Source organism: Mytilus trossulus, chromosome 6, assembly GCF_036588685.1.
Source record: "Mytilus trossulus isolate FHL-02 chromosome 6, PNRI_Mtr1.1.1.hap1, whole genome shotgun sequence".
In the NCBI taxonomy this organism is placed as follows: Eukaryota; Metazoa; Mollusca; class Bivalvia; order Mytilida; family Mytilidae; genus Mytilus; species Mytilus trossulus.
In genome coordinates, this window is record NC_086378.1 from 75,716,462 (window position 1) to 75,840,441 (window position 123,980).

Sequence of the window (123,980 nt, forward strand, 5' to 3'; positions counted from 1 at the left end):
TATCGACACATAAGTTTACATGATCGAAATAGTTAGTTAATTCGTTATTGGACTCGATTCTTGATTTTTTTTTTACTAATTTTGGCGTTTTTTGCTTATTATCTCAAAATCGAAAAAGATAGATAAAAACTTTAAATGAACCCAAAAATGTCGAAATAGTTAGAATTAAACGGTTAACAGTGATTGTCCTTAAATGGCAATTGTATGCCCTCTTTTGTGTTTCGGGCAAAACAAGAAAAAATGGAGAGAATCTGTCCACAGTATTCGAAAAATTATCAGCAATATAACATTTTCAAAAAAAGATATTTCTGTCATCAATTTCAGTGTTCTAGTCTACAATGTTGGTAAGTGCCCATTGTGGAGGATGCACTTAACTATTGAGGTAAGGGACACAGGCTCTGTAAAGCCTCTAGTTTTAAATTCCTTCCACTCAACTTGAGCTATTTTATCCAATTGCTCCACGAAACCTTTTTCAAAATTATTAACATTTAATTTATCAGCAATCAAAGCCGGGCTTCAAAGTTATTGTGAAACTGCAAATTCAGAGGTGGCGGGAATCAGATGTGAATACTGATAAATTCCAAAGGTTTTTTAAAATACATACAATCTAAGACTCTCGTATCTTGCAATAGCCATGATTAACACATCTGACTTTTCTACACTTTACACAAGTATTCCTATTCCAAACTAAAAGACAAATTGAAAGAGTTTGTATTGCTCTGTTTCATAAAAAAAAGAATGGCGAACGTAGACACAATTATCCGAAGTTGTCTTGCGAAGGGATAAATCCTATTTTCAAAGAATCACTCTGATTCTAACAAAAATTCTCTGAAACTGACATCATGAAGATGTTTGATTTCTTTATTGACAACATATTTGTTACGTTTGGACGACGCGTTTTCAACAGATTGTCGGAATTCCAAAGAAACCAGCTGTGCCTCTCTTCTTACCGACTTGTTTCTTTATATTATGAGGCTCACTTCATCATACAGGATCTTCTAAGGAAGAAAGATAAGAAGTTAGCAGTATCCCTTAACTTTCCGTTACGCTATACAGATGATGTTCTTTCACTAAATAATACAAAATTTGGTGAACGAATCTATTTCCACGAACTAGAGATAACAGATCATACAACAGATGCAGTAAAGTCTGCCTCATATCTTGACCTACATCAAGAAATTGACTATGTAGTGGCGGATCCAGAACTTTTCCTAAGGGGGAGGAGGGGGTCAGCTGACTGACATAAAAGGGGGGGTTCTCAAGTCATGCTTCAGTGATTCCCTATATAATCAACCAAATTTTTCCCACGAAAGGGGGGATCCGCCTATGCTAAGAGTGTCGGTTGAAAACAAAACTGTACGACAAAAGAGATGATTTCAGCTGCCCAATTGTGAACTTACCATTTCTATGATGCAACATTCTAGCAGCGCCTGCATACGGAGTATATATCTACCAATTGATACGATATTCCAGGCCTTGAAGGAATAAAATAATTTTTTATCATTTTTTTTTTTGGTTTTTATTATCTCTATTATCTCGAAAAACTTTTATAGATAGAAACACATTAAATAGCAAAATTGACAACAAGACAATATCGACACATAAGTTTACATGATCGAAATAGTTAGTTAATTCGTTATTGGACTCGATTCTTGATTTTTTTTTTACTAATTTTGGCGTTTTTTGCTTATTATCTCAAAATCGAAAAAGATAGATAAAAACTTTAAATGAACCCAAAAATGTCGAAATAGTTAGAATTAAACGGTTAACAGTGATTGTCCTTAAATGGCAATTGTATGCCCTCTTTTGTGTTTCGGGCAAAACAAGAAAAAATGGAGAGAATCTGTCCACAGTATTCGAAAAATTATCAGCAATATAACATTTTCAAAAAAAGATATTTCTGTCATCAATTTCAGTGTTCTAGTCTACAATGTTGGTAAGTGCCCATTGTGGAGGATGCACTTAACTATTAAGGTAAGGGACACAGGCTCTGTAAAGCCTCTAGTTTTAAATTCCTTCCACTCAACTTGAGCTATTTTATCCAATTGCTCCACGAAACCTTTTTCAAAATTATTAACATTTAATTTATCAGCAATCAAAGCCGGGCTTCAAAGTTATTGTGAAACTGCAAATTCAGAGGTGGCGGGAATCAGATGTGAATACTGATAAATTCCAAAGGTTTTTTAAAATACATACAATCTAAGACTCTCGTATCTTGCAATAGCCATGATTAACACATCTGACTTTTCTACACTTTACACAAGTATTCCTATTCCAAACTAAAAGACAAATTGAAAGAGTTTGTATTGCTCTGTTTCATAAAAAAAAGAATGGCGAACGTAGACACAATTATCCGAAGTTGTCTTGCGAAGGGATAAATCCTATTTTCAAAGAATCACTCTGATTCTAACAAAAATTCTCTGAAACTGACATCATGAAGATGTTTGATTTCTTTATTGACAACATATTTGTTACGTTTGGACGACGCGTTTTCAACAGATTGTCGGAATTCCAAAGAAACCAGCTGTGCCTCTCTTCTTACCGACTTGTTTCTTTATATTATGAGGCTCACTTCATCATACAGGATCTTCTAAGGAAGAAAGATAAGAAGTTAGCAGTATCCCTTAACTTTCCGTTACGCTATACAGATGATGTTCTTTCACTAAATAATACAAAATTTGGTGAACGAATCTATTTCCACGAACTAGAGATAACAGATCATACAACAGATGCAGTAAAGTCTGCCTCATATCTTGACCTACATCAAGAAATTGACTATGTAGTGGCGGATCCAGAACTTTTCCTAAGGGGGAGGAGGGGGTCAGCTGACTGACATAAAAGGGGGGGTTCTCAAGTCATGCTTCAGTGATTCCCTATATAATCAACCAAATTTTTCCCACGAAAGGGGGGATCCGCCTATGCTAAGAGTGTCGGTTGAAAACAAAACTTTACGACAAAAGAGACGATTTCAGCTGCCCAATTGTGAACTTACCATTTCTATGATGCAACATTCTAGCAGCGCCTGCATACGGAGTATATATCTACCAATTGATACGATATTCCAGGCAGGTACCGACCGTGCAAGGGCTGTATAGCCAGTCAAGGTCGTTAAAAACTTCCATTTGTTGTATTCCAGGCCTTGAAGGAATAAAACTTTGCTCAGTGCTTTGAGCATAAAAATCATGCTCGAAACATGAAATCCAGCAATTTGATTGGTTGATTTTCGAGTCTGAGTACAAAAATCATGCTCGAAAGTTTTATGAACGTGAGGCCCGGTCTTTTATTTCCTATCATGGTTTCCTTGATAGAGTGGTGTTTCTCACAAGGAAGCTGTTAAACCAAGAGTTCCAATTGGTGACTTTGAGACCGTCCCTTCTTATTTTTTTCGAACGCCATCACGAGTTGGTTGACCGTTATAGAATAACAGTTTTACAGATGATATCGGATATGTTCCTTAATTATGTCGTAACTACAATAACCTTTCCTTTTCCCGAATATAACCTACCGAAATAGACTATTTACCGGATTCATAATAACATAAGCAACACGACGGGTGCCACATGTAGGACAGGATCTGTGCACCCTTCCGGATCACCTGAGATAACCCCTAGTTTTTGGGTGGGGTTCGTGTTGCTTAGTCTTTTGTTTTCTATGTTGTGTCTTGTGTACTATTATTTATCTATTTGTCTTTTTTATTTTTTTAGGTATGGCGTTGTCAGTTTATTTTCAATCTATGAGTTTGACTGTCCCTTTGGTATCTTTAGCCCCTCAGACTATGGCTAGTTAGGAAAACACTTGCTTCTTAGTGTATTACAAACAGTTGAGGAGCAAGCTTATTTCGTTTTCAAAGAAAAATATCATGTTAGGTAATTCACTCTTTCAAAATTTCAATACATTTCACTGTCACATACAATATTGCATAAACCAATTGACCACGTGCAAAATCATATTTCCCAAAAGGATCAACACGATTTCATTTTTCATTTATTGATCATGCAAAACGATTTCATTTTCAAGAGCAGCAAAATTTCCAGATTCCCTGGCAACTACAATCTGACCGATAGATAATTGCGATTAGTTCAAATAATATTCTTTTAAAAAAAATACTATTAACTTGAGACATATATAAACTAATTTGTTTTAATGTATATACAAGACTCAATTCGTAATGGGTTTAATGGATGTGAAAACATGGTCATACCACTAACAACTTTCTCATGACAAATTTACGAACCAATGTAGATAAATGCAAATATCTTTTTTGCTTTTTCTGGAGTCCGTTTGAACCCGAAATAATTAAGCCATATTCAAATAGATTCAACGTGCAATGTCAGGTTTATAAAAAACAGAAGGGGTTTTGCTGTTTAATTCTAATTTAATTTTAAATTGTAGGCATATGTATACTTGCATTCAATCTGTAAAAGAATTAAGTATTGAAACTTGAAGTACCAAGTAGTCGTTTTGAATGATAAATCCAACCCAACTTATTTTTAAAGAATTAAAGATAGAAAGATCATTTACATTTTAAAAATTATACATATAAAATATGTAATATTAAATATATTTTGGATGCCGAATTGACTTTGAATGGGTGCCGATCCAGTGACCAGATTCCAAATTGACCAGGTGCCGATTTGACCCGGTTCCAATCATGGCCAATTTTACTTGTACCCATTTTGTCGAACATTTTGACAAACTAGCTACTATATCTAGTAAATAGATAAAAAGTAAAATCACAAAAATACCGAACGCCGAGTAAAATATTAATCGGAATGAGATTACTACACCAAAGTTATAGTAATCACAGAAAAAAGATATAGACATATTCATGTGAGATATAGGTTGGGATGAGGATTGAGCGCACACAATCATACCTATGATCCTGTTAACTTTTTTTCCGAGCCTGTAAGTGTGCCTGTAAAATAAGGAACCTGTTATTCGCTACGAGTTGTCACGGTCATTATTTAAAGCTGCTGTTAACTGTAAATGTAAATTTACATGTCTTTGTCCTTTGATAAAATTTTGCATAAGCAATCATACCACATCTGCTTATTGTAATTGATTATAGGCACTTGATTATATTAGTCTTTTGAATAATAATAGTTCCAGTTTATACAATTAAAAAATATTTGAACGTCGTTGTATATAACTTTTTAAATGTAAGGTAGGTTTTTAGTCAGACCAGCTAAACTTATTGTCGTAAAACGGAAAGTTTTGCAAATGTTGAAGAGGTTATTTTCTAAAGGCAAAATTATATTTTTTGTTTTCATCTTTTGGAAAAAAAGTAATGAATGTCTAAAGGAAACTTTAAAAAATACATCAAAGATAAGAAAAATGTTTTTTACGACATGGAGCGTCATTTGGAAAACACTGTTCAGCGGCAAGTATAAACTTGCAAACTAAATGAAAACATACCATCAGCACCAACATATCTAACAGGTTAAGCACTAAATGTTTATGCTGTCACTACAGTTGTAGGTACCATACTTCATTGGGTCTACCAGCGATTATTTGTCAGTCTTAACAAAATATTTTGCCGTTTTCAGTTCGGCTGTATAAAAAAGAAGATGTGGTATGATTGCCAATGAGACAACTACCCACAAAAGACCAAAATGACACAAACATTAACAACTATATGTCACCGTATGGCCTTCAACAATGAGCAAAGCCCATACCGCATAGTCAGCTATAAAAGGCCCCGATAAGACAATGTAAAACAATTCAAATGAGAGAACAAACGACCTTATTTATGTAAAAAAATGAACGAAAAACAAACATGTAACACATAAACATACGACAACCATATGTCTTCGCCATCTAACAATTATTATATTATAACATGTCTTTTCCATATTGGCCCTGGTATCATCCCTGAGGTTGTGTCATGCATACTTTTGTTTATCTGTTTGTCTTTTTTCATTTTTAGCCATGGCGTTGTCAGTTTATTTTCTATTTATGAGTTTGATTGACCTAATGATATCTTTCGTCCCTCTTTTTTTAGGTATCTAGTTGATTTTTTTGTCAAGTCTTACTACAAATTTTTTCTGTTTTAATAAATTTGCCATTTGTGTATGTCAAAAATCAGTGTCATCAGTTTTCGTATAAAAATCAAATATTATACTGCAACCCAATAATTACAGGCTCCTAACATGAGACTGGCACTTAAAGATTGTGGAGGGGTTAAACATGTTCCTTTAGGCTTGTACCCTTCCATAACTTGGGATAATAGTGTAACAGCACAACATATGATCAATCTGTAAAAATCAGTTGAAAGAGTTTTGAAACAGGTTGAAACAGTTTAGAATAATGACACTTGATCTTGAATCTTACATATAAGAAGATGTGGTATGAGTGCCAATGAGACAACTCTTGAGCCATCATAATTTGTAAAAACAAACCTTTATAGCTCAAACATGTCAAAGTACGGTCTTCAACACAGAGCTTTGACTCACATCCAACAGCTAGCTTTAAAAGGCCCCAAAATATTACTAGTGTAAAGCCATTCAAACAGGAAAGGCACTGGCTACGGTTACATGGAAATGTAACAATAATAAAAATATTATTGTTACATTGGAGACTAATTGCCGGAATGCATTGTTGGGTAAGGAACCGATTAATTACGAATGTAACAATAATTATTGAGGCTACGGTTAACTGGCGTTATTGTTACATGAAAAACAGCAATGTACGATGGGGCTAGTAATATGTACTAATGATAATAAAAGTTAAAGACATCTATTTTATATACAATTATAACATACAATTTCTTGATTTTTTTTTATTTACAATGACAGTTTCTACATATCTAGTCATGGAAGTGGTTTTTGGAGCATGTTCAAGTCCGACAAAATTTTTGATGAAACAACTCCAAGCAATATTCGTATATATAGGTATATTGGTTAAAAAAGGAAAAAAAACAACCTTTGGTTAGGGTGAGCTCCATCTGATTTTGAAACGAAATTACACCCTCCATGGACGAGATTGAGGATGGATACATCATCGTAACATGTATACTTTATAATACAGAAGTTCATAGTATTTAAGTTTACAGTTAGCAAACTTTGCTTTTGTTGTATATAAAAAGTTGCAGGTTTGTGTCTTGATATTGTTTCAGTTTCGTTTCAAACTCATCCCAAGTTTTAATGTTTTCACCCAATACAAAATTGGTAATAGGAATCTCTTCGTCCATTGTTGAAAGTATAATGACGGTTATAAAAGTAGCAGTGCAGTTAAATATTTAGAAGGGCACACTTTTCTCAGCCCGAGTTCTCAACAACAAACCATCATGAACTATATTTTTCGCCTTTGGCACTTCTTATCTGAAGAAGTATATCTTTAAGAACATCAAAACCATGAATAGGTCAAACTATTTTAACACTATTTGTTGAATAAAGATATTTATTATTTATCATTATAACAAGTATTATTTAGTACATGAAATAATTAAGCAACAAAACTATAGAAGATTTAAGTTTTAAAAATCTAGCGTACATTGCTGTTTTTCATGTAACAATAACGCTATGTAACCGTAGCCTCAACAATTATTGTTACATTTGAAATTAATCGGTTCCTTACCGAACAATGCATTCCGGCAATTAGTCTCCAATGTAACAATAATAATTTTATTATTGTTACATTTCCATGTAACCGTAGCCAACCTTCTGATCTACATGTATACAAAAACTGTTGTAATGTAATCTTGTATTTTTCAGGCTGAAATTTGCTTGCTTTGTAATATGATTTACTGATAATGTATGATACAGATGGCCATGAACTGTGTTTGATTGACTCTGGTATAAAATCTCTCCTAAATGTTCCGATCCAACCTAACTTACAAGTCATCAATTTACATAGCAACTTCATACAGCGGATTGAAAACCTACAAAATGTGTACCAGTTAAAACATTTAGACCTCTCATCAAATCAGCTGACTTATATTGAAGGATTGGAAGGGTTGGCCTCATTGAGGACATTAAATTTATCCTGTAATTTCCTGAGCGATGTCAGAGGACTAGCTGGACTGAGGTTAGTTAATATTAAGAATGCAAAAAAGTCCTTTAAAAAATTATGTAAATGTACAAATGAACAAAGATGTTTTCAAGTGAGTATCTCATCATTTTTGAAATGCATTTGAATTTCTAAAAATAAAGAATTGTGACATACTTTAGTTTTTTTACATTAGCCTACATGTACATTAACTAGAAAAAAAACACATATTATTATTTAGTACATGTATGTAACTATATGTCACCACATTTTTAGTAAGTCAGCCATAGTCATGGACACTTATGTAAAAAATGTACATGTATAGTAACTAAAATTTTACTATAAATAAGTACAATTGTCTTAATCTTTTTCATTTTATACAGTTTTATTATAGTTTTTCTTTAAAGAGGATGTAAGGATAGGTACAAAATATTTTACATCTTAACAAGATGAATGCCTCTAAAAAAAATCACACAATTAAGATAATAAATATACAGAAATACAGTTTACACAGTCAAAGCCGTTTAGTATATAAAAGTCAAATGGTACAAGTGTATCAATCTGTTTTATTTATAGGTTTTTAGTCAAGTTGAACTTAGAAGAACAGTACATAGATATAGGAAGATGTGGTGTGAGTGCCAATGAGACAACTCTTCATCTAAATAACTATTTAAAAAGTAAACCATTATAGGTTAAAGTACGGCCTTCAACAAGGAGCCTTGGCTCACACCGAACAACAAGCTATAAAGGGCCCCAAAATTACTAGTGTAAAACCATTCAAACGGGAAAACTAACGGTCTAATCTATAAAAACGAAACAAGAAACGAGAAACACAACACGTATATATTACATAAACAAAAGACAACTGCTGTACATCAGATTCCATGCATATTTATTTCTAGGTCTTTAGTCAAGTTGAACTTAGAAGAACAGTACATGTGTATTTATTTCTAGGTCTTTAGTCAAGTTGAACTTAGAAGAACAGTACATGTGTATTTATTTTTAGGTCTTAGTCAAGTTGAACTTAGAAGAACAGTACATGTGTATGAATCTGTTTTATTTTCAGGTCTTTAGTCAAGTTGAACTAAAAGAAGAACAGTACATGTGTATGAATCTGTTTAATTTCTAGGTCTTTAGTCAAGTTGAACTTAGAAGAACAGTACATGTGTATGAATCTGTTTTATTTTCAGGTCTTGTGTCAAGTTGAACTTAGAAGAACAGTACATTATTTCTAGGTCTTTAGTCAAGTTGAACTTAGAAAAACAGTACATGTGTATGAACCTGTTTAATTTCTAGGTCTTTTAAGTCAAGTCGAACTTAGAAGAACAGTACATGTGTATGATTCTGTTTTATTTTCAGGTCTTTAGTCAAGTTGAATTTAAGTCACAACCAGATAGAAGATGTATCAGGTTTTAAGTCACTCCATGGATCTGACTATCGCCTCACACATCTAGAACTCCATGGTAACAAGTTGGTTTCCAGGAAACATGTGATACAGTGTCTGAGTGGGTGTGTCAATCTTCGTCAGCTGACATTAGATGTTGACAGCACACCTAATCCGCTTTGTAATCATTCAGGTTTGTTTGTAACCATGTTCTTGTGAGAAAAAATTACATTTCCGTATCTGTGGCCCATGGTATAACAATTAAAAACTTCTACCATAGAAAATCTTCCCTCAAGACCACTATGTCAAATGAAAAAAAGAATTTTAAAATAATACAGCTATGATGTTCAACATACATGTAGTAAAGGTATCCTAGATAAATACTGTAAAGGATTTCAGATCATATATATATCTTAACCCTTTTAAAACTGCAAATACTAGTAATCAAACAGTTAAAGCATTTTTGCTTAGTAGCTACACCTCATACTATGGAAAATGTACCACATGCATAACAGACTTAGTAGCTACTGAGAGAAACAGTTTTCATAAGAAAAAAAGGAAAGTGAATACAAGTTCAGCCAAAACCAAAAATTAAAATGAATAGATTAGATTGAATTGAACCAGTTTAGTCAGTCAATAAGTATTTCATTTTGATTATCAGAAGTGGCTTTTTTCATTATGCCAAATGTATGCTTGTAAGCTGTTGAAATTTTCATACATTTTTTGTACATGTATGTAACTTTAGAACAAATTAAGATCATCCTGAACAATTTTAATGACTGACAACTAAAAGTAAAAAAGTATTAACCCTTGAATTGAAAAGAATGGTATATTGCTATTCATGGCACACAGTCAGTATATAACTACACACATCTGACAAAATTCAAATTCACAGTATGGAAACTTTTATTGCTTTAATTCATTCTTACACTGGCACTGCATTTCAAACTGCCTCAAACACCAGTTTCAGGGTTGGAGGCCAATTATTTGTCCTTATTAAAAATAATAATTAGCCAACTTTTATTGCTGCTGTAAATGACTTGTCATATGAGTGCTTTAGTTGATTTAGGAGATAACTGTATTGTATTTTAAGCTCCGACGGCATCAATTGGGGATTTGATGGTCGCAAATTAAGTTTACTGGCGACGCGTTAGCGGAGACAGTAAACGGGTATTTGCGACCATCAAATCCCAAATTGATGCCGTCGGAGCTTAAAATACAATATTGTTATCTCCATTCTAATGAAACTGACAGAAAACAACGTTAAAACATGTATTTAAAATCTGTCATATGCCGTCTGCGCTTGCGCGTACGTCCCATAGCATCAATTGTCAATTGATGCCATGTAAGAAAGTGACGTTATCCAATCAAAATGAACGTTACAAACGTTGTTGCATTAGAATTGATATTAATTGGAAGCAAATTCTTTTTTTCAGAATACAGACAGGAGATACTATCAGGGTTGCCTCAAATACAGAGTTTGGACAATGTAGGCAGAGATGGAATAAGTTCAGAAAAGAAAGAAGTTCTGGCAGATATTCCAGGTAACTGTTGACTTTATGGTAAAGGTATGAATAGAATGAAACACAGAGTATACCAATGAGCCAGAAACCTAATAACAGAAAAAAAGCTATTAAAATCAACAAATTGTCTTCAAATGGAAAAGTATCTTGTATTTTATGTCAAGTGTTATATGTTCCCAGGCTAACTAAGTTGTTAATGGATACTATCAAAGATCTGCGTTCAACATACAATTCTTTAAAGAACAAATACATTTGAATATAAGTGAAGGCAACCTCTGATGAGAATCCTGACTTAAAACTAAAAAAAGTTGTCAACAAACTACAATACACATGATGAGGGGTTACACTAGTGTTTATTTGTTTAGATTTTAAAGTTAAAAAGATATTCTACAATTTATAATGTTTAAAATAGAACAAATCTAAGAGAGTCATGCAGATAATCCAAAAATATCTAGTTTTATTTGTAATTATTTTCTTCAAATTTTGTTATGATGAAGTTAAAAGGCCTGGTAAATTTGGAATTTTAGTTAGAGCATAATGTAGTAAAGGACAATGAGGAATCATTAAAATATGTGCGTTTCTTAATTCAACGAATATAACATCAATATTTTACAGGTTTAGAGGAGTACATTGATTATTTATTATCAAATGGAAATTCAATTGCATCAGTAAGTATGATATGTTTAGGAAGAAAAGTTTAGAAGATAATGTTTAACTTGACATTTTGTGAAGACAACATAAATATGATATTGTCATGTAGAGTTTATGTTTTGTAACATGAAAAAAAAAAGTTATTTCCCTTTAATCATGCAGATTTATCGCAAATGTTTAATACAGTAGGTCTTTATTTTTCTACAAACATAACCATCCCAACTCATACATGTGTAATTAAATTTATGCAACTAGTTAATTCAATAAGAATTTTACAGAGCAACCAATGCTATGAAATAAAGCAGCTCATGGGAATTGTTTGCTTTAGGTGAAAAAGAAATGTTTCCACCATGTTATGGAATCTTTTGATGAAGTCAAACTTTAGATATCTGGAATCATCACAACAATTCATTAAAAAAAATGATAACCTTAAAAGAAATTAAAAAAATAAAATTATTGATCTTTGTTTATTCCTAATTAATATGAATATTTTAAAAATTAGTGTTCAATTATAATTTGATATTCATATGTGTCTGCCTGAAGCATTATTGTTTAGCCAGTCTCAAGATATAATTAACGATTTTATTTATTTAAGGATTCTAGTCAGTCTGGAGGTTTAGATGTGATAACACCTAAGATAGATCAAGCACTACAGTACTTCAAACAAAGAGGCATAACTACAAGTTCTGATACCAGCTCTATATGCCAGTCAGAGCCAGAACTAGATAGGAGTCTACCTAAACACAAAAAGGTATTCAGACAGGGTTTTCACAAAAATATAGCCTGGGGGCATTATTTTTTTTGATCTGTGCATCCTTTCGCCTGTCCCTTGATAGTCTGTCCGTCTGTCCTTCAGGTTAAAGTTTTTGGTCATGGTAATTTTTGATGAGTTGAAGTCTAATTAACTTGAAACTTAGTAAACATGTTCCCTTTGACATGATCTTTCTAATTTAAAAGCCAAATCAGAGTTTTTACCCAAATTTCAGTCTACTGAATATAGAAAATGATATCGAAGTGTGGCAACTGTGTACTTTAGACACATTCTAGATTGCCTTGACCTGTAAGCATGTAAAATAGGCAATTAAATACCTAAGGCAATAAATTTTTGTAGGGATCCTTCATTGTCCTCTGAATCAAGTGTGCCAATGGGAAACAAATTATGGTCATAATCATCATTAGTGGGTTTCTAATTTTAAAAATGTGTGTGATGGTCCCTACTGCCAACCAACATAGCTAAAAATATAACATAGGTATCAAATGCAATTTTTGTTGAACATAAGCTTGAAAACAACTACAGATAGGGAAAATCTGATAGTGTCAGAAATGTTTAGGATATCAAAATCTGTTCATTTTGTAGAAATTTACAATTTTTTATCCCCCCACAATAAACATTTTGTGACATAGATACATCATTTTCATTCTCAAATTCATCTAAAAGAAACATTTAATCTTTTGACACTAAGAATTTATTTGGGTGATAATAGGGTTGTCTTACATGAAATTTGTCATACTGTCCAATGTTATATGTCTTGATACTGTATTCATTTTTATGCCCCATTTATGTCATTATGTTTTCTGGTCTATGCGTCCGTTCTTCCATCCTTCGGTCCATTCGTTCATCCGTTGTTGGTCCTTCTGTTCATCCATTCCTCTGTCCCACTTCAGGTTAAAGTTTTTGGTCAAGATAGTTTTTGATGAAGGTGAAGTCCAATCAACTTGAAACTTAGTACACATGTTCCCTATGATATGATCTACTAGGGACACATTCTTGTTACATTAGGTTATCAGGCTAATTTGTTGATGAAACTATTTTTGTAAACATAAAATTCACAAATTTTTATAAGTCCGGTGTCCGTCCGTCTGTCCGTCAGTCTGTCTGTCTGTCCGTCTGTCCGGCGTAAACATGTCGCACCGTAACTTGAGAACGACTTATCCAAATTTCATGAAACTTAATTAGTTGTTTCTCATGATGGTCAAATGATCTGTATACTTTTTGGTGAAAATAAGATTTAAACTTTTTGAGTTACAGCACTTTGTATCAAAAACAGGGGTGTGTTTTTTTTCACATGTCGCACCGTATCTCAAAAACGTTTCTTGATTATTGCTTTAAACTTTACACACTTCTTAGTTATATTAATCTTAATATCAGTATACTTTTTGGTGATGATTCAAAATTTCATTTTTGAGTTTTTGAGTATTTTGTAAAAAAGGGGGAGTTTTTTTTTACATGTCGCGCCATATCTCATAAACGATTTATGATTATTGCTTAAAACTTTACACACTTCTTTGTTATATTAATCTAAAGATCTGTATACTTTTTGGTGATGATTCAAAATTTTATTTTTGAGTTATTGAGTTTTTTGTAAAAAAGGGGGAGGTTTTTTTTTTTACATATCGCGCCGTATCTCAAAAACAATTTATGATTATTGCTTGAAACTGTACACACTTCTTTGTTATACTAATTTAAAGATCTGTATACTTTTTGGTTTGATTCAAAATTTTATTTTAGTGATATTTGTAAAAAAAAACAGGGTGGGGGGGTTTCACATGTCCCGCCGTGTCTCAAAAACAATAAATGGTTATTGCTTAAAACTTCCTCAGAAACTATTTATGATTATTGCATAAAACTTCCACACAAGACGTCGGGCGTATCATGCGCTCATGGCGCAGCTGTTTATTAGATATTATATCATATATGCAACACATGTACCTTTGAATTTCTTGCACAGTGTAGAAAATTTATCATACCCTAGAAATTATTTTGTGCTGATATTTTTCCAGTATCTTGAATCTATAAACATGTACAGTGTCATTAGTTGCTAGACAGTTATTTTATAGCCTTTGTTTCCTAAGAATTTTATAGTCACAGGCAAAACAATGTTTAGTAATAAAAAATGAAAAAAATAAAATTTGTCTACAGCAGAAAGATTTCATTCAGTCTCTAATTTATTTGTTAATTTTATGTAGATGAACTGGCACATAGAGTGGTATTATTTTACCTTAAGTCTTGGCTGTTAACTAAAAGAAGAAAATATAATTTTAAAAGAGATTTTAGTTGAGAAAAGGTGATTTTAATCCTGTCTGGTACAAATTGGCTTTTAGTCTGTTATGGCTTCGTCATTATTACCCTATTTGTAAGTTCTATCTTAACTGCCTGAAAATTAACTAGGTGTTTATTACGTTAAATCGGCCGTTAAAAGATTTCCTTTTATGTTGCAGACATCTATTCAAAATCTGTATCTCTTAGACAGTAACAGTCAGTTAAGATGCAGAAAAGTCTGTCCTTTATATAGATCAGGGTAAAGGTTCATGCATCTTTTTGAAGAGCTTTGATCTATATTGAGTTATTGGTTCAGAAAAACTGACCTTGACTTTTTTTTTACTATACAATTTTTATGGTTGAAATGCATGAAAGTGTTTTTGTATATAAAAAAAGTACCATAAATTATCTTTCATATTTATTTTATAGATACATTGACAACAATTGATATATTTGATCAGGTTTCCATGGAGTAATTCCAGGAATAAATTGTACACATTGTCTCAATATGTAACACCAGAGGCAGATTTGGATTGTAAATGCCCCTCGTCCTTTAAGGAGCTTTATATATGATAAATGCATAGAATTATCACTCCAAACCTTGGCTGGTGGGCCCCTATTTCAAAATCCTGAATCTGTACCTTAACACTATTCTAATTTTGAAGCTCAACTCAATGAATTTTTAGAAACTGAGCCAATTAGTTGTTGAAAAAATTGATAAGCTGCAGACTTGTGTTAAGAGTCCAATTTTACTATTTACTAAGAACATTTTATCTCCCCATCAGCTACAAAAATTTTAATGTTTTGAGTAGGTAATTAGGTGCAGTGTTTCATTCCTTTACTGGCAGGCATCACTAGTTTGTGAAATCAATATTCAGTTCTCAATTTGTTAAAATTTGGAGAAAAACATTTTTTAGTTTGACAAAAGCTTCGCTTCTTGCTGTTGTGTATGTATTTGAAAAGAATTTAAAAGGATGCCCTGTTATATATTTAATTTGAAGTCATTAAAGTCACAGACATTCCATACAGAAGAATGAATTGTTATACAAGTGTTGAATATATAAGCAATGCTTTTATAACGTATCTGAAACATCGTATTAATTCTCTGATAAGAAAATTAAAGCATTTATTATCAGTAATGCTAATGTTTCAGTGTTAGGCAAGTCTTATATATTTCCTATGTAATTGCTTTAGTCTCACGTTTTTTCCAATTATTGTTGAAATCCAATATTTTAGTGACCAAGGGCAATTTTTTACCACAGAAATATAAGAATAATGTGTTATTTTCTTGACAGATGCAATACTTTTTTATTGAGATATTTTTTGTATTATTATTTATACTGCTTAAACATGGACCTTTCATGTATACATAAAACCAATTTAATTTCAAACAGTAGCCAAAATGTTTTTAATTTGAAATCATTGATATTTTGTCCATCTGGAAAGAAATATTTATTTTGTGAATTTTGATTTCTCATATTTTGTTCTCATTAAAACACAAAACCAAATAAGTTTGTGGCATTTTGAAAATCTCCACAAGAGACTGAATGACACAAACATTAACAACTATAGGTCACTGTATGGCCTTCAACAATGATCAACGGGCATAGTCATCTTTAAAAGGCCCGGAAATGACAAATGTAAAAAAAAATTAAATGAGAAAACTATTGGCCTAAATTTGATAAAAAAATTAATAAAATAAAAAATTTGTAACACCTGGTTGGGTTAAACATGTTAGCAGGATCCCGATCCTCCCATTACCTGCGACAGTGGTGTAACAGTACAACATAAGAACAAACCAACATGTTCATGTATGTACATGAAATAATCTTTTTTGTGGCGACATATTCTTATTCATTTTAAGACAACTGTAAATAAGTAGCTGTATCCACTAGTTATACGACTGCAAAATTTGAAAAAAATTTGTCGTATATTGCTACCACGTTGGCGTCGTCATCGGCGTTGTTGTCGTCCGAATACTTTTAGTTTTCGCACTCTAACTTCAAAAAAAGTGAATAGAAATCTATGAAATTTTAACACAAGGTTAATGACCACCAAAGGAAGGTTTGGATTGATTTTGGGAGTTTTGATCCGAACATTTTAGGAATAAGGGACCAAAAAGGGCCTAAATAAGCATTTTCTTGTTTTTCGCACAGTAAACTTAGTTTAAGTAAAAAGAAATCTATGAAATTTTGACACAAGGTTTATGACCACAAAAGGAAGGTTGGGATTGATTTTTGAAGTTAGGGTTCTAACAGTTTAGAATAAGGGGCCAAAAAGGGGTCCAAATAATCATTTTTTCTTGGTTTTCGCACTATAACTTTAGTATAAGTAAATAGAAATCTATGAAATTTAAACACAAGGTTTATGACCACAGAAGGAAGGTTGGTATTGATTTTGGGAGTTTTGGTCTTAACAGTTTAGGAATTAATGGCCAAAAAGGGGTCTTAATAAGCATTTTTCTTGGTTGTCGCACCATAACTTTAGTATAAGTAAGTAGAAATCTATGAAATTTAAACACAAGGTTTATGACCATAAAAGGAAAGTTGGGATTGATTTTGGGAGATTTGGTCCTAATGGTTTAGAAATAAGGGGCCCGAAGGGTCCAAAATTAAACTTTGTTTGATTTCATCAAAAAATGAATAATTGGGGTTCTTTGATATACCAAATCTAACTGTGTTTGTAGATTCTTAATTTTTGGTCCCGTTTTCAAATTGGTGTACATTAAGGTCCAAAGGGTCCAAAATTAAACTTAGTTTGATTTTATCAAAAATTGAATCCTTTGGGTTCTTTGATATGCTGAATCTAAAAATGTACTAAGATTTTTGATTGTTGGCCCAGTTTTCAAGTTGGTCCAGATCAGGGTCCAAAATTAAACTTTGTTTGATTTCATAAAAATTTGAATAATTGGGATTCTTTGATATGCCAAATCTAACTGTTTTAGTAGATTCTTAATTTTTGATCCCGTTTTCAAATTGGTCTTCATTAAGGTCCAAAGGGTCCAAAATTAAACTAAGTTTGATTTAAACAAAAATTAAATTCTTGGGCTTCTTTGATATGCTGTATCTAAACATGTACTTAGATTTTTGATTATTGGCAAAGTATTCAAGTTGGTCCAAATCAGGATTCAAAATTATTATATTAAGTATTGTGCAATAGCAAGAAATTTTCAATTGCACAGTATTCAGCAACAGCAAGAAGTCTTCAATTGTACAGTAATGTGCATTAGCAAGAAATTTTCAATTGCACAGTATTGTTCAATAGCAGGAAAGGAAATCTTCAATTGACAGTATTGCACAATAGCAAGAAATATCTAATTGCACAATATTGTGCAACAGCAATCAATTTTCAATCAATTGGAGGTATCTTTCTTTGTCCAGAATAGATATTTGTGTAATAGCAAGATATTTTTAATATTCTTTGAAAATTTGAGTTATCTTTCTTTGTCCAGAATAGTAGTTGAATCAACTTAAATCATTGTTTTATACAATATACAATGTATTTTCACTTTTACTACCAACCAATCTTTACCATTCAGTGATAACAAGCACTTTTTTTTACATTTTAATATTTAATATTTTATGATGTATTTAAATGAGCAGTTATTGTTGCAAACTCCATTAGAAATTTGAATTGAGATCAGTTTTGGAATAAGGGAAAGGGGGATGTGAAAACAAAATTTGGGGGGGGGGTCAATTTTTCTCATTTCAGATTTCATAAATAAAAAGAAAATTTCTTCAAACATTTATTTGAGAGGATTAATATTCAACAGCTTTGTGAATTGCTCAAAGGCAAAACAAAAATTTTAAATTCATTAGACCACATTCATTCTGTGTCAGAAACCTATGCTGTGTCAACTATTTATTCACAATCCAAATTTAGAGCTGAATCCAGCTTGAATGTTGTGTCCATACTTTCCCCAACTGTTCAGGGTTCAACCTCTGTGGTCGTATAATGCTGCGCCCTGCGGAGCATCTGGTTTTTAACCTACTGCTCTATCACCACTTCAGGTGGTGGTTCTCTTATAGAATTACAGTTTAAATAGAATTTTTAAACCTTGAATCCAGTCTTAAAACTGTCAAAGAGATAGGAAAGAATCTTGTTAATGTACATTTTAATGATCCAAACAAAATAAGAAACATATCAGTTGCATGTATATTCTAAAGGTCAGATGAAAAAGCAGTCATATCATTTTTATATTCTAAATGTCAAAGCAAAATAAGAATCACATCATTTATAGATTCATTAGGTCAGTAGAAAACTAGAACTAGGTCAGATATACATGCTAAAGGTCAAGACGAAACCAGAATTATGTTAATTGTATATTCTTAACCCCTACTATGTGGAATTATTATAGAAAATATCAAAGACATGCAAATTACATGAGCTGTACCCTGCTGCTGATGCATATTCATTCCTGTGTCAGACATCGTTAAGGCCGTACAGTGACCTATAGTTGTTAATTTTTGTGTCATTTGGTCTTTTGGAGAGTTGTCTCATTGGCAATTATAAAACATTAATCTTCTTTTTTAATATCGAAGGGAAGCCCACCTCTCCCAAAAAATTCCAGTTTTATACAATTTCAATTTTTACAAAAAAGTTCATTGAGGTCAAAATGAACGTTAAATCTGAGAAAATAACAATATGGTTGAGAACTGAGATAACATGCATAAATTAATGTCATAAAGTTAACCTCAAAAACAGCCATTGGAGCCAAATAATGGTATTTTGGTAAATATATAGATTGTAAAGGTCAAAATGAATTGAGAATCATATTGTAATTTGAAGGTCAAAAGTCATATCAGAGTCATTTCAATTTTACATAAAATTGTATAGGCCAATAATAGAATCATAATAATTATAGATTCTAAAGGTTAAAATGAAAATGAGAATCATATTCTTGTTTTATCCTCAAGTTCAAATAAATTTGAGAAGCATATTCTATTTTGCCCTCCAAGTCAAATGGAAATGAGAAGTTTATTCTTGTTTTATTCTCAAGGTCATATGGAAATGAGAATCATATTCTTGTTTCATTCTCATGGTCAAATGGAAATGAGAATCATATTCTTGTTTTATTCTCAAGGTTAAATGGAAATGAGAATCATATTCTTGTTTTATTCTCAAGGTCAAATGGAAATGAGAATCATATTCTTCTTTTATTCTCAAGGTCAAATGGAAATGAGAATCATTCTTGTTTTATTCTCAAGGTCAAATGGAAATGAGAAGTAAATTCTTGTTTGATTCTAAAGGTCAAATGGAATTGAGAATTATATTCTTGTTTTATTCTCAAGGTCAAATGGAAATGAGAAGTTTATTCTTGTTTTATTCTCAAGGTCAAATGGAAATGAGAATCATATTCTTCTTTTATTCTCAAGGTCAAATGGAAATGAGAATCATTCTTGTTTTATTCTCAAGGTCAAATGGAAATGAGAAGTATATTCTTGTTTGATTCTAAAGGTCAATGGAATTGAGAATTATATTCTTGTTTTATTCTCAAGGTCAAATGGAAATGAGAAGCATATTCTTGTTTTATCCTCAATGTCAAATGGAAATGAGAAACATATTCTTGTTTTATTTTCAGGATCAAAAGGACAAAATCATCATATTTCTTTTTTATTCTAATACAAGTTTGATTACTTGTGTGTTGTTTACCAAAATTATGAACATTAATAAATTATCTCAGAAACCACTGACCCAGAAATCATCCTTGTATAACTTTACAAGACACAGTGCATGTATTTTAAATTCCTAATATGGGTTGATTTATCAACAGTATATACAAACTTTTTACACTGACCACATGGTTATAACCATAACGTCCATTATTTTCAATTATTCTGTCTGGCTAATAAATTGCCTAATTTATCTTCATTCATGAAGCACTCTTCATTCTGAGGTTTGATTGATAGAAAAAACAAAAGTAGTATGATTGACTCGGAATGAATTAGTTGATGCTTTCAGAGTTTCATGAACATGTTTTGAAAACACTATCAGGTTTTTACTTGTCTTAGGTGGATAATCACCAGTCAATGCCATTCATTTATAAATAAATACTAGAGTAACAAAATTGATGACCACTATATAGAAATAAGGAGATTTGGCAGTCATGTCAATGAGATATATATCTAATAAAAGACTAAAGGCCAAGGATGTAAATAACTAAGGTCATTGAAAAAGCTTCAATAATGAGCAAAACTCATATAGAAATAAGGAGATTTGGCAGTCATGCCAATGAGATATATATCTTATTATTGACCGTAGGCCAAGGATGTAAATAACTAAAGGTCACCGAACAGGCTTCAACAATGAGCAAAACTCGTACTAAAGGGTAAATTATATAAGGTCCCATAGTAACAAAATATTTAACTACAGGAACTATGAATACAATAAAGAAAACAAGCATGCACACTGATTTAAAAGAGGGACGAAAGATACCAAAGGGACAGTCAAACTCATAAATCCTAAAACAAACTGACAACGCCATGGCTAAAAATGAAAAAGACAAACAGACAAACAATAGTACATATGACACAACATAGAAAACTAAAGAATAAACAACATGAACCCCACCAAAAACTAGGGGTGTTCTCAGGTGCTCCGGAAGGGTAAGCATTTAAGCAGATAATTATAATTAAATAAATAGTTATTACCCTTATCTTCTTGATGACAGGCTTTGAACAGGAATAAAAGGGAAAAACCAGTTTTAAACATGCTAATGAATGCTGAAAATTCCCCTTTCCTTGGAATAGGGGTACAAGTTACAACAGTTATATATATATATAATACCCGGTAGACAAGTCAGAAAATCATAAAACTCACTGTTAGGAATATTTTGTGATGATTGACCAATTGATTTGTATTGGTTTTTTTTTTAATCAATCTTGATACAGAACTTGCAAGCTATTGTAAAAAAAAATCCAAATTGCAACTAATTTTATTAGTTAAAAAGTGCAGATTATTGGAAACAGATAAAATCATAAAGTACATGTGACCTATAAGTATCTTATATGTTGATAATTTAAAAATTTGGAAAGTTCAGATAGGCAAAACTTTATTGTATTGAACATAATAATTTTATTAAAAAATACTGATTAGACTGAATTGGACCATTAATCTATTGATTAATTTCTTGGAATTTTAAAAGGAAATAGAAAAGAATATAAAGCCTAATAAAAGAAGTTCACATAGAATAAGATAATCGACATAACAAAGAAGAAAAATGTTTTTTAAATAATAGTTGTTTTATTAGACATGTTAGGGTAGTAACAGGAAATGAATTGAGGCATAGAAGGAATAAAGGATAAATTGTTTCAGTGAACACCATTAGCAATAACTATATTTGGTTGCTTCCCACAATGCACTGCATTAAAGACAATAAAGAGATTATATGAGTGCATGCCCTTAATTAGTAGTGTGAGTGTACTTTACTGATTTAGATATTCTGCAGGCAAATTATTTTAAAAGTTGATTGAATCTTTTGATCTGCCATTCATCTTTGATTCTTTTCAAGTGCAGATTCTTGTTAAATATTCTTTAAATGAAATTCTCTTTACACAATTTTGCAAATGGTGCTCATTTTCTACTTTATATAAAGGTGAAGTTGATTTGCATGTGCAATTGATTTGAAATGTACAAAAGTTGTTAATAATGATAATTTCATTTCTGTCTAATGTAGGTGAATATATTTGAAAACCTTCACAGAAATGAGCTGAAAACTGTATATTAAGCATGTTACATTTTCTCTATGGGAAAAATACATTTAGTTATGGATTCAAAATTTTCAAGTATTTTTCTCATGTACATCAAGTTACAGAAAATGAAACAAAGCCAAGGAGTTGCAATGCTGGCAGCAATGAAAACATTATTATAAAACTGCAAATAAGCTTAATATCCACCCACTTTCACCTAGACTGACAAGAATTTGTTCATGATGAGACCTTATCAGTCAGTCAGTCAGTCATTGTCACCTGAACTTGACCTCATTTTATGCTTCAGCGGAGATAACAACCAAACAACACAACATAATCAATGTTTAGATAACCAATTCATAGTATGTCACATCCCAATGCATACAAAAAACAAAGACAATTTTTTAAAAAGTACAAATTTAACAAAGTTTAATTGGGGAAAATCAAAGGTGGTATTACACTTTACATAAATTAATTTAATGTATTTTCTTTAAATTTGTCTTTGTGAGAAGTAATATTGTAATATTTTATGCCCCATCCATACTATGATAGAAGAGATGCATTAGATTAATGATGTAGAAGTAAATTCATTTGGTCTGTCCCATATCACTGTTTAAAGTTTTGTTTTAAGGTAGTTTACCATGAAATTCTATTCATGTCAACTCTCAGGTAATGTAGACATGTAGGCAATTATTACATACTTAACTATATATATGTTCTGGACCATATGAGTATCTGGACCATACGTGTATGGTCATGACCATATGCGTATACTCATATGGTCCGACCATATGAGTATATACTTGTTTGGTTATAAACGGGCCGGACCATATGAGTATTTGGACCATACAGGTATTTTTTTCAATAATATGCATTAGAAAACTTTATAAAAAAACAATGATTACTACATGCAATTGTATTATTGACAATTCAGATAACATTAAATATTGATGCTAAAGTTAGTTTCCATGGCTAAGTTGTATTCTTGCATGTATGCATAGGGTGACATTAACTTCCACACGGTACATGTACCATAGCTTTTCTTGGGGCCTGGGTCATTCTGATGTGTCTACTGTGATTTTAAAAACCTCTAGATCTCCAATATCGTAACATGACTGAAGTACATCATATCACCAGACAACTTAAAAAAATAAACTAGTGTTCTTGCCGTTGACATCATTCATTTTATTTTAAACAAAACACGTATAAGTATAAAAATTCTGAATATTGCACTTCTAATGCTTATTATATTAAGTTTCAAAAGTGAGCAAATTATTAGACTCTTTATCCTGTCAACTTTTACGTCAGGATATAGTAAAACAGTTGACTTCTTGTGTAACAGTTCATTAAAAAAATTTTGGAAGTTATCTTCCCAGGTAGACATTTTGCCATTCACTCGTGATATTAAACATAATTTATTATCGGTAATGACGAAAAATGTGTTTACTATAGTTTTGACTAGTGATGAAATTTACTGTGTGAAACTGCTTATTTGATTTTGTTAATCTTGTTATTATTAATTTTTAATAGATCTATGATAAAATGACTTTTGGTAGTGTCTTTTTAATGACGTGACATCTAGAAGGGTTATATGAAGAGTTAAGCATATAAATGTAACTGTTAATTACTCCGACCATACTCGTACGGTCCGACCATACGCGTTTGGTCGGACCATATGAGTATATACCCATATGGTCATGACCATACGCGTATGGTCCAAATACTCATATGGTCCGGAACATATATCTTATACTATGCATTTAACATTCTTTTGGGGTTGGGAGGTGATTTCGGCTTCAAAACCCTTTTCCTAACTATAATTATAGGAAATATGATAAATTAATCCTTTTATGACATTTAACCTTTTAACCTCTGGATTTTTTTGTGTCTTACAGGATTCTGATTCTAGACTAGAGAAGTTAGAAGAACAGCTTCACCAACTTATACAGTTACAAACAGCTAAGGTCTGTACTAGTTTATAAGTATTAGATATATAGTATTCTTTCATGTCTAGTATTCTAGTATATGAAAGCTTCAAGTGTACAAATGCAATATGTGAGTTTTAAAAAAAGTTTAACTTATTACTCAAAAACAGATTTTGGTAGACATCATGGTTTGTTGATGTATCATGGACAATTAATACATATTATTGGTAAGACTTGATGTGAATTACAAAAAGTATATACCGGAACTTTTTCAGTGTAAGTTTTTCATTGAATATTTTCATGTATGAAGTCACTATGAACCACAGATTAGGGCAACTTCATGCTTAGTGAACAGCCTTACAGTTGTAAAGTGTGGGCACTTTTTGGATCTTTAATATAGCTGGCATTGCTTCCTGTTTGCCATTACATTTATTTTTTCAATGAAGTTAAAAAGCATTCATCACATATTTTACAAAACTGCTAAACAAAATGACTTGATATTTGGTAAGCAGCTAAAAAATAATGAGTTTTAATAATAAAGTGTGATAGCATTTCATATCTGTGTGTCACTAACTTTCTCTTAAATTTGATACTGAATAACAAGTGTCTGTATGTATAGCTCGACAACCCATAAAAAAATAAGAAGATGTGGTATGATTGCAAATGAAATCCTTATTCACCAAAGTCCAAATGAAGAGGATGTAAGCAATTGTAAGAAACCACAGGCTCTGTTGCAATCAGGTTCGTCCATGGGTTGCTACCGCTATGTTGAATAGTGGAGAACAAAACTGCATAAAATTTTGAAAAAAAAATAATTTTGTATGTTTATTTTCAGGTTCATAACAAGTCTGTAGTCAGCAGCTCTGATTACAATGATCTTTCAGACACAAGACAAACGAATGTATCTAGACAGTCCAATGTCTCTAGGCTTGAGGCTGAAAGAGGTAAGATGCCTTTCATGGTGGCTCATTTGTAGCTGAGAGAGAAAAGACTCCTGTTGTTACTCTAGTTCATTTATATTATTGCTAGATAACCATGTTTGTTAAGAATTTTGTAGAAACAGTTTATTTTAAGTTCACCACCTTTACCTTTATATAAGCTGTATAGTCAGATACCTTTTTAAAATTCTTTATCTTAAAAAAAAAAGGACGAATATAAAAAAAAAATATAAGATATGTATAGATTACAACATGCCCTTTTCCATATTGGCCCTGGTATTATCCCGGGACTCCCATATCGGCCTCGAGGGGTGATACCCGGGTCAATATGGAAAAGACATGTTATAATTTTTTTATCACATATTTCAGTTCAAATCTTAAACATTTTTATCACAAACGTGTTGTTAAGAACGCGATGACGTCACATCATTTGGAATCAGGGCACAATATCAATAAACTTTTTTGCCCCGGGCAATTTTGAGATTATTGCATATGCAAAACCTAAGGTATTCATGACAAATATGTGATAAAAAATATTCTGCAGAATAAATGTTGTTTTCAATATACTTTAAACCAGCTTATTTTCCTGATTAATTTTTCTCTCACTTTAATCCCTTTTAAGCAGACTTTAAGATTAGTTTCTTCAGTTTTAAATTTCTTAATGTATTTATAGAAGAGAATAGCCTAGTTAAAATATTTCCATGGATTTAGTTTTTGCATGTTTTTTCTACTCTTTTCTACTTGTGGGTGCATATAAAAGTAGAGGTGAAATAAATGTTAAAGCATTTAAAAGAAACAAGAATGGCATTTGGAATTGCATTAACTCCAATAACAGTTTATTTGTATTCTGATTTGAAAAGAAAAGAGTATATAAAAGAAGATTATTTTTCTCCTATGTCTTGCATTTTAAAAAACTAAGTGATGAAGCATGCCTTTTGATCATTATCATTGTAGACATACAAACAGATGACAGTGATACAGGGTCAAGGTCAAACAGCAAGGAAAGGAAAGGTCGTAAAAGTCGAAAGTCAAAGATACCTAGTTACAGAAAAAGTACTGCTGCATCAAGAGGACATAAAGATATATATAAGAAAGATTCAGGGTATGTAGTAAAATAATATACAGTGTATATCGTAAACAAAAGATTTTATATTAATTATGAAAATATAAAGCCTGTAAAAAATGTTCTTTGAAGAAGAAGACTGGTGAATCACACATACATGGTGGGAGTCAATACACTTGGCCCTTTATTAATGTTTAAAAGTGGGAAAGGCAGTGTTAGAAACTAATTAGGGGGAGATAATTCTAATGTTATTTCCAATTACTTAGTTATTGTTCTATCATAAAATTATATAATGAGAACAAATTTCCTCAAAAGGGAAGAATGCAAATATTAATGAATTACGGTGATATGGGAGTCTAAAATAAAAATGATAGACTTTGTTCATACTTTACCAAAACGTAGTATCTATTGATATATGTTCAAAAATATTATAAAAATGATAGGTCACCACGCATTTTCTCAAGCTACAGATAATACATAAAAAAAACATATTTGTGATGAGAAATTCAACCTTATGATAAAATGATAGAATTGTAAAATATCTTAGGAAAAGATAGCTTTCAGACAATGCTTTGAAAATATCAAAAGAAAAGAAAGGGTCACTTTGCGTTTTTTTCCGGCTAAAATACAAAATAAGACAATTTCATGTATATTCCTTCAGAAATGCACTGTTTTACAGTTACCTCCCCTTAAAATGCAAATTTGAAAATATTTAAAAACAACAAAAAGATAATCTACTTGTAAAAATATTAATATATATAAGTTGTATGCTTGTTGTATAAATTGATTCTTTTAAAAGAAAATTCACATTAAATGTCTGCATTCCTGAATCAAATTTTGCTAATTTAATAGAAAATCTGGACCTTAGGTTCTCTGTTTTTACAATCCAAGATGGCGAAAGACACCCATACCACCTTAAATGGTTGAAGTAATGACATTAATTGGTCAGATTTTACAGATGCATTATCACTGATGAATTAGAATTGACTGATGTACCATACAATGTCCTTTTTTGTTTTCTCCAGTCGCATAACTATGTTAAGATTGAGGAAGAAATTAGTATAACAAAAAAGTACATGAGTACTTTAAACACAAGTCCTTGGTCTAATTTGCTGGATGTTAAATATTTGAATAACTGTGATGGACAGAGATTCTTAATAACAGACAAAGATGATTTGATGTTCAGTATATAAAGTAGAACAGTCTTCCATTATATATCAATTGTCTCATATTTTGACATATTGAATTATATATTCTGATTTAGACAGCCTTCAACTTGTCACAAACTATAAGGCAGGAATCTTAATTTCTTAGCAATATACTCAGCAAAAAATGTGAAATAAATCATAAATCTTCTGCAGAATTACAATCTGCGCGGTTAGCCATTAGTCTGATGCCCCAGACTAGTAAAACTTTATTTGGACCAGCAATTATTTGCAAAACTTTGTTTAGGCACACAAGAAGAATGGCGGAATATTGGTCTTCGGACTAGTAGTTAGAAAAGGTTTTGGTTCAGACTGGAATCAACCCACTTGTCAGCTCAAAGTGATCTAGTAGTACATGTATATACAGTTTTTGCAAGTTTCTATATAAATGCTAGTTGATTCTATTGTCTCAGGTTGGTATAGTACACCATTGACATACATGTTAGTTACAAGCTACTGAACACAATTGTGATAGTCATTACCAACAGGAACTATTGACAAATGATTGAAATCTTTGTTACAATGAAGCATTGTATCTATTGGTTTGTATTTTGGGTCTCAAGAAAATTGCAGTGACTGTACGCCCCTGTATGTCATGGTCAAGTGACTTTCAATTAATTTCCAATTTTAAATGTTAATTTTCTGCCGAAGATAGATGAAAAAAAACTTACAATAGACAATAATATTTTCTATACAGTTACATTACTACCTGTTCATCTCTGTCTTCCATTTCAAGGTCCAGCCTACTAGTTCATGGTCCAAGGGCTTTGAATGAATAAGCAATGTTGCTATCCATTGGATTGTCATTGTCTTAATTCTACATCTACATAATCTACATAATACTTCGTAGCTTCAATATGTTCAAGATTACAAGAAGGCAGTTTTAATTTTATGCTGACAGGCAAGACATATATCTGTGTCAACAGTTTATGAATTTATAAATCCTTTAAAACTATAAAAACCTTGAACAGAATGTAACTTGAAAACAAGCAATGGGAAGTTTGCTTTTCAGTTAAGTTTTTGAAATTAACACTATTAAAATATAGAATAAAAATGTATCAGTTTTGTTAATTACTAAGATAATCATATTAGGTCTTGTTATTTTAATAGATAGAGTTTTTCAAACCGTTTTATTATATAAAAGCAAACCAGATGAAGCCTGAATGCTCTTAAGTTCTTCTAATTAGATTTTTTGTGAATTGATGATGATTTTTATCTCTGATTCCATGTCTTAAAGATTAAATATAATTAGTTGTTGAGTGTTGGTATGATTAAAGATTGATTGAGAATAATGGGACGTGTGAAATTCCTAATTAAAGCACGTTTTTACAAACATAGGCAATTTAAAAGTGGATTTGATTTGATTGAAGGTTAAAAAAATTATGGTTCAATAAATCTTTAAATGTCAGAGAGTCTGCTTCCTATAATTGTGTGATGAGTTCTAAGGAATACCTCAGTTTTGAACTTTGAAATCATCACACATATATCAATTAGTCTGTGGTACCAGACTCATTTTATACCTCTTGTAACTTGTTGTAGACTTAGGATATTTGGTAGGGTAAGGTATTACCATGAGAAATTTAATTTATTTAGGAAGGGATACAAAGATACATATGGGTTGACCTTGAACCCTCAACTCATACCTTCATATCCAGACTGAAACATGTTTATGCCCCCCACAGTCACTGGAGTTGGCAAGATGGAATTAAGGTGTGGTCACTTGTACCTTGTATGAATTTCTTATGTTCTCCATTCAGTTATTATACTTGCCCTAAGTTGGATTTAAAGGGAGATAAATGTCTCATTCACTTTCAATTTTTTTTGTTAAAAAACACATTTTTTTTCATTTAACCTCATATTACTATTATGATTATTACATTTATAATTCCATTTCATTCAACATTTTTTTATTTATTAATAAGATTTTTGGTAATTGAATTTATCCCGACTTGTTAATCATTAAGCCAAGGTAAACCGATGAGTTGAAAGCTGAAGAGTGAAGAAAATCATTCATTAAGTGATAACTACGCATTCCTAGCGCTAATACAACAAGTTCTTAAATCTTTAAGCGCAAATAGATAGTATGTCTTATTGCTATTTAAGGCAAATTTTCCAAGACTGACTACTATTTTACGTTTGTATCACTGCCATTAATGGTCATGCGAGATGATGATGAGAGATGACACGTTTCATGCTCTAATATCCCATGAGTTAATCATTCAATGAAAAGTCTTAGTACAGTTGTAAAATAAAAATAAAAATAAAAAGTCTTAGTACAATTGTAAAATAAAAACCAGCCATACCTTGTTATAAGATGTAAATGGCTAATCTTTTCACTGTTTATATAGATAAAAAAGACTTGCACAAAATTAGCTTTGCTGTATTGTATTGTAATTTGAATTTGAATATCCATTATGAACAAACCCTATTTCCAAGTTTATTCAATTACAAAAAATTGTGAGCTCAATTTTTCTTTCTTTTCGTACATTTGTGAACTAAAATATGAATAAAAAGAGATATTGGGCATGTAGTAATTTAAAAAGTTTAGAAAAGTTTTGACAATATTTAACAGAGATTGATCAATACACTTTTGTAACTTAGACTTGGCTGTGAAATTGACCTGTATCTCGCTGCATTGACGACCCATTGGTGGCATGCAGATGTTCTCTTCTTTGGTCAGGTTGTTGTCGCTTTGACATATTCCCCATTTCCATTCTTAATTTTAATTCAACATCTTTGTTTTTTCTACAATTTGAATTCAGGATTGCTTCATTGAAATTTTATTTTATAATTGCTTTATTGAAACCAATTTTAGCTTTTTATTGCTTAGATTTGTCTGAATACCCTGACCTGAATTATTTATATCCTTCAGATGAAATTCATCATTCTCAACATCTCAAGGATTAACACGACTATCTCAAGGTCAATGACCAGATTTTAATGGTGTCTTAAAATGTTTGTTTAAAGAAATAAATATCTGTTTTGCAAATCGTTTAAATTTCTTTACTCATCAAGTTGAATGACTTCATTTTAATCGTTTTTTAATATCTTCTTGAGAATACAAAATAGTCATTTTCAGAACAATAAACCTTCTAGACTTTATGTAATGATGTACCTGAAGTTTTTTGTCAAGAATCTTTTTAGCAATTAAATTTAAAAGATGTATTTTAGTGTTTGGTAATGGTTAATATGAGTAGAGGTAGACTGAAAAGTGGGTGGTCAAACTTCTGGAAGTTCAAAAATGAGGGATGTTTATTTACCAATTAGAATAATGTTAAAAACCTTGTGAAAATCAGATCTTATTAGCAGATATATAGTTTGCTACTTTGATTTATCTATATACAGCTATGAAACTTTTACAGTCCAATAGTTAGTAGGTTGTCTCTATAATTTTTTTCAAGTTTACAATATCTGTCATATAAAGCTTGACATAAGGATGGTGATCAGGCAGTGTGGGCTTCAGCATAAACTAACTACTTTTAAAAGCTTTATATTTATGGTTCAGTGATTACTTAAGGTGGTACCAAACACCTAGAATAATTCTGCATTATCTTTATTCTTGGCTGACAGTGTCATACCATTTTCACTGTTTTACAATAATTCATCATTGTTTGTATTCTTGTCTGACAGTGTCATACAATTTTTGACTGTTTTACACTGATTCATCATTATCTGTATTCTTGTATGACAGTGTCATATCATTTTGACTGTTTTACAATGATTCAGCATAATTGTATTCTTGTCAGACAGTGTCATACCATTTTGACTGTTTTACAATGATTCAGCATTGTTTGTATTCTTGTCTGACAGTGTCATACCATTTTGACTGTTTTACACTGATTCAGCATAATTGTATTCTTGTCAGACAGTGTCATACCATTTTTACTGTTTTACAATGATTTAGCATTATCTGTATTCTTGTCTGCATTTGTCATACCATTTTGACTGTTTTACAATAATTCATCATTATCTGTATTCTTGTCTGACAGTGTCATACCATTTTGACTGTTTTACAATAATTCATCATTGTTTGTATTCTTGTCTGACAGTGTCATACCATTTTGACTGTTTTACAATGATTCATCATTGTGTGTATTCATGTCTGACAGTGTCATACTATTTTGACTGTTTTACACTGATTCATCATTATCTGTATTCTTGTATGACAGTGTCATATCATTTTGACTGTTTTACAATGATTCAGCATAATTGTATTCTTGTCAGACAGTGTCATACCATTTTGACTGTTTTACAATGATTCAGCATTACCTGTATTCTTGTCAGACAGTGTCATACCATTTTGACTGTTTTACAATGATTCATCATTGTGTTTATTCTTGTCTGACAGTGTCATACCATTTTGACTGTTTTACACTGATTCATCATTATCTATATTCTTGTATGACAGTGTCATATCATTTTGACTGTTTTACAATGATTCAGCATAATTGTATTCTTGTCAGACAGTGTCATACCATTTTGACTGTTTTACAATGATTCAGCATTATCTGTATTCTTGTCAGACAGTGTCATACCATTTGACTGTTTTACAATGATTCAGCATAATTGTATTCTTGTCAGACAGTGTCATACCATTTTGACTGTTTTACAATGATTCAGCATAATTGTATTCTTGTCAGACAGTGTCATACCATTTTGACTGTTTTACAATGATTCAGCATTATCTGTATTCTTGTCAGACAGTGTCATACCATTTTGACTGTTTTGCAATGATTCAGCATAATTGTATTCTTGACAGACAGTGTCATACCATTTTGACTGTTTTACAATGATTCAGCATTACCTGTATTCTTGTCTGACAGTGTCATACCATTTTGACTGTTTTACAATGATTCAGCATTTTATCTGTATTCTTGTCAGACAGTGTCACACCATTTTGACTGTTTTATAATGATTCAGCATTATCTGTATTCTTGTCTGACAGTGTCATACCATTTTGACTGTTTTACAATGATTCAGCTTTGTTGACATTCTTGTCAAAAAGTTGCAGGCAGAGTTCTTTTATTGCTATTTGACTGTTTTACAATTATTCAGCTTTGTTGACATTCTTGTCAGACAGTGTCTGGCAGATTTTTATTATTGCTATTTGACTGATTAACATTGATTCAGCTTTGTTGACATTCTTGTATGACAGTGTCAGGCAGAGTTCTATTATTGCTATTTGACTGTTTTTCATTGATTCAGCTTTGTTGACATTCTTGTATGACAGTGTCTGGCAGATTTTTATTATTGCTATTTGACTGTTTTTCATTGATTCAGCTTTGTTGACCTTCTTGTATGACAGTGTTATACTATTTTTACTGTTTTGTACTGATTTAACAAACGCATATTCTTGTAGGACATTTTTAACTATTTGATTGTTTTACCCTAATTTGCAGTGTTGGTATTCCTGTCTGACAATCTCCTACTACTTTGACTGTTTTACATTGATTTAGCACTAAATATAAATAAATGTTTTATTTCTCTCTCTTTTTTAACTTTTAGAACATGAAAACTGTTCAGCTAATGTATAATTGAATAATGGCCTGATTAAATGCTTGTTGAGACGAAGAAAAACACCATCCTTTGATAATGAATAATATAATTACGTGTGAAATAGAATTGATATTTGTAGAATTAATTTGTCTAAGTCTTGTAAGACAGCTGTGATCATGGTATTAGAGTTGTGACAGGAATTTAATGGAGTGAGGGAAGACATATGTTCTATTGGCTTCTGATTCTAAAAAATTCTCTTACTGTATATGTAAAAATATTGTGGTTACTACTATAATGTGAAATATTGGAATGTCAACACATGAAAGAAATTTGTTAAGCAAATTAAATGTTTTTATTGAAATACAACTCTTTCAAAAGCTTAATATGTTTTTCTAGGGAATAACAAATCTTGAAATTCTTGAAATTTGTTATCAGGCTTTGAGTTAGCATGCTTTAACTTACCGAGTTCTTAAAGATGGGTCTAGCAACAGTATATAAGCAGTAGCCCACAGTTTTACTTTGCCTTGGTTCATAAAATGAAAGTGTTGTATTCCAACATAAAATTGGTTTCAGCTGTTTTAGTGCATTATAAACATTAACACAGTGTGACCTGTGTATAGAAGTCATCATCATGAGCACTAAAAACTGACCTCATAAGAGAAAGACCTTGACCTTGAGCATAATGCAAAGTTATTTCTGCAGTGGGACAAGAGTATGATCTGACAAGATTTTTCTCTAAATAGAGATGGTCTTTATAGCAGGTTTGACTATATGGCCAGAGTTTCAAGTAAAACCTTTCCAAAATCTATAGCTAAAATCTTTTATTCATACTGAAAAACATGTATATAGCAAGTAGTCTAACAACCAATTATGTTGGATTTTATTTTCTTAGGTCTTTAAATGATTTTGAATGTTTACAGTGTTGTTTTTTTGTCTTCCAAAACTTTTAGTCTTGAGCATACCCGAAATAAGGGTAATTCCAGAAAATATTTCATTTGTGTCAAGAACACTGAAGGCAGTATTATATATTCCTATTACAAAGTACACCAGGACTAACTCACAAGTAACAACACCAGGAAGTAAACAAGTCTCAGCTTTCTATCCATGAATGTGAAAAAAACGTCAATCAAGGTTCAAGAATAGACGAACGCTAGACTAGTGTTAAAATGGTAATTACTAAATGAATTTGAAATGGCATTATACAGGCATTTAGAGAAGATATTTTTTAATTGTGTGTAATCTGTGTTGTTTAAAATAAGATATGTTTAAACCAATAGATTGGAACATTTCTGTTGACTAATCACACACTGACAGAAGGTTAAGCTACGACTGTCCTGTCAAAGAAAGCTTAGTCTAGAATCAAGAATTTTGCTATGAAGAGGATTGGGGTTATAAATGGATTCTTAGGGTTGATCAAGTCTTTTAAAATGTGCTATCTTATATCTCAAGTTAAAAAAAAAATCAGTGGTTATTTCATAGTGTTTTTCATTTCTTAAAGAATTTAATTTTAATATTTATTATTGATGGTTTATCAGATTTAAATCCTATTTTTATACCCCCACTTTAAAAAGGGGGGGGTATACTGTTTTACCTCTGTCTGTCCTTCTGTTAGTCCGTCCGTCCCATGAACATTTTTCGTGGCATTTTTCTCAGGAACTACAATACAAGGATTTCTGAAATTTGGTTTCAGGATTTATATAAGTCAGCTATACTGTGTGATGCGTTTTCAGATTCATTACTCAACAACTTCCTGTTTTCCGAACACTTGCATATTTTTACACTATTTATATTATCCACTTGCGGCGGGGGTATCATCAGTGAGCAGTAGCTCACAATTTCACTTGTTGTTTTTGCTCAGTTTAGATTTGTTTATAACAGCGTGAAAAATCTAAAGACTTCATCCGAAGAGTCATGGTAAGATGACTTTTTATACAAATTTTGAATTAACCATTCATACTATAAGTGACATGCTAGCACTGAGATTGCAAAGGTTTCCCACATACAGAGATTTGAAAGAATTTAATGTCAAAATTTCAATATAGGAAAAATATTTATTGAATAACAATTAAAAATATGAAAATAACACTATAAATCTTTTCTGCATTGTGATTTAGCTTTTTGGTGTCCATAGTCTTAATACTGAAACTGCAGAAAGTAAAGATTTGATTAGATGATGAACATAAACTTGAGACTGACCTCAGATCTGTCATGCCCTAACTATAGTAAGAGACTGAATTGACAGTTGTGTTATTATAATGAGTGATTCTTGATAGAGGGAGCCATGATAAAAGAAATAAAATACCCTGTAGTATAATGACCATAGATATTCCTGTGGGATTATGAATGTGATATCTATCCTGTAATACTGGAACATCATTGGAAACCCATGATTAACCTGGACAAATTACTGACTAGACCACTCTTAACAGAACAAATTGTACAAAATGATTTCATATTCATCATCATTCTTAAGATTATTAAGATAGAAAAATAGAAAAATAGATGACATTGATCTACCTTATAGAGACTTCTAAATTGTGTTGTTTTGTTATCCATTTATTTTTAATTTATAAATTTTATGTTGTTTCAGTCCATATGACAAAAATACAATAAACATTTTGAACATATAACTTCGATAATTAACTCTGGTTTCAATTTTTTATTATAATTAAACAATAAATTGACGACATTGGTATCTATATAGCGTCATCTACTCTCAATTGCAAGCGTACAGATCCATGATGATGTTTTTTATTTGTTACAAGTCCATATAATAGTTAAGTGTTCAATTTTACCGTATTTCCTGTCCAGTCAATTATCTGTCATATTCATTTAACGGTAATTCACATCGTAAAGTTGTTTTTCTCCTTTCATACAAATGTACTATCCGTGTCATAAAACTTAGTAGGGTTCAGTACCCTCCGACTGCCAGTGTTTATAACCACACTATCATACATTATATATTTGAATTGTGGCTCAGTCTTCTTCCATTTGCAGAATATTTTAATGAACACTTTACGGAATCGTTTACCAAATAAACAGTAAAGAATGAAGTTTATAGCCGAATTAACCACGACCATAAGATTACTCATGGTTGTAAATCTTATGTAATGTATTGAACAGTGCAATTGTCCTTTTTCAAATATAGTCCAGAGGATATTGTCTGCTATTGATGGTAATTGACAGACTAAGAAAACTATGATGACCGCAATTAACATTACCGTTAAATTTGCTTCCTTAGAAGCAGAAGTACTCATCTTAATCCTTGCATTTCTAGCTACTTTGACTGCACGAATTAATTGGATGTTTAATACTGCAAGAAAAGTAAACGGAAGCAGAAACATTGTAAAAAGATTTAGATAAATGAAATACACTTGGCGGAAAATTTCATTGGTCCCAATTTGTGTAAGCTGTATGTTTGGGAGAGTGGTATTACTACTGGAGTCAATGTACTGTACAGTCTCGTATTCTAAGAATCTCGGTAAATTGTAAACCAATGATGAAACAAAAATCAGACAAATCACTCTTTTTGTTCGGGAAAGTGTACATGTATTTGCTGCTTCTAAAGGTCTGCAGACGGCAATATATCTTTCTATTGTAAACGCCATTGTGGTGTAAATTGTTCCAGTTTGAGCAAAAAGTGCCACAGGATAACAGAAGGGATGCATGTACATATAAGCATAATAGTAATCCTCAAGATCTCCCTTTGCTAAATAAATCGTAGGAATCGCTAAAAATAGGGACATCGACAACAGTACAATTGTGTCGTAAATAGCAAGCGAGATGAGATAATAAGATGTTGAGTTCTGCATGATCCTATGACGTAACACAATAACGGACAGGATGTTACCTATAATTCCATAAGCAGAGATAATATTGGCCACGATTCCCCATGCATAGAATTGAAATGTTTTTGATTCTGAAGTATCACATATGCCAACTGTGTCACTTGTCAGATTTGTAATATTCTGCTCCATATTGTCAATTCTGAAAATATATATGATTATTTATTAGCATAACTGGTAATTCAATAATTTATAATTTGTTGCTCTAGTACCTGTTAAAAATACAAATACATGTGTACCTTTTTATCAAAATATCAAAATGGATGCAAAATCATGTATTGTTAAAATAATGCAAGAAGAATCAGTATAGGAATAAATAACACAAAAAAAACACTTTAAACTAAAGATGTTGCCTCTATGTATTACTTTTTTTGGTTAATTTTTGTTTTTATGACACATATCCTATTATTATATGATATACGAGCTCAGTAGATAGAAATCAACCTTCATGCAAGTGCTTTTATACAGATTTTGATTGATTTTGGAACATTCAAATACAAAATCAAAGATAAATTTTGGTCTGTTTTTTGGGGGGTTCTTTTATCAACTCAATGTTCAAGCAGTTACAGACTTTGCATAGACTTTTAAAACCCAGAAATCGGTCAACAATTAATTTTATCTACAGAAGATTGATGTTTGTCAAACACAGATCATATATTAAAGTACATACATAAAATTGAGAATGGAAATGGGGAATGTGTCAAAGAGACAACAACCCGACCAAATAAAAAACAACAGCAGAAGGTCACCAACAGGTCTTCAATGTAGCGAGAAATTCCCGCACCCGGAGGCGTCCTTCAGCTGGCCCCTAAACAAATATATACTAGTTCAGTGATAATGGACGCCATACTTATTTCCAAATTGTACACAAGAAACTAAAATTAAAATAATACAAGACTAACAAAGGCCAGAGGCTCCTGACTTGGGACAGGCGCAAAAATGCGCCGGGGTTAAACATGTTTGTGAGATCTCAACCCTCCCCCTATACCTCTAATCAATGTAGAAAAGTAAACGCATAACAATACGCACATTAAAATTCAGTTCAAGAGAAGTCCGAGTCTACATAGTAGCTTCTGAGTTTCTGAAATGTTTTATTTATCCCAATCAGCATGTTGTTATGTAAGTATTCATTGATACTTTTTCCTGCTTTAGAATTAATCAAAGTTGGTATGTCCAGCTTATGATAGGTTTCAATAAACATTAAAAGTTGATGAAAGCTTACAAGAAATATATTGATTTATGTTGCTTAGGCTTTTTTTTTAATTAAAGTTTATTCAGTAATCAATCTGAAACAGCATCTGTTTCAAGTTATAAAGGATGGTTACTAATTTTTGCTTTGTTTCATTGAATGAGTAATAAGATTTATTTCAGAGATTTATTTTTTAAATTAGGTCACAATTTGTTTTTTCTCCTTTTCCACTATTCATGGTATGAAATTAGGTCAAAACTTATTTTTCTCCTTTTCCACTATTCATGGTATAAATTTAACTTCTTTTTTGATTACTCAAATAACAATGCCACTTGTTTTTCACTTGTCCTTGTACAAAATCTACTTATCCACTCTTCTTGTGATAGATTCTGCTACTAGGACAACTATAATCCCACTCCTTTTATGAGCAATCATCTCTTTATCATTCCTCATATTACAAATTCATCTCATCTAGCTTCCACTACAAATTCCACTTGTCATACATCTTTCATCTTATAAATTATTTTTCCCTTCTATTACATATTCCGCATGCCTCCCTTGCTCATATTACAAATTACATATATTTTACACTACAGATTCAACTTTACAAATTTCACTTCTATTTCACTACAAATTCCACTTTTATTTCACTACAAATTCAACTCCTCTTCCACTACAAATTCAACTTCTATTTCACTACAAATTCCACTTCTATTTCACTACAAATTCCACTTATCTCCAATTACAAATTCCACTCAATTTTACACTTTTAATTCCATTCCTCTTCCACTACAAATTCCACTCCTCTTCCACTACAAATTCCACTTCTATTTCACTATAAATTCCACTTCTATTTCACTTCAAATTCTGCTTCTATTTCACTACAAATTCCACTTCTATTTCACTTCAAATTCCTCTTCTATTTGACTACAAATTCCACTTCTATTTCACTACAAATTCTACTTCTATTTCACTACAAATTTCACTTCTATTTCACTACAAATTCCACTTATCTCCAATTACAAATTCCACTCATCTTTCACTGCAAATTTCTCTCATTTTTCACTACTAATTCCACTCATCTTCCACTACAAATTTCACTTATCTTCCACTAGAAATTCCCCTCATATTTCACTATTATTTCTGCTCATATTTCACTACAAATTCCACTTATCTTCAATTACAAATTCCACTCAATTTTACCCTTTTAATTCCACTCATCTTCCACTACAAATTCTTCTCATATTCCACTATAATTTCTGCTCATATTCCACTACAAATTTCACTTATCTTCCACTACAAATCCTAATCATCATCCAGTTTTCATCCTATGATTAATATCATTTTCTATTATGTAAGCCACATATTTCACACCTGATTGCTCTGATATTAATTTTCAATCTTTCTTTAGGAATTAATGGGCAGAATCTGTCTTCCATATTTAACAAGTTTAGCAAATGCAACTGCTATATGATGCTATTTTAGATTTTATGTCGCTTGAAAAAAGATTTTCATAAATGCAACATGTGACAGATGTATGACACATTTTGAAATTAAAGTGATGAGAGACCACATTCAGATTTTAATATTGAAATCAACATTATAACCTTATTAATAAAAGTACATTTTACTGTTGAAAGGCATATCCTGATATTTTTGTTAAACTTTCCTGTACTTTAAAAAGACATTTCAAAACCGTTTAGAAAAACAAAACCTCAAGTGTCTTGAAGAATGAAATGTTATTAAAGTACATAAAGTCCCTAGTCAATTTGATAAAACTCAATTAAATAGTAAGACTATCAGTTTGTATCCCATATGTATTGTAAGGAGGGGAAACAAACGTAAATGGGTAATTTCTGTATAATTGTATAACGTAGTTCCAAGTCATGTCACAGGATCAGTTAAATTATATTTTTCACATGATATAAAGTAATTAAAAGAATTTTTAGGTTGTTTAATTTAGTTAGACCCTAGATTCCTTGTAGGCATTCACAAATTATACTTCAATTTTCCTAATTATTACTGTAATTTACCACAGTACTTATTTTCCAGGGTAATTGTTAGATTTAGAACTATTTTAGATTTTATATTCAAATAATTTAATTTTGAAAGTAACACGTCTTCTGATTGGCTGTGATAAATTTTTTATCAGCTCATAGACATAATTTTGTCATTTGACTGTGACGTCATCAACGTTTTTTCATGATTTAATCCTCGAATATAAAATCTAGAATTAAATTATAAGAAATGACTGAAATATTTTTCTCTCTCTATTCAAAATAACATAAGAAATGTGGTGCACACTTAAAAATAACACGCTACATGTTATTCTGTGTGCACCACATTTTTTATGTTATTTCTACATAGACAGAAAAAAATATTACAATCATTCCTTAAATGTACTTAGTAAACATACATTTCTCATAAGCAAATAAGCAGCAATTACAAATTTTCTCAAGTCTTTGATTTGAACCAGTATATTTTAAAAGTTATACTGTAAATTCAGATATAATTGCGATGGTTTTATACATGCATAAATGTGACAATTGCAAGTGCCTAATAAACTTATATTCAGATTTTCAGTAGTGATTTTCCTTCACAAAATGTTTGCAAATTGGATGTTAAACATCTTTCTGTGGAAAACTACCTGTTGAACAGAATTGTATGATATACCTGTTACTTGTATATAGTTCTAGAAATCGTCAACTAAGATGGCATTGATTTTGGTTTATGTTTCATAGTGCTATTTAACCCATATCCAAATAGGTATAATATTCCTGTATAATTAATACATAATCTCCTTGATACATTTAGGAACTTGAAGCTATTTTAAAATCTAATGCATCATTGAAAATACATTTTGAAGCATAGATTTTCTGACCTTGATGTTTACTGAAAGCTTCAGTTTCATCTGGTTTCACAGTATATATGCTGTTACAGTAAATAAACTCTTTCATCACTAAACAGATCTGTTTGCCTGTATGATTGGCTGTTAGTCTTGTCAGATATTGGGAACAATGATCATTACTACACACATCCTAACATAATTTTATTTATACGTATAATAATTTTATAACAATTTTTTGGTACAATGAAAACTAACAATATTTATGTTTTTAAAAATTAGGGACAGAATGATATGAAGTTTGACAAGATCTAAATAGCTTTTTTTTTAGGAAAATATATTTATTGTATTGTGATAAGGAAATATTTTATGCATGAAAATTCAAGAACTTGATTTTGAAAGAAAAATGTGCATCTTAAATGAAAGGTATATAACATTTTTTTTCTTAAAATAACTTTTAAATGTGGGAGGCTCTTGTTTTTGAACCTGAGTGTGTCTGTCAGATATTATAGATCTCCAGCAGTTAACACATAGATAGAACAGAGTTTGTCAAAATTGCACCACATTTGTATAGTTAAGGACCTTGTATTTTTTTAATTTAATTTTCCATAACAAAACATAACCTTTGCTGTTAGTAGGTAAATTCAAATATGAAAATTTGAAAGATATGTTAACTTCATCATATACTTATACGATCATATTATACTTATAGGTTTATTAAAGAGAAAGAATCAGATATCTCATTTTAATATAATAATGAACTGGACTTTGGTCTGTTTGTTTTAACATTTGCTACTTAGATTGGATTAATATTGTTGATATATAACACTATCCAATTCTCACAAGTTGTTAAACCAATTTCTAATATTTGTGAACATCTCTGTTGCCATAGAGGAAATGTATGTCTTTTTAAACTTTGAAAGTCATCAATGACTTAACCAATAGCCAATGGAAATGTTGCATAACTGTTTCAAGATACTGGATAAGCCAATCAAGTTAACACATTTTTCATATCACTTTTGTTTACACTCTGTGCAGTGTGATACCAGAAACATTTCTGCATGCAAGAAATAGACCACAACCATTAGAAAAAAATGTTTAATTGAGATGAATCTTGTTGAATGTACTTGATATTTTATTATTCAAGTTGCTCTTGGTTTAATTGCTTTCCAGTGCTCTGAATGGCATGATGTATCTGAACCTAGTTGATTAATAAAAGATTAGAGATAGAACTACAAGATGGCCTTGGGTCTTTGCATTTATTGAATTAAGGATCATGCATTCTTCTTACAGCTTTCAAGATAAGTTCCCAGTTTTAATTAAGACAAGATTGAATGAAAATAAAAGTTAAGGAAGACATAACTTTTTATTAAGTAATCAGGTGAATTTATATGCTGTCTTTTGTTGTGATTTGGGGGTATTTAGGTAATTAAGTGTAAGGAAAATGTACTACCGTATTGAATATAGATTTTTAGTAGAGTTTAATATGTGAAATGCCTTTGCCAACAAAAGCATATGTTATTAAGGCTGGATTCTTATGCCTTACTTATAATATTATACCATGCAGCTAAGGGGAATTGTGTTTCAGTCTGTGTTTCAGTTTTTATGCCCCACCTACGATAGTAGAGGTGCATTATGTTTTCAGGTCTGTGCCTCTGTTCCTTCGTCTGTCCTTTCATTCGTCCGTGCGTCCGTTCACCCAACTTCAGGTTAAAGTTTTGGTCTAGGTAGTTTTTGATGAAGCTGAAGTCCAATCAACTTGAAACTTAGTACACTTTTTGCTTATGATATGATCTTTCTAATTCTAAAGCCAAATTAGACTTTTGACCCCAATTTCACGCACCACTGAGCATAGAAAATGAAAGTGGGAGTTTCAGGTTAAAGTGAACATGGAAAATGATAGTGCGAGTGGGGCATTTGTGTACTTAGGACACATTCATGTTTCATCGTTCGTCTATTCTTGTTCCTCCATCCATCTGTCTTTCCCGCTTCACTTTAAAGATTTTGATGAAGTTGAAGTGTAATCAACTTGAAACTTAGTACAAGATTGAGAATGGAAATGGGGATTGTGTCAAAGAGTTAACAACCTGACCAAAGAGCAGACATCAGCTGAAGTCAAACAATGTGTCTTCAATGGGCCAAGATAATCCTGCACTTTGAGGTGGTCCTCAGCTGACCCCTAAATAAAAATAATTACTTGTTCAGTAAAAATGGACATCACACTAAACTCCAAAAAATATAAATGAACTATTTTATGATCTTTCTGATTTTAATGCCAAATTAGAGTTTTGATCCAAATTTTACAATCCACTGAACATAGAAAATGATAGTAGGAGTGGGGCATCCGTGTACTATGGACACATTCTTGTTATTAAGGTTCTGTTATGAGAAGTTTATTTTATTGCTTTGAACTGTAATATTAATATACATTTGTTATTCATTAAAACCAAAAGTATTAGTATACAGTTTTTGTAGTAAAAATTAAAAAAAAACAAGTGTATAGTAAAACCCCAAAACATCACCAAATCATGGATAATAGATTTATGAAAGGGTACACTAGAACTTATAATTTAAGCAATATACATATTCACACAATAATGTAATATTATTTTCATCTTGGTGCCCAAATATTAAAAATATCCACAAACTCTACTAGTTTGACCTTTGTGTGAACTTGTTAGCTGCGAAACATATATTTATTTTTCATCAGAGCTTGTATGTAGCTAATTTCGACTATAAACGTTTATGGAAAGTCTTTTTCTATTAAAAAAATGGATATTGAGTATAAAGTCTTGTTATACATATAATTATATTGGCCTTAAACATTATAGAATGTGAACATTAATGAGAGCTAGATAGCTTTTTTGTTACTTTTCTAACAATTATTTGTAATGAAATAACTGAACAATGGACATTACAGAAATAATTAGATCTGATACTCAGAGCTTTTTATGATGCTCCACTTAGGGGCATTATGTATTTCGGTCCATGCTTCGTATCCCATTTCAAGTTAAAGTTTTTGGTCCAAGTACTTTTTGATGAAGTTGAGGTCCAATCAGCTTGAAAACAATTTTTTTCTGAAAAGTCTTTCAACTTTTTTTACTAGTGTAAATTGCTATACTTAATTATGAGTTTTTCCTGCATGTCACAAATAATAAGTCAACTTTATCTAACCAGTTTGTTTATAGGATTGTCTTAACTAAAAAAAAGCCTACTTAAAACAGAAAAGTTAAGTCTTGTAATTACTATGTCATGCAAACCATTTAATATTTCAAATAATATTTATCAGTTTACAATTCAATTGCTCTTTCAAAATATTATGAATATTTTCTGCAACATTTTACTCACGTTTTTGTTATCATTTTTATATTGATGCTTCATGTACTTTAATTTAATGATTTTTTCCATTTGTTTTGTAATTGAAGTTTCCAGTTATCCAAAATTTAATTTACATATTTTGTGATGCCATATTTGATATTTAAGGTTTGCCTACAATTGCATGTTATTTTTCCTGTGGAATTTTTCATGTAAAATTTACCAGATTTGTCTTATAAGAAAATTTATCAGAAATCTATCAACATAGTATTAGATTTGTAGAATGAATGAAATAATTTATAAACATGATGAAAGGTTACATATAGCTTCCTATTTATAGTACAAATCTTTAATATTAATGAATAGAACATGCATTTTCGTAGATAATATTTTATTAAAAGTGGCACCATGTATATTTTTCTGTAAGTGGATCTATAGGGAAATAAACCAACCTATACACAGCATGCAAAAACAATTATACAAGTATCTAGCATCTAATTTGCCTGAAAACTTGACCCAAGACATGTATGCTAAGTAAAAGTTATTGTAACTCTTTGGTCGGTTTGTTCAGTCTCTTTGAAACATTCCCCATTTCCGTTCTCAATTTAACATGTATCTTAATTGGCAAAAAAGGGAAATAATACCATGAATACCACATTTTCGATCCAAGAACAAGGTGACAACTACTAATTGCTAGAAACTGCAAATGGCAAGAAATTAACTTTTTGTCTTATACTGGAAGATAAGAATACATGGGAAAATAAATGGTTATATTTAGGAAGGTACTGGAAGTTAGAAGTGCCATATGAATGCTGCTAGTGAGAATGTCAACTCTTGTTTGATATTGCCAGGTAGTAAACATATACATTTGTGGATAGATGAAAAGCCACTTTAATGGCCATTGATAATCAAAAATGTCTTTAAACAAGTAGAAAAATGTACTTTTATGTTGTTAGAGAATGCTTGCCATAAAACAAGAAGAAAATCCACATTAATATTCTAACAGAATCAATACCCAATGGCTATGGACAGATGAAAAATGTTACTTGGATAATTATAGTAGCAACTCTTGGTGGCTGAAGAAGACATGTTGATAAATACATTGACATTGATATAAATGATAGGAGTTCAACTCTAGGTGGCCATGCAATTAAATAAGTTAAAGAGTTAGTTTTGTAATAATAGGGATCTCAATTTTGGGGGCAGAAGACACTTGTAGAGTAGACATTGATATACATAATATGATCTCAACTTTAGTGGTCAATTGGATAAATTTACAATGATACAAGAGAAGTAATTCTTTGTGGCCTTGAAATTTAAGTTAATAAAATACAACGAGTTTGTTTTGTAAATTATAATAGAATGTTTCAGCCCCTTACAATGTACCTAAACAGACATGGGGAGGACAAATGGTTATGTGAAGTACCTTAAGCTACAGACTATGTGTAAAACATACCATCTTCATTATTAGGGATAATTGAATTCTTGAAATTGAATTTGAATCTGTATCCATGGACCTCAAACTCTATGACTGAGAACTGAAGTGCTTTTTAATTTTGTATAGACCGTCGGTGACGTAGTTGAACTCAACTTGAAAAACAACCCTTTACTAAAACCAATCCATTGAATTCAAAATTAGGTTTGATAAAAAAAAATGGAAAATTCTAAATTTGATTATTCAAAAGATACCTTAACTTTTACTATTCTAATAAAATATAAGGAGAAAAAAGTAATGATTTATCATCTAGATGTGTTTTTAAGTAGTATAAAAGTCTTTCTGATAATGTCAACATCAGAAGAGAAAGAGACTTGGTGACTTATTAGATTCTGCAGTTGTCAACATTCTCAATGTCAATAATCTTATCTCCAATTCCATTATTACAGAAAATTAAATAAAAAGTTTATTGGTTTATATGATTAAATTTGATTTCCTATCAATTTTATTTAGTTGTTAAGACCATTTCTTTTTGTCTAGTTGAGAGATAAAATAACATATAATGTTTGATTCGATGCATCTCCAACAGCTTACTTCCTCTTTGAAGGTGAATCTGATGCTGAGATAGATCATTATACCGTGGATTATCCACGACTTCAAACAAAACTGATTAAAAGAATGATATAATCTGTTAATGATCGTGTAATTTTTGAAGTGGTAATTTTTGTGATGTCGTAAGATTTTTAGAATTTTAAGATAGATATGAACATGATAAACAACTCATGGATGTTATTTGTCTTCTCATCTATACTCTCCTTTTATCCTTTTGAACTTATTGTCAAAGTTTTTTAGCCTTAACAATTGTAATGAACTTCATGACATTGTTGTTTTTACAGAAAATATTTATTCCTGAAGCAATTTTTCTTAGGTTTGAGAATAATTATGATATTTATTAACTTAAAGAGAAACTTCCTGAAAGGAAAAGAAAGGTCATTGTATATAAACTTTTATTCCTCTTAGAATCATTTTGCACTTTACAACAATTCCTAAAAGTTTTCTTCATTGTATGAGTTACTGTATTATGGATGGATTCAATATAGTACAAACAAACTCAATTAAGTACAATCTGGCTCAATAGAGCATTAGCCTGCATAATATTATCAGGCTCAATAGAGCATCCTGCATAATATTATCAGGCTCAATAGAGCATCCTGCATAATATTATCAGGCTCAATAGAGCATTAGCCTGCATAATATTATCAGGCTCAATAGAGCATTAGCCTGCATAATATTATCAGGCTCAATAGAGAGCATTAGCCTGCATAATATTATCAGGCTCAATAAAGTATAAAACTGTTTGATAAAGTAAAGACAAGCTCAATAAAAGACAACCATGCTCAATAAATTATAAATCAGCTCAATGAAATATAAACTAGACCAATAAAGTATAAACCATATCAAAAACAGATAGCCAAGCTCAATAAAGTATGAAACAACTCAAAAACAGATAGCCAAGCTCAATAAAGTATATGAAACAGCACAATTAAATATAATCAAGCTCAATAAAGTATAAATCATCTCAATAAAGTATAACCCAGCTCATTAAAGTATTTACCTGCTTATTAAAAGATAACCAAGCTCAATAAAGTATAAGCCAACTCAATAGAATATAGCTAAACTCAATAAATTAAGTTTGAACAGCTCAATAAAGTATAGTACATCTAAAAAAAAGTATAGAACAACTCAGAAAAGTATAAACCAGCCCAATAAAAGATGACCAAGTGCAATTAAGCCTAATCTGGCTTTAATAAAGAGTTATCAACCTAAAAAAATACAAGCTTTATAAAGTATAAATAACATATACATGTACTTATTTATTGCAATTTAATTCAAGCAGTATTTAAGTCTTTGAACATTCTTTAAAACTGAGTGTCTTTTTAGCTCACCTGGCCCAAAGGGCCAAGTGAGCTTTTCCCATCACTTGGCGTCCGTCATAGTCGTCCGTCGTCGTTAGCTTTTATAAAAATCTACTGGGCCAAATTAAACCAGACTTGGCCACAATCATCATTGGGGTATCTAGTTTAAAAAATGTGTGGCGTGATCCCGTCAACCATTCAAGATGGCCGCCACGGCTAAAAATAGAACATAGGGGTAAAATGCAGTTTTTGCCTTATAACTCAAAAACCAAAGCATTTAGAGCAAATCTGACATAGGGTATAATTGTTTATCAGGTCAAGATCTATCTGCTCTGAAATTTTCAGACGAATCGGACAACCCGTTAATGGGTTGCTACCCCTGAATTTGTAATTTTAAGGAAATTTTGCTGTTCTTGGTTATTATTAGCTCACCTGGCCCCAAGGGCCAAGTTAGCTTTTCCCCATCACTTTGCGTCCGGCGTCGTCCCTTGTCCGTCTTCGTTGTTAACTTTTACAAAAATCTTCTCCTCTGAAACTACTGGGCCAAATTGAACCAAACTTGGCCACAATCATCATTGGGGTATCTAGTTTAAAAAATGTGTGGCGTGACCCGGTCAACCAACCAAGATGGCCGCCACGGCTAAAAATAGAACATAGGGGTAAAATGCAGTTTTTGCCTTATAACTCAAAAACCAAAGCATTTAGAGGAAATCTGACAGGGAGTAAAAATGTTTATCAGGTCAAGATCTATCTGCCCTAAAATTTTCAGATGAATCGGTCATTCCGTTGTTGGGTTGCTGCCCCTGAATTGGTAATTTTGTGGAAATTTTGCTGTTTTTGGTTATTATCTTGAATATTATTATAGATAGAGATAAACTGTAAACAGCAATAATGTTTAGCAAAGTAGGATTTACAAATAAGTCAACATGACCGAAATGGTCAGTTGACCCCTTTAGGAGTTATTGCCCTTTATAGTCAATTTTTAACCATTTTTCGTAAATCTTAGTTATCTTTTACAAAAATCTTCTCCTCTAAAACTACTGGGCCAAATTAATCCAAACTTGGCAACAATCATCTTTGGGGTATCTAGTTTTAAAAATTTCTGGTGACCCGACCATCAAATCAAGATGGCCGCCACAGCTAAAATAGAACATAGGGGTAAAAGGCAGTTTTTGGCTTATACCTCAAAAACCAAAGCATTTAGAGCAAATCTGACATGTGGTAAAATTGTTTATCAGATCAAGATCTATCTGCCCTGTAATTTTCAGATGAATCTGACAACCCATTGTTGGGTTGCTGCCCCTGAATTGGTAATTTTAAGGAAACTTTGCTGTTTTTGGTTATTATCTTGAATATTATTATAGATAGAGATAAACTGTAAACAGCAATTATGTTCAGCAAGGTAAGATTTACAAATAAGTCAACATGGCCGAAATGGTCAATTGACCCCCTAAGGAGTTATTGTCCTTTATAGTCAATTTTTAACAATTTTCATAAAATTTGTAAATTTTTATTTACATTTTCCACTGAAACTACTGGGCCAAGTTCATTATAGATAGAGATAAATGTAAGCAGCAAGACTGTTTAGTAAAGTAAGATTTACAAACACATCACCATCACCAAAACACAATTTTGTCATGAATCCATCTGCTTCCTTTGTTTAATATTCACAAAGACCAAGGTGAGCGACACAGGCTCTTTGGAGCCTCTAGTCTTGAATATTATTATAGATAGAGATAAACTGTAAACAGCAATAATGTTCAGCAAAGACAGATTTACAAATAAGTAAAATGATCGAAATGGTCAGTTGACCCCTTTAGGAGTTATTGCCCTTTATAGTCAAATTTAACTATTTTTCGTAAATCTTAGTTATCTTTTACAAAAATCTTCTCCTCTGATACTACTGGGCCAAATTAATCCAAACTTGACAGCAATCACCTTTAGGGTATCAAGTTTAAAAAATGTGTGGCATGACCCAGTCAACCAAACAAGATGGCTGCTGTGGCTAAAAATAGAACATGGGGGTAAAATGCAGTTTTTGGCTTATAACTCAAAAACCAATGCATTTAGAGCAAATCTGACGTGGGGTTTAATTGTTTATAAGGTCAAGATCTATCTGCCCTGAAATTTTCAGACGAATCGAACAACCCTTTGTTGGGTTGCTGCCCATGATTGGTAATTTTAAGGAAATTTTACTGTTTTTGGTTATTATCATGAATATAATTATAGATAAACTGTAAACAGCAATAATGTTCAGCAAAGTAGGCTTTACAAATAAGTCAACATGACCGAAATGGTCAATTGACCCCCTTAAGAGTTATTGTCCTTTATAGTCAATTTTTAACAATTTTCATAAAATTTGTAAATTTTTATTAATATTTTCCACTGATACTACTGGGCCAAGTTCATTATAGATAGAGATAATTGTAAGCAGCAAGACTGTTTAGTAAAGTAAGATTTACAAACACATCACCATCACCAAAACACAATTTTGTCATGAATCCATCTGCTTCCTTTGTTTAATATTCAAATAGACCAAGGTGAGCGACACAGGCTCTTTAGAGCCTCTAGTTTAACTCTTCTGGCCTGAAGCTCTGAGTGAGCTATTTTCATCACTTGGTATTCTGTCTTCCGTTGTCAGCACTCTCGTTAACATTTTACATTTTTAACTTCTTTAGAGAACCATTGAATGGATTAGAACCAACCATGGTATGAATGTTCCTTATGAGATGCTGACCAAGTGTTGGTACTTTGTAACCGATCCATCATCCAAGATGGCTGCCAGCAAGTGGCTTAGTTTTACATACTAATTTTGGTTAAAATCCTCCTGATGTTAAGACTATGAATTTTAAATGATGTGATGAAACATCAGTTACATATTAGATCTTGTTGTAAATCTGTTGCATGATTTTATTGATTACATAATTGCTCGGAGAAAATCCTATCATTTGTCCATTTGATTTTTTGACCATATATTTCTATGTAGAAAAGTCCGTTTAATACTTGACGTTAAAGTCTAATGTCACCACTTTTTATATGTTATCGTAGGCTTATAAAACAGAAAAAATATATGCTGAGTTTTTATCTTCGGAAAGCAATCTAACTGTAATTGTCAATGTTTCACAATATATTAGCCTTATAATGGGTTATATTTGTTAGACTCTATGTCGAACATATACTCAGGAACATAATCATTATATAGATGATTGCATTTTATACAGACTTCATTATATAAAGTAAGAAAATTTGTTACTCGATAATCAAGTGGAATTATCACAATAAACATTTAACTTTTCATTTTAAACTGAAAGTATTTTTGAAAAAAAGAAGACAGGATACCATGGGGTTATAAAAAAAACATAATTGTAAAGAAATACCAGTAGAAAAATTGTTAAAAGAATACAACTGGCACAATATTTATGTAGAAAAGTATGCGCAAAATAAACTCCACCGAAAACATGCAGGTTATTTCAGCTGTTATGGAAGAGTGAAAGGCTCCTGTTCCATTTAAATATTACACGTGTGGAGCAGGATCAGCTTACCTTTCCGAAGCACCTGAGATCACCCCCAGTTTTGGTTGGGTTCATGTTGTTTATATATAGTCTTTTGTTAAAAAGAAATTCTAGTAATCTTTCTCTTCTCTGTTTTTTACTTGTTCATGGTAGGAAACTAATTGTGAAAAATATTAAAATTTCATTATTGAATTTAGAAAATGAAAATGCATTGTTAGTCTTTAAAAAAGAGCAGTGATATTGTTGGCTTTTTTCAAAACTACCTCTACCCTTTTTTATTGGGAAATCATGCTTCATTTTCATCAAATTGGGAAATTTAAAATAAATCATGAATTTGACTGAAACTTCAATTTACAGACCCATTTTCAAGAGTCAAACCCTGCATTAAAATAAGACCCCATTTTTTCAGTGATGATACATATATAGACCCTCAAATGTGCATATATAGTCATTTTAGACAAGAAAATTGTTTAAATGAGTGTTTTTCAGTTTGTATTCATGCACAATTACTACTGAGACTGTACTGTTTGGGAACAAAGTTGTCTTTTTGGGAATAATTTTAAGCCATTTTTTTTCAAATTGGGATTTTTTTCCAGGGGAAAAAGCCTTTATTCTCCTCTAATTAAAGGCAAACAATATCACTAAAGAGGCATTTAAACTCATGAGTAAAAAACAAACTGACAACAACATAGTAAATTTCATCCTTGAGAGATTCACTAATGTATTTTGTCTTCACGGTAATACATTTTAATTGTATTGTTCATATCTACTATAAACTTTCAAATTGCAAAGGAAAAAACTGCAACAATTACAATCCTGTTATTTATACTTTTTTCAACTGTATTAAAAAGGTACACCTACTAAAAGAAGAAAATTGAATCCAATATTCTTGTTTCAAAAATGTTTGATGTTTAAACTTTGACATTCAAACTTAATTTCTATCAAGTTATAATTGGTTAAGTAGTATAAGAAAAATAAAAGACTACTGAAAATGGATGATTTCAAAGATTAACTTATGACTATTGTAAGGACTTTTTGTTGTGTTGTGATTTCTTCTTCTTTTTCCGAATACGGGAGTAGACTCCTAGGTAGGACTGTAAAACTTCCCAGAACTTGTGTGCTATGTACATATGGACTTGATTTAGCAACAACAAGCAGTTTTCATTTAAAGAAGATTTTTGCAATTGAATTTATACAGGTAAATTTTGCAGTTAAAGAAAGAGTTCAAATGCACACAAACTTTGATAAAAGAGAAAAATTATATGTTTGGGTAAATAAAGATATATGCAGTTTTTGTTTTGTCATTTACTAGTATTTTATATAAGTCAGATTCTTGTGCTTTTTGAATTAATAACATTTTTAAAAAAAGTATGTTTTACTGTGCTTATTTTAGTGAAAAGTTAAACAAAATGCTTGAAAATATGAATGATGACATTAATTTCCTTCGAAATCATTTTCCTGCATTGAAAAAAAAGCTAATGTATCCATCAAATCAAATGCAATTAGAAACTAGCCAACTGTTCAGACAAAACACATATTTAGTTTTCATTTGTTAAATTTAAAAACAAATTAAGTCTTCTATTTTAATTAATTAACTCATTGGGTAATCAATTATCTTTCTATTAAGTTCTGTAGCAGTCACATCATAATGACTGTTTTCTGTTATTACTACATAATCATAACAAAATATAGTAACAACCAGACATAGAGAATCTTATTTTTTCTATGCTTCACCAATCACCACATTCATAGTTATCTAATTGAAAAATGCATTAATTTCGCTTAAGATATGAATAAGCTTTTGATATCTGTGAAATGAAAGAAAATTTAGATAAAACTACAAAATTATATCACATATATTGTCATAATATTATTGTATACTCTGTAACTACTGTTCTCTGCTGTCTTTTGTTTGTCATATATTGTATATATTTTCGTTTGCCATAGCATGTATATGCTTCTTGCAAATAAAGTATTCATTCATTCATTCAAATAATAATTCAACCATGCATAGCTGTAAATTTACTTATACCTTAATAAATCAAAGCGGTAAAAAGTGAAGAATTGAAAATATATTAACATGGTACTTACAGTGTGATGTGTTTATCCTTTATTTAGTCAGATTAGTATTTCTGTATATCCATTTATTTTCTTTTTAACCAATATGATGTTTAATCAACTTTAATAACTGTTCTGCTTTATCCATTTACTCAGTATTAGATTTTCTTAGAAGAAACATTTTTAATCAAAACCAATAAAAAAATTGTAAGACAATGTACTGTATGTTTCACTAATCCGAAATGAAAGTTATTAAGATAGGTAATAATTATAAAGAGAATACTTTGAGTATTTGGTATGGATTAAATCAGTAATGCAATCGTCACCGGTCTTCTTGTCAGCTATTGGCTAGGAACTTTTTACTGTGCTGTTATGGAGCTTTCATTTATTTTGTTATTTTATTATTTTGTTTATCAGTTTCTAGAAAGATATTTTGCAAATAGTTTTATTGTGAAAAAATAACTTAAAAACATTATCCTTTTATGGAAGTCTTTTCTATTTTGGTAGGCAAATTTAAATTTAAAGTCAATGTTTGTTTTGTGAGTAAAAAAGTTTGGTGAAATGTGTTTAAATTTAATGATAAAAAAAAATTGATTGAAAAAGTAACTTGACAAAACATAGTTGTTTGAGATATTTAGTAATTATAGAAACCAAATGATATGAGTTTTTTTGACAAGTAGTTTTTATGCCACTTTAGATAAACTGTTTATCTTACTTCTCATGTTCAGGTTACTTTATTCTCTTATGTGTTATGTACATATAACTTGATGCTCTTTTTTGTTATGTACAGATAACTTAGTTCTCCTAAACATATGTATTTCTTTGTTCTCTTTCTTGTCATAATCATAGAGCTTGGTTCTTCTTGTTGTGTAGAGATAACTTGGTTCTCTACCTTGTCATGTACAGATAACTTGGTATCTCCCTTGTCATGTACAGGTAACTTGATTATCTCCCTTGTCATGTAAAGGTAACTTGGTAATCTCCCTTCTCATGTACAGATAACTTGATTATTTCCCTGTTCATGTACAGATAACTCTATTATCTCCCTTGTCATGTACAAGTAACTTGATTCTCTCCCTTGTCATGTACAAGTAACTTGGTTATCTCCCTTGTCATGTACAGATAAATTGGTTCTCTCCCTTGTCATGTACAGGTAACTTATTTATCTCCCTTGTCATGTACAAGTAACTTGGTTATCTCCCTTGTCATGTACAGATAACTTGATTATCCCCCCTTGTCATGTACAAGTAACTTTGTTCTCTTCCTTGTCATGTACAGATAACTTGGTTCTCGTCCTTGTCATGTACAGATAACTTGGTTCTCTCCCTTGTCATGTACAAGTAACTTGGTTATCTCCCTTGTCATGTACAAATAACTTGGTTCTCTCCCTTGTCATGTACAGGTAACTTGGTTATCTCCCTTGTCATGTACAAGTAACTTGGTTCTCTCCCTTGTCATGTACAGATAACTTGGTTCTCGTCCTTGTCATGTGCAGATAACTTGGTTCTCTCCCTTGTCATGTACAGATAACTTGGTTCTCGTCCTTGTCATGTACAGATAACTTGGTTCTCTCCCTTGTCATGTACAAGTAACTTGGTTATCTCCCTTGTCATGTACAGATAAATTGGTTCTCTCCCTTGTCATGTACAGATAAATTGGTTCTCTCCCTTGTCATGTACAAGTAACTTGGTTATCTCCCTTGTCATGTACAGGTAACTTGGTTATATCCCTTGTCATGTACAGATAACTTGGTTCACTTCCGTCATGTACAGATACCTTGATTATATCCCTTGTCATGTACAGGTAACTTGGTTGTCTCCCTTGTCATGTACAGGTTACTTGGTTATCTCCCTTGTCATGTACAGGTAACTTATTTATCTCCCTTGTCATGCAAAGATAAATTGATACTCTTATCTTGTACAGATAACTTAGTTCTCCTAAACGTTCATTTTACTTGGTTCTCTTGCTTGGTTCTTTTTGTCATATACAGGTAACTTGGTTCTCTACAATGTCATGTACAGGTAACTTGGTTCTCTTCCTTGTCATGTATGGATTATTTGGTTTATTACCGTAACTGTCAGTTTAATCCCATAACTTTAAAGACACAGTGTCAGTAAATTGTTGCAATTACATTAAGGACATTGTCACTTTGTTGTCATAACTATAGGAACATTCAATTAATTGCATGACTTTAAGACCCAGTATCAGTAAGTTGCTATAACTTTAAGAAACAGTGTCAGTTAATTGTCTTAACTAAGAAACAGTGTCAGTTAATTGTCTTAACTAAGAAACAGTGTCAGTTAATTGTCTTAACTTAGAAACAGTAGAAACAGTGTCAGTTTATTGTCAAAACATTAAGACTTAGTGTCACTTTATTATCATAACATTTAAACACAGTGTCAGTTAATTTTCATAACATTAAGGCACAGTGTCAGTTATTTGTCATAACTTTATGAAACGGTGTCAGATAATTGTCATAACTTTGAAACAGTGTCAGTTTATTGTCGTTACATTAAGACATAGTGTCAGTTTATTGTCATAATATTAAAACACGTTGTTAGTTGATTGTCATAACATTAAGACACATTTTTTTGTCATAACATTGTGACAGTGTTAATTTAGTTTCATAACTTTATGATGCAGTGTCAGTTTATTGTCTTAACTTTAAGACAGTGTCAATTTATTGTCATAACATTGAAACACAGTGTCAGTTAATTGCCATAGCATTAAAACAGTGTCAGTTAATTGGTATAACATTAAGACAGTGTCAGTTGTTTGGCATAACATTAAGACCCTGTGTCAGTTAATTGGCATAACATTAAGACAGTGTCAGTTAATTGGAATAACATTAAGACAGTGTCAGTTAATTGGCATAACATTAAGACAGTGTCAGTTAATTGGCATAATATTAAGACAATGTGTCAGTTTATTGTCATAACATAAAGACAAAGTTTCAGTTTATTGTCATAACATTAAAACAGTGTCAGTTTTGTTGTTATAACATGATAACAGTGTCAGTTTATTGTTATAACATTAAAACACAGTGTCTGTTTATTGTCATAACTGTGGATACTGTCAGCTTGTTGCCATTACTTTAGGAGCAGTGCCGGTATTGTAGATTTCAGAGTATTATATAACATTATCATGTCTCATGCCTGCCAACTGTCACTATTTGTGGGGGATTTCCCCCATGGAGGCTCCAAAAATGAAATTTTGAAAGAGCAATTTTGTCCACAATTTTATACAAAACAATAAATTTCAATAGCTGAAGGATTGTAAAATTATGAAAAAGCGAAAAAACAACATTAAAATGTATTTGAAGAACCCCTTGAAGGTTTTGTAGGGCTATAAGAACCATCTAATATGTAAAACCCCAATGGACATTTTGAAAAGTTGACAGGTATGGTGTCTTGTTTACAGCATCATTACATAATAAAATTTACAGAAATATAGGTTGTCATAGGCAGTTATCATGAATAGTATTAATACACAGAATAGTTTGTAATACCTGCAGATATGAAGCTTATTTTTGGTTTGTTGGACTATAATGGGTTTTTTTCCGATTGAGTCTATGGTGAAGTCTAGTATGACCAACTTTTTGTGATTAGGCTGCAGGTGGGGGGGGGGGGTGTGAAATGGTATGGTCTTGTTTTATACCTACATATCTGGTATAAATTGTCCTGCCTTTTTCTAACCTATATTTAGCCTATTTAACTCTTCATTGGCAAAGTCAACACCAACTGGATTTCTGTATGAGTACATTGACCAAGGAAGTGACTTGTAGATTTGTTTTGTTCACTGCATTTCTGTGATAACATCTGGTTGAGTGTTACTGAGCAGTTTGTAAAAGATAATTATAAATACTGTTGAGTAGAAAGGCTTCAGTCAATTTCTACATTAATTGAATAGTTTCTACTTTCTAATGGTGTTATTTTATTACAATGGCTTAGGGCTGGTTCTGACTATTCCCTAGTAATGACGTGATCAAGATTAATATTTTGTCATGCAGAGTGTTTTCATTTCTATCAAAACAACCATTTCTCTTAGGATTAGATTACTTGGTGCAAATTACTGGTTCAAATTTCACAGAGGAAATAAAGAGTCAGTTCTTTCAAATAATCAGAATAAAATAAAATTTGAATTTAAATGTTTAATAATATCTATTTTCTATATTGGTTTCAAAAGTGCAAGTGCATTATTAAGAAATTTTAGGCAACTTCCTGCCTTTTAGGGGTTAAATTTGTCAATCAATAAATGTTTTTGTGAAAAATATCTTGATAGTTTTATAAATTAATTTGAGAAAATTTGTTTCTAGCAATCTGAAAATTCTATATAAATTTCATTCTTTAAATCTTCAAATTAAATACAAAAATTGGATTGGCTCTTAAATCTGGAGATATTTACCGATTTATTATGTTCTATTTCATTCTCATAAATTTTCCCCCACCTTTCAAGAAGTAGAAATCCTAGTAATGGAAAAGATATTGCATATTGAGGCTGCTTTATCGCTATGTTTATGTCACGAAGTATATCATGTAGGTGGCTATTACATTAAATAAAGTACTGCCCCATAGTCCTTGAAGGAATGCGACTTCTAATCCAACCAATTAAGTCTTCTATTAAATGGTCAACACCCTCTTGAAAACAGGTGCTGTTTGTCATCTGAAGCCATCAGTTTCTTAGGGTGGTAATGGGGGTACAATGATGACGATAAACAGTAAGAATTCTAGCCAAATTATTTTTTTTGAGGAATCACGTTAAATATTTTCCCAAAATAATGGTAAAGATGTTTATTTGAGACCTCTGACGAATAACGATAAGAATGTTTTGACAAATTTAAATCATGGTAAAACTTTAACCAGTTTGATGCTAACAATAGCCAAAAAATGACTGTTTGACGCCTGAGTGTAAAGTCATTCCTACCTTCATTTCTACACTTGCCTGCATCAATATATTGTTCAATTTTACTTGTAATATATGTGAAGGCTGTTTTCAAACAAAATGACAGTTATTTATTTTATTTTTCAGAGAGGCATCAGTAGATACATCTGATTCCCAGAAACAGCCTTCAGCTTACATGGTGGAGGACAAATCACAGAGGGAGGATGCTAAGTCCACTTATGTTGTAAGGATAACTGATTAGAGATTATGTGTGTACACTACCTGTATGGAGATCTGACACTGTTCTGTTTTACTTTCTGTAGTAGAGATCCCTATAGGATTTTCCAAATTGAAGATCGTTTTGGTATTTTCAGCATTTATTGCAATTATAAAAATTTCAAAAAAATTTAAGGACATAAGTAATTGTCATTGATGGAATGATAATAATTAGAACAAAAGTAGAATGGAGCATTTTCAAACTTTATAAGAGAAGCATGGACATAGAATTTATATTTCAATTAGAATGTAGTTTTTATGTCTAGGCCAATAGGTGAAGCAAGCTTAAAGGTTTTCTCTTGTAAACTTGTACATATACTAGCTTCTGGATACCTGATCCTTTAACATATCATTTGAAAATAATTACATTAGATGTATGTTTCATTATAATACGATATTCTGATTGGCTAACTGCACATCACATGTTATTCCGTAAACAATTGCATCAGACAATAACATTTATCATGCATGATGACACGAGGTCCCACAATAAAGTGCACAGGTGAATTAAATAAAACTGGATAAAACACGTGTTTTCATGATCCTAGCTAAAAATGTAATTATAAGTATTGAATGCTTCTTTTTGTAACTTTATAGGGTTGTAAAAGCGTTGACCGTGCGTACATTTTTAGAATGAAGCGCTCATACAAAATGTACTTCGGTCAACGTTTTTACCACCCAATAAATTTACAAAAAGAAGCATTCAATTCTTAATTAGAAAACATGTTAATGTTGAAGACCATAATTTGACCTATAATGGTTTACATTTATAAATTGTGACTTGGATGGAGAGTTGTCTCATTGGCACTCCTATCACATTTTCCTATATCTAAGGAACCATAAACTGGGATCCTGTTTAAATTTCTCTTCTGTCATTCTTAAATGGTATGCCCTTGATAATTAGAGAATAAATAGCCAACATTTTTGTTTCCACAATTTTTTTCTAAAGTCATTTGATTAGATTTCACCACTACAAATTGATAGTGCTAAAAGGAGAAAGTAGGATTTGGGAATAAAACTTCTAGACCTAAGTACAACATACCTATTTCCTTTTATGTAATTTAAAAATGATTGAAATAAAAGTAAGAACTGTTGAAATGAGAATTGACCAATGATAGACATTTTTTTTTGTGACTTAACCTTGAGTTTTTTAGAGTTATGTCAACATGTATGTTACAATCTTTATAGAAGACCAGCTAACAACAAAAGATTGTACAATGTATAGCTACTTTAAGTCTTTGGTTTTCATTCATGGTGTCATCTTTGTTTAGATATATCATTATCGTAATGATTTTCATTCACATTGTTGTAGTAAAACATGATAGTTCTGAGTGTCTTTTCTGTTGTAAGGATTCTATGATTATTTAGTTTTTCAATCGGATATTGTTATAAGATAGTTAGCTATGACAACTAATTGACTGTTGGATATATAAGTTTTATTTCTTTGAAGATTATTGTTAAGTCGAATTATTGATGGCAGTAGAAAATGAAAGAAAAATTGTAAATCTTAGTTTGGCTCTCTGGAAAAATAAGTAATATCCGGTGTAACATTGTAATCCTATAGAATTAAAGACAACTTTTATTAGTTCTAGAATTGATATATTTTTTAATTCAAAAAAATCACACAAGAGTTTGAGTTCAAGGTCTATTCTTTAGTTTTTATTATCAAAATAATTTTATGAATGTATAACACTGTTTCTTTTTGGTTTAATAAGATTTTATTTGTTGAAGACAATAAGGATTTCAAATTTTTGGTGTCATGGCCTTTAAGTGCTGACTATATAATACAGGTTCTTAGAGTTCACATTGTATTGTCATATTTGTGATTTTGAAATATGTGGTAGACAGAGAAAAGTTCTTTAAAATTCTTAAAATCAAACATACTAAGGTTACGGTGCTTTTTTCCAAGGTAAATGTGTTTCCAAGTAGTTTTTTTTTGTAAATTTCAAAAAATGTTTTGCTACGTTTCGAAATTGTAGGAAACAGTTTTTTTGTTCCTCGTCACAAAAAGTATGTCTTTCAGAAATTCTTGCTAGATTTTAAAAAGACTTATATTTTAGTTTTATATCAACTTTGCTTGGATGAGTTTGAAAAATAGTGCCACACACTATTTTTAAAAGAGTTTTACCCCTTGGAAACATTAGTTGTATGGAATTATTGCATTGTTATCACTCTCAAGTGTACAATTCTTGCCAGGTTTTTAAGATCTTATATTTTTGGTTTATATCAACAATGTCTCAAACCAGGTCAAAAATCAGTGTGAATCAACAATTTTTAAGAATCTTGCCTCTTAGAAATATAAAATTCACTTCAATAATCAGCTTTTCCAATTTATTTGTCATGCTTGAAGATATTGATTTGATAATTTGTTACTTTTTGTTTAATCATGAAAAGTTACAGATAATTTTAATTTTGTTCCAGTCTGAAGATTTTTTCAGAGTTATGGTCCTTGGACTTAGGGAATTCATTTAAATAATCAGTTTTCAACACTTTTTTCGTCATGATTGAAGATATTGACTTGATATATGTTATATCTAGCTTACACCATGACAAATTAAAGATCAAATTACCAGTACTAAGATTTTTTACTGCTAGGGGATCCAAACTTATGTATCGCCAAGCAATACTCTCAGAATGCTTGTTTACTACAATGATACTTTATTAACAATATATTGTCAAAAATAGGGCGTGATATCTGGTTCGTAATAGGAATTCTACAGACTAACAAAATTAAAGATTTTTTTTAATTAGTTTGAAAAGTTTAAGTTATTAACTGTGAATTAGAATAAATATGTGATGCTTAACTTCTCTCATAAAACTTTATGAAGCAAGTACACCCACACATAGTTGACATGATACATTTCAATTTCTCATTTTGCGCAGATAATATTTCAAATGGAGAAAAACTGGAGCAGTTCGTATTCTGTATTCCTACCTAGTCCTATAAAGTGGTGTTTAAAATATGTATATGTAATTTCATTCCATCCAAGAATATTTGCGTTTCAATAATTGTGACATAATCTAACATGGCTCCAAGGCCACTCATTAAATGTAATTTTCCTGCTAGAGAATCCTTTTATAGTGTCAATTATAGCTATGATGCTGTAGACTTTTAATCCCTATATCTCAACAAATTCACAATGTCTTTAAGCTCTATCTTTTCCATTTTGTTCTGGATTGTTTAATCCATTTTGTTCTGGATTGTTTTATTTAATATTCTCTTGTCCCAGATTATAATTGAATCAGTGACGCATATTGAAAAAAGAGTAAAAATGTACTGTATAAAAGGAAATTTCTATTTGACCAAATTTATTGTTGACAATTGTTCTGATTTTATATTTAAACCAATCGACGTCTTTGTTTTGGTGACACTGACATTCACCTTGTTGGCTGACCAAACATTAGGGGGTATGAGGGGGTCTATAGTCTTACTGGAATTCCAGTGATTTATAGGAACCATTATTTATTTAAAGTCCAATAATGTTTTTGTTTTGTATACTGTTGTTTGTTTTTTGGTCTTTTTATTTATTTACCGAAGTATTGCAAGTGTATTTGTGACATCAAATTTTTAATGTCCTTTTGGTTACTTTAGCTTCTCTTTTGCACTTGCGCATGTTTGAATAAAATTGCATAACTGGAGACAACTTTTTGATTGGTGCTCCTTAGAAGGAGGGATACTCTCAAACAGAACAGCTTCATTGCAATCTGATGAAATACAAATCTAATGTCCATGCTTTGCCTATAAGGATTTGACAACACTGTATTTCTTTTTGTTTAAATGACTTTTTGTGTTCTTTTGTTTTTTCTGTGAGGTTTACTTTTCAGGATCCTCTAGTTTTGTTGTGAGGATACACATCTTTAAAATTTTGGAGGCAGATATTTCATTAGCAATGATAACAATCAGATAATAGATCATAGTGTTGTCAGATCCTTCTTAGCAGAGACATATAATACATTGTATTATATGTCTCTGTCTCTGTTCTTAGCAAAGCTTGGTATATAAATCAGATTGGCTTTATTGATAGTTTTAGTTTGTATTTGGATCATGTAGGATTCTTTAAAGAAGTGTATTATGCCTCCCAGTTGAGTACAAAATGTATTCAAGATAGATAGTTCAATTTACCACCTCTCAACTGGGAGGTATGCTGATTGAACTATCTATAATAGATATATATTGTTGTCAACAGCTTTAAGTCCTGCAATCTTTTCTTATAAATTATTTAAAGGAATGCTTAGTGTAATGTTCCCATTAGAAATGGTCTGAAATTACATGCTTAAAATCTAATCACATGATGCAGTGGTTGAATCTGTTTCTCTAATGATATTTGAAAAAAATATATTTCTTATTCAATGATTGGAAAACATGTTTTCAGTGTTTTTTGTGAATTCATCATTCATTGTTATCTTCTTTTGTGACGTCAGAATAGAAAATTCAGAAGAAAGCAAGATCATTTAACATCACAATTAACTTTTGACCAATGAAAAACTCTCAGATCCAATGATTAATTTTCACAATCACAGGTTGATAATAAAGAAATAATCAACCCATCTAGAAAAATATAAATTTGCTGAAAATTAGAGAAATAAAATTCATTGTATCCAGTTTGTATTGTAGGGAAATGGAATAAAAAATCAATGTTTACATTTTTATTAAAAGGTGAATACCTTTCATGAGGCAATAAAATGCAAAAGAAAACTAGTGTTTGCTTCCTTCATTGGATGATCAATGTATAATAAAGTTCTCCAGTGAAATTTTGTGATGAAGAAAAAACCATGATGACAGTTAATAATTAGTTTGAATCTATAAAAGATATTTCTAAGGAAATTAAAGATGGGTTGAGAGGAAATTATTTTTGGGTGACAAAAAGCATTGTATATTTAGTCTTTGTTAAGATGCAATGCCTTGTGGGTGTTTATGTTGTTGAACTGTCAATCCTTGTATCTAATGGCCAAGGTTTATAATTAGTAAATCATACTTTATGAACCAGTGTTACCATATATACAGAACCATTATGTGTTCTGTGACTTTGATATTTTAAGAGCTTATTGAAGGGTTGAGAAAAAGTCAAGAAGTTTAACTGAAAACGAGTTAAAATAATAAAGAAAAAATTGAAAATAATTGCTAAGTATTAAAGGCAGTAGTATATATTTTTCAAAATACTTTAAAAATGGACAACAAGAGAACAACTAATTCTGGACCCTATATTTCACCCCCTCTCTTAATTACAAAACTAAACAATAAACAGTCTATATGATGATTCGTTAATGGAACCTTTTTATACTAAAACAGCAGGAACCTAGTTACGGCAAATGGTTTTGATGTACTAGTTCGATTAGAGACTATGATTTTTGTCTTGCCTTTGATGAAAAGTCACGGAAAGTGAGATATAGTGATTAACCTGTCAATTTGTTGTGTGTTAGTTTGAACCCTGCTTGCAGCATGTGTGTGTTTGAATTTGATCTTAATTGACAATTGATTGCAAGTTTTGCATAATGTTCTGGTACTTACAGGTAACTGCAGCTCAACCCATCAATTAAAAATGCCTTTAATGGCTGCATAAAATAGGTGGCATGTTTAACACCAACACAAAAACACACGGGGAAAGATTTACCTATTTTAAGCTTTTAAGCTTAAAATCAGATGTGACAATGTATAATGATAATTTGATATTTAAATTAGTGAAATCATATTTTAAAACAAGTATTTTTTTTTCATATTTCACAGAATTTAATGAAAGAATTAGAAGAAGAGAGAGAAAGAAGATGGAAATCAGAACAAGCCAGTATGAAACTGGTCGATCATATTAAAAAATTACAGGTCAAAGGTAAAATGCCATAACTTAACTATTTCCTTGTTTTTGCTAAAAACAAATTGTCTCTTTTGGTCTCATATATAGCTCCTCAACTATTTCAGTGCTCATACATCCTTGGGGCTTTAAAACTTTTGTCTGTTGAAGGTAATTGCAGAATTGTGAAAGATTGTTACACCAGCGTTTATCCTTGCTTTGATCAAATAAAATATGTACCATAGCTTAATTGGTGTCAATTTCCTAAATAAAGGGATAAAAATTGATTTTTTTTACAAATCACTATTACTAAAATTTTTATTTTCTATTTCAGTAAAAGATGGAGATAATTTAAAAGACACCGCCATAGAAGCTACTTCTAGGTTAAAACAAAACCTGACCAATGAAAGGGAAGTTAAACTGAGGCTTCAGGACCAGGTTGATAATCTAAAGGTAGAAATTATTTAAGACCATTAATGGCATAAAGGTTATATAAGGTTGTCAAGAAAAACTATAGCTAGCCAGTGAATGTTTAGGAATATCTTAAAAAGATATAAAATAGGATTCTGCATATAGATGATACTTGCTATCTTTCAACTGTAAAACCTCTATATAGTTACATGCAAGTACTGTAAATTCAGAAATTGTTGCATGCATTTATAATTGCGATTATTCAAAAATGGTCAAAATATAGATTTATGTATTGTGATTTTTGCTTTATAATTTGAAAAAAAATTGCACAAAGGTCTATCTTTAAGTTTTTAGAATGTGAGTTCTGATTATTGCGATACCCACCCAGTCACATTATTTGCATTAATAAAAACCTTGCAATAATCTGTGAATTTACAGTTGTGTTGTAATGATCTTGCAGTTTTAACCTTTGCAAATGATTAACAACTATCTTTAAGCTAAATTCAACTGATTTTGTAATGCTTCATTTTCTTAGGCCAAAATAGTCACCACTTCCTCTTTTGGTAACCTAATATTGATTTATGATGTAACAGTAGTCTATATTGTAGACTTTTAAGTGAAAGCCTTCACAATAAATGTCTACAATTTCATACAAAAACAACTTAAGGGATAGTTGTCTCATTGGCAATCATACCACATATCCTTATTTTTATGTTTTCTGGTCTGTGCATCCGTTTGTCCGTCTATCGTACCGTTCCTTCGTCTGTGCGTCCGTTCATCCCGCTTCAGGTTAAAGTTTTTGGTGAAGTTAAAGTCCAATCAACTTGAAACTTAGTACACATGTTCTCCATGATATGATCTTTTTAATTTTAATGCCAAATTAAAGTTTTTACCCCAATTTCACGGTCCACTTAACAAAGAAAAAGATAGTGCAAAGCTCATAATAAAGTTTTTGGTCAAGGTAGTTTTTGATGAAGTTAAAGTCCAATTAACTTTAAACTTAGTACACATATTCCCCATGATATGATCTTTCTTATTTTAATGCCAAATAAGAGTTTTTACCCTAATTTCACAGTCCACTGAACATGTAAAATGATAGTGCGAGTGGGGCATACGTGTACTATGGACACATTCTTGTTTATTGAGAAGTTATTTACAAATATTTTTAGGAACAAGTGAAGGCTATGACACAACATCTTTCTGTTGCCAAGGAAACAGAAGACAGCTACAAGAAAAGTTTGAAATCTTTGGAGGAAGTAGCATCTAAAATGGAGCGGGAAAAACTTCAACAACAAACACATGAGGTAAAGAGGTTGGAATTAAAAAATGACATCATAATTTGTGTTTTTATAACTCTTATTTGATTTGCATAAAAACAGATACTGAAATTTGATTGGTCCATTATCATTTTTCCCCAAGGTTAACCTTTCAATAGACTATGTTGCTAAAACAATTTTTGTAACCTTCATTGTGATTGAAAACAAATGCCTGATACAGATGCATGGGATCAAGGGGTTCAAACAAATTGTGTTTGAAAAAAAAAAAAAATACATAACTGTTGTTTCTTTTCTTAGGATTAATAAAAAAAATGTTATGCATTAAAGCTTGGAAAAATGCTACAATTTACCAAAAAATGTCCATTGAAATTTCATGAATGGGCTTGGTGCACTAACATTATAGGATAACTTGATGTCATAGAAATGAAACCTCTCAAAATGAAGATTATTCCATTTCTTAAATGCTTCAAAGTTAAATAATATCTCAATAAAATGAAGTTTTTGAGGTAGGAGTTATTTCATTGCAGATTCTATTGCATCAATGGATTATAGAAAGTCATTATGGCAACTTCAACTCCTTAGTTATAAAATGTCACTTGTGCATTTGATGATAAATGGTAGCCAATGTTCATAAAAAAAAATAATTAAAAGTTGTAAATGTTTGAGTTAAGAATTAATAGGATTAAAAAAAAAATTCTAGAGGTTATTGATGTATAAACTGGGTCACAAACTTAACAAAACAGTCCTTAGGACTTTATTCAGTTGTTAATTAATTACCCCAGTTTACACATCAATAATCTCTAGAAAAAATGTGTTTAATCCTATAATGACTAGTGTCCTTAATTAAATTCAACTTTATAATTCATTTGGTCTTATATATAACTTTTTCATTCAAGCTTCACCGATAAGTTTTTTTTTGACAAAATGTATGTCTGGCATACAAAATTTTGATAAGGTATCTATGATGAGTTTATTTATTGATCAAGACATAATTATTGGACAAAATATATGATTGCAACAATTAATGACCTTTAAAAAAGTGTAAGCATACAAAAAATAGGTCACGGTCATAAAAACCTTGATTGGTTTCTGTTATATACCGGTAGTAGGAGGTAAATGTATGTCTGTCAGGGTTTATGATACAATGTACCAGATTTTCATTAATAATTGCTCATATAAAGGTCAGTTTCTCTGCAACTATAAAAGTAGGTTATATCTATTTGGTTTATAGAATGATTGGAAGGCAAACTTGTCCTTGAATAAGAGTGTCTGTGACCTTGACCTTGGATACATCCATGATTCACAGAATTAATTTTTGTGTTACCTATAGTAAAACATTCACTTCAAGAACTTTTAGTTTTAATTAAGGCAAGTCCTTAAAGAAGAATTTTCTAGCCTGTGTCTTCTTGCAATTAAGCAACCCAGTTAACACATCAATAACCTCTAGAAATTTTCTGTTTTACTACGTTTAAAATGAAGTCTTCACCAATTCTAAAAGAAATAGTAATTCAAGATATAAGTGTAAATAGATTTTAGGCAAGATATTCGAAGTATTGATGTGTAAAGTACAAGTAGGGGATTTTAAGTATTGTAATTTAATTTGTCATTTAAACCTTCAAAAATCAAATGAAAATAATAGTTTTCCTACAGATTGTAATTTCAACTTCACTTTTTTGAAATTTGTTTGTATAGCAATTCAAGCTTGAATCTGGTTTCATTTGTTGAGCTTTAAGTTTTCCATGACAAATGGCCTTACCAGAGATAATTAGTTTATTCATATAAACAGACTATTGAGATAAATTTGTTTTCGGACAATAAGCTGGTATAAAAATTAAATGCTAAGATCCTTTACAGTTGTCAATATTCATGTATTGCAGTCTGTACCACGATCGTCTGAAAATCTGATTATGCTTAATGGTTTTGTGCTGATTTCCTCTTCCAGTCTTGTTTAAAAGTAATGACTTTTAAATTTGTAAAAAAAGTTGTTTGTCTGACTTTCAAATGTTTTGAGTTAATTTAGTTGAAGTTCCTAAGCAGATTTACATGCATAATAATAATAACTTTTAGTTTTATTTAAGGCAAGTCCTTAAAGAAGTACTTTCTAGCATGTGCCCTCTTGCAATTCAGTAACGGAAATGAATTCAACAAAAATACTGAACTCCAAGGAAAATTTAAAACAAAAGTCCCTTATCAAATGGCTAAAACACCTCAAACTAATGAAAAACAACTGTTGTATTCCTGACTTGGTACAGACATTTCCTTAAAGACAAATCCCTCTATTGTTTATGCGCATATACAAGCGCAACAGTACTATGCCGTCAGCGATTTATGACGTCACGGTTTCTGCGAACTGGAAACGTTTATTAGAGTTATTCCTCTTTGAACCGATGGAGAGAGTAACAATCGCTTTGATAGATTAATTTGCCGAGAATAAAATGAGATTGTTTTTATATATTAGACATGTTCCAGAATTGGATAAAATATGAAAAATGAAAAGAGAGTCAACTACACAGCAATCTAACAACAAAAAATACACAAAAATGACTGTAAAGAAACGAAACAGAATCTGGATACTCGACAACGAGATGAGCCATTCAAATTTCAATATAATACTTTTTTCCTGTATTTTCTACATGTATCGACTTTCGTAGGTTCTTAATTATATCGATACTTCACAAATCATTAAGAAAGTCAGAAAATCATCATTTATTCTGGTCATGTCCTCAAAATTTAATGTATCTTTAGCAATAGGTACATTACGTACCTATATATGGATATAGCAAATTGCACTGACATATTTTGAATGTGTACGGCACTTACATTTTTACATGAATATAATAATTAGATATCTGATAAACACCTACAAAACAGTAACCTAACGACGCATACATGTAAAAAAAAGTACATCTAGAGAAGTTAACATACAATACAAATACAAATACAAATATTTTATTGGCACAAACACAATTACAATAATTGGCAATGGCCCATACAACTGGTATACAAATAGTAATGACGCAGCAATTAAACAATACTGCATAGAATATCAATAGGCATATTTGGAACAATGAAATGTGCACTGTTATAAATATATCAATATCATCAACAATAAATGGTTTAGAAAAAAAAAAAAGTTGGACAAGAGATGCCTTCTGACATTAGTTTTTTTTATATGACCATTCCGAGTTTGTTCCGATTTACTAAATTTGATATTTATGTATAAGGTGCGCAATTTTTGTATATAAAAAACATAATCGTGTCTGTGTTGAAAAGTTGTCGGAATGAAGAATTACAGAGGAATGCATATGGAAAAAAAATCAATTAAAAAAATTTTTGAGACAACAGGTCGGACTAGGTTTTATTCTTACTCGCGGTATGACAGCTGTATGAGTATACTTAGACTGAGTTTCTAGCAATATTACGGAATATTTCGGTATTCTTAGATGCCTAAGGATGAATGATCAAAACAGAAAGGATGTTAATTAGACCCCGTTAACACTTGCACGGAATTGAAATTAAATCGATCTCTGAAGGATGTCTCTGGGTGCGGGAATTTCTCGTTACATTGAAGACCTGTTGGTGACCTTCTGCTGTTGTTTTTCTATAGTGGGGTTGTTATCTCTTTTATACATTCCCCATTTCAATTCTCAATTTTATTGCAGATCTAAATAACCATTTCGTTAACAAAAAATCGTAGAAAATTGAATAAGGAAATATTTGAATCATTAGATAATTATATGCTTCTGCATTTATTAATTCTTTTTTTGATTAGCATGTTATAAGTAATTAAAAACAAAGAATTGTCAGAAAAAAATACTTATAACGGTCATTTCGTTAGAGGATAAGTAATTTACAGAAAGAAAAAAAAATAATGAATACAATTGAAAAGATATTTTTTTAAAAGGTGCATCGAATAACGCACCTATAGCGAATATGGAACGAAGAAGTAACCGGGCATCACTTGAGCACTGAAACGAATATTTACGCCTTAGTAAAGGGTTATTTTACCTCTTAGAACCAATATATAGCATCAGAATATTCACTATTTTAAAAATAATGTCTGTTCAACAAATAACCTGAAATGAAATGTTCATAGAAGCATTCGTGTGTACATTTGTACAACGCATTGTTTTCCAACCACCGCATTTATATTAAGTGTCTGTGATACTGACTGAAAACTAAGTACTATCATGTGCAGATTAATGTGAATTTATCGTAGTTTAAAACAAAAAAACAACAAAAAAGCAAATGACGAGAACTGGGTTGTCCCTAATTTGTAAGAATATAGCCTAAACCGGTCGAACGTCTTTCGACGTTGTTTTTTAGAATTGGCGCAATGTGTTCCCGCCAATTCAATTTGTTTTCCCCTTTTTAGAAATATCTCTTTTTCCATTACGGTGACCCCATCTTTTTATTTCCTTATTTTGTTAAGATATAAACAACGCATATTCTATTAAAGACTCATGGAGATATTATTGGTCAATTTTCTTTAAACTTGATTTTTATAGGTATTTCACAATAAAAAAAAAGGCGGGAAAACTATTATAGAAACTTATCGTTATTATTTTCCACTCAGAAAATGGTGATATTAGTAAAATAGTTTGTATTAAAAACTAGGTTAACAAAACCGAGAAGTTTATATTAGATACGGACTTTAAAAAAATATTATACTGCTATTGACTAGAAGTCCTAATTTCCTAATTCTGTGAAAAAGATGGCGTTTTAAATCGAAAACAAGATCGGTGACCCCATTTTTTTATTTGCTTATTTTAAAGCTTTTACCTAGTCTAAACTAAAAATCAAATATAAAGAAGATAGTATTGGTAGATCTGAATAGAAGGATTTGTCTTTAAGCAGAAAATGGTGGATTAAACTTGGTTTTATAGCAAGCTAAACCTCTCACTTGTATGACAGTTGCATATACATTTGTCATTTCATTAAATTGGCAACAATGTGTGAACAAAACAAACAGACATAGGTAAAAATGTCAAAAATAAGGGTACATAGCATTCAACGTGTTTTAACCTTAATCACTTAATCACTATAAAAACAAACAAATACTTCAACAAAAAAAACCGAAGTGACATAGACACAAAGCACATGAGCAAAAAGGAAAGACAAGAATACCTCAACAGAACAACACATTGGGGGGACGCATAAGTACCAAGCCATGATCCCTTGTAGTTCTACAGCTCAGTAAGTTATTTAAAATAATGTATATGTTAAACAGACATCAGCCTATTTTTTTCCAGCAAAAGAAGATAAATGATGCTAACATGAAATCTGCAGCCCTACAGAGAGAGACAGAATTGTTACGTAGTATGGTGGACAAACAGAAATCTCAGATACATCAACTACAGGACCTCTTAGCAAATAGAGAGCAACAGCATAGGTAATATATCTCTCTGCTTTTAACCTCCCAATGCTCCTCATAGTTCCTCCAAATAGGCATATTTTATGGTGAAAAGTACAACTGCTATATAGCTTATGTATCCCATCTCTTTCCCAAATGATCCCTATTTACATAGTTGTCTCATATATATAGTATAGAGAAGATGCCATCACATTTCTCTTGATATATAAATATTTTAAGCAAAAAATACCTACTACAGAGAAAGCAAAGCAAATGTTACATTGCTATTTATTATATTAATTTGATGCAACAATTTGGTCACAATAACCTAAAGTTCATACTTGAATGATTTTGTTAAGGTTTTGCTAAGTTCAGGTATTCATAGTGAAATATCACAAATGATTTATCTAGCTTTCTACTTATTGTGTTGTTAAACCCTTAGTGTAAATCTTTTAGATCATGGTTTCTTGCTTTTTAAGCCTTGCTGACTTGACATTTTATAAAATAGTATTTTAAGTGCATTTAAGGAAGAACATCTTTCAGTTTAAAAAAGTCAATTTTTTGTTTCATTTCATTCATACCTAATATTTTTTGGCACGAATTTAAAATTACATTCAGATCATTGAAATTTTACTTAATTTGCATCAAGGAAATCGTGGTCTTTCAGCATTACTTCCTATTTCAATAGACAAGTTTATTTCTGATTCTAATTTCAGCAATTAATTACCCCAGAAACCAACTTTTCTTATTCATTGAGGAGAATGCCATGTTGATAAATTTGTAGGTTTGATAATGATTAGATTAGTTAAGTTTTTGATGACTATATAATAAATATCAATGTATCTGTGAAGATCAGTTAAATTCTATCCTATAAATCCTAATACAAAGTGAAGTTATAAATGGGATGGCATATAGAGTAAGTATTTTCTCCTATATAATTTCATTACACAATCCGTGGTGCAATTAAGGATAGAATTCTGTTGATTTTTAGTACATTAGCTACGTACCTTGGATAATACATCTATTATTTGCTGTCCTTGTTTAAGCTAAAGCTCTCAACATGGTTTGATTGTGATTAGAATTACATTATTTTTGTAAAGATATATATGAGGGTCCGTAGATGAGGCCTTTATTTTTGTGTTCTTTAATTATTTGTTCCAATTTTTCTAAAAAAAAAAGTTGGCTATTATTTCTATCATTTGAATTTAACAGAATCTCTTTATTTTATATTCTTTAAACTTCAGGCCAATTTTTATCTCTGCCCTATATTCTGTAAACCATTAAATCTGCTCTTCCCAAAAAAATCAATTTATCAGTTTTAAAACCATTCCCATTATTTTCATTTTTAATAGGGATCATTCACCTTGGGTTATATGTTTTTTTGTCGAGCCTTCGACTTTAGTCGAAAAAGCGAGACTAAGCGATCCTACATTCCGTCGTCGGCGTCTTCGTCGGTGGCGTCCACAAATATTCACTCTGTGGTTAAAGTTCTTAAAATATCCTGGATTTGTACCAAACTTGGACAAACGCTTGTTTATGATCATAAGATAGTATCCAGAAGTAAATTTTGTAAAAAAATAAATCCATTTTTTCCAAATTTTACTTTTAAATGGACATAGTTTTTCTGAGGGGAAACATTTCATTCACTCTGTGGTTAAAGTTTTTAAAATTTTAATAACTTTCTTAAACTATCCTAAGTTTTTACCAAACTTGGACAGAAGCTTGTTTATGATCATAAGATAGTATCCAGAAGTAAATTTTGTAAAAAAATAAATCCATTTTTTCCATATTTTACTTTTGAATGGACATAGTTTTTCTGAGGGGAAACATTTCATTCACTCTGTGGTTAAAGTTTTTAAAATTTTAATAACTTTCTTAAACTATCCTTGGTTTGTACCAAACTTGGACAGAAGCTTAATAATGATCATGAAATAGTATCCAGAAGTAAATTTTGTAATAAAATAAATCCATTTTTTCTGTATTTTACTTTTAAATGGACTTCGATTTTCTTCCAGTTAACCATACATACATGTACAGTCTGCAATTGTTTTTAAAACATTTATTAGATTCATAAACTATCCTGGAATTTAACCAAACTTGGACAGAAGCTTCTTACAATCAGAAGATTGTATCAAAAGGAATATTTTTATTGAGTTTTTCCCTCATTTTTGTTGAGCCTGCGATTTACAGCAAAAGTAGGCGAGACACTGGGTTCCGCGGAACACTTACAATTTTTTTTTACACAGGAATGCTAAAGACAGATTTGCTTCTATTTTTTTTAATTAGTTCATTTTTATGCCCCATTTATGGGCATTATGTTTTCTTTTGTGTGTGTCTGTTCCTCAGTCCATCCATTTGTCCTTCCAATCTTCCGTCTGATTAAAGTTTTGTTTGAGGTAGATTTTAATGAAGTTGAAGTCCAATCAACTTGAAACGTAGTATGCATGTTCCTTATTATATGATCTTTCTAATTTAAATGCCAAATTAAAGTTTTTACCCTAATTTGATGGTCCACTGAACATAAATATGATAGTGCGAGTGGTGCATCTATGTACCATGGACACATTCTTGGTTTTTTATTTTATTTAGAAATATAATTGTATCCTTATAACAGTAAAATCATACACCTGCTAGTCAAAATGCTTTGTAACTTTAAGAATGATAAAAGATATGATTTTACTCAAATTACATTCCAAGTTGACATCTTTGTTGTCAGTAAATAGTTGTTAAAAATCTGGCCTCTTGAAAAAAATTGAAGCAAGTTTAACTCTTAAAGTAAAATCAAAGCAACTGTTTATTTTAAACATCTGATTCTTGACCTAACTTGAACCTATTAGTGTAATGTGTTGACTTGATGACATTTCTCTCAACTCATTAATGGTAAAGTGTTTTTCTTCATGCCTTGTCCAATTGTTAACTGGTTTACATGGTAATATCTTTAATTCTAGGATTTTCTCTTAAAGTTTGAATTGATCTTCAAGTGATTTATTTAATACAGAACATTTATTCTGTCCATGAAAACTTGATGTATAAGTTCCATTTACTTGATTGTATGATTAGTTAACAAGATTTTAAATTTGGGGGATTTATGTTCTGATTTTTGTCTGAGCTTTAAAAAGAAAAATCACAAACATATAGAACTCCTAGGAAAATTCAAAACGGAAAGTACCTAATCAAATGGTAAAATCAAAAAGTCAAACACATCGAAGGAATGGACAACAACTGTCATATTCCTGACTTGGTACAGGAATTTCCTTAAAATATTGCTTTAGTTGTATTGAAATGGATATAGTCAATATCTTAACATTAAACACAAGAATTTTTTTTTTCTAAAATGGCATAAGATATAGTCTTCTTATAAAGGGCATTTTAATGTGTAATACTAGAAGTTGAATTTTTTCGATTTAAACTATACAAATTTTGACATAAAAAAAAATGTAAATAAAATTATCAACCACCTACCTAAAAAGAAAATGATGTGGGAGACGTTTTCGTCTGTTTCTGTTAATGAAAAATAACATTGTAAATTTCTCATTTTAAATTGCTTTTAGTTTTAAAAGAACAAGGGAATTCGGGGTATTATATAAAGATAACTATGGTATCTTATTACACCTGACATTTACGTGATTTCTCAACTTTTTAATGAATAATGACAACTAATATGATTAAGTATCAAAAGTTGTTCAGTTATTTAGCATTTAATTTCACGGAGGAAAATTTGAATTTTGAATATTATATAAAAGGAAATAATTTTTGAGTCAGCAGGATCGAGTTCCAGTAATGGATCTGAAATCTTATTAAATAATCCTGAATTAATCTTAGATTATGTTCTTTGTTGATGAAATGCAAGTACTTTACATCTTTCTACTTTCAGAATATTAAGTGAAATGTAAATGGGTACCATACAAGTTTTTATTCATAGCACATATTAATTTCTTCTTTTAGGGGAAAATCTTGTTTCTTAAATTTCTGATCAGGAAACATATGCCTTCCTGAGCCAATGAAATACTTAAACAGATGGTCAGTTTAAATGAACAAATGATTTGACCAGAGTCGCGTACAGCTTTGAAATGTAGTAATTTGTGGGTTTTATTTGAAAATTATTTCCACTTTCTTACTTTCTCGGCTCCTTATATTTTATTTTCATAGATATTATTTGGCCATACATGCACCTTTCTTTCATTGATTTTTGACTGATTGTTTTGAATAGTTGACAAGTACAACTAAGACATTTATCTTTGTCAACAATTTATTAAATCTTTAGAAGGTTATCCCATACACATAGAGGTGAAAAAAACTACCATGTTCCCTCCTAAGATATCACACTCTCCCTTTTAATATATATACTTAACAATGTGCTTATCTTATCTCTATTTCAGAGAAGAAATGAAGAAGCATTTTTCTCCTGACAGCCAAGAATTGAAAGAGCATATAGATATAGAGGTGAAAAAGTCAAACAAAGATTTTATTCGTGAAATGAAAAATCAACAAGAAAAGTGAGTAAATAATTTTCATCAATGAATGAATACCATTTGATTTTTGCTACATTTATGTAGGAGTTCTGTTGTATGAGTTCTTTCCGTTTATAAGATATCCGTCTGTCTTCTGTCTACCAATGATTTGAGGAATATCTCTGTATAGAAAATAATGTCTTCTGATTTCCTGTGCAGTATATAACAACATAAGACTGTCTCGCCATTCAAGGAAATTAAATCTTTTATCATTAATTACAGCTTGATGAAAAAGATTATTTTTTGCAAAATGTTCAGCTAGAAATATTTCATGCTTAGTTAGGTTAGAATGATGAAAGCATTTGTACTATGAGTGTGCTGTTAGCCCAAAAGTGTAATGTTGGTTGGCCAAAATAATACCATTTATCAAAACAAGTACAGAAAAATGAAAAAGAAAAAAAATCTGAACGCTATCACTATAATTAAGTGTGAAAGTATTTCAGATCCTACTGACTACAAGTTCAGAATGTAAAATAAAGAATTATACAATCTGAGATATGTATGAAATATTTGCCACTGAACATTGAACATTGAGCAAACATCAATCATCATTCTAAAATAAAAAGCACATATATATATATTCCTTACATTGAACTGTTGACAGTCAAAAAGCATTATTGTCTTTTCTATTAGGTTCTCTTATAACTGAAGTCTATGTACAATATTTGATAAATAATGTGCAGGATTTCATCAATAACTTTTATAAATATCATGAAAGCAGCAACCAGTTTCTTGTCATGCAACACTGGTTAATCTCTTATTATTTACGACAGACTTATGCACTTCAAATAGTTTATATAAATTTAGAAAAATTGGACATGAAAATTTAATGAGTAAATTTTAAAAAATAAAAATTTATGATTGTAAACAAGTGTTCAGGGATTTTTTAATAGTTGTGTCAAGGCTTCAGTTCTTCAAACGCTTTCAAATATAATACATAAATATTGGCATTACATACAAAGAGGAGATTCAATTATGGTACAGTATTCAAATTCAAAAACATTTACATTTTATAAACAGCAATATTCTCAAGTTGTGATCTTTTTCACTGAAAGTTCATATAAATGTGTGTTACTGACATTTATGTGTAAAAGGAAACACAGAAAAGGCAAGCCAAACGTTCAGTTGATTGATACTGATATAGGTTTAATACCACCAAACACATTATGTCACATCTGGTTTCATGTTTTAAAGATTCTAAAAAATGTGTCCTTGAATTTGCAAAAGTAGGAATTTAACCCAGCATTTCATTGCAGAAAATCTTTGTGAGTCATTAACATTTATTTTGGGTGTTTCAAAGTACATGTACCAGTATTTGTTATTTGGTATCCTAAAAAGAAAATTTTAAAAACTGGAGGTGACCTTGTTACTAAAGCTTTTAAGCAGCTAAAAAAAGAATGAAAAGTGTTTTGGTTTACTTCCAGTGATGGTTATTTTCTTTTATGCCATGCAATGTGGTGTGAAATCTTTTACTGTGGTACTGAACAGGATAAGACTTTATTCATGCCAAGTATAATTTTGGTTTTTTTTAGTGCCAATTTAACACAGACTACATGCGAAAGTGAAAAATAAATATGTTTTGAAAATTTAATTTAATATATAGTAGTTTTAAGGGACATCTAAAAACAGAAAATATCCTATATGATTAAGTTTAAATTGATAACAATATAAAGAATTGTTTATGGAATAAAAACAAAATGTTTCATAAAATCTTACAAAATATGTAATTTGTTTTGTTTTTGTCATGCCCAATTTTCTAGCTGTAGATCTTGATAAAGGATATAGTCCGGTTGTTTTTTTAAGAATATCCCTAGTGGCACTATCGTCAGTTACCATTTCTGGTAATTATATACAATTTGTCAGGAAATAAGATGGACTTAAAATTTTCTTTCATGATATAGAATCGATTTGTCAAAGTTCTCACCATGATATTGTGAAGATCCTCATTGATGAATAAACCGATACTGTAAACAGAGTTGTCAAAATAGGTTTAATTGGATGGGTAAATGTCTTTCACAATGATTTAAAGTATTGAATGCATGTCAATTGGATGTGTAAAAGTCTTTCAAGGAGACTTAAAGAATTATATGCATGTCATAACCTTATAAAGATGATTTACAAATTACCATTATAGGAATAATTTGGTTTGTAGTTTTTCCCTGGACATAATTTTGAATTTTGATGATATCATAGTAATGAATGGGTGAAATGCAAGAATTAAGTCTATCTTATGATGATATACACTGATAGTTTTTGTAAAATACTGTACAAATCATCAAACTTAATAACCATATATATTCAACAGTTATATTTTACAACCTTCTTTACAAATCAATTTGCAAAATATTAGAAGATATATAATAGATATAGGAAGATGTGGTGTGAGTGCCAATGAGACAACTCTCCATCCAAAAACAATTTATAAAAGTAAACCATTATAGGTCAATGTAGGGCCTTCAACACAGGGCCTTATATCACACCGAACAACAAGTTATAAAGGGCCCCAAAATTACTAGTGTAAAACCATTCAAACAGGAAAACCAACAGTCTAAGTATTTATGATCTTGTTCCGTAAGATTGGTGTTTATCAACAAATATTATATAGGAAATAGATATATTAGGATGCAAGAGTTTTGCTGTTTCTGTCATGCTTTGGGGAGAAAGTGGATGATAATTTTAAAATGATATATAACAAATGTTAAATAGTTTCTGTCCTGGCATTGGTGAATTTTCATAACCTCACATCTTAATCAGTGATTGGAAGTATTTGCTCTATACCTGAATGGTCAAAGGGCCATATTTTTTCTATAGATGATCAAATATCACTTTGTTTTTGAGTCATGAACGAGTTACCACATCATTAAAGTAAATGATTGGGTAAACACATTATACCCTATCTAATTTATCAGATGTCTCCCCTTTAATAAAACTGGCTATACAGCTGTTGCACAGTCAGTAAGTCCAATAATAGGGTTAACAATTCATTTATATAAGATGTAGTATGAGTGCCAATGAGATGTTACTCCCCATCTAACTCACAATATATTGGTATGGCCCTTCCGACTCATGGTATATTGAATTTGAATGTGTTGCATAGTTTATGATTAGATCAGTTTAAGTTGAATCAATGATATTTGGTATGCATTTCTCAGATCAGTTTAAGTTGAATCAATGATATTTGGTATGCATTTCTCAGATCAGTTTAAGTTGAATCAATGATATTTGTGTGCATTTCTCAGATCAGTTTAAGTTGAATCAATGATATTTGGTATGCATTTCTCAGATCAGTTTAAGTTGAATCAATGATATTTGGTATGCATTTCTCAGATCAGTTTAAGTTGAATCAATGATATTGGGTATGCATTTCTCAGATCAGTTTAAGTTGAATCAATGATATTTGGTATGCATTTCTCAGATCAGTTTAAGTTGAATCATTGATATTTGGTATGCATTTCTCAGATCAGTTTAAGTTGAATCAATGATATTGGGTATGCATTTTTCAGATCAGTTTAAGTTGAATCAATGATATTTGGTATGCATTTCTCAGATCAGTTTAAGTTGAATCAATGATATTTGGTATGCATTTCTCAGATCAGTTTAAGTTGAATCAATGATATTTGGTATGCATTTCTCAGATCAGTTTAAGTTGAATCAATGATATTTGGTATGCATTTCTCAGATCAGTTTAAGTTGAATCAATGATATTTGGTATGCATTTCTCAGATCAGTTTAAGTTGAATCAATGATATTTGGTATGCATTTCTCAGATCAGTTTAAGTTGAATCATTGATATTTGGTATGCATTTCTCAGATCAGTTTAAGTTGAATCAATGATATTGGGTATGCATTTTTCAGATCAGTTTAAGTTGAATCAATGATATTTGGTATGCATTTCTCAGATCAGTTTAAGTTGAATCAATGATATTTGGTATGCATTTCTCAGATCAGTTTAAGTTGAATCAATGATATTTGGTATGCATTTCTCAGATCTAAGGGGTTTTATTGGCCCAGTACCTCATCATAGTTCATTGACTTTGAAACTTTTGTATAGTTTGAAAAAAAAAGTTTGTTAAAATATTGCCATTTTAAGTTCAGCAGTTGCCTTATGCATTTATTATCAAAATTACAAAATGGGAGACATATCTCTGTGTCAAGAGTTTGTTTTGTGATTCTATTCAGGCGCTTCAACTATCAACCATGATATAGTGCATAAAAGTCATGTTAAAAACACAAACAAACAACCAATCTATCTCTTTTAAAGTTGATAACTTCACACATATACAAAAAGATTTGCAATTATTTTCATCTCAAAAAAATAACATGATTTGATTTAATTTTATTTTTCATCCCAATAGTTGATAGAAAAATACAATTATTTTTTATTGAAGACAATTTCTCTAATGAAAATTGATGAAAGAAGTAATATTATAATAAAAGTACATATAAGACTTGTAAAAGTGGAATAATTTATTTTTCCATCACTTAATATATTCATTGAATCGTCTTGTGGAACTCTATTTCTTTGTCTAGTGTCGAGTCACAAAAAAAGACAAATGGAATTGTTCCAGGCCTATAGACTGGTGAATCAGAGAGACGATTTTAATTATAGTAAATACATACTTATAAAATATTGTTAGAGCCATATACAGCTTTGGAATGTAGTAATTTGTGGGTTTTATTGGAAAATTATGTCCAACTTCTTACTTTCTCGACTCCTTGTATTTTTCCTGTGGGAAGATTATTTATGTGTTTCCTACCTATGCAGACGACACTAAGATTTCCAAATGAGACATGATATTTATAATTGAATAAAGAAGATTACTGAACTGCATTGTGGGATAAGGGAGCACTAAAGGTTTCATAAGATATATTACGGGAAACAGAATTATCCTTCAACTCCTCCGTCAAACTGTTGGAAAAATGTGGCATAATTTTAGGTCAGATAAAAACAAAATAAAAACAGCATAAAGCACAAACTGTTTGAAACATGGGGCATAACTTTAAATCAGTTTAAAACAAAACAAAAAAACCAGCATAATGCACAAACTGTTTGAAACATTTGGCATAATTTTAGGTCATATTAAAACAGAAAACAGCATAAAGCACAAATTATTCGAAACATGTGGCATAATTTTAAGTCAGACTAAAACAAAAAACAGCATAAAGCACAAACTGTTTGAAACATGTGGCATAATTTAAAGTCAGATTAAAACAAAACAAAAACAGCATAAAGCACAAACTATTTGAAACATTAGGCATAATTTAAAGTCAAATTAAAACAAAACAAAAAACAGCATTAAGCACAAATTGTTCGAAACCTGGAGCATAATTTAAAGTCAGATTAAAACAAAACATAAAGCAGCATAAAGCACAAACTGTTTGAAACATGGGGCATAATTTAAAGTCAGATTAAAACAAAACATAAAGCAGCATAAAGCACAAACTATTTGAAACATGGAGCATAATTTAAAGTCAGATTAAAACAAAAAACAGCATAAAGCACAAACTATTTGAAACATGGGGCATAATTTAAAGTCAGATTAAAACAAAACAAAAAACAGCATCAAGCACAATTAAACTGTTTGAAAACATGGGGCAAATTTAAAGTCAGATTAAAACAAAACAAAAAACAGCATAAAGCACAAACTATTTGAAACATACGGGCATAATTTAAAGTCAAATTAAAACAAAACAAAAAAACAGCATAAAGCACAAACTGTTTGAAACATAGGGCATAATTTTAGGTCAGATTAAAACAAAAAACAGCATAAAGCACAAATTTTTCGAAATATGTGGCATAATTTTAAGTTAGAATAAAACAAAACAAAAAACAGCATAAAGCACAAATTGTTTGAAACATGGGGCATAATTTAAAGTCAAATTGAAACAAAACAAAAAATAGCATAATGCACAAACTGTTTGAAACATGTGGCATAATTTTAGGTCAGATAAAAACAAAATAAAAAACAGCATTAAGCACAAACTGTTTGAAACATGTGACATAATTTTTCCGTCAGGTTTAAACAAATAAAAAAGCATAATGCACAAATTATTTGATACATGTGGCATAATTTAAGGTCAGATTTAAACAAAACAAAAAAACAGCATGAAGCACAAACTGTTTGAAACATGTGACATAATTTTTGGTCAGATTAAAACCAAACAAAAACAGCATAAAGCACAAACTGTTTGTATCACTTGGCATAATTTTATGTCAGATTAAAACAAAAACAGCACACACTGTTTGAATCACGTAGCACAATGTAATGTCAGATTGAAACAAAAACAGCATAAAGCACAAACTGTTTGTATCACTTTGGCATAATTTTATGTCAGATTAAAACAAAAACAGCACACACTGTTTGAATCACGTAGCACAATGTAATGTCAGATTGAAACAAAAACAGCATAAAGCACAAACTGTTTACACCATGTGACATAATTTTAGGTCTGTTAAAAAAAACAAATGCCAAAGCACAAACTGTTTGAAACATGTGACATAATTTTTGGTCAGATTAAAACAAAAAACAGTATTAAGCCTATGATCTGTTTTCATCAGTAAACTTGAATATAAAATGTTGAGTACATTTTTTAAACTTTTCTCTAGTGAATATGGTTTATCTGATTACAACTACAGAACCAAATCTTTCTGATTACAACTACAGAACCAAATCTTTCTGATTACAACTACAGAACCAAATCTAGACTTCAGCTGAAGACCAACTTAACCATGTTTTAAAAAAGAAAATACAAAATTCAGGATTTAATAGAAATTTTAAGACATTTATATTGAATGCTGATAATAACAGATTTAAAAGTATGGATTAAAATTTTTATACTTTTTTTTATATTGTTATTTTTAAGTTCACTGCTTAAAAGAAATCCAAAGAAATAACAGAATCTATTAAGAATTTTGTTTTGACTGTACTTTTATTATCAACATGGAATCAAATTGCTGGAAACTCAAATTAAAGAACATGATGTTTGACAAATGGAAAATCTTGGAAATTACAATTTTAAAAACTAAAACTATATATCATATAAAATTGGTTTTCTGATCATCAAGGATAACTATAGTTATATGGTTTTGGGGTCAAATTATAAACATACAAGAGAAAAACAGCAGTTAATCAAAGTTAATTTCTTATGAATTATTGAAGTGAAGACTGATAAAGGTAACTTTTACAATTACTTCATGGTGTATAATGACCAATTTTAAATTATTTCAGTACTAAGACCACAAAAACTATGCAATATCTAATATATAATCACAATCCAAATTCAGATCTGTATTGCGAAATTGATAGAAACTGTAAGTAGAGTCAAAGTTACAAAAGCTTACACATCACTGGTTGGTAATTTTTAGCATAAAGCTATCGGTTGAACAAAATAAACACTGCTGTCATGAATAATATAGATAAAAATGAATTTTGAAATTAATTGGGAATTTTGCTACCAAAATTAGGGAAAATGTAGGGATTTTGCCATTGGGAATAGGTCCAAATAGAGGACCGTGTTGAATGCTAGAAAAATTCATGCGATAATTGCCTGTTCAAGGTTAGATCTCTGCAGTTGTTTCAAGCTGGACCAAGCTGACATTTTGTTTACTATTGTAACAAAATGGTGAAGTTATGGAACTTTGACAATTTTAACTTTGTTGGAGTTATGGAACTTTGACCATTTTAGCTCTGTTGGAGTTATGGGACTTTGACCATTTTAGCTCTGTTGTAGATTATGGGACTTTGACCATTTTAGCTCTGTTGGAGTTATGGGACTTTGACAATTTTAGCTCTGTTGGAGTTATGGGACTTTGACCATTTTAGATCTGTGGGAGTTATGGGACTTTGACCATTTCAGCTCTGTTGGAGTTATGGGATTTTTACCATTTTAGCTCTATGGGAGTTATGGAACTTTGACCATTTTAGCTCTGTTGGAGTTATGGGACTTTGACCATTTTAGATCTTTTGCACCATTTTGGTAATACAACTTAAATTTTTCCTATTTAAATTTTGTACCATAATGACACCTTGGTATCACAATTTATATACTTTTTGCTTTATTTGTCATCATAAATTTAGTTGAATTTTATATACCACCATTTAGATTTGTTTTAATGTCAAAAGTGATGGGACTTTGACCATGCTTAGTCTATCGGTGGATGTACGAATGTATCTGAGTCTTTCTTAAGGTAATATTGGCCACCATAAAAAGTGAAACATTTTTTTTTGAAAAAAGCTCAGAAGTAATAATTTAATTTATTATTATGTACACAGCTGTAATTCTCAGTAACAAATTAGTGGCAGGCATTTACTGAACCACACTAATTCTTCGATAATTTCTTGTGGATATAATGTATATATGTTATTGAAATTTTCCTTTATATAATCACTACCCCTAATACTAATAATGAACAGCCAGAAGAAATATACCATAGGTCTATGTCATATGAAAATCATATTATAAGAGAAGGTGGTTAATTTATATGTCTTTTATGTGACTTGCATTTATAGTTTTTTTCCAAGACATAATTGAATTTGTAGAAATATAAAGGATTGTTATCGACTCCCACCAGATCATTTATTGTCATGTTTACTACACGTAAGATATTACTATCTCTCTAAATTCCTCCCCAAGGAAAAACCAATGCCCGTTTTATTTTCCCTATGAGAGAAAAAGTTATTTTATTATGATAAATAATTGATAAATTGACACTTTCAAAATGCTACAAATGAAGGGGTGAAAAGTCCAGTTCATTCATTAGAATTTGACATCTGATAAACAGCATTAATGGGAGAAAGTGACATAAACAATAAACAAATTAAACAAAATAGATGACAAAAAGATTGACAATTATTCACCATTGCTGTGGTCTTGAACTTTGAATGATGTCTTATCAGTCTTAATTAATGATTTTGATGGAATCATTAGCAGCTAATATTTGAGTTACTAAGAAACAGGAGTGGTGTCAAGGAAATGTCTGTATTTGTAATGTAGTTTATTTTACTAGATCAAATTTCATACAAACAAATGAAATATAATTGGTACATATTATTCATTGGGGCCTCATACAAAGAACAGAATTATTGGATTTCTAGTACATCATGTATACGTTTTACCTTCTTTGCTGAATGCGGAAGCAGGTCAAGTATAAACCATCTGTCTTTAGGTATATTCATTCAAAAGAAAACTGTCATCAAAGTTTTCTTTGCTTCTATGAAAGGGACTATTGTTTTATATTTGGTCTAAATATGTTGAGTGGTAGCTTGTAAGCCATATTGAAATCAGTCATATGCATGTATCCACTTCTTGTTTGCCAATTTTAAAACACTCATTGTACAAAGAGTTTGTAGCCCACCTAGCCCTAAGAGCAAAGTGAGCTTATGCCATCACTTGGTATCCGTCGTCCTCCATCGTCCGTCGTCTGTCGTCGTAAACTATTTCAAGAATCTTCTCCTCTGAAACTACTAGGCCAAATACTTCCAAACTTTAACTGAATGTTCCTTGGGGTATCTAGTTTATAAATTGTATCCGAAGTTTTGATCTATGACAACAAACATGGTAGCCCTTGCTAAAAATAGAACATAGGGGTCAAATGCAGTTTTTGGCTTATATCTCAAAAACGAAAGCATTTAGAGCAAATCTGACATGGGTAAAAATATTCATTAGGTCAAGATCTATCAGTCCTGAAATTTTCAGATGAATCAAACAACCCATTGTTGGGTTACTGCCACTTAATTGGTAATTTAAAGGATTTTTTTCAGTTTTTGGTCATTACCTTGAATATTATTATAGATAAAGATAAACTGTAAACAGCAAAAATGATCAGCAAAGTAAGATCTACAAATAAGTTAATATGACCAAAATTGTCAATTGACCCCTTAAGGGGTTATTGTCCTTTAATGACAGTTTTTCACAATTTGTTCATCATATTTGCTAACTTAAAAAATCATCTCCTCTAAAACTACTCAACCAAATTCAACCAAACTTCAACTGAATGATCAGTAGGGTGTATAAAATAAAGTTTGTGTTTTATTTTCTATTTCGTCAAAAAACATGGCCGTCATGGCTAAATATAGAACACAGGGTAAAATGCAGTTTTTGGCTTATATCTCAAAAACTCCAGCATTTAGAGCAAATAATATTAGGTCAAGGTCTACCTTAAGGAGTTATTGCCCTTTAAAGACTTGTTTTCACAATTTGTTCATCATGTTGACTTTCTTTAAAAAATCTTCTCCTTTGAAACTGCTGTATCAATTTCAGCCAAACTTAGGCTTAATGAGTTTCAGAGTATCTAGTATAAATTTTATATTTTATTTCCTTGTATGTCAAGAAACATAGCTCCTATGGCTAAAATAGAACATAGGAGAAAATGATTTTTTTTTTGCTTTTGAAGAAAATAGGACGATTCAAAGAACATTTAAATAAATTGAAAAGCCAAAATAATCATTGATGAGAGATTTAACCAAAAAAATTAAGGTGAGCGATTCAGGCTCTTGAGAGCCTCTTGTTTTTAAAGTTTTATCAGCTATTTTTTAAGGTAAAGATGTAATTGGTCTGCAGCTTAATAAGATTGAGTTGTAGCGAGTAAGCTGAGTTTGTTTAAATACATCTGCAATCTAGCTTATAACTTCTTTTTTGCCAATAGTTTTCTTGTCTTCAATGGAAGGATGATAAGTTATGCTCTGGTATACATGTAACCTCAAGCAATTGCTTGCAGTGACACTGGGTCAGACCCAGTATTGGTTTGGTTTCATGTATACTGGTGTGCGAGCATATTGATCCACAGCTATATAACTCTTCAAATATTTTTTTCAATGTTTGATTTATGACTAATAATTGACAACTGTGTTGATGGTACAAAGTAAAGTTTGTTTTAGATTTATGAGTTTGACTGTCCCTTTGGTATCTTTCGTCCCTCTTTTAGAACTTTTTGATATTGTCTAGTTTTACTTTTGATTTAAGTTTTCAGTTACTGAATAACACACAATTTGTATATAGACCTTATTGCCTTTTAGGAAACTGCAACATTTGAAATACAGTATTGTCATCATCAATAGAGCATTTTGACTTTTGCTTTGTGGCTTCAGAAATTTATCTCATATGATATGAAAACTTTGCAGGGATATCTGTTATGACCAGAAATGGAGGACAAATAGTAAATACAGTTGTATTGGCAATGAGTATGCATCTCACAAAGAATATCTATCTATTACTAAAGTGTCTTTATTGAATACACAGAAACTGTTTTATATTGTTTTAAAGATTTTCAGTGGAGTCTTCAAGAAAACAAATAAATATCGGGAATGCTTATTAAGTGTCCTTTGTGTTTTCACAAATACTTCCTTCTTGTTTAAGGGATAACTGAACTGCATTTAAAGAGTTCCTGCTGTCATTTGGTATCATGCAGTTTTATAAGAAGCATGGCATATATTGGAGCCAGTAAAACGGATATTTGTGACAGTTGATTATTACATAAAAATTACATCAGAATTCATCGTTATATGATATTACATTTGTATAACATATTTAATGATTATTATTAAGACTTCTGTAAAGATCAAAGTCCTATAAAAGATCAGTGTCACAGTGACATCTATGATATTCTAATTAACCTTGTTGCAGGACTGATCAGATTACTAAACAGTACAGTGAACTGGAGGATGAGTTCCGTATGGCATTACAGATTGAAGCTAGTCGATTTAATGAGGTAATAATATTGTCTGTAGATATGTAACATCTTTTCAGTTTATATAATCGGCTTTAATATTTGGAGTCAACATTCAGACAGTTATGATTATATCCTTAAGTTTCCAAATGCATAGCAAACAGGCAAAAAACTGACAATTGAACAATAAAAAACAATTAAAAACTTTTAAATCCTTATGGTAATTGGCTCACAGTGTTTCAGTCTTTTTGTCAAGTCTGCAAGTTTTGTTGCAGAAAGCTTGACATAGGGATAGTGATCCTGCAGCGGCGGCGGCGTTAGCTAACTTCTTAAAAGGTTTATATTTTAGAAGGTGAAAGACCTGGATGCTTCATACTTTGTATATAGATGCCTCGTGTTACCAGGTTTCCATTAGTCACATGTCCAATGTCCTTGACCTCTTTTTCATGGTTCAGTGACCACTTAAAAAAAGTTTAGAATTTTTGTAATGTTGAATTCTCTAGCAAAAGGGCTAGTAAATTTTGTGTATGGAAGGACTGTAAGGTGTACATGTCCAACTGGCATGTGTCATCTGACCTTGACCTCATTTTCATGGTACAGTGGTTATAGTCAAGTTTTTGTGTTTTGGTCTGTTTTTCTCATACTTTATGCCATAGGTCAACTATATTTGTTGTATGGAATGATTGTAAGGTGTACATGTCTAGTGGACAGATGTCGTCTGACCTTGACCTCATTTTCATGGTTCAGTGGTCAAAGTTAAGTTTTTAAGTTTTGGTCTTTTTATCTAATATTATATGCCAACGGTCAACTATATTTGGTGTATGGAAATATATATTGATCTATATGTCAGTCCTGCAGGTTTTATTTGACCATGACCTCAATTTCAAAGTTCATTGCACAGTGTTAAGTTTTTGTGTTTCTATTTTTCTTAAACTATAAGTAATAGGTCTACTATAATTGTTGTATGGAAGCATTGTTAGCTGTACATGTCTGCCTGGCATGGTTCATCTGACCTTGATCTCATTTTCATGGTTCATTGGTCTTTGTTTAGCTATCTTGGTTATTATTAAGTTTATGTGACAGTTGTAATATAGCTTTATACTTAGGACTACATTTGTATCAACATAATATCAATGATTAGTAAAGAAGGTGAGACATTTCAGTGTGTGCACTCTTGTTTTTGTATGGTGCAAACATCAAAAGCAGGAGGTTTTAGGTACAATTTCAGAGTTATCTCCCTGTAGTGGTATGTACCACCTTCAAGTCAGAAAATTGAAAGAACTTGTTGAACCATTTTGACATTTAAATAAAATTTGCAATTAAAAGTTGTAATGAATATTTGGAAATTGAATTACTAGGAAAAAAACATATATGAAATTGAGTTCTAAATTTTCGATGATCTATGCAATGTTCAATCACTGAGGGCAATTCATTTTATTTTAAACTCAATTGAAATTAAAAAATAAAGGTTACATCGTGCACAATAAAGGTTTTTCCATTAACAAACAAGCTGACATTTGAATGAATGAAATTTGTAGTAATCATGGTAATAAGAATGAAAAATGAAAGAAAACATTCTTCATTAAAGAAGTAAAGGGAATTTGACTGTTTTCGTTCAAATATGAAATGGACATGTATGCTAAATTGATGGCATCAAAGGGTAAACAGATATCTGGGTAATCCTTATTTTTAGAACACAGATGTCCTATGGTTGGAAATTTTGGTTCAAGGTTACAGACATTGTCATTGACCTCATTTTCATGGTTCAATGATTACTGTAAATAAATTATTATTAAAATAGTAATTTAGTGTAAGTTACGTATGTTTGACATTATTTGTTGGCATTAATTGATGAAATATTTATACATGCATGTATGCTGAATAAGTCTGCTTGAGAAGGATAAATCTTCTAAATTGTGTTCGTGATTTTACAGCTATTTATAAGTCATCCATCACTCGTTATTAAAAGGTAGTACAAAACCTAACACCCCTATCACTACTTTCTTTCTACATGCTAATATTGGAAGTATTATACTACTGAATTAGACAAATAAGATATTTCTCTTGTAATGAGCTTGTTTTAAGGAGCATTGAAACATGTTGTGATTTGCTGGTATAATCAATCCTAATTGGGGTAATACTGCTGATTTGTCTCAAGATTTAATGAAGATAAGGTGAAGGTAGCATTTTGTTAGAAGTGCATGATTATCTTCATAAAAAAAATTGCTTTAGTGCATGAATACTTTAGAAGACTTGATTTCATTAGCAACATATACTGTAAGGTACATTGGGCATTGTCATTATTGGTTGTAAACATTCTTTAATACAGGTTAATTTTTAAATAGAAGGAGGAAGTTAAGGAGAGGTCTTTGAGAAACGAACCCACCAATAAGAATCTGACAAAAGACATATACATGTACTATGGGTATCAATAAAAGACAAGCATTTTGTATAATGGAATTTCAATAATTAAACAGTTCTGCATGGAAGGTCACCTTAGATTAAAGGATAACCTGCCTTGTTTGGTCAATGTCTTGTTGTCCTAATATAGAAATACCTTTGCACTTTGAACCTTGATTCAATTAAAAAGGTCACCTCTCTTATGAGATCGTTTTCCTCTGGCCCCTTTATTGCTTTGGTAGCGTACTTCTTAGGTCTGCAATTTTTTAAAATATCATAAGGACCTAAGAGATTTGGTTCAGCGGCTAGCCATGAGGGTCACTTTTATATACAGGTTTGACTACATGTTTTATCTGCTTGTTCTTTTAAATGAGACTTTTTAGTCTTTGAAATCATTCCAATTTGCTTACATACTAACAGACTTTAAGTAAGCAATTATTGTGAACCCAATGAAAAATAAATGCAATAGCTATTGTTCTCTGTGTAGTTTTTTCACAAGGACCTTTGTATTTTTTCTAAGAAAAATCACTCATTGATTAATTTTACCAGAGAAAAAAATTGTCTTCTTAATAGATGAAAATACATGTTTTACACATTAAAGAAAAACTGCATGTGATTTGGTATTTATTTAATTGTAGAAATTAAAACCCTCTCATATAAGCACTAAGTTATATTTATTATTTGTCCTTTGTTGGCGTTTATTTTTTGGGATATCTTTCCAGCTAAAAGAGGCCTACCAAAGCTGCAGTGAGGAGAATGCAGAAAACAAGCAGGCATTATTAGCAGCTCACAGAAAGGATGAAAAGTCTTCTCAAATGTTAAATGAATTAACAGCAGTAAGTGTAGTTGCATAAGATATGTAGGTTTAGAATAAAAAAAAATCTTGCCTGTAAAAATGTGGCAAACTGCAAGACATCATAGGAATGCTAATATTGTAGTTAAGTGGCAGAGATAAAGTTAACTTTAGTAGTCTTTACAATCGTTCCAGATAAAAGAGCTTGACCTTTCATATTTTGTTTAAAATTCTTTGTAGAACAGTTAAGGAATTCTTAATGAACTGATTGGTGTAAAATGTGTTGTATAATGATAATTTGTGATTGTCACAAGTGTTCATTCTTTTATGACCAAATTAAGATTAAACAACTATATAAACAGTGTTTTGATATAAACTAGCACCATAATAAGCTATTACACAAATTGGTTGTTAAATTCTTTTAAAACTTTTTTTCTTAAACCAAACCTAAGAATTACTACTGTCCTATAAGTACAGAGATGATTTAGTACCATATTTGTTAATGGACAGAGAGAGCTATATTGTAATAAGGAAGTAATAGTAAAAGATAGATTTAATGATAATGAGTGGGTGTTAAGTAAGGTTAATCTGATACATTGTCTTATATAGATATACTTTGTCAATAGAAAGATTACAATGTCTTATGTCTTATATAGATATAATTTGTCAATATTAGGATTACATTGTCTTATAAAGACATAAATTGTCATTAAAGGATGTGTTGTCATGATAAGATTATACCTACTATGTTTAATTTTATTTTATATATACATGACTTTTCAAAGAAGATTAAGGAGAAAAAAGATAGACAGAATTTTATGTCCTTCTCTAGTGAAACATTTATATTTAACAGCATTAAAAATTTGTTAAAAATGGGGTTTTTTTCCATATGGTAAATTATTTGGTCATGCAAAGTCTTGATGATGTCTCATTTTGTTTTATAAATTTTTATGAAATTGATAGTTTGTAACAAGAATCCTTTAACAGACAAAAAAAAATTCTTTAGAAAGTCCTAGAATATAATTGAGAATGGAAATGGGGAATATGTCAAAGACCAAAGAGCAGACAACAGCTGAAGGCTACCAAAATGAAATTAAAAGTACATTTTGACATCGTATTATAACCAATTATTGTATTGCAACATAATAGTCCTTTAAAAACACAACCGCATGTTAATGTCAAAATTATAAGCAATACAAGATCCTAAAAAAGTTACAATTTGACTGAAACCACTAACTGACTCCTTATATAAGTTATTGCCCTTTAATGACAATTGGTGACAGTTTAAATTCTTATTATCTTCACAAATATTATAGATAGATAGACAGAAACTGAAAACAGCAGAAATTATCAGCAGTACAAGATCTACAGTAATTTTGACATGAATAGTACTTAGTGTGGGGAGATTTTAATGTGGCCATCATGACTAAAAATACAGAACCTATTGATTTGCTTGAATTATTTGTTATTGTTTTGTTTTAGTTTGTGAAAGAACAGAAAGGAAGAATAACAGAATTGTCTAAAAGTAAACAAGAGCAAAGTTCAGAATATAAGGTTGGTTTAACTGTTAGTTAGAAAGCTTCTAAAAAGCAGGGTAAAGTAAACAAGAGCAGAGTTCAGAATATAAGGTTTGTTTTACTCATGGAGCATTGTAGGAACAGGGTATTGTTATGATTTTCATGAGACAAAATCAACCAATCAATTTTAAGAACAAATTAAAGAATGTATTGTAAATTCAGAAATTATTGTGAGGTTTTATTGTTGCGAAAAATATGAAAGGGTTATAATGGCAATAATTTAAACTCACATTTTGAACTATTCATATGAATAAAACAGGAATTTTGTAAATATTGCAAAACATTAAATCACATTTAAAATGACAAAATCGCAATAAAAAATGCAAAATAAATTCTGGATTTACAGTAATATGATGGGTCTAACCATAAATGTTGTTCATTGTCCTTGCAGTGGTGGTAGACTTTTAACTTATACTTCAGAGAGTCGTTGTACATAGTGACTTATAAGGTAGAAATGCAAGGTCAATAGAATATAAATAAGTCAATGTCACAAAGACAGAAAAAACAGCACTGCAATCACATTACCTTGTCTGACAAGGATGAAGTTTTGGCAGTTGTCTATAGTAAAACGAGAAATTTTTGTTTTTCCAACAGAGAAGGTTACGTCAATATAAATGAAAGTACAATGTATATACAGACTTATATTTGTTTCAAGGTTGTCAAAATATGTGATAAAGTCAGAAAATTTGCCCAGGTTATTTATAACAATTTTCTCAAGATAGATGAAATGTATAAATTTGTCTCAATTTTATAACTATTACTAAACATTTTGTTTTAAGAGTTTATCTTTAACTTAAGTGAAAAATTAATTCATCATGTAACAAATAAACAAAATATCAGTCCTGTATAAAGAAATTATATATAAAAAATGTCTACTGCAATTTTAGAGTACACATGTATTTGAATAGGTATGTTTTTGAATATTGCAATATAAAAATGATTTTAATTTTGTAGGGCTTTACACTTTTGTCTGAATTAACCTTCTCCATTAATGACTGAGACAAAAGTTTAAGAAGTAAAATACAGTTAACTCTCGTTGTCTCGAACTCGCTTGACTCGAAATTTCGGATGAGTCGAAGTTTTCACGTGGTCCCGAACTTTGTTCCATATAAATGTATGTAATTCGACTCCTGATGAGTCGAATTGGATGTGTCGAAATTTCGGTTGAGTCGAACTAAATTCACGATCCCAAGGTTAACAAAAGCATTCAAAATTCATTATTTATCTCGAACTTAAATACACATTATGTCAAAACATGACCTCCGGCATTTAAATGGATTGAAGAGTTAATCTGACAATACACGTGTAATTAAATTTCCAGTCACTGACCACTGTATTGATTTATGACATGCTATTTCCACGAGCGTTTACCTAAGATTATCTTTTATAGATTTTTTATAAATAATTAGTGATACATTGTTAATGTTCATGAAAAAGTATTTAAAATGTTTACAAAACAATTAATTGTGATTTACACTAATGAGCTTGGGTGTGTATAAAGTAAGGATTATGACTTCCGTTGATGATCACCTGAAAACTACTCAATCGGTGTCTTTAATCTTGTTGTATTTTCTTTTATTAAAAGAAAGAATACAAAATGAAGAGGAATCTAAATTTTCTAAATTCTTTTGAACAATTGAATAAGTAAAACAATGTTATTATAATAACAAAAGACCATGACACAAATACATCGATTTGATACCAGAATATCGATCCCTTTCCCGGATGTATTTTAGCTTTACCATGCTAAGCAAGAGTTGTGTCCCTTGTTCAGTCAAATTTCCGGTTTTCGTTTGAGTCGAACTATGTGTATCTCGAAATATTTCTCCTGTCCGGCTGACTTCGAGATAACGAGAGTCGACTGTATATGAAAACCTTCTACAGTCTATAAATTTTCTGAAAAATGGATTAAAATATTGTACTTTTATGTTAAGTCTATAGATGTAATTTGGGGATACAATGTATTTTAATTGATTTTTAGAGCAGACTACATTCATTAGAGGAATATGAGGACGAGGCAAGACGGAAACTTGTACAATTAGAACTTCTGAAAAAGGTAAACAAATTTATACACTTAACTTGTACATAGAACTTCTGAAAAAGGTAAAAAAAAATCATACACTTAACTTGTACAATAAGAACTTCTGAAAAAGGTAAAAAAAAATTATACACTTAACTTGTACAATAAGAACTTCTGAAAAAGGAAAAAATGTTTACATTAAACTTGTACAAGTAGAACTTCTGAAAAAAGTCAAATGTACACACTAAAGTTGTACAACTAGAAATTCATATACAAGCATATTTATTGTGCCAACTGACAATTTTTTCTATTATTTATTACATTATTAATACATAATCCTAAGGTGTTGGAGTTTTAGTATTGAATTAAAGCAATATTATTGATACATATAGTGTTGGCCTCTATCAATAATACTAACAATCAATTCATATTTTAAGGACAAAACCAAATTATTGGCTCAAGTGGAAGCCCAGGATTCAGTTATAAGTGGATTAAAAGCAGAACGAAAACTATGGGGTCATGAATTAGCACAACAAGGTATGGTGTTTTGTTGTAGTGACTGTTTGACTTTATAAAAAAGAGAAATGTTGCACACATTCAACATTTATTTTGTGGGTTGTTTCAACACTCATACTCCAAAATGAATATAACATGTGAATTTTGAAGCAAATGTCAACACATTGTGAGTGTGGCTATAAACATCCTAAACAATAGAAATCCATTCAATATATTGACTAGAATACAGTAAATTCTAATATGGTGAATTTTTTATTCAGAATTTATTCAGAAATTGGTTTTTATCATAAGAAATTGATTTTAATCATTGTCTACACTTATTATTGAAACACATTAGATATTTTATTTATGGTTTTGTAGACTGTATTACAAGAAAACTGATTTGTTTAGTCTTCCACTAAGTACATTAGTTGACTGTATATTTCAGGTGCTTCATTGGCCCAGGACAGAGGAAGACTTGAAGCCAAGATAGAATCTTTTAATTCAGAGATTGTTATACTCAAGAAAAGTTTAAATGTAAGAAGAATATATTAAAGTTGTAAGATAGTAACCAATTGTCATATGAAGAATTATTAAGTCTACATATTCTGCTGCCCTATGATAACAACATCATCTACCAAGAATAGAGATTGATTAGGAGATGATCTTCACTTAAAACGCTGTGTCTAAGAACGCAAATCGCAGTATGACAAAAAAATTTGTGATAAGAAAACCGTGTTTTTTTTATTTATGCAAAGACTTTTGTCAAGAAATTTGGACTGTGAATGATATCCAAAGCACAAGAATCGTGGAACACATTGTTACAAAAATAATGAAGCATTTGCCTAATTTGAACAATACATAGGGTCAATACCAGTATTTTACTTATAAATGGACTTAGTTTTTTCTGCCAGGAAAGATTACATTCACTCTGTGGTTAAAGTTTTTAAAATTTTGATTACTTTCTTAAACTAACCTGGACGTGTACCAAACTTGGACAGAAGCATATTTCTAATCATAAGATGGTATCCAGAAGTAAATTTAAAAAATAATCCCATGTTTTACTTATAAATGGACTGAGTTTTTCTTCCAGTTAACATTACATACAGTCTTCATTTGAAGTTTTTAAATCATTTTTCGCTCACCTGGCCCAAAGGGCCAAGTGAGCTTTTCCCATCACTTGGCGTCCGGCTTCGTCTGTCGTCGTCGTTAGATCTTCTCATCTGAAACTACTGAGCCAAATTAAACCAAACTGAGCCACATTCATCACTAGTTTAAAAAATGTGTCCGGTGACCTGTTCAACCAACCAAGATGGCCACCACAGCTAAAAAATAGCACATAGGGGTAAAAAGCAGTTTTTGGCTTATAACTCAAAAACCAAAGCATTTAGAGCAAATCTGACAAGGGGTACAATTGTTGATCAGGTCAAGATCTATCTGCCCTGAAATTTTCAGAAGAATTGGACAAACCTTTGTTTGGTTGCTGCCCCTGAATTGGTCATTTTAAGGAAATTTTGCTGTTTTTAGCTCACCTTTCCTAAAAGGAAATGTGAGCTCTTGCCATCACTTGGCGTCCGTCTTCGCGTCGTAAACTATTTCAAAGATCTTCTCCTCTGAAACTACTGAACCAATTACAAACAAACTTTAGCTGAATGATCCTTAGGGTATCTAGAATAAAGATTGTGTTTTATTTTCCATTTTGTGAAAAAAACAAAGCCACCATGGCTAAAAATAGAACATGGGGGTAAAATGCAGTTTTTGGCTTATATCTCAAAAACGAAAGCATTTAGAGCAAATCTGACATGGGGTTAAATGTTTGTTAGATCAAGATCTATCAGCCCTGAAATTTTCAGATAAATCAAACAACCCATTGTTGGGTTGCTGCCACTGAATTGGTAATTTTAAGGAAATTTTGCAGTTTTTGGTCATTATCTTGATTATTATTATAGATAAAAATCAATAGTAAACAGCAAAAATGATCAGCAAAGTAAGATCTACAAATAAGTTAAAATGACCAAAATTTTCAATTGACCCCTTAAGGGGTTATTGTCCTTTAATGACAATTTTTCACGATTTGTTCATCACATTTGCTAACTTTAAAAAACCTTCTCCTCTAAAACTACTCAACCAAATTCAACAAAACTTCAACTGAATAATCAGTAGGGTGTATAAAATAAAGTTTGTGTATTATTTTCTATTTCGTCAAAAAACATGGCCGTCATGGCTAAAAATAGAACACAGGGTAAAATGCAGTGTTTGGCTTATATCTCAAAAACTCCAGCATTTAGAGCAAATAAGACAAGAAGTTAAAGTATTTATTAGGTCAAGGTAATTTTCAGCCGAATTGGGTAACAATGGATGATTTTAAAGAAATTTTGCAGCTTTTGGTTATTATCTTGAATATTTTTATAGATACAGATAAACTGTTTATAGCAAAAATGTTAAGCAAAGTAAGATCTACAAATAAGTCAATTTGACCAAAATTGTCAATTGACCCCTTAAGGAGTTATTGACCTTTAAAGACTTTTTTCACAATTTGTTCATCATGTTGACTTACTTTAAAAAATCTTCTCCTTTGAAACTGCTGTATCAATTTCAGCCCAAAATAAGGCTAAATGAGTTTCAGAGTATCTAGTATAAATTTTATATTTTATTTCCTTGTATGTCAAGAAACATAGCTCCTATGGCTAAAATAGAACATAGGAGAAAATGATATTTTTTTTGCTTTTGAAGAAAAAAGGACGATTCAAAGAACATTTAAGTAAATTGAAAAGCCAAAATAATCATTGATGAGAGATTTAACTAAAAAAATTAAGGTGAGCGATTCAGGCTCTTGAGAGCCTCTTGTTGGTTATTATCTTGAATATTATTATAGATAGAGATAAACTGTAAACAACAATAATGTTTAGCAAAGTAAGATTTACAAATAAGTCACCATGACCGAAATGGTCAGTTGACCCCTTTAGAAGTTATTGCCCTTTATAGTCAATTTTTAACAATTTTCATAAAATTTGTAAATTTTTACTTACATTTTCCACTGAAACTACTGTGCCAAGTTAATTTTTGGTAGAGATAATTGTAAGCAGCAAGAATGTTTAGTTAAGTAAGATGTACAAACACATCACCATAACAAAAATATAATTTTGTCATGATTCCATCTGCTTCCTTTGTTTAATATTCACATAGACCAAGATGGGCGACACAGGCTCTTTAGAGCCTCTAGTTAAGATTCTTTAACTATCCTGGATTTTTACCAAACTTGGACAGAAGCTTTTGACAATCAAAAGATAGTATGGAGAGGAATATTTTTATTGATTTTTTACATCATTTTTTTTTAGTGTGTGATTAACAGAAAAAGTAGGCGAGACACTGGGTTCCTCAGAACCCTTACAATTTTTTAGATTTGCATCTTACATAAGCACCAATCCTATGATTTTCAACACTGTTTGAGTTTTCATTTTATTCTGTACTAATAAGACTTGTGTTGCATACCAATAAATTTGCTTCGTTTAAATGGGACAACAAACCATAGCTTAAAAAGGAAAATAAATTTGGTGAAGGTAGTCCAACTGAAGAGAGCATTTCTCCACTTTTTTGCTGTTCTATATTTAAATAGGTTTTTAATGCGGCAATTGCAGGTACTACAGTACATGATATATAAGGCATGAAGATGTTATTGTTACAGATCAGCTAAATTATCTATAGTAAAGGATCCTACAAATTAATGTAATATACAGTCACAGAAAATAATTATATTCATAAGTACGTCTGAGTCAGTGACAACTCTACAACAGATGTATCCATCGGATCGCCATCAATGATATGTATATATATATCTACATGATATAAGCTTATTATTCAACTTACATATATGAAGAACTGGTCATAAGAGGGTTTCATATGAAATAAAATTTTAAAAATAAAATCCTCCCAGATGCCCCATTTTTTCAAAAATCTGGATGAAAATCAACTTATTAATTTTAGTTGGCCTAAAGTAAATAGTATATTATTTATGTGTTTGCTTCTGTTCTCAATTTGGTAAATTACCATCAGAGAAAAGTCCCATCATAAACTAGATTTGTTCAAATGTATCATATGTAGAATGGGAGGTAACTGTTGTTCTTTTTTGGATACCAATCGTTGTGGAATCTAAAAAATGGAGGGGGAGAATCTAAATTGTTGTTTTATCTCTCAGTATTGATTTTTTTATAAATATATATTAGAGAAAAATAATCAATCTCAAAAGAGATTAAGTTTAAATCTTACTACATTTGTACTGAATTTATGTATTGTTATTTTAGAAAGAAACTGATGCCCTAAAAATCAAGTCAAAGATGCTAGAAGACCAAACAGAAACTATACGCAAGCTGAAAGAGGTACGACTCACACATATTATTATGGAGTTTGTTTTGTTATCTGTAACGGTAATAAAGTACAATAAATGTATCTGAACTCAAAGTTTGTGCATTATTGGTTTTATTGAAAAATATTGTGTGTTTGTGTCAACTTGGAATAGACTACCATTATTTGAAGTTTATGTGAGTTATAACATGTATTATTGGTCGCCCCTCTGTCTATATCACTCTGCTCAGCTCTTAATAAAATTGCATATCCCAGCTTTGTGACGTCAAGTACTTTGACCCAGCTTAATAACTTTGACCAGGACATATCAGCGATGTAATAATGTTTAAACCAACATTAATAAGTCTGACCCAAACTTATCAAGTCATTTTCCGGTTGCTGGTGAAACTAAGAAAACACGTTCGATAGACGCAAAAATAGCCTACTGATAATCAGTACAACTTGTCAAACTTTTATTCACAAAAAAGCCAACTCAGGAAAATATCAGAACCTTATTAAAAGATATGCTATATCAATAATGAATCAGACAATTATCTTTCGCATGTCACTGACTGAAGAATTTTATTTAGGGATTAGTAGAGAGAGATGAGGAGATAAAGAAAGCCAGAGAGGAGGCTTTGAAAACACAAAGAAGTTTAGAGGAACAGTTGAATGAAGAACGAGCTGGTTCACAAGATGTTCAGGTATGTACAGATGATTTACTTGTGCTGGATTATTTCCCTTTTACTGGAAATTCTGAGCTATTCCATATGTTATAATTGATTTTACAGTAAAAACAATTCAAATGGTTGAAACCTAAATTTATATATAAATTATTGTTGATAATCTTGCTAGCTAACTTATTAAATATTTCACGTTTAGAACAGTGATACAATTTGTTTGTAGGAGTACAACAAAAGTATCAACTGGTTCAACATTATGATTATTCCTCATGGAAATTTATACTTTGTATTTCCAGGAAAGATTAGATACACTAAGAGAAAGGAAGGATGATTTAAAACATCAAGTAGCTGATCTAGAGTCAGAACTAGAGGAATCTAAAAAAGCTCATAGGTTTGTTATAGGAATTTGAATATAGGTTTAATCATCTTCATGTTTTCTTCCTTTTCTTATTGGCTTATATTAGTTGGTAAGATTTATCTCTCTTATTATTTTGTCATTTATAAAACAACAAAAATGTACTTGTAAGACTTATTGCAAATTAATTAGTGTATCAATAATTATGCATTTCAGAGATTTTTTTTTACACAAAACAAATTTACTTGTATTTCATGCAAATGAAATGTAAAGTGTCACAGATTTTTTGTCTTTTTTAGTTGTTTAGTTCTTTTGAAGGTAAAATACCTTTTAAGGGTATCATTGCTTTCTAGACTATCATTTTACTTCTTAGATATTTTGAGTATAATCCAAAGGGCTAAAATGAATCATGTTATACATGTACCTCTTATTACAAAAAAGACGTATAAACACTTATGTTTATTTTTACTTACAGTATCCTAAACAACAAATGGAAAGAGAAGTCCCAGCTGATAGGACAGTTAGAGAAACAGGTTCAACAGATGAAAGATAACTGGGAAAACAAAGAAAAGAAATTAACACAGGAGAGACATAAAGCTGTAGAAGCAGCTAGGTATGTGGTGATCAGGAAACTTTGCAGATTCTACCTCCTAGTGCAATTAATCCGGGAAACACAAAGATTGATGTTGTTCACTTGATACAATAATAAATATTGTATGTATATGATGTACAAAGATTACATATTCAGCCAAATATAATTTTTTTGCATAGCTTTTTTAGCTCACCTGGCCCGAAGGGCCAAGTGAGCTTTTCTCATCACTTGGCGTCCGGCGTCCGGCGTCGTCCTGCGTCAGTCGTCGTTAACTTTTACAAAAATCTTCTCCTCTGAAACTGCTGGGCCAAATTAATCCAAACTTGGCCATAATCATCATTGGGGTATCTAGTTTAAAAATTGTGTCCAGTGACCCCGCCAACCAACCAAGATGGCCGCCACCGCTAAAAATAGAACATAGGGGTAAAATGCAGTTTTTGGCTTATAACTCAAAAACCAAAGCATTTAGAGCAAATCTGACGTGGGGTAAAATGTTCATCAGGTCAAGATCTAACTGCCCTGAAATTTTCAGATGAATCAGACAACCTGTTGTTGGGTTGCTGCCCCTGAATTGGTAATTTTAGGGAAATTTTGCCGTTTTTTGTTATTATCTTGAATATTATTATAGATAGAGATAAACTGTAAAGGGAAACAATGTACAGCAAAGTAACACCTAAAAATAAGTCAACATGACCTAAATGGTCAATTGACCCCATAAGGAGTTATTGCCCTTTATAGTCAATTTTTAACAATTTTCATAAAATTTGTAAATTTTAACTAACATTTTCCACTGAAGCTCTTAGGCCAAGTTCAATATAGAAAGAATGATTGTAAGCAGCAATAATGTTCAGTAAAGTAAGATATACAAACACATCACCATCACCAAAACACAATTTTGTCATGAATTCAAATGCGTCCTTTGTTTAATATTCACATAGACCAAGGTGAGCGACACAGGCTCTTTTGATCCTCTAGTTTTAAGTCCCTAGAGTACAAAGCACTCTCACAAACCATAGCATTAGGTAGAAGGTTCATGTTCGATACATTCTGCATAAGTTATCGTCCCTTTAGCAACAATCAGTCTTGTAAGTAGAAGTCCAAATGACCATTATTATCCATAAATCAGTAACCCTTGGGTTGTGGAAATCAACAGAATGTATTACTCTTAAAAAAATCCTGCTTAAAACATGATACCCATGATAGAAATGTTCTCCTTGAATCTTATCTCACCATAAATTAATAAGATATTTATTGACAAAAGCTTTATTGATTGCCATAGTATCAATACATTTTTCGTTTTATAACGGATTATAAATATTTCATTGTCACACTAAATTTGCATGTTTTTAACTTTAATTAACAAAATGGAGAAGGGGTTTAAATCTATATTAGAAATAAAGACTTTGATGTTTAAAGATTGTATTTAATTTTGAATTACAGTACAGCCATAGAAAAGTTGCGGTCTGTAGACGATTCGTTCAGGAAACAGTTAGAGGCTAAGGAATCCTCACATCAAGAGGAATTCAACAGGCTAGAACATGAGAAACAAGCTGAGCTGGATCAAGCTTATCAGAAGGTAAGCTTGTTGAGGCAAAAAGACAAATATTATACATGTATCTTTTTTTATTTTATTTCCAAATATGCTTTGTATCCAAAATTGAATTTAAAGTCAGAAATTTTTGCAATATTTTTAATAGTGCGAAAAATGTGACGGTATCAAGTTTGCATTAATAAATTTCAGTAGTGATTTTCATTCACCAAATTTTTGATCGCAAGAATTATAATACTATATCATGTTTACGATTAATCAGAGATCCACATAATAAATGCACACATTATTTTATGAATTAACAGCACTTGATGAACTTTAAAAATACACTTTTAAGTGTTTCAGTAAATTTGAAAAAGATGGTAGAGTGGGGTGCTCATTTTCGCCACATCTTTTCATGTTTTCTACAGTTTATGTTCAGGTCTTAATATTTTTGAAGTATACTGATATTTCTATATGAAGATAACTTCAAATGCAAAATATTCTAAAGCTTGAAAACGTGTTGTTTTTTTAATATAGTCATCTGAAAAGTTAGATTAAAGGGTCTTTGAAATTTCCTGATTTTTTGTCAATTGGGGACACATATTCGCCGTTTTTACACATCTATTTAAAACGAAATAACTGCAGCTTTAAACAACATTGATCAAACCAATTTCATTCTAGATGAATAGCAGTCATTTCAAAGGTGTTAAGAACTGATTTAGGGCATTCAGTCAAAGAATTACTTAGAAATACTTCTTTGAATTCATGTTGTTTCTTCCAGAAATAGGCCGAAAATTGTTGTCCGTTTTTCGTTCTTTTTCAATAGGTGCTGCAATTTTGTCTCAGTTTTTAAAAATAATCATATCTGTTCTATAATATCATTTACTGGTATATGTCTTCAATTTCAGCCATCCTTTGAAGTTTTTACACCTCAAAATCATAAAACGGCGACATTGTGTCAAAAGCAATTTTGTATGAAAAAAAAATTCTTTCACAATTATTTATTTGATTTTGATTGTCAGATAATTGATTTTTAAAGATGCATCTTGATGAAACAAAATATGGATTGTTAATTATTGAAATATCTGAGTTGTAACAGTTGCAAAAGACTATACATAATTGCTAAAGATTTTTAGAATTATTATAATATTCAATATGCTGATTTAGTAATGATTATAAGCACTGATTCAACACCTGCATTGATATTGAAGTGTGAATTAAAGGATTAATGTACTATTACTGATATTATTTTGATATAGGTGTATGAAGTTGAGGAGGAGATGAGAGAATTACTGAGGGATCAAGATGCAAGCAAGAAAGCAACAGAAGAAAAAGTCAAACGATTAACTAAAGCTCTTGGTGATCTACAGTCAGATCTGATGTAGTTGTCATTAGAATATTTCAGATTGTAAAATATTTATTTATTTATTTAAACTGATGATTTTCAGGATATGTTTAATTTGAGCCAAATAAGCTTTTAAACAAACATTAATAGATTTTCCAGTGCTGTAAGGAACAAATTTACAACATTATAGAGATAATTGTAATCAAATGTATACTGTGGATTCATTATTATTCGTTGGATACCATTTTTCGTGGGTTTTTTAAGTACAAGTGAACCACAAATCCTGAAATGTTCCATAGACTTTGTATGCAGAGATTGACAAAACCTCAAAATCAAATAATAAACAAAAATGCAAGTTTTCCTGAACCACAAAATAATTGAATCCACAGTATGTTATGTTGAAGAAAAAAGATAGTTTGAATTTTGGAATTTTATAAATTTCAAAAAGGGTAGATTTTAAAGGTAAAAATTGACTTTGAAAATAAGTATCTCACTGCCTCTAGATGTGATGCAATCATTTTTGTTATCACATGCAGAAAAAATTATTGTAACAAACTAAGATATTCTGTTTCTGGAGCTGACATCTGACAAATTTATTATCAATGAAGTTTAATGTTCAACAGATAATCCATAGTACTGTAGTAACAGTTGATGCAGTTATCTCCCACACATTATGATAATTGATATGATAATATAATTATAGATATGTTACGTTTTGACAGATGTTTGTTACAAACCTATGCTTTTTTTAACATTGTAAATCCGTCCATTTATTTATTTTTATAATAATTTTGAAAGTTTTTTATAACTTTTCCATTTAGTACAGAAATTTAGGATTGATTTGTTACAAAGGTGAAACCTTTTTTTTTTTTAACTAGAACTTAAAAGTATTGTATAGTGTGGTATAGCTTCATACTTATGAGTTAAGCAGTTTGAGGAACTGGAAGAAACATTGTTATTTATTTTATAGCCACACCTAAAAAGACTAGTTATTTAAACAAAGTTTGAAATTTTCATCAGCTTTTAAAGATTTTCATACTACGAGGGTTTGGATGGGGTTAAATGATTAAAGAATAATGCCCTTAAAAAATGAAGATTAGAAAATTACGGGCCAAAAAATAGAAGATTAGAGAATAAAAGGGTTAAGTTTTGGAAGATTAAAGAAAAAAGGGGTTAATTTTTTAAAGATTAGAGAAAAAAGGGGTGAAAATTAAATGTTTACAGAATAACAGACCCCCCCCCCATCCAGACCCTCATACTACTGCAAATGATTTGAATTTTTGGAAGTAAACTTTGTATTGAAAAGTAAGTTGATTGCAATGTTTTTATGAATTTTTCACATTATAATAATCTGGTTATGTATTTCTGCTTGTCATTTTCATTAATGATAAATACATTTTCAACATCGTACATGCCTTTAAAGTACAAGTGCATTTTTCCCATATATGGATTGATGATGTTTAATTTTAATCATTGAAATGACGTACTTATGACTTAACTTAAAGGTTAAAGGTCACACTGAAAGATCCTGATAGATTTATCATAAACAGATTTTGTATAACGATTTGACGTATGAATAATGTAGTTATATATAATGATCATGTTGAACAATAAATTAATATAGAAGATATTAGTTTTAAGTGGTTTATATTCATACTTGTAGGTGTGTTCAATGAATGGTCATGAAAATATTAAAATATTAATAAAGAAAATTTTATGATTGAATTATTGAAACCCTAGATGATCCTTTTTGTACATGGATTAGCTATCCTTAAAATATATGCTGTCACTTGATTAGCTGGGGAAAAATATCCAAATCAAATGTGTTTTTGGATAAAAACTAGCTCTGAGACTAAGATTATCACCTTTTTTATTGTCAGATCACCAATTAACTCCCTCAAATTTAGAATGAATGTAAAAGTAGCCCTAGTCTGACACAAAATAGTGTTTTGTTGTCATTGGTTACTAAACCAAACCAACAAATTTGCAGAAATGAATTTTTCGGTGAAAGAAAAATATAGTTAGACCATATTGAGCCTAAATCTAATTGTCTATGAGGTTGCATTAAAAATTAAGAATTAATGTGCTCCATAAGATAATAATTTAGTTTTTTTCAGGAAACCAGGGGTTATTTTTAGCAGTAATTGTTTTCCAAAAGGCATTTCTTTCTTAGACTTTAAACATGGGTTGAAAATGGGCATGTAAAAAGGTGATACATGTACAATGCAGGAAACATCTGGTTTCTATAAAGTTAATCTTGTAATAACTTCTTAAGAAAGCTGTGAAAATTGCAAAATTTGGTTAAATAGATAGGGATTTTGAATTGGTGGTCAGACACCTTTAGGCTTATACTTTGGGCACTTTTCAGGAATTTATTGGAATTAGAAGTACTTTGATTTCTCAGAAGCTATCTCATCAGAAGCTTATAAATGTCCTATTTAAAAATAAGAAGAAGTGGTTTGATTGCCTATGAGTCACCTCAGTGGCGGATCCAGAACTTTTGCTAAAAACATGATGTTGTATGCTAGATTTATAATATCCAATTAATTTGCAATAACAAAAGTCATGTTCCACAATGTATTAGTTTGTGATTAGGTCTAGTTTATGCCACAAACTTTATGGTGAACCACTAGTGGAAGGTCAATGTAAATTAAAATTGACCCAAGCAGACCCAAAAATGACAAGGACTTGGATGTGTTTCACATGACATGAAATTCATACACAGATCTTCCATTCTCATTTATGTGAGCAGGTCTTCAATACATTACTTATGTACAAATGTCTTCAAAACATAATTCTGTACAAAGGCCTTGAATACATAGTACATTTACAAAATCTTACACAACTTATTATCTTCTATGAATGATTTCTGTGCAAAGGTCTTGCAAACATAATTTCTATACAGAGATCTCCCACATATAATTGTATGTACAAAGGTTTTCCATTCATAATTTCTGTACAAAAGTCTTCAATGCATAATTAATATCATAGGTCTTCTAAACATCATTTCTGTACATAGGTCTCGCATGATTTAGTCCTGTACAAAAGTCTTCCTTAGGGAATGAGAGCTATTGCAACAGAAGATACAAGACAACCATAAACCAAGGTTTGGCTGAATGATCTTTAGAGTATAAGTGGACATATATAATTATACAAAGGACTTCCATATAGTCAAGCTGCACAAAAATCTTCCGTACATTTTATCTGTACAAAAGTCTTTCAAATATAATTGTACAAAGATCTTCCATACATTCTAGCTGCACTAAAGTCTTCCATTCATTCTAGCTGTACAAAAGTCTTCAATATATAATTGTACAGAGGTCTTCCATACATTCTAGGTGCTCAAAAGTCTTCCGTGCATTCTAGCTGTACAAAAGTCTTCAATATATAATTGTACAAAGGTCTTCCATACATTCTAGCTGCACAAAAGTCTTCCATACATGCTAGCTGTACGAAAGTCTTCCATATATAATTGTACAAAGGTCTTCCGTACATTCTAGCTGCACAAACGTCTTCCATACATGCTAGCTGTACAAAAGTCTTCCATATATAATTGTACAAAGGTCTTCAGTACATTCTAGCTGCACAAACGTCTTCCATACATTCTAGCTGCACAAACGTCTTCCATACATTATAGCTGCACAAATGTCTTCCATACATTCTAGCTGCACAAATGTCTTCCATACATGCTAGCTGTACAAAAGTCTTCCATATATAATTGTACAAAGGTCTTCCGTACATTCTAGCAGCACAAACGTCTTCCATACATTCTAGCTGCACAAACGTCGGGTCGCTCTTCATCTTTTATATAAGCTTTGGATTTTAAATTTTTTTTGGCCACGAGCATCACTGAAGAGACATGTATTGTCGAAATGCGCATCTGGTGCAAGAAAATTGGTACCGTTAATTTAATTACACTAATGTCCTGACAATGTCCTGACAATGACCTGACAATGTCCTGACAGAAATGTAAATGCTTAATACTTTTTTATTATTGGAAGGATTTACTTGAAATTTGGAATCAAGCAAGATGAGAACTTATATTTAATAAATAAAATAAAAAAAAAATAAAAAAATATTTTTAAGAGTTAGAAAACTTGACCTGACCAACTTGACTTTGAAACTACTTATGTCCTGACCGATATGAAACGGATAAAAAATGTTTTATTATTGACAGGATAGAATTCAAATTCGATACCAAGGAAGATTAATACATTTGATACACAAATATAAGAAAAAATAAGAAAAAAAATATTTTCAAGAGTTAGAAAACTTGACCTGACCAACTACGTACTCCCGTGACTAATGTCCTGACCAATGTAAAATGCTAATAACTTTTTTGTTCTTTGAAGGTTCGATTTCAAATTTGATGTCAAGGAAGATTCTAACATTGAATACATAGATATAAGAAAAAATATTAAAAAAAACTAATGTGAAGTGTTAGAAAACTTGACCTGACCAACGTCGACTCTGCACTGACTAATGTCCTGATCAATGTAGAAAATGTTAATTGCTTTTTTGTTATTGAAAGAATTGACTTAACTATAGATCCTTACCGAAAGAAATTATAATATTCATAATAAAAGTTTATGAAAAAAAATGTTTGTTATTTTTTTTTAAAAACATGTGTACCGGTGTTATATAGCCATTCTTCCCCCATGCCAGTTTTTCCCCCGGGGGAAAGACTGGCATGAGCCAATATTTCCCCCGTGGAAAGTTTGGATCATTGCCATTCTTCCCCCGCGGAAAATTGACAATACGTATACATATAGTCACTTTTCCCCCATGCCAATCTTTCCCCCTATATTATAGATATCACTGTAGATATATATATATACACGTCTGAAAATTAATCCGAACAGTGTTAGAAATAGGTTTATAGATACAAATTTTTAGTTCTTTTACATAAACAAAAGTCTGTCTGCAGGTTTATCAGTCTATCTATGTTTCAACTAATCTGTCTTTCTTTGTGTCCCCTAGTCTTTATACATTCTCAACTGCATGTTTGTCTGTATGTCGACAAGTCTGTCTACATATTCACCCGTCTGTTCACATGTTTACCAGTCTTTCTACATATTCAACCGTCTGTTCAAATGTTTACCAGTCTGTCTACATATTCATCCGTCTGTTCACATGTTCACCAGTCTGTCTATGCTCACTAGTCCGTCTATATTTTCACTAGCTTTGAAATAAGTTTCAGTAACGGCGAGTACTTTTATTTCGGTGTTTTGTTTCTATTGTTTTTATGTAAGTGATAATTGTGCAACGTATTCACATTTTTAGTGAAGCCAATTTCAACTGATATTTTTTTTTCTTGTGGTGTGCTGTCCTAGATTGGGTTCATTGGGGAGGGTTGAGTTTATGGCCATCACATTGTTTATGCACCAATGCCCATTCGAAAGCCAGGAACATGTAGTGCCGGTTACAGTGGTTGTTGTTGGTTCATGTCGTTTGAGTTTGGGTTTTTTGTAAATTATTTTGTAATCAATAAGCCTGTTAGTTTTGTTTGTTTTGTTCCCTTATTTGTATGGTCGGAGCATTTTATAGCCGACTATATATGTTTTTTTTCTTTTGGAGGCCGTACGGTGGCCTTTTATTACTTACTACCAGGTCCGTGTAACTCCGGTGGATATTTGTATCATAAGTGCTAGATCGTGGTCGACCCTATATATACACCTTTAGGGCAGGTGGAATATTTTTGTAGATCTTGTACAGCGAGTCACAATAATAGAGTAGTTCCTGTACTTCCGATCCAAGTTTTCACTGCACGTATCCCATGCTGGTTGGAGAGGGGGTTCATATCTCCCCTAGGTTTGATGAAGTTTCACACTTATCGGACTTCTTCTCCTGAATGAAAGCTTAAAGGCGATGCGTATTTTTCTCTATCCATGCCTTTGATTGGTACTTTTACCTTGTGGTACAAAAATGATTTATCATGTAAAGTCAAAATCTTCAAACTGACCAGAAGTGGTTGTATTCAGTAGGTCAATGATACCAAGGGTTCACGATTGAGAATGGATGTGATCACTGCATCAGAATGTGCTTCGTGTGTATGTATACATGGTGTGTATAAATACATATCAATTTATATTAATACGATGAAGCTTTGGTACCGCTAAACTAATCAAAAAAGATAATATTCTTTTTTCAGGATAAATATTTCTAACTGACGTCGCCGACGTAATAAGTTTATAAAGGGGAAAAAATAGCTTATCATGCAGCAAAGGGGAAAATTGGCCTGATCCTCGTTTTCCCCCTATAACGTTGAGGGGGAAAAGGTGGATCATGCCAATTTTTCCGCGGGGAAATATTGGTTCGATCCAGTTTTTCCCCCCGGAAAAATTGGCATGGGGGAAGAATGGCTATAGGACACCGGAACGCAACGGAAAACTCCAATTCAGCTACTTGATGCAAGGATCTATTTTTAGATCGAAAAGAAATTTCCAATTATAGATATTATAAGAATAGTTTACGCGACGACTCCACACAGATAAGGGTAAATAACGCAAACGGTAGCCAATAAAAGGGTTGAGAACTCATGGTTTTGGCATATAATTGGGTTTTCCTTTGAATTTATTGGGTTTTTGAACCCTGCTTTGGGCAATTGCATTGGGTTTTTTATTATTTGTATTGCGTGATCACGCAAATACGCAGCTTATCTGGAGCTCTGCTAGCGGGGGCATCATCACCATGACTGTATGACATTTATATTTTAATACTTAATGTTTTATTAAAATGAGTAGTTGAATAATTATTGTTGCAAACTCCATTAGAAATTTGATTTGAGATCATTTTTATACCACCACAAAAATTGAAAACTTTTTGGTTGTACATTTGTATCACGTTGGCGTCATCGTCTTCATCCAAAGAATCAGCTTGATTTTAACAAAAATTGAATTTTTGGGGTTCTTTGATATGGTGAGTCTTAACATGTACTTAGATTTTTGATTATGGGCCCAGTTTTCAAGTTGGTCCAATCAAAATTGAATTCTTCGGGTTCTATGATATTCTGAATTTAACCATGTATTTAGAATTTGGATATTGGACCAAAATAGGTAAATGTCCAATTTAAAATTTTTAAGTTGAAGTTCTTTATAGACCACATTCAATCTGTGTCAGAAACCTATGTTGTGTCAACTATTTAACCACAATCCAAATTCAGAGCTGTATCTAGCTTGAATGTTGTGTCCATACTAGCCCCAACCGTTCAGGTTTCCACCTCTGCAGTCGTATAAAGCAGCACCCTGCGGAGTATCTGTTCCATTCATTTGTTTTTTCTTAATTTGTGTGAATTAACATTGTTACAGTAAATGCTAATTACTACACTTGCATACCACAACAAATACTGTATTGGTACATGTATCACTTATATTTGTATCCTTACAACAAAACAAAAAATGAAAAGGAATAATTTTGCAATACCTTTTGAGTACTAAATAGCTTTTTAGGTATTTAGACATATTTTAAGACTTATTAAGTAGATGTTGATGATATCTGCTTGACATGCTTCAAATTCGATCAGATTACTTTTGGAGCAGTTATGAGTCTTTGAAGCATGCTCACAAAGGTTCTTTTTGTGAAATCATTTTTATTTTGGTCAAAATTTGTCTTTGCTTCGACCAGCTTTGGAGGAGATATAAAGAATTGATATAAATCAGCACAGAGGTTTACTTCCGATCTTATTTAGCCCCAAAATTCATGTCACACTTAAGCCATTGTCATTACTTAAAACCAATAAATGTATTCTAATCTGAGGAAGAAATTCGACATTTTAAATTTTTTTTTTACTAATGATACTGACGATCCACCACAAAGTAATGTAAATAGAACCATACCAATAGTAAGCAAATACATATAAAAAAAAGATGAGAGTATGATTGCCAATGAGACAATTCTCCACAAGAGACCAAATCGACACAGAAATTAACAATTCCCAGCTACAAAATGTATCCAAAACCAAAGATGTAGAACATGTTCTATCATAATTATTTGGTAACTAATGTAATTACTGTCTCCCCATGTCTGTATTGAACATAAAAAAATATCAAATAAATAACACTCCTAATGCTCAGATCGGTTGTCACCGTGCAACACAGTTATTAACACCATATTAGTCTAGTCAAAATAGCATTTGACCTCAAAAAAATTGCAACAGAATTTGTTTTTGTATTTTTCAATTCCAAATGGCTGTCTTTGTAACATACTAAAAGTCTACCAAGATATCTGAGTGGGAACATGGATTTTTTTTGGGTGAAAAATAGCAAAATTTGTCAAAAATAGGTAAAAACAGGGAAAAGCTTGTTAAACATTCATTTTTTATGATAATCATTTCAAATCAAAAGTTTTACAACAGATTATACAGTGTTAATGAAATAAAATAATAAAAAATAGGTGTTTTTTTAATAAACATGGAATTTTAGGTGAAAACATCCGATTTTTGTTGGAATTTGAGATTCACATAGCGTGAATTGATTACCAAAACAGACAGGAAAAAGATAAAAATGGTAAAAGTAGTTCATTTAATTTTCCAATAAAGACAAACACCATTATTTTAATCATTCCAAAACTTTACAGCAATTCCTTATTGTGAAAATGATGATTTTGGGTAAAATATAGCAAAATCAATCAAAAATCGTAAAAAATTGGAAATACACCAATTTGGAGTTTTAACTGCTTTTGAATCACTCCAAAATGAAAATCTTGATATAATTATAATTAGATCAAACAAAATTCATTGTAAAACAAATAGTAAAAATAACTGATTTTGGGTGAAAACAGCTAAATTTGTCTAAAAATCGTCAAAAACAGGAAAAATCTTCTATTCATATTTTTCAGAAACCATTTTTTCGACAGACTCATGGTTTGGTGTCATAGTTTTGTTTATAGTTGCATCTACTAGTGTAAGAAGCTAATCAGGTCTGTGGAAGTGCCATCAAAATTGGATAAAGTTTTCCAATTTTGATTTCCCAACCATAATCTGTAGGATGTATGTCAACTTCTTCTGATAATACTATGACCCGACAATTGTTCGTTCAAAGTTCACATTTAGGATTTTGTATATTTTTATAATATTTGCTTTTTATCAATTATTCCGAGTCCTCATTGCGTTTTAATAATTTATTAGTTTATTGTATTTTACGCTATTCAAAAGTTACTTGTATTTTACGCTATTCAAAAGTTACTTGTATTTTACACTTAACTATAATCCTTTCATTCAGATTAATTATCAAAGATTTATATCCGTCTTTATGATAAAAGGTTCTGTAACAAAGAATATAGATAAATTGACACTAAGTGATAACTGCCGAAAGCTATTCTTGACGAAGCATGTTTTTAATCTGTAATCCCCGCTTTCGGCAAAACGCGAATTAATTATTTAATAAAAAGATATTTGATTGGTTCCTTTTCCGTATGTCTATAAGTCTTTTGTATTTGTATTTTATATTTGTTTTTAGGTTGTTATTCAGTGATGTTTTGATATTTGAAATATATGGATGTGAAATAAATATGTAAACTTTCCAGCGACTTGGACTTTATCTAAACTACCGCTAGTTTCCCCCGAAACTAATGAACATGACAGAAGTGACCAACAACCTGGTCATAAGTGGTGGAATAGTACCCGTGATCTCAGAAGTGTACCTCAAAAGCCAAGCGAGTGAGAAAATGTACTTTTAAATTAACAACATTTCGTTATATATAAGTGCTAGTTACAAAATTTTATCGAGGAAATGAAACGACGAAAGAGGAGAAAAATGTGTTTTCCGTTTCCATTGGACTTATTCCTATCACAACTATGATGAACTTTTAATGTAAATATAGATCTGTACAACTGATTTCAAAATGGACCCTACTAAATTATTAGCTAAATTCAAAGGTGACTTTACCGAAAACCCAAGTCGTTGGTGGAAATTATTTGAAAACTTTGTTTCGTTATATTACGATGAATCTAAATTTTGTAATGCATTTCCACTATTTCTAGAAGAAAACGCACAAATATGGTTTAATGGACTACCGGCAGATTTAACAAACACTCGTGAAAATTTAAAATGCGAATTCCTGAAGAAGTATCAAATTTCCTACGGACAGAACTTTCAAAAATTTTCTGACTTTATAGATTTAAAACAACAAGAAACAGAATCTGTTGCAGAATTTATTAACCGAGTTAACGCTTTGTCTGAAGACCAAGATGTGGGACAACAATTCAAATTGACGAAACTGCAGTATAGATGTAAACCAGAACTTGTTAGACTTATGTCCCTAGGTAAATGGCCAGAAACAGTCGAAGAAGCAGAAGTGCGCTTACGATCAGTGGAAGCAAACTCTCACTATTTAGAAAAATGCGAGAAGAAGGAAACTGAAGACAAAATTTTGTCAGAACTGAAACCTAAAATCGATATGATGTTTCAACAAATCAGTGCCGTTAACAGCAATACAATACAACAGCTTACAACCAGACCTACAATGGTGGAACCACTTCTTAATTCGGATGCTGATCGCAAGACCAAAATTCAACAACGTACAAGAACGTCAAGACAACAACGCAGACGTAACCCATGCCACAGATGCGGTGAGTGTGACCATATACCATCTCAATGTCGCTTTATTAGAATAAAATGTAATAAATGCAAATCCATAGGCCACAAAGCAAAAATGTGTAGATCAAAACCAAAACATTTTTCGGCGCAACCAACAAAATTCATTTCGGCAACAGGTTTAAATAACACAAAGGCATCAAATTTAATTAAAATTCGGGTTGCAAATCATTCTGGAATGGCTATGGTTGATTCTGGAGCTACTATTAGCGCAATTTCGGCAGATTTTTATTATGCAAATTTGCATAAGAAAGTAACACTTAAAAAGGCATCTCTTCTTGCAACCGGAGCAAGTGGAGCATCTTTAAGAGGAATAGGAACAATTGAAGTCCCTATAGAAATAGGTCGTTTGAGCATGCAACAAACTTTTCATATTTTTGAAAATTTCGCACATTCAATTATTCTTGGTTTAGATTTCTTAGACAAACAAAAAGCTAGGCTTAATTTTGATGACAAAACCCTTGTTCTGCAGTCTGGTATTACTGAAGTTCCCCTTACTAATGGTGAAAATAATGACAATAGTATATGCTTTATTTCTTTAGTTAACGATGAAGTAATTCCAAGTAGGTCCGAAGTCATTATCCCCGTTCAAACTGTTGACAAAAGTATAAAATCTAAATTAGGTATTATTGAACCGAACCCAGCCTTGGTTGGTAAACAGAATATTGTAGGTGCCACATGTCTTGTACAAATAAGAAACAATAAAACATTTTTACAAGTCCTTAATCCTACAAATGCAAAAGTACGGTTATCGAAACATACAAAAATAGGCAAGTTTAGTGACATTATAGAGAACTCGATTTCAAGTGAAATCACCGATGACACAGTAGAAATTAATTCAATAGATAAGGGTACACAAAATAAAAATAATGAAGCAAAGTACATCGAAATAGCTAAAAGTTTAAATTTCAACTTTTCTGACTCTGATTTAACAAAAGAACAAAAACAAAAACTAATGGTTATGTTAGGTACAAATAGGGACGTTTTTGCTATGAATTTATCCGAACTTGGTTGTACAGATCTCCATCCCCATCGTATCGAAACAGGCGATGCGCAACCTGTAAGACAAAGGTTCTACAGGCAATCACCAGTCGTCAAAGGAGAAGCCAGCAAACATGTCGAAGAGATGTTAAAGTACAATATTATAGAACCGTCACAAAGTGAATGGGCCAGTCCCATTTGTTTAGTCCAAAAGAAGAGTCCAAAGTCAGCATCGTCAACACCCAACACGCCCCAGTATAGGTTTTGCGTTGATTTTCGTCTCCTGAATTCTTTAACAACTAAAAAGGTGCACCCGATTGTACAAATGGACGATATTGTTGATATGTTAGGCGAGGCGAAGGCGAAATTCTATAGTACTGTCGATATGTTTAATGGATTTCATCAAATAAAGCTTGATCCGGAAACGAAACACAAAACCGCATTCACATGTCACGAAGGAGTCTTCGAATTTAACCGACTACCATTCGGCCTTTCTAACAGTCCGCACACTTTTCAATTAGTCATGATCAGTCATGTCCGAAGCATTACGTGGTATCAACTGGAAAAGTGCACTAGTCTACATGGATGATGTACTCGTTTTTTCAAGAACATTTGAAGAGCACCTGCAACACCTTACGACTCTATTTCAAAAACTACGGGAAACCAATCTAAAACTGAAACCTACAAAATGTACTTTCGCTGCAAAAGAAGTAAAGTTTTTAGGCCATGTTTTGTCCAAAGATGGAATAGCGGTTGACACAACCAAAACAGACGCAGTTAAGACATTTCCTGTCCCCCAAAATACAACAGATGTCAGAGCATTTTTAGGACTGGCAAATTACTACAGGAAGTTCGTAAAAGGTTTTTCTGAAATTGCTAACCCGTTACACAGACAGCTTGTGAAAGGAGCTAAATTTATTTGGGACAAGAGCTGCCAACAGTCATTCGAAGAGATAAAGAAACTTTTAATCTCATCTCCAATACTCGCGTTTCCAGACTTTTCAAAAGATTTCATACTCTACACGGACGCTTCACAGATCGCTATTGGTTACATTCTTGGACAAAAAGATCATAAAGGCAGAGAACAAGTCATTGCTTATGGTGGACGATCATTACGAGGAGCCGAAAAGAACTACTGTATCAGGGATCTTGAATATTTAGCTTTGGTTGAAGGAGTTAAACAATATCATGTTTATTTGGCTAGCCGAAAATTCACAATATTTACAGATCATGAAGCACTACTACACACCCAGAAGCTTACGAAGGAGAAAATCACAGGCCGACTTGCAAGATGGGCTATGTTCCTACAGAGCTATGATTATGAAATAATCTACAAAAAGGGAACGGCTAATGGTAACGCTGATGCATTAAGTAGAAGACCATATGATACCGAAATAGCTACTATTACAACAACTACAGCCGAATCCTCAACACAGACAGATGCCTCATTCATCGAGTTAGACCCATATGCGTCCATTTGCGAAATAACAACTAGTTCAAAGGAAAAAGTCGTAAATGATCAACGGACAGATGAAAATTTCAAAGATGTCATCAAGTACATATTAGATAAAGAACTTCCAGACAAGACCAGACAAGCGAGAAAAACGGTAATTGAATCACAAGATTATATCATAGACGAGGACGTATTATTTCATTTATACTACCCGAAAGGAAAAGGTCACAGAGCGGATAGAATAGTAAAACGATTGGCAGTACCATTAACCCTAAGAGACGATATCCTGAAGTCATACCATGACAGCTTACTCGGTGGACACAATGGCATTGAACGTACTTACCATACAATACGATATAAATACTATTGGCCTGGTATGTACAATGACATTCAACAGTACGTACAGACGTGTATGCAGTGTCAAAAAGCTAAACCTGACGCCCATAAGCGCCCGACACCACTACAACCACTTCCTGTGCTGGACGTATTTAGAAGAGTTCACATGGACATCTTAGGACCATTTAGAAAAAGTTCCGGCGACTACACACACGTTCTACTAATAGTCGATTCATTTACAAAATTTATGGAAATACTTCCTATGAAAAATACAAGCGCGAAAGATGTAGCTGACTTATTTTATAACCAGTGGATATGCCGTTATTCAGCTCCTGATGCAATCCTGACAGACAAAGGACAAAACTTTATGTCGAATATATTGAAGGAGGTTTGCAATATCTTCGAAATCGAAAAGATAAATACCAGTAGTTACAGACCCCAAACAAACAGTACATGCGAACGAAATAACAAGACAATAGCTGAAAAACTTCGCACATGCATTGATGCCAACCAATTAAATTGGTCAGACAAATTACCAAGTATTGCGCATGCTATGAACACGTCAGTATGTACTGAATCGACACAGTACACTCCGTATTTCCTCGTATTTGGAAGAGAATGCAGAACGCCTATTGACACAGTTTTAACAGAACCCTCCAAAATCGGACCAGTCGCTAAGCAGTATATAGACAAGTTACATGAACACTTAGTTTTAGCTAGAGCAATAGCGCGAGAAAATGCACTCGATGCACAAAAGAAGTACAAAGCACAGCACGATAAAAGAGCAAGAGAAATTTCTTACAACATTCGTGATAAAGTATGGCTAGATACTAAGAAAACGGAAGTTGGGTTATCCCGAAAACTTTGTAATAAATGGCAAGGCCCGTATTACATAACAGAAGTTAAGGGTAAAAGCACGTATAGACTCCGGCGCTGTTCTGACGATGTACCAATTAAAGGACTTGTCAACGTCAACAGACTAAAGAAGTTTTACGACCCACAAGACAGGCCTACAAACAATGTAGATGTTACAACTGACGACGAAATGTCGGACGATGAAGATGAAGAGGAAAATGTTCAAGATGCCGACGAAATTGTTCAAACTGATACACACCCAGAGAACCAAGTACAACGAAATACCGATGACATCCGAACTAACGATGATCCAGATCTGTACCAAGTAGAACGGATAGTTGACGCAAAACGTATAAACAAAAAAATGCATTACAAAATAAAATGGTTAGGGTTTAGTCACAGAGATAATACATGGGAACCGGAAGAAAATATTCCTCCAGAATTAAGACACGAATTTAAAGTTCGTATTGATCAGACTAAACGTATAAAAGCACGTAAAACAAAGAGATAGAATTGACACACGCCCTTTTTATTCTTCTGTAGAATCACACATTGAAATCACAAATTATTTTTTCAAATCATAAATAGCAAAGGTTAACTTACATACAATGTACAATCCCGTGTTTTTCTTACATCACAATTTGATAGATTTACATAATCAAGTACTTCAGATTTTCATATTTTTTACCTTCAAACGGTATTGTTTATAGTATAACAACATTTAAAATTTATATTGGGTTGTCATAGTATGTTTGTCGTAAATTTGGACCTAGTGTTTTTTTCTACACAAGTTAATAGTCGTATTATCAGACAAACATCAGTGACAGTTCATACATCAAGTAACTGCAATTTTGTTACAAAATTGGTGTTATTTTCATGTTCTAACAATGGTATAACGGGTACAGTCGTACCAAACTTTTGGCATTTATTTCGACCCCTTTCGATCATGACTTGGACTCGTCACCCAATTCGTGTTCAAAGGAGTTTCAATATAGGAGTGACGATCCTATGCTGAAACGATCAAACCTTGAAAAATCATTTTAACTGCTTTTTGCATTTATAGAAACTATTGTTAAACTTTTATATTATTTCAAAACTTACATTTTTTTCCAAACAACATCACAACACAAGTTCATTTGCATTTTTCAAAGTATAAAAAAGGTACTTCAGATCTTTATTCAGACAAAATAGTGTCTTAAAATTTCTATCAGAACCTGTTTAGTTTTAAAATACACAGCATGTTTACAATCAGACAGAATTTTACTCTTGAGTTTTATATATCCTATTTTCTATTTTTCTCAATTTGAAGTTCAACAGTTTGACCCCCCCCCCCCCCCCCCCTATTTTTTTACCAACATTTTATATCCGTACCCAAGTTATCATAATATTTTAAGAGAAATATGTTGAGATTTTATTCACTGCAAATAAATATATTTAATGAATGGCTGTTATTTATTTTGAATATATTGAACCATAAAATTAATTTTTGACTCTTCACATTGAATAATCCGCGAATTGAAATACACCAAATTTATTTATTTAGCTTTACAATCAGTATTGCGATATTTCATACAATGCCTTTTCAAGTATCGAAATGATCTACACTTTGCGTTTTTATTGAAAAGAGATATCAGGTATAAGCGACATTTTGATAAATGGTTACATTCACATAGATGTATTCAATGTATTAGTACAAAAAATTGTACATAAATATATATAGTGCTACAGAACTAGTTCGGACAAATGTTCCTGAAACTTAAAATATGTAGTAACAAAGTTCAGATTGAAGAGAATCTGCGTGATATTCTTAGTGTTCATTCCAGATGGAAATAGAGTTGGAGATGAAAACAGATTTATATGACAAAACAATGACTTTTAATACAATGACAATGGTTATATATATATATTACTGATTTATTTTATATTCCCATATAGATTCAAGTATCGAATTTATGAAAGAAAGAGACACAGTGTTATTTGCGTGGTGACAAATATTACAAACTTCGTTTTATACATATTGATTCGTGATTAATTTTATTCGTGTTGGTATTTAGACACACTTAGATTTTATTACATGTACTTTCAAGAAAATTTGAGAGAGAAAATTTTAGACGACAAATGTTCGTAATAGCGCGCTTGTAAATAATGTAAATACAATGTTGCCCTTTTTAATTTTTCCTGTATGCATTTTGAAATATTATTCGTTCATAATTAACACGCTGATACGGGAGTATCAGATAAGGAGCGACGGGGTAATATGACCCGACAATTGTTCGTTCAAAGTTCACATTTAGGATTTTGTATATTTTTATAATATTTGCTTTTTATCAATTATTCCGAGTCCTCATTGCGTTTTAATAATTTATTAGTTTATTGTATTTTACGCTATTCAAAAGTTACTTGTATTTTACGCTATTCAAAAGTTACTTGTATTTTACACTTAACTATAATCCTTTCATTCAGATTAATTATCAAAGATTTATATCCGTCTTTATGATAAAAGGTTCTGTAACAAAGAATATAGATAAATTGACACTAAGTGATAACTGCCGAAAGCTATTCTTGACGAAGCATGTTTTTAATCTGTAATCCCCGCTTTCGGCAAAACGCGAATTAATTATTTAATAAAAAGATATTTGATTGGTTCCTTTTCCGTATGTCTATAAGTCTTTTGTATTTGTATTTTATATTTGTTTTTAGGTTGTTATTCAGTGATGTTTTGATATTTGAAATATATGGATGTGAAATAAATATGTAAACTTTCCAGCGACTTGGACTTTATCTAAACTACCGCTAGTTTCCCCCGAAACTAATGAACATGACAGAAGTGACCAACAACCTGGTCATAATACACTCGAAGACTATGAAATTGCCCTGTATCTGATGTTGGTGGTAAACTTTTCACCTGAACCAATGTGTTTCTAGTAATAACTATGGATTTTAATTTTCTCCAGACAAAAATGTCAATTCCTCCATATAAACATGTTAGCGCTTCTTCTCCTGCTTAGATGGTATCTTCTTTAATGAAGCCTTGATCTTGATATTTGTGATTAAGTTTTTTTAATGGAAGTCCTTTGCCTATTCCAAAAAGCCTAGACGATGAGTAACAACCTGTTATAGAATGCAAAAAGAATCCTTTAATAGGCTGTTCTTTGTTCCATATTTTCATTATTTCATATTTAAAAATACCTAACCTGCTTGCACTGTTGATTAACATTGTCCAAGACAGTTTTGACAGTGGTTACTTGCCAAATTTTTATACCCCTTCCAAATTTATTTCCCCATGTTTAATGCCTCATATTGTAAGTAGGTGGTTGAAATTACACAGTCACTGTAAAAAAATTTGGGTCCAGAATTTTCAAGGAAAGTAGTGAATTGGTCTAGCTGAAAAGGGTGAAAATTTAGCACTGCAGAAGCTGTCAAAAAAATGTTGACGCCCTAAACATACAATTGTCCATATTTTGAGATGAAGATGAAGATGAAGTTTTCTATAATTTTGATATAGTTTGTCTCAAAAGTAGTACAACACATGTTCTAAAAGAAATGCACTACGAAATAATTGTGGTCTCGGACCATATGATGTATAAGTACAGTAGCACTAATAGATCCTTATCTTCACCATTTACTATGAATTCTAAAGACAATGCTGTTTGCACAATAAGAAGATCTGCATCATCAATTGCAATCTTACATTTAATGTTATTATGCTCTAGCTTGTCACAAAGCACGTTTATAAGAACTTGTTTGTTTTAACTGTTTGACATGAAAAGTTCCTTTGGATAATATATCATCAATACTACATAGTACACACATTTACAGACTGTTTTCTACAGATCTGACTATAGAACAGATCTTGATGAGAAGTGTCAAATCTTATGGAGGTCTAACCTGAGGCAGAGGAATGGGTGAATCCCAACGATCACAATGAATAATATCAATGCCAGCTTGTGTAGACTAAAACAGTACCATGCAAGATCTCACTGGTGTTGCATACTGGACTAGTGATAAGCATGAAGAAGCTAACCGTACAAGGAAAGAACGAGACAGGGTAGAAACTCTTGCAATTCCTTAGTGAAAAAAATCATTTTTCCAATTATGTTTCACTTAGAAATATTGAAACAGTTGTTAAGGCAGAGCCTGCTATTAACGTTGAAAAAAAACAGTAAGTTTTTGAAATAAAACGTTAGAATCGATGAAATACGAAAAAAATAGAGTTAAAGCTTCAAGAAGTCATACCAATCAACAACATTGGCAGCCAAAGCTAAGTCAAAGTCAGATTCAGACTTTCTAAAAGCATATATAAATATATGGTGAGGGTCTTCACTATGTCCTTGACGGTGGATGCATATTGCAACGACTTCATTGGACACATGTTATATCATTTGGAGACATTAAACAAACAAAGACCCTGTAATTGTTTTTGAAAGTTATCAAGAACTTCCTTCAATTAAAGATATTACACATTTACGTAGAACAAAAGGCATTATTTTGAAGAACATCAATTTCACCTCATCTATGACTTGCAAAACTAAAACAGAACTTTTCATGTCAAACAGTTTGAACAAACCACATCTTCCTATATCTATCTTATTAAGGTGCTTTGTGACAAGCTACAGGATAATAACATTAAATTTAAGAATATGACTCATGATGCAGATCTTTGGGTTGTGCTTTGTCTAAAGTAGTCATAGTAAATGGTGAAGATACAGATCTATTAGTGTTACTGTACTTATTCCTCGTCAATCAACAGTGCAAACAGGTCATTTTTTAAATCTGAAAAAATGAAAATATGGAACATAGAACAGTCTAAAGGATTTCTTTGGGAGGATGTTTGTAATTTGTTGCTCTTTTTGCATTCTATAACAGGTTGTCTGGTTGGTTAAAAACAAAACTTTACGACAAAAGAGATGATTTCAGCTTTCCAATTGTGAACTTTCCATTTCTAAGTAGCAACATTCCAGTAGCACCTGCATACGGGGTATATATCTCTCAATTGATACGATATTCACGTGCTTGCATTTCCTATCATGATTTTCTTGATAGAGGGTTGCTGCTCACGAGGAAGCTATTAAACCAAGAGTTGCAAATGGTGAAATTGAAATCATCACTTCGTAAATTTTACGGACGCCATCACGAGTTGGTTGGCCGTTATGGAATAACCGTTTCACAAATGAAATCAGATATGTGCCTTACGTCGTAACTACAATCCATCCCCTTTCCTTTCATGAATGTGACCTACTGAATTAGACTATTTACCGGATTTGTTATCACATAAGCAACACAACAGGTGCCACATGTGGAGCAGGATTTGCTTACCCTTCCGGAGCACCTGAGATCACCCCTAGTTTTTGGTGGGGTTCGTGTTGTTTATTCTTTAGTTTTCTATGTTGTGTCATGTGTACTATTGTTTGTCTGTTTGTCTTTTTCATTTTTAGCCATGGCGTTGTCAGTTTGTTTTAGATTTATGAGTTTGACTGTCCCTTTGGCATCTTTCGTCCCACTTTTGTAACTCATCATCTAGGCTTTTTGGAATAGGCAAAGGACTTTCATTAAAAAAACTTAACAAACAAGATCAAGTTTTCATGGATAAGGCTTCATTAAAGCAGATACCATCAAAGCAGGAGAAGAGGCATCTGATTCAGGGCAATTCCTCAGTCTTTGAGTTTGAGTGTATAATCAGTGCCAAAAATGGATGTAATAAGAAGTTGACTTAGATCCTACAGACCAAGCAGACTATGGTTGGGAAATTTGTCGTGGAAAACTTTATCCAATTTTGATGGAACTTCCTCCTGCACCTGATAAAAGTTTTACCATTATAAGATGCAACTGTAGACAAAACTGCAACACTAAATGATGTGTCTAGACAAAATGGTCTTCAAAAGTGTTCGGTAGGATGCGGTGAATGTTGTGGTTTGAATCGTTCTAATTCTGTTCCCATTGCTGAATCTGACTTAACTGATGAACAGATATCTGTTGTATACAGAAAATTATGGAATAACCTTTAAAAAGAATGTTTCAATGTATCTTGTCATTTACTTTTAAATCATGATCAGTTTTGGTCAATGAGACTGTTTACTTCTCATTATGCATGGTCAATACGTCTCAGTTTCAAAATAAATAGCTTTCAATAACACTAGTATATATTGAGAGTGGATTAATTGAGGAATCAAAATAGCAAAGATTAAAATAGGGGTCAATGTGGTTGTTTTTGAGATATTAGCCATTAGAATTTTGGCGGGAAAATGTTCTCTCTTGATTTTTCATAGCTAGTTAAAGCTCTCAAAAACTATTAAAAAATAAAACAGATTTTATAAGACTTTTATAACAAATGGCTTATAATTATGCATGTAAATGATTTATAAAAAGAAAAATGGGGGTCGATGGGCAATTTTTTTTTAAGGCATTCAAATGGATAAAACCAGAGTATTTCGAAATCTGACAAAAATTCCAAAACATG

General features: G+C 31.3%; 2 protein-coding genes across 2 annotated transcripts; one reads left to right on the plus strand and one right to left on the minus strand.

The window, feature by feature from the left end:
• Positions 1–5,353: 5,353 nt before the first annotated feature.
• On the plus strand, positions 5,354–103,753 carry LOC134721855 (leucine-rich repeat and coiled-coil domain-containing protein 1-like). The gene is made up of 27 exons (XM_063585111.1): positions 5,354–5,474; positions 7,713–8,025; positions 9,346–9,563; positions 10,807–10,914; positions 11,509–11,561; positions 12,140–12,295; positions 24,168–24,236; positions 25,033–25,141; positions 26,090–26,237; positions 58,043–58,139; positions 63,897–63,996; positions 64,292–64,410; positions 65,538–65,672; positions 70,898–71,037; positions 75,378–75,494; positions 87,132–87,216; positions 90,297–90,410; positions 91,850–91,921; positions 93,926–94,000; positions 94,402–94,501; positions 94,908–94,996; positions 98,761–98,835; positions 99,391–99,504; positions 99,780–99,874; positions 100,314–100,451; positions 101,871–102,006; positions 103,221–103,753. Exons 2-27 carry the CDS (start codon positions 7,751–7,753, stop codon positions 103,344–103,346), a joined length of 3,063 nt encoding a protein of 1,020 aa, XP_063441181.1. The 5' UTR covers positions 5,354–5,474; positions 7,713–7,750; the 3' UTR covers positions 103,347–103,753.
• On the minus strand, positions 35,616–36,880 carry LOC134721853 (FMRFamide receptor-like). Its single transcript, XM_063585109.1, has one exon. The coding sequence runs from the start codon at positions 36,874–36,876 to the stop codon at positions 35,770–35,772; it is 1,107 nt and encodes a 368-aa protein (XP_063441179.1). The 5' UTR covers positions 36,877–36,880; the 3' UTR covers positions 35,616–35,769.
• Positions 103,754–123,980: the final 20,227 nt, after the last annotated feature.

Excerpts from the sequence above, each read along its gene's own strand:
- LOC134721853 (XM_063585109.1), bottom strand. The coding sequence starts at position 36,876 with ATGGAGCAGAATATTACAAATCTGACAAGTGACACAGTTGGCATATGT.
- LOC134721855 (XM_063585111.1), top strand. The coding sequence starts at position 7,751 with ATGTATGATACAGATGGCCATGAACTGTGTTTGATTGACTCTGGTATA. Across the intron at positions 11,562-12,139 it reads ATGGAAATTCAATTGCATCA|GATTCTAGTCAGTCTGGAGG; the intron begins GTAAGTATGATA and ends TATTTATTTAAG. Across the intron at positions 24,237-25,032 it reads TACAGTTACAAACAGCTAAG|GTTCATAACAAGTCTGTAGT; the intron begins GTCTGTACTAGT and ends GTTTATTTTCAG.